Source organism: Lepisma saccharinum, chromosome 7 (genome assembly GCF_977018435.1).
Source record: "Lepisma saccharinum chromosome 7, izLepSacc3.1, whole genome shotgun sequence".
Lineage (NCBI taxonomy): Eukaryota > Metazoa > Arthropoda > Insecta > Zygentoma > Lepismatidae > Lepisma > Lepisma saccharinum.
In genome coordinates this window covers 75869368-76013546 of record NC_139235.1, presented here as the reverse complement: position 1 = coordinate 76013546, position 144179 = coordinate 75869368, and the positions used below count along the sequence as shown (strand labels likewise).

General features: G+C 38.5%; 1 protein-coding gene across 3 annotated transcripts; it reads right to left on the bottom strand.

Moving 5' to 3' along the window:
• Positions 1 to 32703: 32703 nt before the first annotated feature.
• On the bottom strand, positions 32704 to 127193 carry LOC145990268 (kinesin-like protein KIF19). 3 transcript variants are annotated; one of them, XM_083125947.1, is made up of 21 exons: positions 126891 to 127193; positions 122177 to 122245; positions 106496 to 106606; positions 96216 to 96419; positions 84040 to 84189; positions 81893 to 82093; positions 80610 to 80876; positions 79521 to 79741; positions 77330 to 77550; positions 76385 to 76539; positions 74498 to 74711; positions 55953 to 56077; positions 55144 to 55188; positions 52911 to 52984; positions 50876 to 50971; positions 46200 to 46295; positions 44485 to 44553; positions 43954 to 43996; positions 35233 to 35302; positions 33667 to 33708; positions 32704 to 32975 (listed from the first exon to the last, which is right to left on the bottom strand). In XM_083125947.1, the coding sequence occupies exons 1-21, from the start codon at positions 126948 to 126950 to the stop codon at positions 32902 to 32904; spliced, it is 2607 nt and encodes an 868-aa protein (XP_082982073.1). In that variant the 5' UTR covers positions 126951 to 127193; the 3' UTR covers positions 32704 to 32901. The 3 variants fall into 3 exon arrangements, with proteins under 3 accessions (XP_082982073.1, XP_082982074.1, XP_082982075.1); XM_083125948.1 differs by lacking the exon at positions 55144 to 55188; XM_083125949.1 differs by lacking the exon at positions 43954 to 43996 and having other exon boundaries at positions 32881 to 32975.
• Positions 127194 to 144179: the final 16986 nt, after the last annotated feature.

Here is a 144179-nt window from a genome sequence, read left to right as displayed (position 1 = left end):
CATATCTCCCCTCTTAAATTTAATACTCAATCTTCCCACTAAAATTTCCATGACAATTTTAGACTTACTGTTTACGTTGAAGAGTGGATATTGCCTCCTCCAAAAAATTAATTCTGTCTCCACACCAGAATTTGCGCAACAGTCTAAGACAAGAGTAATGTACAAGAATTGGATGCCCCTCAATTTAATGTTCAATTGCCCCTATACTCTGTCCCGGAAATCTCTGGAGCAAGGTCGCGCATAGCGTCAGAGAAGGGGGAGGGGATCGACTGGGAAGAGCGAAGCAGTGCACGCAGCTGGGAAAACTACAGTCGCCCCCCCGGCCCCTCCATGCAATCGTGTTCATTGGTGGAGCCGCCTCGGGTCACTATTTACGCAGAGACTTTATCTCGTTCGCTTGCTCCTCGACAACTAAAATACCCGCCATAATCGAAGACTTAACGTTGATATTGAAGTGTTGGATGTATTGTCCCCCCAACATTTAATTCTCAATCCCCCCCAGAATCCAAGTGTCAATTTAAGGCCTAATATGTAAGATTTGGATATTGCCCCCACCCAATAACACATATTACCCGTTACAATTCCCTTGGAAGTCTAAAAATTGATATCTATACCTAGGTATAGCAGCAATGGTTAATTGACGTGAGCAATGTAGCATTGGACACAAGTTTGAATTACCATTGAAATTTCAATTATAAAAATACCCCCCTCCACTAAAGCTCCAAAGTTGAGTGGACACAATATGCGTCTAGAAACCCACCTGTGGGAACCCCTAACCCTATATACTTTATTTTCTTCATATAATGGATTCAATATGGTGGATTTAAGGTGAAAACTTTTTAGTACATATATTTCAGAAAAATTTATAAATGTTGAATTTTATATTATTTGAAGGTAAAAAAAAATCCCCCCCAAAATCTCGATGGCGCAGTCTGCGCCATAATACTCCCCTGTGGGCACCCCTGATGTATTGAAATAATGTGTGTTGTATATAATATGCATTAAAGAAACTGAATACGTACACAATTTAGTGTCCACGTCGCTCCATGTTGCATATGTGTGAAACACATATCGTGCATGGAAGTTATACATGTTAATGTAAAAAAATAATTATATTTGGAATGCATTTATCAAGCATTTTGTGTCTTTCAAAAATAGTTTGTGTGCTTGATTTCCATTATTAATGTGAAATTGAACGTATTGAAAAAATAATTCAAATCGTTTGTTCGAACACAAATGCTTTAGCACCAACTTCTACCCCCCTTTTTGCATAATTTACGATGGTAATAACGTCTTTAACACTACTACTACTACTAATAATAATAATAGTAATAATAATGTTGGTCCTGGGTTCGAATCCCGGCTTTGGGCATGGATGTTTGTGAATGTCCATTCATCAATTTCATTATATCATCACTCATCCCAAGCTTCGCAAATTAGCCAGAAGTACACAAGAAGCGAAGTATAATAACTTAAATCAATAATAATAATAACATTATTATTATTATTATTAACATTATTATTAAAATTATAATTATTGTTACTATTATTATTGGTACGCTTATCCTGGAACTTGCCCCCCCCCCCAGACTCAAGCACGAAACTATTAAGAAATCAACTGGCGAAATATTTATTTATTTAAAGTTTGGGTGACCAACAGGCATTTATAGTGGAACCACATGCAAAAAAACCTGCGCAGAAGCACATCGCGCCAGCGGGTGCGGGAAAGGGCAGGGGAGAAGGAACATTCAGCCGGCTCATGTCAGCGTTGCCAGGCCTATTGATTTCTCGGGAGAATTCCTTAATAAACTATTGCTATGGAACCTCCAACGGCCAGCTTAAAAACACGCTTCCTGCTCATCTTACTTGAACATGGAGGGGAGATGAGGAGTGGAACTCCACTCAGCCGTGACAAGTGCTCTTTGAACTGTGAAATTATGTCAAACGCTACTCAATTGTGCTAGGACATTATTTTATTACTTTTACTACATTACTATTTTTAGATGGCTGTATTTTCTCCCCCTAAACTCTATTTCTATTTCAGTTATTTTAAGTCGCTTTTTTTGCCTCTATGGGTAAGTACGACAATATGGATGAATGAAAAACTGATGAAATGGATGAAGTGACACAAACACAGTGAAACGCCCTTGCCTTACTAGGTTGAAACACTGACTTCGTAGCGTGGGCAAATTATGTTATACATGTATGTGTTTGTGTGTGTGTGTGTATTTATAGCAGATGGGGAGGATAGGTGGCACCCTAGCATAAGCGTTGCTATCTTGAATTATTGAGGAAGACATGCTGTCTAATTCACCAAATATATTTCACATACGTAATGCATTTTCTCATTATGGTGCAGGACGCGTGCCCACCCCTATCGATTGCTGTACACCGAACACCAGCAGAATGCAAATTGATTTGTTATTGTTAGCATTCAACTTGAAAGATTGTGGAAAATCGCCGACAACGAAAGGCGGCACGTTAGCTTCATCTGTGAACACAACTTTCTAGCATTTCCTGTCATAAAAATTCCTCGCGATAATAGAGGCATTGCAAAATCCCTGTGTCGGTGCTGAGAAAGGGCAAATTTGAGGGTGTTTTCCACGCACCCTCTCACCGGAAAATGCGGAAGAGATGAAAGATGTTGGTCGGTTCCCTCGGGCGGTTTACTTTCTTTTGTTTGAAACATGTCCACTCCTGAAATGGAGATCTTCGGTATATTTTCGCCAAACACAGGGTGCTGGGTTTAGCACCATTGTTACAAAAGTATCTGTGACGTTTACACCGTAAACAATGCGCGCCACTCCCCTTGCCCCCCCCCCCCCAGTGCGCACACGTATGTCGCCCCTCCGCCCCCAAGAACGTCGTTCATCCGCTACTATTAGATCATCGGATTTTGTAGCAGATCTTCCAGTTTCCGAAGGAACAATCTCCCGAATTTTTCAAATCTGACCTGGCAACACTGCCCCGAACACCGATAACGGCAGGGAAGTTGCGCGAACGCTTTGGACGGAAGGTTTTTTTCCTTGTGGTCGAGCTATAGCTGCCAAATTATATGTCTCCGCTAATTACATTGCATTGTAAATGTATTAACGGTTGTTCTATCACTTCTGAAACTTTATATCGTTACATGGAGAATTTCAGTTGTTTGCTTGAGCTTCCATCAGAGTCGAATACGAGTGCCCTTTTTTATTGTAAGAATTTATTTAATCTTCTTTTTCTACTACAAATAGTAGTGCAATCTGTGGTAGTGCCTCATGTATTTTGTCAATCGTATTTGTGTAGAAGTATATTAGGAAAAAAAAGTAGCCAAAGTCTGACATAGGTCAGGGTTTTACTCCTGACTACAGCACCTTGAATAATGTAGTGTGGAAAACGACCCAAGAAACTGTTCCCGAGACGGATGAGAACATAGATGGCAGTGTGATCAGTATCGGTGCTAATTTTGTTATGAAAGTAATGCGGCTTTGTTAGTTTTTGTAATATATTATGTAGATTTGTTTGTCTTGAAAGGCGGTACGTGAATTGATGGAAACAGTTATATTTGTGAAGTGATTTGCAGTTACGAAATGTCATTAATTTGGAAAGAAAAGTAAAATAAAATGAATAAATAAATAGCATGCGTGCGTAACGCAAGAAAAAACATTGCAATGTGATTCCGGACGTCAGATCTTGGACTGTGTATTAGAGTTAATTTTTCTATGTTATTAGAATATAAATAGTATCCTGAGAGATATTTCATACCGAAGCGACAAACCACAAGTATCCCTTGGAAGCGAGCAGTCGGTAATCAATGCAGCCTTTCGAACCGTAGGGACACCAGCTCTGACTGCACTGTTTCCTCAAGGAGATTTTAGACCAAAGCGACACGCGACAAACGATACGAGGATTTCACACCATAGCGACACGGGTCCTTCTTTTCAAGGCAACTTTCATACCGAAGCGAGACGCGACACATGTCGCTTGGAAACGAGCCAATCAAGAGCAACATTTCACATTGTAAAGGCATGACGGGCAGCACAGGTTGGTGAAATCCTCAAGCGATAAGTGTCGCGTGCCTCTTTGGTGCGCAATATCCCTAAAGCAAGACACTCATTGCATCGCGCATGCGCGAACAACAAACCACGGCAACATGTTGCAAGCTATTGAGGAAATGGCCCAGTTTGAGCGACACACAAGCGACGACAAAGCGACAAGTGTGGCTTATCGTATCGCCTAGATCTGTTGTTCGCACAATTAGCAGCAAACGCTTGCTAATAGATTGAAGTGCTTCTTCAAGGCTGTCGCTTGTCACTTAGTTGGGAACTCCCCCTGTAGAGCGTCGCTTCCGTCTGAGCACCCTTCCTTTAAGGAGCTTTCCGACCGAAGTAACTAGTAGCATGCGAATACGACATATAAACGTGTCGTTTGCTGTTTCGATCCTCATGCGCAATGAATGCTATTTTACAGTCTGGAAGTGTCTGTGTCACTAAGCCGCGCGTCAGGCTAAGTTTGCAGCAGGTTTCAGGCTAAGTTTGCAGCCAGTGGCGCAGGAACGTTTTTCATTTGGGGGGGTACAAAATTCAGCCTCCCATATATATAAATATGTGTGTGTGTGTCCAATCAAGTGTACCAATAATAATAATTAGGATAATTATATTTAATTAAATTAATATATTAATTAATTAAATATGTACATTAATTAATATTGTATTGTTATTATTACATGAATAGGTAAAAGATAGTAAAAGAATAGAAATATAACAGCAAGTATACATTATCTAGCGTACGTGTAGTTAAGATCGCCAAGATTTGCACAAAATCAACTGTCCTGGCAAGGAATTTAATGTCAGATAGAAAAAGAATTGAATATTTATTGAATAACTAAAAAAGGAGTTAAATCCAATTAACGAAAAGTAAAGTTCCTGATTAATATTTTATCATTAGTAGTGTGCATAAATCTTTGGAATCCTTCAAAGCCGCATGAGCTAAATTCCTTGCCTTCCAATAAGTTCAGCGGAGAAAACCATCGAGGATACAGGGTGCAGCAGAAATAACTCCCGGATTTAATTCATGAATAACAAAGCAACGATCTATGTTATGCAAAATTTTATTTCACAGTTGGAAAGAAAAAGGATTAGCATTTTGTTTCCCATATATACTGAGACAACTCCATGAACGCCCCTACTTTTTTGAGGAAGACGGCACGCAGTTAATGTAACGCCTGACCATTATGTATGGATGTTACGGAACTTCCTGCAGCCGCAATCGAACGAACGTGGCAAATTGGCTGTGTGGTTCCAACAGGATGGTGCCACAGCACGCGTATCGATGAACGTGCTACGTGAAATGTTTCCAGGGCGTCTGATCTCACTTCGAAGTCACCTTCCATGGCCAACTCGTTCCCCCGAGCTCGCACCCTGCGACTTCTTTCTGTGGGAGTACCTGAAGGCTAAAGTTTACCAAGGAAGGCCGAGGACAGCCAATGATCTGAAAGATAGTACCAGACAGGAAAGAGCGGCAATACCGACCAGACATGACTAGGAGGGTAATGCAGAACTTCAGGGCGAGACTTCAGAAATGCGTACACTGTGCAGATCGGCATTTGGACTATATCATTTAAAAAAAAAAAGTCAACTATGTCACACAAAATGGTGACTTGTGGCAATTTTGACAAAAAATAATTGAAACATTTTGTTCATTGCAAATGTGCAAGAAAATGGTAAACCTTGTTCTTTCCAACTGTGCAATAAAGTTTTGCATAACATCTATCGTTGCTTTGTTATTCACAAATGAAATCCGGGAGATATTTCTGCCGCACCCTAACTTTTAATTGTTACGCTGTTCAAGCATGGTATTGGCATTGATGGAAATTGAGTATAACAAATGCTAAACAATTATATTTTGATAAATTTCTTTCACTACTTGGTAAGTCTTTCGGGGGGAGTGGTCCGGACCCTCTGGACCCCACAAAAACGTCCTTGATACCTAGGTATAATGTGAAGCCATGAGAAATATTCTCTTTTAGAACAGCACACACGAATGTCCTGTTATTTAATGCAAAATATGCATAAATAATTTTAATTGTTTTTGTTAGAATTTAAGTTGTTTTTTTTTTAAAAAAAAAAAAAACAGAATTTAAAATCAGATAACAATTCTGAAACATATAAGGCTAAGCTCTGGACCTCATTCTGGGCTTATTTGGATTTCACGGAACGGAAAATCAGGAGTGAGGGGGATCTTGAGAAACCCCAACCAGGAATAATCATCTCCCACCCACTGGATATAGAAACTACATTTGTAGAGTTCCACTTCAGTTCCGTTCATTCTAATTTTAAAAGTCCCATAGCTACGCATAAAAATATCTTTAAACAATTTATGGCAGATGTGTACCACATCCAATGCCTTTTACAAGCCATGTATTTGGTATTTTCTCAGACATCTATAGGGTGTTGTATTAAAAAAGAAAAAAATGAGTTCAGATGGTTCCCAATCAATTCGTAAGAAGTCTAACTTTGAAATATTTGTGAAAAATTTGACAAATCATTTATTTGTAATATAATTAGCTGTACCTAATGACGCTCTTCAAGTACTGAAGGTAATATCATTCGGTACATTTACGAAACCGAAATTCTTCAGCTCCCAGAAGTAGCAAGAAAAGCAACACTCTCAAAAGTTTATTATTTCTTTTCAATTATTGGTGGACAATGTGAAGAGCCGGCCAAGGACTATTTTCGTATGTAGTGGTATTAAATGCAGATACATGCGTGTGTTTTAGGGTGACATGTCAATTTCTCGTTTATGTGAAAAGGTAAACTTTAATGTAAGCAAAAGCATGTCACAGTTAAAGATTTTCGCATCTACAAAGAAAATTCAAAACACATTCCCACCTCGCCGGACTCCGTGCCGGAGAGGTTAGCGTAGCGCGCTATGACGCCTGAGGTCCCAGGTTCGAATCCTGGCCTGCCTATGGGTGTTACTTTTGAGTGTCCATCAATTTCATCATATCATCATCACTCATCCTCATCTTCGCGATTAGTCAAAAGTGGCAGAAATGCGAAGTAAAATAAACCAAATCAATCAATCAAATATTCCCATCTTACTCCCAGAGACCTTGTAAATCCAATCCAAAATCTACCAATAGAACCTGCAGTGAGTCTCATTTATCTCGTGCATTCATCTGACTAATGTAATTTTCTTACAATTTGACTTTAGGGTTTAACATAAAATGGCGTTGTGTTTGTTTTGCATTCGATATCACAATTAGATTTTAAGCAATTAATGTCCAATTATAAGTATACCTAATACATAGGTAAAAAATAGTCCCCCCCTCTCATAAAATCGCAAATTGCACCCTGTTTAAATGTCTAGGAAAGATTTCATTTCACCTAGGAATGATATCGCGATGCGATGAGTCGAGAATTGTCACAGCCTCATCTCGTCTATGTGGTGAGGTCCTTCTCGTTCTTGTTTGTGCTTATTTTTCTTTCGGTTTCCACTCTGAAGTTATGAAAACTTATTCCAAATTCACCTCATTCTCAGATAGGCTAATCGGCACTCTATTTTTTAAAAATATATATATATCTTAATATATAGGTTTAAGTATAGTTTTCCCAACACCCTCTAACAAATTTATGAAAAATATGGGTGAGGTACAGGAGTGTATTGTACCCCCCCACCCCCACCCCCAAGTTGGTATGTTGTGTCTCGTCTCGTTCGTGTAAGTGTTCCGTTTCGGAAAATTCCATTATAAATATTCAAAAGAAAATGAGGTCAGTCATATACTCTTCTGATGAAGATTTGTATCTTATCTTCGAATCGACGCGACCACTGCTTTAGAAATGTGTACCCCCTTCCCCCTTACACAAAGCAGCAATCGTCTGCAGCGTAATTGTCTGAGAGTCAATCTGATTCCATCGTTCCACACTTTTTTAAAACAATTTTCATCTCCTTAAAGAGGTTTCCAAGAACTTAGGTCAATGAACTAACTAGTAGCAAGCACGATGTAGTATAATAAGTTTACAATTAAATGTTTTGAATTTCTGTGGTAAGGACTATAATGCTTAAAATGTATAAACAATAATACATTTTTTTTGGGCGAATTGATAATAGGTAATTTTAAACAGTAGCACCTTGCATCTGCTGTCAAATTACCAAAGGGGGGGTACAGGGGGTACAACTCGATTTACGGATTTAGGGGGGTACAGTACCCCCCTTCAAAAATTTGCGGGGGTACAATGTACCCCTGTACCCCCCCGTTCCTGCGCCACTGTTTGCAGCAGGTTTTATGTATCAATCCGCGCTAGAACTGAGCTCAGAATCTTCCGTGCCAGTCTTTCCTCAACCGCCGAGCTGCTTACATCGCAGTCACTGAGAAAATCCACAGTATTGCCAACCGCACAACACATCAAAACCCGCATGCATGTCAAGTGGAATGTATTATTGCTTCTCTTTGTCTCCTGAAACATAATGTTTTAGAAGTACTTTCTGCACATAGATTATTTAATAAATGTGTCATTAATATAAGAGCGAAATAACATCTAAACATGAGAGCATGTGTGTATATTTCGAGCACGCAAAAAGGAAAATAAACAAAGATAAAAGTAAACAACGATAGGCCCCTCTTGAATTTAATGACAAATTATTGTTTTTGGTTTAGGAAGAAATACATTTATGAAAGACTTGGTTACTTCGTTCGCAATACATCCGTTACTGTAAGACACACGCACTTCAAGTTATACCACCAAAAAAGCATGATTTGTTATTGGTGAAAATCAGGTGCATTGTCTGCTGCTATTACTCTGGTTTCAATTTATGAATCACTTCACTAAACCAGGATTCAAATCTTGGTCTGTCCATTTCTTGCTGATAATCACCTTTCCCTTTCTTTGCGCGGAACAGTAAATATGCTCCTTCAACAAAGCATAAACATGTTTCTTCTCACTGCGATATCTTTTAATACCGCGGAGATTCTTTTGTCGTGATACAATTCGTGCGCACATTGACGGCAAATCACCTCACGCCCTGTTATACAGTACTTTGATCTTGTTTCGGTAAGGAGGATTATGCATTTTAAACAACTTGCTTGACTTTGAAGAGCATATCCCTTCGGATGAAGCCCAAAATAACATTCGGGTAAAACCGCGCGCTGAACAGGAGATTCAGCCATTCTCGCCGCTCTACAATAAACATAGGGTTAAAATAGTGGGATGTGCAACACTGGTATCACCGATTCCACGCGCTCTGCAACGCATTCAGTCTCGCTCGACTCGCTCTAAAGTTTCAGTGTCTCTTCAACGCAATACACATTGCAGTTGGGGAATCTGTGGTTCTAAGTTCGTCTGCACAGTGATTGCAACCAATTAAGTCCATACCTGCAAATGGATGTATTATTTTGTCTGTATATTACAAATTAAATAACTGTTTTCTTGCAAGTATGCAGTTCTGTCGGAATAGAACCCGTCTCAGTGGAACTATATTCTTGCGCGCACGTTTGGATCTACATATGCAAAAACCTGCTGCAAGGTTGACTTGACGCTTGGCTTAGTCACATCAGTGTAAACATCCCGTGTTGCTTGTCCCATTGGTCTGAAAGTTTCCGTACACTCATGTCGATGGCATTAAGGCCATTTTGTGGGTTCCCCCATGTCGTTTCATGCAATCATCATTATCATCATCGCCGCAATTAGTTTAAAGCGGAAGAAAATGGACTGTAAATATAAAAAAATATAAATGCTTTGGTTTTAAAAGAAATGATGATGATGATAATAATTATGAATCTAATTTATACACAAAAATTTAGTTAAGAGCATTCCAAGCGTATTTTCTCTCCCGTATTATTAATGAAAGTACGACGATAACAGGACGTGGTCGGCTGTATAGAATGTTCGTTAATATCTTCGCTACCAATGTACTAAATATCATATCAATTATCACATTCATAGAAATGCTTCATGTAAAAGAATCAGACGTTGCAGCGAAAACTCCATTTACTTCCATTATAAGCAGACGAATACCATGCACCGAGACCAACACCAGCGCCTCTAGCGGTATCATATTCGAGTGCAGCCAGCCAGAGAGCCGTTTTCCACACTACGTTATTCAAGGCGCTGTACTCCTGACCTTCCCTACCCTACGACAGCGTTGCCTAAACACTGTCACTGGAACTAAACAAGCCCTGGGACCCTGGCATTCCACTGATGTATGCATAGGGGCTGAAGAGGCTACAGCAACCCCGCTCTCCGAAATTTTGAGAAAAAAAATGAAAGTAAGGAAGTCGATATATACAGGGTGTCTCATAAGTAATAGCGTAAACTGACACAGGTGAAAGTACACGATAATAGAAGCAAAAAAGTCTCAGTAAACATGGGTCTGCAAATGAGCCGTTTTCGAGATAATCGCGAATGTGTGATTACAAGCCGCCACTGACTTCATTGTTTATAAACGTCCTAGTTGGTAAAATGCTAATAATGTGTGCGAATGTGTCGTTACAAGCCGTCATTGATTGCATTTTGTAAACACCGTGTGCTTTACTCCTTGCGCGGTCCGAGGTTTGCTCTTTGTTTACAAAACAGAACATTTCCGAGAGGTGGTCCGGCTTGTACCTACACATTCGAACACATTATTAGCATTTTAACAACTAGGACGACGGCTAAAAATATGAAAATAGTAACGTATAAATTAGCAGTAACAGCACAAAATGAAGCCAATTATCAAGAGGAATATCATCTGTCCCTGAACAGTAAGTACAGTATATATATCCTCTAGCGCGACACAAATGAAAAGTTTCATCATAGGGACGCTGCAGCTCAGTTCATTGCTGATGCAGGACAAATTTTAATTTCATTTTTCTCCCTTATACCAAAAAACACCTCGATAAAACTTTCTCAGTATGAAGAGGAAGAATGGTAGTTAAAAATATCCAAAAATGAGAAAAATCGATTGGGGGGTGTTTTGAGCTGTTCAAACTTGAAATTTGAACAGAGTGTTCAAATTTTACAAAGTTTCAACATTTGATCATCTCATAATATGCAACCGTCTTTCCTCTTTACAACGAGCTCAAGAACGCTTCTGTATCTTCGTTCATTCCCGAGATATACTTAATTGAAAAGAGCATGTTGCTAAAATAATGACATTTTGAACAACCCTCATATAATTCGTAATAATCATATTTCAGCAAAATCCTTTGACAGGTATCGATTTTGGAGCAAAGCAAAGCTGTTTACCAAATATCATCAAAATCGGTGACTATAAGGTCAACTCCTGCCTGATTTGACATGGAATGACCCATATACACTCATATACTGTATATATCCATCAATGCTATGAAACTAAAACTGTGAGATAAAATGTCTTTTTTTTTCTTTCCCGACTGAACTTTCATCAAAGCTCTTGCCCCCCCCGCAATCAGAGGGTCTGCGCACGCCCAGGGACGTCGTTAGAATGGGCGGGGGGGCACTGACCCCCCGAAACGTTCACGTGGCCCCGGCAAACTGTTCTACATTTGCTGAAAATTTTACTTTCATGACAAATATTGCAAAATAGTTTTTCAGTATTTTTTTTCTTTCAGTTAGAAACACTGTTCTTAATTTGAGTGGCACGAACCCAAAACCACATTTCTTTCTCGTTTTCCTGGTTCTAGCTATAGTGGATGTCAGTGTAGGAACCTAGAACTTCGTTGTTTCTCGGAATTTTGAGGGAGCGGTCTTTCCACCCCTAGCAGTCGCAGATCAACAACAGGCAGGGTTTTGCGTTGAGTGTTGCCGTTGCGTCCAAACAATGTTTTGAGCTTGAGTAGATTGAAGAACGACCGCTTGTGCAGCGGTAAACCACATATATGCAAACAGTTACAATTGGTCCCGAATCAGAGCGCAATACACGCAAAATAAGTATAATGGTGGCAGGATGCCTCATATCTCCGGGTAAGTAGTATTATTCGCACCAAATATCTATTCTACTATTGAAACAGTCTAAAACACGCAACGTGTTAAAAGTAATTATCTTCACAAACTGTACGATTTCTCGAGTCGCATATTTTTCTCGATATGGTGAAGACCGATATTGAGAATCCTCCTTAACAAACGGTGCCTCCCCGATTGCGCAGTGATAGCGTTTTTGCCTTGTAATCGAGTGGTCCCGGGTTCGATACATGGGTGGAGGTACACAGTGGTCCGGATCTTACTTTAAACTGTAGGTCCAGTCCCGATTAGCCTTACTGTGCATAAAGTGGACTTAAAAACACCAACTCAACTCAACTCCTTAACAAACTTTTCGAAGAATCAAAAATTTAAACAAGAACAAGTAAATACATTGTTGTAATTTTGAAGTAAATTATTATTATTAGTGTTATTATTTTGGGTATTTTTGGTTCGTATGAATCTGCCTCACACAGTAAGCTTATTTTGTTGAGTCAAGTACAATAACAAAACCTTGCAATAAGTCACCGGAAAGACATGTGAGGTTGCACATATATTTAAGAATCTATAAATAAATAATAACCCGTGGTTCGACAGCCCTGGAAGGGCCTTGGTCTATCTCCCGACTGCCAGTCCCTCCCACAATCCTACCTAGAGGTTGTTGTTGTTGTTGTTGTTGTTGATTTGGTGTTTTAAGTCCACTTTATGCACAGTAAGGCTAATCGGGACTGGACCTACAGTTTAAAGTGGGATCCGAACCACTTGTGCCTCCACTGGGTATCGAACCCAGGACCCCTTGATTACAAGGCGACGACGCTACCACTGCGCCATCAGGGAGGCCCTCTACCTAGAGGTGTGGAGATCTTTAACAAGTATTGGGGGTGACGTGGGGTCAGCACGTCGAACCCCCAACCGTTATAGGGGATATCCGTAAAGAATAATTATATTCTTGTGGTAAGGAGTCGTTGTCATTTATTTAAAATGTAGTGCCATACTGAACTTACCAACTTAACAAAGGCACATTGATTGCTAAATGAGGCATTTTCCTTGTGTTGCAGAGCAGGTTCAGTTTTTGGAGTATTGCAATGTTTTACCCAGTCCGTTCGAAGAATTTTGAGAATATTGATGTTTTGTCAAAGGGACCACCCCCGAATAAATATCTGTGGATGTTTTACAGGTTTCATCGTATTTAAGAAGGTAATTTTTCCGGTGCAACTTTCCTCCGTACAACATGTATTTTGCCATTCAAGCTGAAGAGCCGATTCATAGGTGCAACGACCTTGGCAGGGAGAAACTCTGATTGGCACCATGTTGACAAAAGACTCAAGAAGTCCCGCAACCGACAGAACTCGAAGCGCTCGGATCCTACGGTGGCATAGACTTTGGTTGAACACAAACGGATACATTGGTAGGAAATGCAGTTATTTTATGGGCCGTCCCTTTCTGGGAAGTCGGGGACCTTTTGAAAACACACTTTCCCTTCATGCACACCAGGGGACCTAAGCCAGGTCACCCCTTCCCACAAAATCTTCTCTTCATCTGGCTCTTTTTATCGGCCGAGCCGAAACGCACTGCAGGTACCTAGGACTTTCTGGGTTAATTACTTTATGGTTCAGGATGGATATAGGCTTTTCAAATTGCAAAAGACAAAATTTTACTGTTTGTCCCTTTTCTGGCGGAAGATGAATGACAAGGATGTCGCGGTTCCTCCAGGTTCCCACTTGCAACCCTTGTGCTCATAACCTGCAATGAAGGGAAAGGCCATAATAAGCCTTTGTAATGTACCGACTTTATATCCTTCCTTGGTAACTTTCCACTGATTTTCAAGAAACATCTGCTTCTTTTTGCCCTACTGTGTTGATTGGTCGATAATTGATGACTGTCAGCTCGTTCGAAGAACATTTTGATCCACGAAGTGGTTTCATAGTTAGCATCTGTAAACGTATTTTCCGGTAGGATCACGGAGTGCTTGAGATCTCATTTTCATGCATTGCGAGTGAAATTTCGATTGATTTGGTTCATTTTACTTTGCTCTTCTGCCACATTTGGCTAATTGCGAAGATGAGGATGAGTGATGATATGATTAAATTGATCAATGGACACTCACAAACACCCATGCTCAGTCCGGAATTCGAACCCGGCACACGTGGCATCGTAGCACGATGTGCTAACCACTCCGCCACGGGGGTAGGCGAAGTGAAATTTCGAGTGTGAAGCTGCCAGCTCGTTTTCCTCTCGAAAAAATTGAAGTGGGATCGACTGATCGACCAAATGTCCAACACATTGACTTCCTAAATTGGTGTCCGACTACCACACAGGAGACCGGGTTTGACTCCCAGGGAGGTTGATCTCACATGTGATGAAGAATAAGTCACTTTCCAATTATGTAAGGAAACGAGGTATGTAGTCAACTTTATATAGTAGTGTGCATGCTCTAGAAATAATACGTTTCAAAATTCTGCATATTTTGTGATTTTTCTTCATTTAGCCTCCACCAGGGTTGTCAAAGGTCCATCTACCCATAACTTCTATGGGTTCTATTGGGTTCCGTTGCAGGACCGGAACCTTTCTTCTCGCACAATATAAATTCGGTCCTAGTAGTGAATTGATCCATTAAAAAAAGGTTACTCGATCGTATTTAAATTGATCCGGAAAAAAATCCTGCACCGAATTTTAATTGATCGTGGAAAAAAGGTTCTTGGACAGTGTTTAAATTCAGCCGCAAAACAAGGTTCCTGGACCGTATTTAAATTTTACCGAAAAAAGGATTCCTGCACCGTATTTAAATTCATACGGAAAAAAGGTTCCTGGACCGAATTGAGGCCTAGAACCCATTTACACTTGCTGATTTTCTCTCCCGAATGTGAAATGAATTTATTTACAATACCTGGACCATTTATAACCCTGGGATTGTTAAAGATTAGGGAACACATACATTCTAATTTGTTCTATAGGATTCCGTTATAGGACCGGAACCTTTTCTCTCGCACAATCTAAATTCGTACCAAGTTGCGAATTGTTTCATTTCAATACGGAACTTTGACCCTATTTAAACTGATCCGGAAAAAAATGTTCGTTGACAGTATTTAAATTCTTCAGGAAATAAGGTTCCTGGACCGGAATTAAATTCATCTGGAAAAAATTCATGAACCAAATTGAAAACGTTACAGGTGAAGAGGTTCCTTACGGTCCTGAACCCATTTACACTTGCTATTTTTTTCTCCTGGATGGGAATTGAAGTTATTTAAAATTCCTGAACCTTTAACAACTCCTGCCTCCACCCGCAAATGTAGATGCTGTGGCTGCTGCTTAGGCGGGAAAGTTGACTAGACATACAAATAAAATTAATCTAAATTTGTATAGCGAATAATAGTTAGTTACATAATAATATCATGAAATACGGAGAGCCAAATTACTTATCAAGCATTTTCTGTTATTTGCCTATTCTAGTGGGAGCGAAAATCTTTTGCCCTTGCTGGTGAACTCTGTTCCTGCAAATTCAAGACGGCATTTTCTAGTTTTCATTTCTATTTGGGCCGACAATTCCGTGGTGGAGTGGTTAGAAGGTTACGCTACGAAGCAGAATGTCCCATGTTCGAATCCCGGCCTGAGAATGTGTCTTCTTTGTGATGGTCCTTTCATCAAGTTAATCTTAACTCATTCTCATCTTCACGATTAGCCGAAAAGTGTCATAAAAGTGAAGTAAAATGAACCAAGTCAATCAATAATTTCTATTTCGTTATTTTACGCCGCTTTTCTACCTCTTGGGTTAAATGCGACGATGAGATTGAATGATGATCCGAAGGAATAGCGATGCGAGACATGATGCAACCACACCTGTCCAAGGTCCGAACCTTGGACCTCTGGTTTCGTAGTGCGTCATGCTCATGCTTCGGGAGTGGAATCCTTTGAATGAAAAACTATAAAAGTAGGGTGAAAGAAAACAAAAGACTAGAGCGCAATAATTTGAGCGTGCGGGAATTTTGTTGTTTCTATTGCCATCATATATTCAGTTTTGCACGCGCAAAGAAGGTTACTTTTAAGAAACTATATGTGTGCATAAAATTTCATATATATCGTCATCATTCTCCAATGTGTACAGTACGACGCCACAAAAGACTCGTGCATGTCCCATAGAATAGTGGTTAAGGGTGTCGCCTTGCACTAAAGGCCGCCGGATTCGATTCTGGTATAAACAATATACATGGGATGCCTATCTTCAACTCATTACACAAACATTTCATTTTCGCACCGTTGTCATACTTGTGAACCTGATTCCAGGACCTTTTTATATCTAAACTGACGGAAGAGGGTTTTCTCTACTTCTCAATTTTCTTCGAGCAAATTTACAAATCTAAGGAGTAAGGACTAGTTACATTGTTCTTGGTGTCTCAAAAATCTGACATAAGAAAAAATAAATACATGGATTTTTAAAGACTGTCTAGAAATTTTTGGGGGGTACAGGAGAAAATAATGTTCTCTTTCAACAAGATTTTATATATATATACTGTACATATACTTATGTAGGCCTCTATTGTATATTAATAGTTTGTTAGTTTTTAATGGTTTGATAGAAAAAAATCTTAAGTCCCCCCCCCCCCCGAACTGGTCAACTTAGTTACGTCCCTGCGCACGCCTATGCTCCGTACCCCTAGATTATATTGCATTATACAAATTACCCTATAGCTTGTCTCCTATCGATATCATCCCTGATAAGAACATTCAAAATCTAGACCTTTTGGCTACACCCAGTGCTGTGGTCACAAACTTTTCAGAGAGTATACACGCTAAATTTTGTGAAACGTTTAGCGAAGACCATGTTTGGATTCACTTAGGATTACGCTTCCACTAAAATGGATGAAATGAATTTACAAAAAAAGTAATTTATGTTCGAAGAGGCATATTACAATAGAGAATGCATTTTGAAAACAAAATATGAAATATATATTGTATTGATTGTATTGAAATATACGTACCTGCTACAGTACACCATTTCTTGTTCATATGTCTTATAAATTATCAATGTCTATACTGCCATAACAATAATAATACTGCTAATTACACTAAAAATGAAAGACCTGGAAAACGCTTATACAAAAAAATTGTAAAAATGTAGAGGAATAGCAACAATTCTATTTTTTTTCTTTTCCTCGTATGTTAAAACTGAAATTCAACTGTTGCAACAGATCTCACTTAACGATAAAAGCCGATTTATCAATAAAACGATAAATTTCCCCATCAAGTGAAACCAGAAGTATTTTACCCTAATAATCTTAGAGGAGTAATAGCCAAATTATATAAATAAATGTAAACTAACGAAAGTAGAAGGCAGGCACGTAGCCAGGATTTCATTTCGGGGGGCTTATCCCTTATCAGCACAAGCGTCGCCAGAAATATTTGTAAAGGGGGCAGGTCACGGATAAAACTTGATTATTAGAAATAATAAATACAATAATTATTACCACGGTTATAATTGTCATTTTACAATAATAACTATTTAAGTTATTAAAGATAAAACAATTTTAATCCAGAGTTATTGTTAATATTATTTTTACATAATTATATAAGTGGAGATATTTGCTACTCGAAACACCATAATATGGATGATTATCCAACACAAGTGTTGCCCATTATTTTTCTTATACTTTGTACAGTTAGTGTACTCAAATTTATAGTTATTGTATTTTGTTATTAACTTTTACGCATTCCATTTAAAAAAGCTTTAAAAGTTAGGTCCAAATTTTACTCATAAAGTTTATATTGTGTGACATCTCACAAACGTAAACTACGTATACATTGAGAGCTGAGGATTAATTTATTCTTTGGCTTAAATGGTAGAATATAATATATAACCTGGTTCCTCTGTTGAACACTAAACTTTTTCGATCTAATGCTTAATCATTGTAAGGAAGTAAAATTAATTACCACTATACACTATTTAAATTAGATATTTGTACGATTTCGGGGTGGGCTTCAGCCCCCTTAGCCCTCACCCTGGCTACCTGACTAGTAGAAGGTATAAGCCAATGAGTAAGGTTATCCAGAAAGTATACTACTTATACCGACGTATACCCTGGCTACACTACACCTTTGATCGATAGGAGAAGTTGAAATCACCTGTGGAGTCTCTCCACCGTGTCTTCGATTTAAGACAGACTTACGAAGACGCCCCTCCCCCTCAAATTGCAATGCAAAGCAGACAGGCGCAAATGCAGAGCCAGTATGACACGCCGAAGCGTAGTTTGTGGCCAAGAACTTCCGGGTTCACGACACGTCTGTCAGCGCTGGATCAATAAACAACCTGTTATTTCTTAACTTCCAAACATCTCCTCCCTTTTTACTTGTGTCATTGATTTTATCAGTTTTAGCACATTTTACAAACGAAAGTATACTGTTGTGTGTACCTCATGTTCAGGCACATATCTAGAAATATATTTCGTGGGGGAGGGTCCGATCCAAGTGTCTCATAATAATAATAATAATGTTAAATTAAAATAATTACAATTATATTAAATTAATTAATATGAATTAAAATGTTCAAATTAAATAATATTAAATTTTTATTACATTGACAGGTAAGAAATCTGTATAAGAATTGTGATATAACAGCACGCATTCATTATCTAGCTTACGTATAGCTAAGGCCGGCTAAATTTAAAAAAAAGAACTGCACTAACAAGGAAATTAATGTCAAATAGATAAGGAGTTGAATGTTTATTGAATATCAAAAAAGGATGTTAGATCCAAGTAGAGAGGCAGCACTTCGTTCCTACGCGTCAGCAAAAATTCGATGCGACTGGTGTTATGTTACATCCGGTGTAGCGGGGTACGAGCTGTTTTATTGTTGAGTCAGCAGAACGTGTCTGATCACGTTGAAGACATGGGAAGCGGTGGGGGGAGGGGGTCAATGGATTTGTCACGTTGTTTCTTGATGTATGCTAACCTAACACGTGCGTATGTTTGTGTGTGTGTGTGGAGGAAATGCGCGCGCAACCATTGCGTATGATTCAAAGACATGAAGAAATGATTTAAAGATGGCGCCGAAGGTGCTTTACCCCGAAAGCTTAGCGGCTAAGGTTATTGCTCTGTAAAACAAGAGGCGTCCAGGGTTCGATTCCTGGTAGAGTCAATATTGATTGATTGATAGATTGAGTTAGTTTTTTTAAGTCCGTTTTATGCACGGCAAAACTAAACAGGATTGGAGCTACAGTTGAAAAGTGGTGATTCGGACCACTATGTGCCTCCACCGAGTATCGAACCTGGGACCCCCTTGATTACAAGGCGACGATGTCAATATTGAATGGTCTCGATTAGCCTGTGTGTGTAAATAAAGGCAACAAAATGGTTGAGTTCGAAAATCGAGTTGGGTTAATGGTTAATGTTGTCACCTGGCAATGAAGAGGTCGCGGGTTCGATTCTCTAGGTAGTTAAATTAGGCCAATTGTTTAGTCCCGCCATTATAGGTCCCCGATTAGTCCATCTGTGCATAAATAGTGTTTGAATAAAATCAATATGGCGGCCTTGGGATAGTGGTTATTGTTGTCGCCTGGTAATGAAGAGGTCGCGGGTTCGATTTTCTAGGTAGTTAAATGAGGCCAATTGTTTTGTCCCGCCATTATAGGTCCCGATTAGTCCATCTGTGCATAAATAGTATTTGAATAAAATCAATATGGCGGCCGCGTTTTGTGTTTAGCGGCGGCGGCGGCGACCGGGCGCGGCGCGGCGCGGGCGGGGGGTGTTTTTTATTCCGCGAGATGTTTTAACCAAGTGGTTGAGGGTTCGATTCCCAATGTTGGTGAAAATTGGATATTCAATTGTATTTGTTTAAAAGTTCCGATTAGCTTTTTGTGCACAAAGAGAAAATGAACTAATTGGAAATAGGATGTTTATGCTGTAATGAAAAGGTCCCCGGGTTCGATTCACAATGTCAAATTGGCTGATAATGATGTTGTTTTTAAAATAAAAAAAAAGAAGTGTGTTGAGTCCCCATTAGTATTTATGCAGGAACAGATATTAAAAATCAAAACAAAATGGCTGTGACTGGTGTTTAGTATTCGAAAGGTTCCAGGTTCGAGTCCAAATGTTGGCAAATTTTTAATTTAATAGTTATAATTTTTTTTAGTTTACAGAATTCTTTCCCATTTATTGCATTTTGGCGAACATGTCCCCTTTTTTGTGGCATTTGGACATGATGGAGATATACATAGAAATTGTTGTCAAAGTGCCTAATAATGATTTTCTGTTTAAATAAAAAAAAGTGTGTTATCAGTCCCGATTAGCACGAACAGATATTCAAAAACAAAACAAAATAGCTGATATTGTTGTTTAGTATTCAAAAGGTTTTGGGTTCCAATGCTGGCAAATTGCAGAATAACATTGATTTGTTTAAAAAGTGAGTTACTATTCCCGATTATCCTTGATACACAAATAGAAAATGGGTGATTTTGGAGTTTTGCAACCAACGGGGGTCGAGGGTTCGATTTTCACTAGGGGCTAATGTTGGCGTTTTTTACGCAGTCCCGATTAACCGTAATGCATAAAGCTGTTTCAACGAACATCGAACCTGGAACCTTTTGATTACAATGCAAAGATTTTACCACTAATGTATGCTATGTTTTAAAACCAAAAAAATAAATAATAGTATCGAATTTTTTAGAAGATGCGTTACCACTCTCGATTAGCCATTATGCACAAAGAGATGTGTTTTGAAACCAATGGGGTCGAGGGTTCGATTCCAACTGGGTATGTGTGTTGAGGAAACTAAAGGTCAACAGGCATGGAAAGTTTTTACTCGCCATCTCAAAATAAGTTTTCGGGTGCTTTGAGAAATGTATTGATGTACTCTGCAAAAACACCACCTGATTTTTTTGCAGGATCATATTGTTCAACATTATATTCCCATACCTCATGTAATTCTAAAATTTTGTATTTCTTTTGAACTGCCTTCTGAACTTCATCCACAACCCAGGTTCCAGTTATAGCTCTTTCCCTAGCAGTATGGTTACATTCCGCCTGGTTTATTTCATCGGCACAAGTTCTACATAGAGGGAAAGTTAATTTTGAATTGGTTCGATATGGTAACACAGGATGGTACAGATCTCTCGGTGGAAGTATTGTTGCTTTGACAAGCCCTTCAAAAGAATAAATATCGGGACATTCTTCCCCCACATAAATTTTCACCGGATGTCCAACTGGAAACTTTTTAACTTTGCAACAATAAGGGTACAGGCTACATAAATCCTTATATTGAATTGTTTCATTTTCTTTCACAGTGTAATGTAGTTTGGTAGCATTAGTTCTACCACCATAAAACGTCTCCCGGGGAATTATGGGGCTTTAATTGATAACGGATGTTTTTCAACATAATGTTTCATGGTTTTGTTATTTCTCAACTGCTGATGAAATTCGCACCCCCACATCTCATGGACAATGTAGTTAAGTGCTTTTAATCTGGTAATTTTATTTTCTGTTCTTTCATACCGAAAAGACAAAGTATCATATGGGTCATCATGAAGAGGTTCTGTACGTGAAGTAGGGAAACATTTGACACAACCATGTGTTCTGCATCCTTGATATTCAAATACATGCTCTTGCCCCTTTTGATCTTTAAAATATCCATCTACTTTCAAGTTTCCTCCAACTTTTACTTCTGGTCCTCTGGCTGCATGTTGGATTTCGATTTTATGTTTTTTTTCCTCCCATACCAGCCATTGAATAGCCTCTATGGACTGAATATCACACCATCTGTATCCGTTTTTAGGAATAATTCCTATATGTTCTGCTTTCAAAAATCTTTTACGGAATACTTTATTACAAGCTGAAGCGATGGTGATGGCTTCCAATAATGGGTTCACTGTTGTTTCTTTTTCAAAAGTGGTCATGAATTTCAAACAGGCAGCACGTAGTACATTAACATCTTCTACACAGTACTTTCTCAACTCCTTCTGCATATCGAAAACTACCCCTGTTTTCTGTTGTTCACTATGCCATTCCAAAAAACTGGTTCTCTGATTCTCCATCATAGAATCAACAGCGTAAAATTCAGTACCAGGGACACATCCGACATATTCTTTATTTTTCAAAGTATTAAAAAAATGAGGAAAATACCCTTTGGACATTGGGAGATCAAATGCTTTCGGTAATTTGTTAATAATGGAGTGAGTGACTAGTTGACAAGTTGGTTCTTCGGTGCAAGGTTGTATGGTACAAGCGGCCTTGTGCCCCTCTCCAACTTAAAAAAAAGAGGCCCCCACAGATGGTAGCCACGTTGATGCCGTTCTACAAAAAGCTACCTGTACCAAGCCCGAAAACTTATTTTGAGATGGCGAGTAAAAACTTTCCATGCCTGTTGACCTTTAGTTTCCTCAACACACATACCCAGTTGGAATCGAACCCTCGACCCCATTGGTTTCAAAACACATCTCTTTGTGCATAATGGCTAATCGAGAGTGGTAACGCATCTTCTAAAAAATTCGATACTATTATTTATTTTTTTGGTTTTAAAACATAGCATACATTAGTGGTAAAATCTTTGCATTGTAATCAAAAGGTTCCAGGTTCGATATTCGTTGAAACAGCTTTATGCATTACGGTTAATCGGGACTGCGTAAAAAACGCCAACATTAGCCCCTAGTGAAAATCGAACCCTCGACCCCCGTTGGTTGCAAAACTCCAAAATCACCCATTTTCTATTTGTGTATCAAGGATAATCGGGAATAGTAACTCACTTTTTAAACAAATCAATGTTATTCTGCAATTTGCCAGCATTGGAACCCAAAACCTTTTGAATACTAAACAACAATATCAGCTATTTTGTTTTGTTTTTGAATATCTGTTCGTGCTAATCGGGACTGATAACACACTTTTTTTTATTTAAACAGAAAATCATTATTAGGCACTTTGACAACAATTTCTATGTATATCTCCATCATGTCCAAATGCCACAAAAAAGGGGACATGTTCGCCAAAATGCAATAAATGGGAAAGAATTCTGTAAACTAAAAAAAATTATAACTATTAAATTAAAAATTTGCCAACATTTGGACTCGAACCTGGAACCTTTCGAATACTAAACACCAGTCACAGCCATTTTGTTTTGATTTTTAATATCTGTTCCTGCATAAATACTAATGGGGACTCAACACACTTCTTTTTTTTTATTTTAAAAACAACATCATTATCAGCCAATTTGACATTGTGAATCGAACCCGGGGACCTTTTCATTACAGCATAAACATCCTATTTCCAATTAGTTCATTTTCTCTTTGTGCACAAAAAGCTCATCGGAACTTTTAAACAAATACAATTGAATATCCAATTTTCACCAACATTGGGAATCGAACCCTCAACCACTTGGTTAAAACATCTCGCGGAATAAAAAACACCCCCCGCCCGCGCCGCGCCGCGCCCGGTCGCCGCCGCCGCCGCTAAACACAAAACGCGGCCGCCATATTGATTTTATTCAAATACTATTTATGCACAGATGGACTAATCGGGACCTATAATGGCGGGACAAAACAATTGGCCTCATTTAACTACCTAGAAAATCGAACCCGCGACCTCTTCATTACCAGGCGACAACAATAACCACTATCCCAAGGCCGCCATATTGATTTTATTCAAACACTATTTATGCACAGATGGACTAATCGGGGACCTATAATGGCGGGACTAAACAATTGGCCTAATTTAACTACCTAGAGAATCGAACCCGCGACCTCTTCATTGCCAGGTGACAACATTAACCATTAACCCAACTCGATTTTCGAACTCAACCATTTTGTTGCCTTTATTTACACACACAGGCTAATCGAGACCATTCAATATTGACATCGTCGCCTTGTAATCAAGGGGGTCCCAGGTTCGATACTCGGTGGAGGCACATAGTGGTCCGAATCACCACTTTTCAACTGTAGCTCCAATCCTGATTAGTTTTGCCGTGCATAAAACGGACTTAAAAAACTAACTCAATCTATCAATCAATCAATATTGACTCTACCAGGAATCGAACCCTCGACGCCTCTTGTTTTACAGAGCAATAACCTTAGCCGCTAAGCTTTCGGGGTAAAGCACCTTCGGCGCCATCTTTAAATCATTTCTTCATGTCTTTGAATCATACGCAATGGTTGCGCGCGCATTTCCTCCACACACACACACAAACATACGCACGTGTTAGGTTAGCATACATCAAGAAACAACGTGACAAATCCATTGACCCCCTCCCCCCACCGCTTCCCATGTCTTCAACGTGATCAGACACGTTCTGCTGACTCAACAATAAAACAGCTCGTACCCCGCTACACCGGATGTAACATAACACCAGTCGCATCGAATTTTTGCTGACGCGTAGGAACGAAGTGCTGCCTCTCTCCTATCCAGTTAACGAAAATTAAATTTCCTGGTAATATTTTATGCATATTATTACAAGTAGTAATAAATCTTGCATAAACCTTTTTGGTACTGTCATTCAAAGTTGTATGATCCCAATATAATCCTTGCCTTCCAATAAGTTCGGCGGAAAATACATAACCCTTAATTAAATAAATATATTTTCATTATTTAATTTTCGTTAATTTGTTATTTCATTAGTTTCATTATTTAATTTTACTACTTAGTAAGTCTTCGGGGGTGGTCCGGAACCCCTTCCCCCCCCCTTAAATACGTCCTTGCTCATGGTGAATGAATGAATGAGTTAAAAGTTTTGTGTGCTTCGACATGTATGCCCATTTTGCACCTTCTACAATATGAGAGGAAAAATCCCCTTGTCTACAATTCCTACCTGAAAGTTATAAAAGATGGTGTCACAAAGCCTTTTAAGAAAGGTAAACTCAATATGCTAAAAAAAATCCTCAGGGAGAGTGTAAAAGCTTCGTGCTCCTCAGAAAGATAAAAACATTACTTAAAAAACTGCCATCGTCTATGACAAGGAGTCGAGATGATGAAAGGTTGTCTGAGAACATTAAAATTAGCATACACCGCACAGCGGAGGGTCCAGTTGCAGCAAATGACCATATGTTGTGTGAGACCACTTTGTCCAATGTGAGAGCACTCGTGGTGATTCATGTTACATACCGTGGAATGCACAAGTATTGCTCGGCAAATTGTCCATTTTCAATAGTTTTGTTCTTGTATGCTAATTATAACACCATTAAGCCTTGTTTCCATGGTATGAAAAACTAAATATGCTGACCAAGCCAGTAATTTATTTTATTAAAAACATAAACTAAACGTAACGTTTCAACCTTCTAGCAAGGTCTTCTTCAGACTCTGTATCAAGTACAAATGTAACAAGATACAAAAACAGGGCATTATATATACACAAACATTACTCCCTCCAGACTATTAGAAAGTTGTACTGGAACTTTCTAGCAGGTGGCTTTCCCTTGTCAACTGTACTTTCACCTAAAAGGTGAAACACAACTTTCTAATAGTCTGGAGGGAGTAATGTTTGTGTGTATATATATAATGCCTTGTTTTTGTATCTTGTTAATTTTGTACTTGATACAGAGTCTGAAGAAGACCTTGCTAGAAGGTTGAAACGTTACGTTTAGTTTATGTTTTTAATAAAATAAATTACTGCCTTGGTCAGCATATTTAGTTTTTGTATGCTTAGTATTTTTAAGGAATGAAGAAGGGTGTTCATCTGACTGCGGTGAAGCTTCCAGTATGTAGGGAAGGCCAGGAGCAAGTTAAAAAATGTATTTGCCCTTTTCTCCTAGCTCTTTTTCTTCTTAGTGTGATATGTTTCCATAACAAATGTAATTGAGAATGTATATTTAAACTCTATTAGCATACCTTTAACCATTTTGTGAAAATAACATTTTTTACGCACACAAAGGAACAACTTGTTATCTCTGAACACATGAGAAAAAGCTGTTGGTGGTGAATTTTATTTTTGTTGACTTAATTCTTAATGGAGAATCCACACTGAAGCGACAGGCGACACGTGTCCATTGAGGATTTCACCAATCGAAAGCAGGCTAGAGCGACCTGTCGTGCCACTACGGTGTGGAACATTGCTGCTGATTGGTTCGTTCCCAAACGGCATGTGTCGCTTCGGTCTGAAATCTCCCTAAAAGCACAATGAGGACCTATGAAGCCTAGTGTGCTATAAAGAACGAATATTTTATATTTCGTATTCTTGTGTAGCATTACAACTTTCTGACTTCACTTGATATTCGTTCCCACTTTGCCGCCAATTTCACAGTGCCAGAATACACATTATAGTTATTCTGGAGACATAGCAAATATATTGGCCACGCAGTGGTTGTGAGTCCAGACGCCAGAGCCTCGCTAGTCTGCCAAATGCAATCCTCCAGGGTACATTATTAGATAATAATAGATTTCATCTTATCTGGCCTTTTGGTAGGATTGGATTGGATTGATTTGTTGTTTTAAGTCCACTTTATGCACAGTAAGGCTAATAGGGACTGGACCTACAGTTTAAAGTGGGATCCGAACCACTAGGTGCCTCCACCGGGAATCGAACCCGGGACCCCTTGATTACAAGGCAACGACGCTACCACTGCGCCATCGGGGAGGCCGCCATTTGGTAGGGAAGAAGTCAAGAAAGAGTCAAGAATTTTGGATTTGTTATTTTGGTAGACACCCTGCACCGAGCTCTGCAACTCGCCAATCATCGAATGGGAGTTTGGTAACCTGCTTCGAGACTCAAAGAATACCGCTCCTGGACCATATAGCTATGGGATGCTGCGTCATCTACCCATCGCATTCCTTGCTCTTCCTTCTCTCAGTCTTCAACAGGCTTAGGTTGGAGGATTCCTTTCCCAATTGTTGTTCCCATCCTGAAGCAAAGTAAAGATCGCACCGCAAAAACTAGTTACATGGCGATCGTTTTAACTAGATGTGTGCGCAAGTAGCCCAGTCAATAAAGGGGAAAAACGTCGAATGTCGGGAATAATTAGGTTATAGGGGAATTTTTGTCATTTGTTAAACCACTACGAGGAGTTCATAATCTCAAAAGTCCCCTCCCCTCCCTCCGGTGCTTCTCCCCAGCGCCCTCCTCCAAACCTCAGGTTACGCAGACTCTTAGTCTCTGGCCTATATCTCCGTAACTAAGGTGAATTTTTAAATGTATATATTTTCTATTACATTACTAATTCTATGAGGATGTTATTTGAAATTAGCATTATATACCTTATTAATATCATTGTTAATTAGGCTTTAGTAGTATTAAGGCCTAATCACACGGAACTGGATTTCCAGTAGGAATGCCCTAGTTCGCGCTGGACTGGATACCCACGATACTTGTTACCGTACTTGTCGGTATACTTTTGTTCCCATAAGACATTGCGCAGAGCAGACAATCTAAAAGGATGGACGAGCGATTTGAAGAACGTTGTAGTAATATAGTAATTAATGTGTACTGAACAAGCTTTTTAATGAACTCGGGTATTCATATTCATACATTAGACTTGCAGGATTCATTCATGAGAAAAATATTTGTTCAACAAAATATCAATGAACTGAACACGAATGCACATCATCTCATAAACATAAACATAATCATAAACAACCAACACTCATAAAACACAGACAGAAACTACCTTCGGCAAACTCACAGGTTTATCTTCACATGGGAAAACTTCGCTCTGATTGGCTGTTCCACAGAATCCAGTCGAGGAAAGCCAGTTGCAATTTGAACATGACCTATTCCTCAAAACCAGTCAAGTAGCCAGCCCGACGATCATGATTTCCACCCATGGACGTCCGCAGGATTTTTTCCAGGGAGGGGCAAGCAAGGTAATTTTTTTCCAGGGTAGGCAAAGGACACATATTTTCCTCCAAAATAGTGATGCTCTCTCAAAAAACACTATTTCAGTCTGAAATTATCATGTTTCTTCAACGAATTTATAATAATTAACATAAATTAGTGTGATTGAAATGAAACTATGTGTGAAATACATAATGTTTAGGTACACATTCATTTTCCAGGGGGGGCCGTGGCCTCCCCTTGCCCCCCTTCCGGACGCCCATGTTTCCACCTAGATAGCTAGTTCAGCGCCATCTAGGGCATTCCTACTGAAATCCAGTTCCGTGTGATTCGGCCTTTAGTTACGATCTTCAAATTCAAAGAATTTGGCGGTGCTTTATTCTACTCAGAGGAACCTGTTCCGTGAACGATAATGGTCATGGGCTTAACTTGGGACCTAATTTTGAAGGGACAGAACCAAACTGGGTGTAATTTTGAAGGGACAGAATCAAATTGGACCTAATTTTGAGGATGAAGAATTAAACTGGGCCTAATTTTAAGGCGGCAGAATTAAACTGGGCCTAATTTTGAGGTGGTAGAATCAAACTGGGCCTAATTTTGAGGGAGCAGAATCAAACTGGGCCTAATTTTGAGGGAGCAGAATCAAACTGGGCCTAATTTTGAGGATGCAGAATCAAACTGGGCCTAATTTTAAGGGGACAGAATTAAACTGGGCCTAATTTTGAGCGAGCAGAATCAAACGGCCTAATTTTGAGGGGACAGAATTAAACGGCCTAATTTTGAGGGGGCAGAATCAAACTGGACTTAATTTTGAGGGGGTAGAATCAAACCTGGAGCTAAACTTTGAGGGAAGAGATTCGAAAAGTTATCCATCTCATAAAAATAGAGTCCAGGATTATTTGCTAAATTACTGTGACGTTAGCGAAATCACAAATATTACTCTTTATTACTGTGCTCCTCAGGTTCCCTAACTTGTAAATTATAATAAACCTGAAAAAAATATTTTGGGTGGGGGGTAAGTGCCCACCTTGGCCCCGCCAAGTTACGCCTGTGATAATGGTTATAAGCAAATAATCTTTTTGTAGTCTTGATCTTCGTTAGATGGGCTACACAAAAGATTCTGTTTTATTTTTCGGTGTCAGTGGTTTTGCTGTGATATAAAAAAAACTTTAAGAAACGAAATTTTTCTAGTACTTTTTAAAGTTTTCACCTTGTAACTTTTGAATAATTAAGTGTCAGGAAATTGTTTAAAATAAGAGGCGTAGCCTGATTTATAAGATTGAAATCGTTGTAAGTTTCAATGTATTTTAATTGAAGACACGCCATAAAATGTGTCTCCAAACGTAGCGACGATCTATCACAATCCTATCCTCACAAGCTATGTCACTAATACTGGAATATTTGAAGCAGGATACTTGGTAGGAACAATTGACGTACCATATAAGATATTTTCACAGAAATAACCAATAGTTATGCGCATGATGACGGCCGCCATCTTGAAATGAGTCCGCCATATTGGATTTTTTTATTGGTGGCAACAGTGGTACATATCAACATCCCAGCAAGTGCAGTAACTAAAACGATGAAACCGTGTGTGTCCTATATGCAAAGATTTCTTTCAAAAACTAATTTGGAAGTTTCATAAAATTTTGAATTAAACATTCCTCAAGGTACAGAACATTTTGGGGTCAGGAAGTGACCCTTAACGGCGTCCTTTGACCAGATTTACCAAAGAACCGTGGAAACTGTGCCGACAAGCAAAAGCTTCAATTATGACCGAAGTCATGAAATATAGAGTAGCAAGGTCAGGTGGCTGGATTAATTGGCGTTTGAATCAATACAAAGCTGCCCACAGCCGAGGAGGAAATATAGAACAGTCAATATCTATTACCTAGAGCATTGCGGATTCCTTGTTGCTGACAAGGATGAATCAATATCCCCCCATACACCATACAACTGTGCAAAGTACGTGTGCAGGCAACAATATCTTTGAAAATGTCATCAGTGAAGTTACAATTGATCTACGTCAGGTTCTATTATATTCCTGTCGATTGTCGTGTAGATATTATCGGTGTCATTTATTGGTGCCAGGTATGATCTGCATAAAAACACGAGGTTCGGTCGAATTCTAAATGTAAGGAGTGTTACTAAACTTTCACGTTGTCTGAAACAGTGACCTCAAAGACTAGCGTACACAGGATTATTTTCGGAGGGGCTGAAATTGAACAGGTGGATATTAAATAGCTGCGTTTTATGGTAGGGGGCGGAATACACTATAAAATTCGTAATTATCATTTTAACCATCGTTTTAAAAGTTGTTCGAAGACAAAAATGGCAATCGGAGGGGGTGGAGGTAATTATTAGGGTAGTTTGCATTTACCACTTTGGTTTTTCCCAAGTTCTTTGTTGCTGTCATTTGAAAATTTTTATTCTCTCAAAGAAATCTAGAAGGGAGTGATCAGGATCAGCTAATCCATGTATACGCCAGTGACTCCAGATTCGGCATGAGGCCGAAATATAGAAGCTAAAACCTGAACAATTGGGCTATAGATAGTAGATAAGTGCACTGTATGTGGTGAACTTAAGCCCTGAATCCTTATTGGCACTGGCATTCGCAGGCGGGGAGCTGATGGGGCTACAGCCTCTCCGAAATTTTGAGAATATATATATATATATATATATATATATATATATATATATATATATATATTTAGAGAACTAGGGAAATCCAAAGTAGTAAATGCAAACCTTCGTTAAAATGACCTCCGATTACAATTTTTGTCTGGAGAACCTTTCAAACGAATAATAAAAAAATGGAAGTTTGGATGTATTTTATAGTGTAAATCCCTACTTATAAACGCAGCTATGGACTTCCGCAGGATTTTTTTCCAGGGAGGCAGAAACAGTTTTTTTTCAGGGTGGGCAAAGGAGGCATATTTTTCCCCATAATAGTGATGGCTCCTCAAAAAACACTGTCTCAGTCTGAAATTATCATGTTTCTTCAACGCCCTTATAATAATTAATATAAATTACTGTGACTGAAATGAAATTATGTGTGAAATATAGACTTTTTAGCTAGACATTCATTTTTAAGACGCAGCTACATGATATCCGCTTTTATAATTCCATCCCCCCTCGGGAAAAAATCCTGCGCACGCTATTCCTTATCGGAAAGCAGAAAGTTAAATGAGATTTACAATATGAATGATTGAATTGTAACAAATGGCAAAGGTGTCTAAGTTACTGTATAAAATATAGATACTGTCAGTGTTCTTAATTTATATCGATTTTAATCGAATGGCACTCGGGACTCGGAAAATAATAAAATTAAAAATAAATCCCGTGAGGATATGTAGCTAACCAACTTGAAGGACTGGTTCTGTGTCACGAGATCCCACATGGTGTGCTCACCTGCTTCTCTTATTTTATTTCTTTGATTTATTTGTTTGTTTTATTTTACTTCGCTTTTCAGTCACTTCTGTCTAAGAAAATTAGGATGAATGGTGATATGTTGATAAGAATGAAAGGACAATCAAAAATTCGCATGTACAGGACACGACACAAGCCCCACAGACATGGACGTCCGGGGGAGTTTTTGCAGGGAGGGGCAAGCAAGGTAATTTTTCCAGAAGGGCAAAGGAGGCATATTTTCCCCAATTATACTGATAACCCCTTAAAAAAAACACTGTTTCAGTCTGAAATTATCGTGTTTCCTCAACGCACTTATAATAATTAACATAAATTTCTGTAACTGAAATGAAATTATGTACGAAATACATAATTTTTAGATGGACATTCATTTTCCAGGGAGGCGCGTGGCCCCCCCCCTTTTCCATTTTCCGGATGTTCATGCCCACAGGTATCAGAGCCTGGTTGGTCTGTAAAATATAGTTCAAGGTTGACTACCTGGAAGAGAGATTGACATTTGGTGGCCTTCAAAAAAGGTTAACCCTTTCACTCAGTAGCGGCGATTAGGGGGCAGTTGCCCCTCCCCCCAACACACACACACCAGTTTTACCATTTTTGCACCTGCGCTATGCTCAACCTTATCTACCAAGGGTAAGTAAACTGTCCTTGCCTCCCAAGTTTTGGCACCTTGCCCCCCCCCCTCCATCGGTTTTGGAACCCATTCACCGCCACTGCTTGCACCCCTATTTTTTTCGTTTCTTTGATTTCGTCTCTCTATCTCTCTAAATACACATATTTTACGTAAGTAAGCGCTCCATCTTAAATTGAAACATTTGAATATATCCACGAAATATTTGTCAACCGTCTAACTGATATTTTGATAACAAGCTTATCTCTTAAACATGTTAACAATGAATCCTAGTAACAATATATATTTTGATTGAACGATTTGGTTTATTTTACTTCGCTTTTCTTCCACTTTTGGCTAAACATGACGATGAGGAAGAATGATGATATGACGAGATTCATGAAGGGATACTCACAAAGAATACGTATGCCCAAACCGGGATTCGAACCCGGCATAACAATAGCTGTAATATAAAACAATCATGGCTAATAATGAAAAAACTGAAAAAAGAAAATTACAACTTGAAATTTTGAAAGATAAATAATGTTAATTTAATATAGCTTATTACATCAGATTTCATAGCAGACCTTCGTGGCGGAGTGGTTATCACAGCTCTCTACAACGCTAGGGATCCCGGGTTTGAATACCGGCCTGGTTATGTGTGATCTTTGTGAGTGTTCCTTCATCAATTTAATCTTACCCATCCTCATCTTCGCGATTAGTCAAAATTGGCAGAAATGCAAGTAAAATAAACCAAATCAATCAGTCAATCAGATTTCTTGGTCCTCATATCGTTAAGATACGTAAAAGAGAAGCAACATTATTATTTGTAGTAAATATCAGTTACATGGCTTGACAAAGAAAAGGTGGAAGTACTGAAATGTTACCAATTTAAAGAGCATATGTATCATTGTGCAATATATGTAATGTTATTGTTTTGAAGTAAAAGATCAGTAATATAGTTCACACCATTAAGAAGAATCATAAAAATAAAAATGCGAATTTGTTAAAAATATTAATGAATTTCTATTTATTTCGAACTTTTAATTTGAGACAAACATTGGCGCAACAATAGCAATAAAAATTATCTTTCACATAGGACCTTGCATGATAGATTACGAATAAACAATACAATACGTCCAGTTATGTACATTTGAGAAAGAAATTGACAGAAAACAGATCTCGCAGTCTTTACTCCATTGCGTCGCCTTCGGCTGACTGAAATTTGTGTGACGTCACTAGTTACGTGACAGAGCGAACCCCACTGTGGGGGACACGTATCGTCCTTCCCGCCTTGGCTGCTGGGTGTTATCTGAAAAATTAGGAACATTTCAATTAGCAGAAAACAACGATTTCACTACCTTGAGTTACATAAATATAGTAGCACTTCTCAAATAAATATGAGAAGTTATTGTCATGCATGTGTATATCACCTGAAATAAAGGTTTAATATTGGCATGTTCATGAAAAATGAGTGGCTTATATACTTCAATTCTATTAAATTTACTTTTATATTGATTTCAGGATTGGATTATCTATATTTATTATATTTACTGAAATAGATAAGTTTTATTGATATCGGCCCATTAATTAATTACTTTTGCGATTTCAATTTAATTCGTTGATCAAGAAATTTGTAATTTAAAATGTGTTTTTCCACACATCTTCATAAATTTACGAGAAATTTGATTACGAATAAATATCTAATTAAAATTAGAATATATGTTTCTTGAACAAACATTAATCAATTTACATGAACTTTTGAATAATTGTCTTAGTAGAATATCAATTAATACCGTTAAATTTCTTGGTGAACTAATTGAACCGAAATCGCAGTAATAATGAATTAGGAATAATATATTGACACCCAAAAATCTTACCTAGATCAGTAAATATAAACCAAATAATAAAATAAATATTTATCAACAATAAAAATGAAGTAATTGTAACTTGATAATTGCAGTAATTCTCAGATAAAAATTTATTATGAAGAATCAACTTACTGAGCAAACCTCTCCTTGTCTTCCCTAAGTTATCACGCCCATCTGAAATTAGAGATAAAAATTTATGTAATTGCAAATTGTTCATTTGTTATATCAGTATTCGAAATGTGCAGTCGCAAGTCGCCAAATGTAACTAGAATTTTTTTGCGCATATGTAAAATTTTCAAACTGTTACTTTTTGGAGAGTAGGTTCCTCAGAACATTCGGCGGCTAGGCAGTGGTTCATTGTTTGCTTTTGTTGTTTTGCCCGCATAAGTGGAGCCCGTTATTTTTGGTAACATTAACTTCCGAAATATGTAGTAAAGTATGGTAAAATACGCAAAAACGGCTCTCATACGCAACTAGAGTTGAGTCACGCAATAGCGTAAAATTTTTACAAGGTCTCATTTTTATGCAGCATATTGCACTGTCAGAGCACCGAATGGATACGATTTAGTGTCGATTAAAATATTTTATATTTAACATTTAATATTTGATCTTTTTATGAAAATCAAAAGAGTGGAATTTGAGAAAGCTTTTGCGACAAATTGGATGACAAACCAAGAGGTTTGTAATAAATTGCGAACGCTTTTAATTTTAATTATTGTCATTTTCAATAATTTCCAAGTGAAAAATAATGTTCATGTCTTTCAAACATAGGTACTTTAATTGTTTTAAAAATTGAGATATCACTAAGTTTTCAACTTTGGAGGCCAAATGGCACCTAAATGTCCAGGTACAGCTGCGAACAATTTGTTATATGAAAACAAACTCCGGAAAATTATTATTGTTCATTCAATTATATTTTTGCAATCTAGGAAAGAACTTGTCCACCACTAAACATATTCATATCCAAAAGGTAGACTTGAAGAATATTAAGTAATGTAAAAATGGGCTGGTTTTTAATATCTTTCTTTGCATGTTCACTCTAAACAATGCTACTTCGACGTTCAAGTTCTTTGCACATTTCTGCATCGATATTGGATTTTGATAAACACTTTTCCGAGAAAGAAAATAGTCGTTTGTTGTAATTTTCCTGCAAGATGAATGAGGTTACATGAGTGAGGTTCATACAATATTCCCATAGACTTACACACTTAGTACGTGGGTTCGATACCCGGTGGAGGCACATAGTGGTTCGGAACCCACTTCAAACTGTATGTCCACTCCCGATCAGCCTATCTGTGCATAAAGTGGACTTAAAACAGCAACTTAACAACAACTCAGTCGCTTAGTAGGCTACTAGGACAACATACGTTTGTGTTTTTATACAACATTTTAATAAAAGATGCAATACAACTTAAAATAAATTGTGTTTAAGTCATGTCTCTTGAAGATGAAAACAATTTATATTCATGTTTACCAACTGTGAAAATGAATAACTAATATTATCCTGTATAAAAGTCACTGTGGTACTAAATTATTTGAACCTGTAAAATTGCATATCTAATTCTGAATCACCCTGTAGTTGCATTTCCTATTTTTTAATTAAAAATTTGTAACGAATCGTCAAGTAATTCAACTTTATGTTTCTTTAGTGTCCAGGAAATCAACTGGAAACAGTGGAGATAAATCATTAATACGTACTCAGTCTATTCTGGTCATACGTCGACGACCTCCAGGTACCCATATTTGTTCCAGTCTCCTGGGACGTGGCCTGAAATAGAAGACAGAAGCATGTAATCGTAAAAGGTAAGGACGTTTTCCTCACAATACTGTACTCTTGAATTTTAGTAAAAAAAAAATTACGTTATTCAACATTTTTTGGAATGAAGACATTTTTTTTTTTTTCAGAAGCAGCAGGTTTGCGTGTCACATCTGTGTGTAAAGTCCTCTACGAATTCAACAAAACATTACGTTGCACTCAAACATGATAGCGTGGGCCATTTGTAAAGTGCTTTGCAACTCGGATGTTTTTTTCCACCTACATCTTGGAGAGAGATCCTTTTAATATTAACGGCAGCCCCTTAGCTAGATTTTTTGGCGACCTAGGCAGGATTGTGGTTTGAAACTTCCCCACCCACCGACATTTTTTTGTGCGTCCTTCGATATTTTCTTCTTTCGCCATGGTTTGTGATACTTAGATCCTACAAATTTTGAAATGAAAAAACAAAGAGGAACTCATTAAAAATAATATCGTTTATATTTAATGATTCATCGTTTGCATTTCTGATTTTAAAAATGTTCAGCATATTTAAGAATATTTCAGTTATGTCTTAGTGTCCGAAGAACATCTTTCAGAGAATGGTGGCATCTATTTTGACCCGAAAGAAAATATGTAGGGGTCACTTCATCAGCTGAAAATCTTAAGGCTCGGCTGGACCAGGGTATTTTTCCCCCGAATTTTCATCTCCTTACGAGAAATCGTTATGATATTTCAAAATCTGAAAAATATCTCGAGGTCTATTCTAGAACATTAACGTTTCCTTTCGCTGTTGTCAAGATATTATCAATAGTTTCGTGGCTGCGTAGACTATTGATAATATCTATACAACAGAGAAAGAAAAGAAACCAAAGATTCATGCGAATACTCTGGAAGGAATTCTAAGCAGATGTAATTTTTCATATTTTGTAATATTATAATATGTAATATTATAATGCTTTTAATATTAAAAACTTTTTATATAGTTTAAACAACATTTTAGATATAATATACAAATAAAACAGATCCAATTTTAGAGTGATATATTTATAGTCTCAAATATAATTTGTAGCTTTTATCTCATATATCTATAATCAAAATTGTATACATATAAATGAACTCAAATTTGAACTTTGCTTTGTATTGATTATTGCTGTTTCTAATTTAAATAGTGGTATTTGTATAATTTGTATACTTTCCTTATTATTCTCAAGCTTTTAAGCTTGTTACTTTTCCTTCTTTGTTTATTTTTTTCTTTGGTTCTTAAGTTTTCTCCTCTGTCTAAAATTTGTAATTATATATATATATATATATATATATATATATATATATATATGTGTGTGTGTGTGTATGTATGTATGTATTTTTTGTATTTGTGTAGCCTTTGTATTTGTATAACTTTTTGTATTCATATCAATCTAAGTTTTTGTGTAATAACTACTATGTGTTTGTATTTATGTATTTGTATTTATGTTAATGATATTTGTATATAGCAAATTGTAATGTCTATTGTAATTGGAGCATTTGCCCTTTCATAGGAGACTGGTTAATAAATAAATAAATAACGACTTTTCGCAAGGAGATGAAAAATTCGAAAATAAATGCCTTGGCGTCGGTCAAAGGTCAAATTGAGCAAATGGGAACAAAGGTCGAGTAACACTTTGTATTTTTCCTTCTCCCTTACCTCTGCAAATTTCTCCGTCACATATTCTGACTTTGTTGTCTAAATAAAGCGCCCTCTGTGCATGGCCCAAGGCCTCAGCCCCTCCTAGCCTACGCCTCGCTACGGGCCTGATTAATCATAATCCAATTTTCATTGACAATAAAGTAAATAACCGAATTACCTGAAAAATCTTGATTTTTTTTTAATATGGTGTCAGTAAGATGGCGTCCTTGATTTTGCGCACATTGTCGGAGTCTCAGAGCAAATCCACTAATGACGTTATGCTGACATATTGGTAACAGTTTTCCTGCCTGTCCTCGATGACTATGACCCAGATGAAGAAACACTCTACCAGCAAGATGGTGCAACTAGCTATTCTGCCAGAGTGTATATGGATGTGCTTAGACTCGTCTCATCAGCACATTCGGCGATATTCCGTGGCCTACCAATTCACCCGATTTGACGGCTCCTGACTTTTTCCTTTGGGGTTACCTCAAATCCAAAGTATTCAAGGACAACCCTCCAAGAACCAGGGATAATTTGAAGGAGTGCATCCGGCAAGAGATCCACAACATTCCGTTGGAGATGCTACGAAGCGTCATGGGCGGATTTTCTCTGAGACTCCGACACTGTGTGCAACACCTAGGACGCCATCTTACTGACACCATATTAAAAAATGAACATTTTTCAGGTACACTAGTAATGTCAACTCATGTACAGTACATTCATGTTCAAAAATTAACTAATATTTGCTCTCTCCATTTTTTATGCTTTTTTTAAATCTTCCCGTTTGACTGCCTCACACTATATTTCTACATTGGATTGGGTTATAAACAGAAGAAAATTAGTTATAGTTAAATGAGAGCGATACAATGGTAGAAAATTCTAAAATTCAGGGACGGTTTTTCTTATATCATTGAAAGGCGCCGTGAAATGGTTTGCTCTTATCAACATGTCAATTATGTGATTATGAAATTTGGAGAGAGTTTTATAAATGAGTGTCCGTGAGCCTACTCTGGATATTTGGTTTGACGTAGTTAATTTTGGTGGAACGCTTTACGGAAGTGAACGTGTGACGTCACACACAGGAAAACCGTGTGTATAGCTGAAAAACTTCTTTTCTACATACTGTGAGTAAAACTACAAATGGTTTTCACTTCATCAACTTTCTCTCAGTTTAGAAATTGAAAGAATAAAGAAAGATATCAGTTAGCACACGAACACAAAAAAGAAGCAAGAAAGAGAATGTGTTTTAAGAAACATTGGCATTGTGTAACGCACCTGCAAGTGTAAAAAATTATGCTTCTATGAACCTGGAAACTTAAGTTTTTAAATTTATGAAAATTGAAATAGAGTAGCGAAATACAACCTTTGTCAGAAAAGTTCCAGGACTGATTTTTTATTCTTTACCTGTGATATTCAAACACAAGAAATGGGTATTATTCAGTCACCTGATATGTGTTCTGAATAGAAATGGCCTTGGAAGTGTTTCCATGTAAACACACTAGGTGGCAGGGTTGTGCTTAGCAACCCACTGTTTGGCTTGTTGGCGCATTTAGTTGGAAGTTGCACAAGTGTCGTGATGGACGTGCATTCCGAGCAGAGAGTTATCATTCATGGAATATGATACAGCAAGCATTTGGTGACAAGGCATTATCGAGAAGCAGTATCTTTGAATGGCACAAAAGTTTTCGGATGGGCAGAGATTCAGTGCAAGATGATCCAAAGACATCCCATTTTTTCATGCTAAAGGTTTGGTGCACTATGAATATCTGTCTGAAGGAAAAACGATAAACAAAAACCTTTATTGACGTTCTGAAACATTTGCGTCAAGCAATTCTGCGGCACCGTCCTGATTTGTGCGCATCTGGGAAGTGGTTCTTATTGCACGACAATGCAAGGCCACATACTGCTTTATCAGTCCAAGAATATCTGGCCGAGCATCGTATCTCTGCTCTACCATATCCCCATATTTACCCGACCAGTTACCGTGTGATTATTTTTTGTCTCGCCGTGTGCAAACACCGCTGAAAGGGAAACGTCATGAAGATATTGGTAGCAATCCAAACGGTTTTGTGACAGATGTGTTGAGAAGCATCCTAGATGAAGCTTTCCCTGCTTGCTTCCATGACCTCCAGAAACGGTGGCAGCTTTGTATAGATAGCCGAGGGGACAATTTTGACAAAACCTAGGACCATTAGTTCCTAAGTTGAATAAATTATTTTTTACGAGCTCAGTCCTGGACTGACAAAGGTTGTATTAAATAAAATAAAAAATTCAGCAACCAATTTTTACGGTACAATATTTGTATTTATAGTCATGGAAATATTTTAGGTCAAGTTGATAAACTTATGAATGAATTAGTATTAGAAATTCAATAATTTTGCATTTCGTTGTGAAGAATGTATGAGAAAATTAATGCTTTTTAGAATTTCCAATGAAAATTATTGGTAGATTAAAAGTTCTTTGTGTGCGTGGCTCTGGGCGAGATTAGAATTTGAAAACTCAATGTGAATCTATACAAAAACTTCAGGCATATGTCAGCAAAATATTATCAAATTTAAATAATAATATTAAAATTTACTGATTACGTATTAATATTAGGATAAACACGGTGTTTTCTCTACAGTCTGGTGAAAGTTTAAACGATCACTTTCGAAAAAAATATTATATTCATAGCTTATTATAACGGCGTGGCTTCTCAAAATCAGGCTGCTATCACCCGATTTATTTAAAAATATTAAATATTTCACGTATTCATACAAATTGTAACGTTTACAACCGAATAACAACAGAATGCTGTTGCTCTATCGCCACCAAAATTAGCCTTTTCCATCTATTTGTATCACTTCTATTTATTACATCATTTTTTTTGTATAAGCCTCATGGGTCACGAGGCCCCTTCAGATGCGATGCCCCGGGCGGTCGTCCACTTCGCCCACCCCTTGCTACGCCTATGTGGAGAACAAGACGAAATGAAAATACTGTCCTCATTAGATTAGGAACAGTATTGCACGGATTTTTTTTTTAAAAAAAATCACGATTCCCTGACCTGTATGCAAAAAGCACAGAAAGAAAAAAAGTGTGACTTACACAGTCTTAACATGAATTATAACAGCATCTCATCCTTTTCGCCCGAAAAACTGAGAAAATCTGCATATATGAATATTTATGAACGAATTCTGCACGTAATAGTGTTTCCTTTTTACATGCAATAAGTTATTTCGGAGTCTTATATTTAAAAAAATAAGTCATTTTTATAACTGTGATCCATGGCGTTATAAATCAGTTCTGTACTTTCTCACTTGAATTAACATCGCTGGGGAGGGAGGAGTATGTAAGGTAAAGAATGCGTCACGCTGAATAACACTTCCCAATTTTAATTTGTTTGGAACGAACTGGAAATACATTGCGCGTTTCCAGGAAGGTACAACGTTGGAGCAAAGCGAGGTTTCTAGGTTGGACGTGCTTTATGTAGGGTGCCAGTCAAGAAAGTCACGAAAGTCAAGAAACAGTAAAGAAATCCACGCGTAGGTCAAGAAGTCAAGAAATTATACTTTTCGTCAAGATTTTTTGCAATCACAATTACTGATTGATTTAGTTTATTTTACTTCACTTTTCTGCCCCTTTGATCAATCGCGAAGATAAGGATGAATGGTGGTAAGATTAGATGGATGAAGTGACAATCACAAACATATAGGACGACAACACGAGGTCCACGTAAGATTATACTGGCTGTAAGTCCAGACGCCAGAGCCTCGCTAGGCTGCCAAATGCAGTCCAGGATGCATTATTAGATAAAGCAAGTCTAATTCTCTTGTTAAATACAGCTTCAGTTTTTCATCTTAACTAGGATGACCAGATATTTGTTGACAAAAAGAGTATAGTCTATAGGTTGAAGGTGCGCATGCATTTTGCTCTTTCACGGGGTCCGCAAAAATCCCGCGCGACTTCTTGACAGTCTAATTATCCTGGAAATTATGCAAAATTAAAACTTTCTTTTTATTTTACACTAATTTTGCACAAAAAACTATATTTTGTGACTACATAATATCTATCTTAATATTCTGATGCAATTCTTGAATATTCTAAAGCAAATTTCTTGGTATGTTGATGCATATAATTGGAGGAGAATATTTACACACCAATATTGATCAATATTTTGAACAAATTTTAATTATTGCAATTTTCAAGTATCGGTATCGGTGGGAATCGGTAAGAGTATCGGCATCGGTATCGGTTCAAAGTGGTATCGGCTCAGCCCTAATCATTATCATTAAATTCCAATGAATTTGAAATATGTTTTGCTTGTTGATGGAATATGAAAATGACACTTGAAATTGTTCATAGGAAATTCTTGAGTCAAGGAGTAAATACTTCAGTTTGTTGACATCTTGACGTTTTCCGTTCTGTGGATTTTAAGGCATTTTTACGCGTAAAATAATGAATGAAATTAAATAGCAAGGAAAAGAGTATATTTGGGGATTTTTGCAAATTGAAAAGAGTATAGAGTATATGTACCTCTAAAAGAGTATAATACTCTTAAAAAGAATATGTCTGGTCACCCTATCTTAACTGGCCTATTGGTAGTGGTTTTTCATTAAATAAATATGTATGCTTCTGCCACTTTTGGCTAATTGCAACAATGTGAATGGGTGATGATTAGATGAAATATATAATGTGTGGGATACTTACAAAGAACACTCATGTGCAGGTCGTGATTCGAACCCGTGTGTATGTGTTGATTGATTGATTTATTTTACTTCGCTTTTCTGCCACTTTTGGCTAATCACGAAGATGAGAATGAGTGATAATATGATAAAATTGATAAAGGGACACTCACAAAGAATGCTCATAATCGAACCCTGTACCCCTAGCTTCGTAGCGCGCTGAAGTGTGTGTTTATGAGGGTGTGCGTGTGCCACCTCACTCTCTTGAGCGTTTTTGAATCTTGGAAGGCACAGAAAGTTCCTTCCCAAAATAGGTGGCTATGCCCCTTCCCCTTGAAACTTTCTGTCGGTTCCCATGTGCATAATACAAAATGATCACATCAAATGATTGCGTGTTTTATGAAGGTGTGATACATACTGCTCATGCTTCGTGTAAGAACGGACGGGATTTTCATTACACTTGTTTCTTATCAGCAGACTTGATCAGTACAAAAAAACATTCTGCATCCTCCGTGAGGTAAGCTGACTGCGTGTTTCTTCGATCTCGTGCTCTGACCTTCGCTAAATTTGAGCAACGACCTTCCCTAGTTAATTATGATCAACGCGTTATCTCTACGCAAAACGCTAAGATTGAACGAGATATTTGTCATGCGATGGTGAAGCGAAGGAAATTATCTTCTAGTCGCATGCTACAGCTGCCTTTTCCTCACAACGCCATCTTCCGATTGAAGAACGAACGAGTCGTGTACAGCCAACTTGTCTTCACAAAGTCTCCAGCGATGACGTTAGCAGATCGTAAGGGATATTCTCCCAGCAACGAGAGTTCTGAGCTGTGAGTGAACGTTTGACACTTTTGTGGAAGGTTCGTTGCCATGGAGACGATTTTTTGTGCTGCGTTGCCAAGCTTTACAGCCGCAACGGTTTAGCAACAGGGGGTGAGTAACTTTATAGTTACTCCCCGAATTCTTGGTTCAACTTCCATGACAGATGTTGACTGGCCGAAGGCTGGTTTATGACTCATAGTAAAGCAACAAAGCGACAACACTGTACCCAATATTGGATTCCTCCATTTGTAGGCGGGAATTCTAGCTGTGTTCTTTCATCGTATAAACTTTAGATGATGCATTGGCGCCAGTAATTCACTGGGCAGTACGTTAACCCAGTTAGAGAGAGGAAGGAAAGGGGGAGAAAGAGATAAATAAATATAATGGAAAGTGATAGAGAACAGAAGTATAAAGCGAGAGAGAGAGAGAGAGAGAGAGAGAAAGAAGTAGAGAAACAGAACAAGAAAGAGAAAATAATAAATAGTGGAAGGAAAAGATTAGGAACGAAAAAGATAACAAAGCAAGAGAAAAGGAATGAGAAAAAGAGAAAGAATCTTAACCATCGAAGTAGAGCCCACCGAATGGAATTCTCTGGCAATGTAACTGCAACAACCACAGACGTTACGAAAACACTCACACCCTACCTCACCAAAAATACTTATAACAATGACAAATTATCAGCGATATACTTTTGCAGTTGAGTTCTGATGTAACATCAAATTATAATGTTTTAATTGAAATGTGATCATGCAGTATTTCAAATCACATAATCAGTTCTGTATTTTTAATTTCTTTTATAGTCTCCTCGGTTGCTGCTCACAATCTAACTACCAAAGATTTCAAGTTCCAGACCTCCTTTCTGAGATTCTCTTCATCAATTTCATTTCATCATCCTTTTCGTCGCGATTATCCTAAAAAGACAGAAAAGCGACATAAAATAAGACCACAAATGTACTGTAGCGACTTTCTTTCTCACAGGAAAGTTGGACCAATTAAGGGATATAACCCCTCCCCCTGGGCACGCCACCATGTTTGTTCATACACCACCATCAATGACTTCAAGAACTTTTATTTTTAAAAGAAGAACACAAGCCGCGGCTGGTACTATTTTGTGATAAATGATAGTATAGCCCACCTCCTGTAATTTGCACTAGCTAGTACGAAAACACATGAGAAATTCACAACAAATTATTTATTGTGAACAAATTTTGTCGATTATGTTGGCAACATTTCATATTATTGTTCATTTTTAGATGTTATCAACTAATTATTTTGATGCTTTTGAGCATTAATAAGTTTAAATTTATTTTTAGAATTACGTGCAATTTCACACCAAAGCTTATCACTACTTCATTTATTTAAAAAAAATGAAAAAAATGTGTCACTACGTGGTAGGTTCCCAGTAAACAAACAAATAAGCAAAACAAACCAATTTCGACACTCGAAAAAATAAGAAAATAAAGTGAATTATTTTGTGCGAATTAAGTTTTGTTTTGTGAATTCGCTCACCGCCAAGTTGTCATCGCTTGCCGATCGTCTCAGGACTCTTCCACTGTAAAAGTAAATAAATAAAAAATATATTCTAATTTGAAAGAACCACTAGATAAATAAATAAGCAAGTAAAAATAACTTAAAAGATTGAAATGTGATGTAAGTTGTTAACTGGCTATAAGACTTCATTTTCGAATTATTATCATATTTTTCTAAACAATTGTTTCAATTATGCGATGTTTTTAGAAACTCAACTAAACTACATCAAGGCAGTTTATATGTGTCTTTTAATTTCTATACAATCCGAAATTGAGGTTTCTCACTTCTAAATAAATAGGATATTTTGAATATTAAAGTTGTCGGAAGGTAATAGGATAACCTATTGTGTTCAACTTCTCACATAGTCTTTTAGAGCATGTACCAATTTTCATTATCTTTTTTTCACAACCCCTTCAAACAACCTATTATGAGCTCAGGTTTGAATATTGTGTTTCTGCATGTCTTACTAGTCCTATGTAATGATTGGAGTTTTACTTCAAGGATACGTACCTGGATTTTCCAACTGGTCTTGGAAGACGAGACATTGTTTTAGGCGATTTCGTAACGTTTATATCCCCCCTAGAAATAAATTAACACAAGTAATTAGGGTCACACATTATTACAAAAATAACATTTTCAATCAGTAGAAAAGATAATGTGTTAACTTGAGTCATTCCCTACAATCTGTGCCTGCCAAGTGTAAATCATATTTCAAACGTGTTAATGATACTCGTATAAGATTAAGTCTACTACTAATAAAATGTTAGTTTTAGAATGGACGAAACTTGACATTTTATAAATTAATTTTCAAATCTCTTTTTTTTCCTTTTTTCACTTACATCATAGGAGAATTGAACTGAAAATGAAGAATTCAGAAATTGTGTACAAACTGACATTTTGGGCGACTTAGATGCTTAGTGTGATTGTTACCTCTTTTATATTCACGTTTAAACTAATATTCAATGTCCAGTGTACACTCGCCGGCAATAAAAATGCGACACCTAGATCCTAGATCCTGAAATACTCTCTTTATAGGAAGGCGTTGGTAGAAGTTGCCATTGGAAATTTGCTATTAAAATCCACTTATCGCCGTAAAGTTAGGCAACACACACAACGCCTTGCAGGCAAGCGAGTATTTCACGATCTAGGTGTCCCATTTTTATTGCCGGTGACTGTACATGATGTGGATGAGGAGTAACTTTTCCGGTAGGAATGTCAACCTCTCTTCCACGAAACTGAATTCTTGCAGGCAAACGATCCTGGACTAGGAGATTTGTGTGTTGTGTCCTGTCCATGTGCGTGTTCGTGATTCATCCATTTCATCTAATCACCGTTCATCCTCATAGTCGCGATTAACCAAAAGTGGCGGAATAGAAACGTAAATAAAATACATTTCATTTAGGGCTGAGCCGATACAACTTTAAACCGATACCTATGCCGATACTCTTACCGATACCGATACTTGAAAATTGCAATAATTAGAATTTGTTCAAAATGTTGATCAGTATTGGTGTGTAAATATTCTTCTCCAATCAATTTACCAAGAAACTTGCTTCAGAATATTACAATTGATGTAATGTAATCACAAAATATAGTTTTCCGTGAAAAATTGGTTCAAAAGAAAGAGAAACTTTGAATTTTGCATAATTTCCTGGATAATTAGAATTCGCGAAAGTGTCTCGCAGCATTTTTGCAGACCCCGTGAAAGATCAATATGCCGGAAAAGTATCGGCTAGTATCGGTAGATGAATTCCAATCGATACTTTCCGATACATCGGTATCGGTTCAGCCCTAATTTCATTATTAAACTGGGCCTCCCCGATGGCGCAGTGGTTCCGTCGCCGCCTTGTAATCAAGGGGTCCCGGGTTCGATACCAGGTGAAGGCACAAGTGGTTCGGATCCCACTTTAAAATGTAGGTCCAATCACGATTAGCCTTACTGTGCAAAAAGTGGACTTAAAACACCAACTCAACTCAACTCATTATTAAACTGGGTATACGACTCCTTTAATGCATTGGTTTGTCTACCTGAAATGAGTTCTGTGACATCATGTTTGATGTTGAATAGTAAGGTTTGTGTATGGTTTTGAGGCACCCCTGACACACCCTTCGAGTAACCCTTGGGTTCCGTGGAACCCCGTTTGAAAACCAGCCGATTACTATGGCATCATAAGGAAAAAAGTGTCAGTAATATTTCCAACCGAAATAAAGACCAATACACTAACCTCGCACCATCTCTCAGTTTAACCATGGGAGTAGCACCAGGAATGGGCGGGAAAAGCACCGCCGATGTCGACCCAAGAGAATGTGGTTGAGAATCTCTGAAAAGATATAGTTAAAAGTTTATATCTGAATATACATAAAGACAATAACACAATGACAGAATTACGAAAATAACGGAATTTTACCATTCAATGGATATATGATAATCGATCTACAATTACTATGTATTATAGCAGAGATATTTCTAACCTCAGCACCATTTCATGCTTTATTGTGAAAAGTAACAAAATTGTCACGATAAGTTTACTAAACTATATCGTACTCTATTTTTTATCTTCACTATTTTCTCATTGAAAATATAAGTATCCACTACCAATCACTGTTCTATTTTCTTACCTGTTGCAAATGAATTAATTCTGTACCAGTGGCTACAATACATGCGGAGAAAATTCCACACACGAATAAATAAATTATTAAATGAAATATTACAAATCAATGACATTTCTGACATTATTGCTTAAAAGGAAGAGCCTCTACTAAGTAATTTAATCATAAAGCCACAACCACCCCTCCCCCACCAACCTTTCCCCGCGGCGAGCTGGAAAAGGAGAGTTCTGTTCAATGGATGATTGTAGGACGGGGAGAAACTTAACATTACGCTTATGGGAGTATTATTTTACTTGTTCGCTTGGGAATATAAAACGTCCGGTTGCATTTGAAAACACATGAACGGAAAGAGAACAGATTGAAGATTTTGTTTGTGATGGAAAATGTTGAAAGTTCAATTTGATTAGCTGTAATTAAAGTTGCTTCTCCTTAAATAATACATGGGATTCTTTAATTACTTCTTCGTCATATAATTCACAGATCGTTTCTAGCTTAATAATCAACTTTAAAAACACCTTCAACTTGCAACATGGGTAGAAATTCACATTTTTGTACAATGTTTTCTTTTTAGTAGCACTGCCCATTCCGACAATATTGAAATAAATGCACATATATTTAATATTTTATTTTATATGTAAGCAGTAGGCTACACAAGACGGAAGATACATAGGAAATATTGACTTAATTTTGAGTTTTTATTATCAAATATTAAATTACTTGCAATTACGCAATGGATTAAGGCTCCCCTGGATTTTTGTTGATGCCAACGAAGCTGTTTTCGAAAATTCCACGTATATCGAAAAACTGCTATGATGTTCCAAGTTCTGAAATGATACATCTGCTTCCTTTTAGAGAATTCCGTGAATCTTTGTGTGGTTTGCTTTCGCTGCGATCTAAATATTTATAATACTGTAGTTTCGTAGCTACGTAAGCCTGTTTTCCATTACAGTAGGGTACGAAATAAAAAATCCCCCCATCAAAAAATTCCCGGGGGGGAAGAGTTTTTGTTATTACAACAAAATATAAGCAATTAGTTTTGACTTCTTATGTACTTTACTAAGGATAATATCGAAAAAACACACTCTCTCTCTCTCTCTCTCTCTCTCTCTCTCTCTCTCTCTCTCTCTCTCAATAGGCCGGACCCTGTGGCCGAGTGGTGTCGACCTCTGTGCGAAGTGGTTAGCAGAGCGCGCTACAACGCCAGGGGTTCCGGGTTCGAGTCCCGGGTAAGGCATGCGTATTTGTGTTTGTCCAGATGATAAGAAACAAAGAAAATGTAACAATTGAAAAGAGTAAAAGTGAGAGCAAGTGTGAATGGTAGGGGATACCTCCGTGTAGGAGGTATTTACTTAAAAAAAAAAAAGTTGTTAGCACATCGCGCTGCGACGCCAAGGATCCCGGGTTCGAATCCCGCTCGGGCTTGGTTGTTTGTGAATGTCCATTCATCATTTTCATCATTTCATCACTCATCCCCATCTTCGCAAATTAGCCAAGAAGCTCAAAACGCGAAGTAAAATAAACTAAATCAAAATCTTTTTCAATAGATATACTTTACACCAATAACGATTTCTTGCGTACAAAAAAAGTAACAGATGGATTCAAGTCAATATAATTATAAATTCTAATAGTTTTATATTAATAGAGAGCAAAAACTAAATAAAAGCTTATGCATAATAAAATTGTTTCGTAATTTATTGACATTTTTAACCAGTTTGTAAAGGAATTAGTTTGTTACTTTACAAATATCTGATATATATATATATATATATATATATATATATATATATATATATATATATATATATATATATATATATATATATATATATATATATAAGTAACGAATTAATTCCTTTATGTGTATTTAATATATATATATATATATATATATATATATATATATATATATATATATATATATATATATATATATATATATATATGTGTGTGTGTGGGGGGGGGTGTAGATTAAGATCGTCCTCCCCACCACCAGTCTTCTAGATATCTAGAAAACAGCGACCACAGGCCAAAGGTCAAGCGGCGGTTTACGTATTACTGTGAAATCTCAAGTTCTGTTATGTATACACAAAAAGCACGAAGACCACATGCGACAACAATCTACTCTGCATCCTATTTACTCTAAACATACAACTACTTGCATGATGCGGAATCTACTCACAACCTAACTACCGCTATTCTACATATTTACATTTAATAACAACAAAACACAGACAAGATTTCGTTTATAAAATAACCAGTTACACTTTCAAAAGAATCTTTATATCCTTGTTGCATATGTTGTTGATCATTATCTTTGTTAGGTTGACCATCAAAGTTTGAACATTGAACTTCTGAATATTTACTTAGTCAAGGAAACCTTGCCAAGAATGCGTAGAAGTTTATTCCCTTTTCCCGATCGATCATATATGAAGACTATTTCTAGCCTGTTCTCTGTATCTCTATTTCTTCTTTCCTGTCTCTCAATTTGATATTAATCCACTCATAAAATCTATGCAAATCTATAGAATATTTTTGCAGGAAAGTAATGTAAATACGTATTAAATACACTTACATTTTTGGTTTATTTAAAAAATCCAGAAGGTTTTCTGAGCAATTTTTTAAAAAAAACAGTAAAATGTGTTATTGCATGTTATACGTACAAATCAAGCTGACTGAGAAAACTGGTGCTTATAATTTTCCTTATTGGTTCATTTTTTTAATACATTGGTGCAACTTCTGAGGTTTTCTACGGATCTCTTGGATATATGCTGATATAAAGGTAAATGTGTAGCCAAAGCTAACGTTTACTACAAACGTGAGTATGCTCTGATGTGGAAGTATATACATTTCAAGAAATAATCATTCTACTTATATATTTTCGCCCATTTTCATTCGAATATTTCTTCCGGCAAAGCAATTTGTAAAGAAAAAGTTTTCAGTAGTTGTGTTTATCAGATGTATAAAAGCTCGAAAATTGAGAGAACGTTAGAATTATGCCAATTGTGCGTAGGGGGATTTAGACATGCTACAGTGGGTAGAGGATAGGGTCGGTAAGAAGATGCATGATGCTCGTTTATTTGCCATTGTCAGGCTTAAAGTAAAATAAATCTCAAGCAGAATTTAACAGAAGACATGTTTGAAAGTCGTTCGTACATATTCATTGTGCCAAGAAATTTGTATGCGACTTTTGAACTGTTTGTGAATTACACATGATTCTATTTACAATGCAGTTACATTTCTTTTGACAGCTCACGAATGGGCGGTGGAATTAATGTGAATCAAAAACGGGGCAATGGACTAAAATGTTTGGGGAAACACTGCGTTTATAATTATATTGTGTAGCTGAGTATAGTAATAGTTCGCCAGCAGTCTATCTCCGAGTTTTGTCGCGCGATTAGTCCGCAAGCTTATTGCAGAAAGCAAGCTGTGGCAACAAATGCGCAGCGACAAGCACTCTGTAGCCTTCTGCACCTGCGCAGAAGTGCGATAAGCGTTATGTGGGAGGTGCCTTGTATGTTACGTCGCATGGTGGATGCGCGAGTGCCATGCGCAGGAGTATAAGCGTTGACTAAGATAAGCCTTCTCCGTGCAACTTCCATTGGATGAGCGCGTTACATTTTTCGCAATAATCCAGCAGTGAAAAGGAAGCAATACGTTTAACTACGCATGCTACACTTGACGACACATGCAAGTACAACATCCTCCTCCACTCACCTATTGTGATTCCGCCTTATGGGAGGCAAAGGAGAATCCCTTCCTGACCCTGCAGAACTTTAGCGGAAAGGAACAATCAAATATTGTTTCTTATCTGTCATAAAGTAACGTTTCAAATATTACCCGTTAAGGTGACCAGTGTATTCCCGTCTTTCAGTTATCAATTAATTTATCTTAGAATTTTCGGAAAGCTATGTTTTCTCCCTTTAAGCAACGAGACATCCGTACTTTATTCAGGATTCAAACCTAGAACTTCTGGTGGCGGAATCTCTACGATATCCACTCTGATACTGAGACCCGCTGCACAAAATACTACCCCCAAAAGTAAAATTTTGAGCTTGTTCCATTGCCATTTGTTTGCTCAAGAAAATCTGGTCACCCTAACTACAATTTACACATATTTTGCAAATTTATAAAAACAGATACAATTATAATATCAATGTAATAATATAATGCAAATTATATTTTTCATGAAAACAATGTTTCAAAAGTTGTTCTTTAGCAAAATTGCATGCCTTCAATTTTAGTAATGGCTACGAGAAATTACTTAAGAAGTATTTGGCGAAGATCATCTTACCTCGAAGGGGTGCGAAGAGTCAAGTCGCTCTCCGATCTCCTCATTCCATTGATGTCGACACGAGAGTGATATGGCCTATGGAACAATGGCTCAGGGCTGAAACACAATGAAGTATAATAATCAGTTCTTTTTTAAAGATTAAATACCAGAATTCTGTAAGGTGAACAACTTGCGCAAAGACGAATAGACTGAAATCACGAAAGCTATTGTCACGTAACTAATTTTGCCAATAATTTAGATTTTTGTAAAGCACATTCAAAATATATATATATTTTCTCACATACATTCAACAATTTTCCTGTTATTGCCAGATGGCGCAGAATAGAACGACAAATATTATTATGTGTATATTAACGACCTATTTTTATATTTTTTTAATACCTTTTTTTGTCTGAGACTCTAATATTTTATAAGAGTAAGCCTTTATTCTGAAAGCACATCCTATGGTCATGAAGCCAATTACCGATAATGAATAGTTCTCAAGTCATGACCTAAATCTCATTATTTCGTAATGGCAAGGATCTACTTGCAGATACCAAGAGTGAGAGACTAATGCTGAATATTCTTGTTGTGAAAAGATTTATTCTTAATTTACTCTGGCGCTACTGCCCTACAATGTGAATGTTCAATATTTTAGTCTCTGCTTCATGATTAGCATCTGATAAATGGGTTTCTGTAGTGGAAATAATTGCAAGTATGAGTGGCAGGCCAACGAAAGAGGATGGAGGAATACAGCTTTGCATAGAATGAAAAAAAATGCTTAGACTGAAGGAAATTGAGTGAGACGGGAGGCAAGTCAATAAAGTACTACATGTAATTAATTTCATGAGATTTCCAATAGTTTTTAATTTTTCTATTGCAGGTGTAATATCAATTATTTTATTAATTAGTAGAATAATTCTATTGTTATTAGGAATAATATTTTTAATTAGGGATGTTACAATTCTTATTGAGTGAAGTATTATTAATTTATATAGTTCTAATATTATTATAACAATATTATTTGACTGAATATCCTTAATTTTTATAGGATTAGTTATATATATTTCTTCTATAGTTATTAATTATAGAGGTTCTTATATAGAAAGAGATTGTAATATAAATCGATTTATTATTTTAGTTTTATTATTTGTTGGATCTATAATGTTTTTTAATTGTTTCTCCTAACATTATTAGAATTATTTTAGGATGAGATGGTTTAGGATTAGTTTCATATTGTTTAGTAATTTATTATCAGAATGTTCGTTCTTATTCTGCAGGAATATTAACTGCCCTGTCTAATCGAATTGGGGATGTGTTTATTTTATTATCTATGAGTGGCAGGCCAACGAAAGAGGGTGGAGGAATACAGCTTTACATAGAATGAAAAAATGCTTAGACTTAAGGAAATGGAGGGAGATGGGAGGCAATTCAATAAAGTACTACATGTAATTAATTTCATGAGATTTCCAATGTGCATAGTACTTAGTGTCAAGAAACGGTAATTCAATTCGCTGGGTATTAGGTTACTTTCAGTATGTTCCTCTTTCTTCAACGTCATGTTTCAATGATATCCAAGGGAAAGTGATTTCTAAATTTTGTAACTTTGCCCGTTCATAACTTGTAAACGAATAATCATAGGTGAAACTGTTTACGGCACTGACTTTCTCGGGCCTTTCTGGCACAATTTGATATATAATACATGGCCCCTTCCCTTAAGGACGAGAGTGGTGAATTCACATTGGTCCAAAAGGTCCATCCTTCCGGCCGGTAACCGTTGAAAGTTTTTTGGGGAGACATACTTTCCTTCGATACTTAATGTGGAGGGTATTTACAGACTTTTGACTCACAAAGTACCAGTTGGCCCATAAGTCAGTTGGCACTAGCAGTTATGATTCCAATTGAAAAGCCAACTGACTTATGGACCACCTGGTATATTGTTATAAACAGTAAACATTTTTAGTAAATTATAAATTAAAACCTTGGAGACACAATCATACGAAATATATAATGTAAATATGCATTTGAAATGTCAAAATAACACTAGAATAGTTACCCTCTGTTGTTGATGGGAGGTAATTTATCCCTTCCTTCCACGTTGTATCCGTGTAATGATGCCAAGGATAGGGACTGGAATCAGAAAAAAAAACATATAATCATTAGAGCAAGAATTTACTTCTGCCGAGTACTAAATGATCAACGGAGAGCTTTGCAGTCATCTTCAGTTTCTTTAACACAATTGATGTATGTTTCAAAGACAATTAATTTAATTATAATCTTACTTTATTTACTATAAACATGTTTTTCTACATTTTCGTAAAATTAGCAGTTTCCTTTGACCAGGAAAAAACACAAATATTCTCTTCATTTGCTCTGTTACAATACCAAGAAAATTACCTACTTCAACATCTGTTTGAAAATCCCAATGAAAGGATTGTGTTGTCGTTTAATTTGCCCTCGTATAAAGGCATAACCACAACAACTTAAGTTAGAAAATAAATGTTATTATTTTTGTACAACTATTACTTAAAGTATTCTTTACAATAGGTGAAACATACTCGAATGAAAAGATAATGACGTTAGAATCTTGGCTTATTCATTGTGGATGACAAGTAGTAGTTATATGTTGAGTTCTTGTATATCAATAATCATGAAAACGTTACAATTCTTTTGTGTAGTTAAGTTACCAATTTAAAATACATTACGACATTACTACACTAAGAACAAATAACCTAATCATGATAATTTGGATAAAATTCATAGATTTCTATTTATGTTAGACGTGCCCAATAATGCATGACCCTCAAAATTATTTTTACTAAGTTCGAAATGGCCATCGTGAACATAAGGTTTAACTCATATTTAGCTATTGTATGTTCACACTCGATTATTAGTGTTGAGACAAAACTCACAATCGTATTTTTGTTCCATTTCTTTGACATAGAAACTTATAAATTGTAATATGTTAGTGCAATAAGCAACATCCAATTTGTATTTACAATATATACGAGATGTGATAAGGACTCCGTTTGGAATAATAACATGCTAATCGCATGCACATCTATAGCTCATTCCCTATAGCAGCGATCGCTACTTATTTGAACACTAACCATGCATATGTTGACGTAATGCTTACTTGAAATTTTAAGCACAGACACTGCCAAAGCTCTCTTTGTACTAATTTTCTCATGCTTTGTAAAAATAACTTACACATTACCTAATGTTTAAAAATTGGTAACGCTATACTGTTCTTCTACAATCTTCCAACAGATTCTCGGTATATGCAACACGAGCAACTAGCATTAATTATTTAGGAATACAGTCAGAAGCGTAATGGATGTTCATTACATGACTGTGACGTGCATGATACTATTAGTAAAGGCATTCCACATTAAGTCATTCCAAGGCATTTTTCTATTATTTAGTTAGTATGTTTCTCCACAGAGTGTGGTAAAGGATGACTAACTTGCAATTAGGGTGGATAAAAGTTCATAAACATTTCGATTTTTGAAAGATCAAATTCTCTATTTTCTGTCATCCGTACTTAACTTGGGTAGGAGAAATTTGTTTAAATGACCACTTAATGGGAGCATAGCATGCTGATATATAACGCATGGGTCCCGGATTCCAGTCTAGGCAAGTTTATAGTTATTAGGATTCCTTTCTCTTCCGGTTAACAAATCTTATCATTAAGTGAAAGTCAACAACGTTACCTTTTAAGAATATTTAACGTCACTATTAAGTTTTTGTTTGTTTGTTTGAGTTGGTTTTAAGTCCACTTTGTGCACAGATAGGCTAATCGGGACTGAACGTTCAGTTTACAGTGGGATTCGAACCACTGTGCAATGTCACTATTAAGTGTTAGATAAATTATGGATTATATTTGAAATTATTGAATTAAAATGTACAAAAAAAGCTTTATGTGATAGAGCCTCCAGGCCTCACAAATTATATTTGTGATAACTGTGACAGTAAGAGGCATATTATATATATATATATATATATATATATATATATATATATATATATATATATTATATTATATTATATAAAAGGATATAGAAAGCTAAATCGATGGCAGTTCAGTAACAGACATGTGTGAAGAATCCTATCTCACATACACAATTACTTGCACATACTTTGTAGGCATTTAGGAATCTATGGCCTTCTTAGCCTATCATCCAATCTATGCAGTTCTCATGTAACAGCATGCTGCATTGGCTAGAAGCGATTCTCTAAGAAAGCATTCCATGGCATTAGTTCCTTTAACAAGGAGAGTAACAACTAACCTGATTATGAACTATTGTAAATACTTTTTGTGCGTATGGAATATTCTGAAAGAGAAATCGAATCATAACAATTAGATTAAAATTAAAATTAAAAACTATGCACATCGCATATTTCCATCGCTGACCATTTCAAACAATCTACGTATAAGAAAGTTCAAAACTAGTAGTTATGAACTTTCTGGTTGCTAAATTATTTCTAAGCCTTCAAGTTTTATAATTATGGGGATTAATATTGTTCTTGTCTGAATTACAATTCTGTATTTACAATCCAACTATATATAAAGTTACAGCATAACAGTTGCTCTGTACGTTATAGTGAATCAGTTCTAGCCAGCTACCTTCGTGGTGTAACAATCAATACTCATCTTTTGGGTACAAATGATCCTTATATAGATTCTTAATGTAACTCTGGTTGATCTATCATTGTAAGGATAACTAAATGGCTGATATAATACTGATTCCTCCCTTCCACATTTGTCATCGTCTTTGTAATACTATTTGTGAAAGAACAGAGAGTTGCTGTCTTCATCAATATGCGTGCTACAGAGAAACATTCAATCGTACAGCAGTCACAGTTGTTTAAACACCACCTACTTTGACTTTCATAGGGCTGTTGCGCTGCGGAGAGAATGTGACTCTTTTTCTGCTGGTGCGCATGACGTAACCATTTCCGCTCACTCGGGGGAAAATTCACTCTGTAAAAATCAAGTCCTGGAACTTATTGAACATTGTCGTTCGGTGTGTAACCTATATTTATCAATATACTTGACTAGAATTATAGTATTTGATAACAATAAATGGAGCATTACCCTGTTAGAATCTCGTCCATCCAAGAAGAACCTGCCGTCCTTGTCTGGATAAGTGGCCGCAAGAATCTCTTGTTGATACAAGCTGTACAGTTCCTGGAGATCTTGAGGCAGAGACACTTGTCGATCTGTAAAAACGAAATGAAATATGACTGTTCCAAAAGTTATAGTGTAAGGTGATGTCTAGGAGTAAAGTGTGTCTTAATCGGTTGCATCTTAATATCGAACAGTCCTAATTGCGAACAATGCCTAAATGGTCCTAATTGAGAACACATACAACTGAAAAATAATTTCATGTACTAATTGCAAACACGTGCAACTTAACGCCTATTTTCAAAAATCAATGAGAGCACTGACCCAGGGAGACAGATAGTTTAACTAGCAACAACTGTAGGCAACTTGATTGACCAGCATGGTCTTCTACTTTTTAGATCCCACCAAGGCCTTACCCTTTCCGTCTGTAATCGTAATTTAACTCTCATCCGTGTACGGAAACCATCGAGACAGTATAGCGAAATCTTATGCTTGATTCGAAAAACCCTTACTTCCAAAAGAGATATGGAACAGTTTCAACAATATTATTAATATGCTTTGAACGGATGGAACCACACAATGAACAATGAATTATGCAGACCACATCCAAGAGAGGCGAAAAAGCTTAAATACTGAAGCAGAAAAGTCTAACCACATGATTCTTAGGATGGAAATGAACCTGGAAAGTGTAAATCGGAAGAAAAAATCAGTTATATTGGACGAGAAGAATGCGAGGAGCACTAACAAGTATGAGAAGAATGGTGACATTCCTAAGCTCTTAAGAACAGTGACATGTTATGACGTATGTGGTCATAGGAGGTTTTTTTTAATGTAATCATTCGGTTCAACATGTTAATTCATGTATACAATGAGTAAATTTTATGTTAAATGCCACGCCACACTCGTTATAGATATTTGTGGGCGATTCAGATCAATGGTTGTACACCTGGTGACAGCAGTGTACAGGACGGATGAATCAGCTGATCATTTGAACAGTTCGTAAACAATACGTGTTCTCAGCCGACCTGGTGTTTGCATACAGAACAATGATTGTTTTCTCTTTAATTTATGTAAATGATTTATCATGAAAGCAATGCCATTGTCTAATAATTTGTTTTGTGAAGAAGACACAACTTAAATTGGGTTATGGATGCAACTGTGCACGGAAGATTGAACTTCATCAAGGAACCGAAGAACGGATTCGCTTTCTGATGAGCAGGTCCAAGGAGCGATTCAGGTACTGGTTCGAGAGGAAGGAAACATGAAGGTCGATTGAGTTTTCGCCGAACAAAGATAACGGTGATCATCCCAACGCACAAAGGATTGCGATGGAATTTGATTGGATCCAATGAAACACAAAGGACTGTGTAACATGTTTTGCCAAAAATCTATGCGCGCAATATATAGTGTGGACAGATAATTGAAATTTTCTTTGGCTATTGTGAGCTTCGTTACGAGGTAGCCGGATGGTCGTAAGTACAGTATATTTACTTATCTAAGTGTCATCGGAAGACTGCAGGATATTTCGTGGTACAGCGGAATCTATTTGCATCTAATTATAAAAGCTAGCTTTCGTGTGCATCGAATTTGGCCATTTTCGTCGACGCGTCGCATCGTTAATTCTGGCGGGAAGGGAGAGCGTCAGGTAGCCATCTTGGCGAGTATAAACAATCGGTCAAAAAACTGTAATGTATATATCAATTATTGTAAATATTCTTTGATGCTCTTATTCTGTGTATTCGGAACTTCCCTTGAACATGTGGTGTGGGTAATGTTTTATGTTTAAGCATCGGGTAGGTGACGTATGGTAATACGTAACTGCCTCACATAGAGTGAATGATTGACTTTTACGTTGCCAAGTTGTTACCGTAATCGTTCAAATTTTTATTGAAAGATAAACTCTTGATAATACAAGTTACCTACAAACTGCTTGTTTTAGGGGTGTTTACATTGTAATTTCACGAGTGAACACCAGTAATTCGTCGAATAGATTCTAGCTGGGGATGACGTCACGTCATGTTAGCTTGAACAGCTGAGTTCTATAAATAACTGCACTGTTTGTTTATCGGAGTCAACGGACACAAAATGCTACTTGGATATTATGGCATGTAACTTTGTCGTTAATAATTGAGTATAGAAAAAAAAAACGCTTGATCAGTTGGATTAATCTTTGTCTGTGTTTAGCAAAATAAATATATATTAATTATACTTCGTAGCGTTAACATTTCACCACAAAGAAATCCCAGTGTTAAATGTATTGTTATGTATGTATTAATGACAGTGTTCCTTTTCAGAAAGGGGGGGGGGGTACAATTCGCACTAGTCGCTCTGGATGAAAAGCGTCAATTAACTCATAAATAAATGGGAAGTCATTGTTGCAGGATTATTTTTACTTTAGTTTGATCTGTCTTGTCTTATTTGGTCACTGTAGTTCTAACGTCATCGCAACCAGCGCTACCAATCAGTTGGGTGGCTCTGAAACTCAGCGAATAATTGGATGCGGTTTCAGCGTTTAAATTAAATTGGTATTATTCATGAATGTACTTGCTCCAATTTAATATACCCATCTTACGAGGCAAAACGCTTAGTCTTTATGGATTCCTATCATATACAGGGCTTCCCCTGGAGGTGTGGATTTAATTTGGAGTTCACAGCACCCACAGAGCGTTATAGTAGATTACGAGACGTCAGTGGCAGTGTAACTGCAGTTACTAAATTTTGTAGGGCATTGATTAAATTCGTTTGTTACATTTTTAGTTCAAAAAAAAAAAAAAGAAAAAAAAGAAATGGGTACCGAAAATGAGCCTGTGTCGTTGGACACCTTACTTTCCTTCATTAAGGAAAGCAGTCAGGCGTCCAAAGAGAGCACGGAGTTGCTCAAGCAGGAACTTCGGGAAAGTAGTCAGGCGTCCAAAGAGAGCACGGAGTTGCTCAAGCAGGAACTTCGGGAAAGTAGTCAGGCGTCCAAAGAGAGCACGGAGTTGCTCAAGCAGGAACTTCGGGAAAATATTCAGGCGTCCAAAGAGAGCACGAAGTTGCTCAAGCAGGAACTTCGGGAGAGCAGTCAAAAACTAAAGTCTGAATTAACTGAGCACTCCAGTAGGTTGGTGGGTAACCTTAGGGCTGACCTAAATGATACAAACAAATGTATATTAAATTTGCAGCAAAACCTGGTCAGGAATTGCGAGGGCATCAAAGAACTTACGCTAACGTTATCACAATACAGAATTGATTGCATAACCAGGGCAGAGGGGCTTGATAAGAAATGTGAGGATCTGGCAAGTAAATTGGATGTCGAAGTACAGGGTGTGCAAAAATCCTTGGACCAGATGGAAATTCTTAATGAAAATCGTTTCAAATCCTTGGAAGGGCAAATAGTAGAAAGGGTGTTGGATAAGTTGGCAGGTAGGGATATGGAGAAGAGTCAAATTCCAAAACGTCCTCAATTAGCAAAATCTGTTAGTGACAGTGAGGTGGTAGTAGTAAAGAAGGAAGTTTCTTCACCTTCTCAGCAGTTGAAACATATTTCTTCTCAGGATCAAGCTAATGAAGCTCTGGTTGTTAACACCGTGCCTGCAGAAGTTATGGTGACACTGAGGTCCCTTGAGGACTCGATGGGTAGAGTTAGCAAGGTTTTGGATAGCTGGGGCCGAGAAGGTACATGTAAAGTTGACCGTTTGCAAGTTAATCGAGGTAAACCAGTTAAGAGTAAAGATGTTGGTCAGTTGGTCTCTGGGGACACTGGGCTGGGTCGTAAGGATAAGGCCACCTCTACAGATAATTCTGACGCTGCCGATGGTCGGACAGTCATAGAATCAAAACGGTTTGTTTGCCACTGTGTTTCAAGTGCAGAGTCTTCTACGGAAACTGAAAGACCTGGGAAGGGACCTACTGCGTTGAAAGGGAAAAGTTATCTAAAGACCAGGCATAGAAGGGTTAAACCGTGTAGGTCTTTAGAAAGGGTTGAAGCTCTGAAGGATGCTGGCCTGGGAAACGGGGAGCAATCTGATCTTAAGGGGGATCGGAGCTTGGCTCATAAGAAGTTGTTCAGTATAAAGCCTCAAGATTTGTTGAAGTTCCCAAAGTTTAATGGTCTGATTACAAATGTAACACCCACTGAATTCCTCGAAAAAGTGGAGGAACTTCTGGAGTTGTATGGTATCGATCAGGTTCAATACATTGAATATGTGCCAAAACTCTTGACTGAGAGTGCGAAGATTTGGTTTTCCGAAAGAAAGGCTCGGTTGGTCTCATATGATTTGTTCAAATCCGAATTCATCAATCATTATGAAAGCTCAAGGTGGCGTAGCACCTGCCTGGCAAAAGTATTAAATTCGCCTTATCAAAAAACATCTGAGGAAAGCGTGTTACAGTTCTTCTCTAAGAACTTTAAGTTGCTTCGCACCATTCAACCCAAAGCAGAAGAATCGCATATTGTAGCTCAGCTGGGTATTCTCTTACCATACAAATTAAGAGAACATTTGGTGATGCAGGACATTTCGTCTTTCGCTGAGGCAACTCACGCAATAGAAAATTTTGAGTCGCTGAAAGAGGCAGTTGTCAAGCGAGACCTAGCTCCTCCTCTGAGGGGCAAGAGTTTTAAGGCCGGGATTAACAAAGTTATGGTTGCTTCGCAGGATTCAGAAATCCAGGACAAGTCGTGTATTCCCACATTGACAACTCCCTCTATGAATGGTGGGAAGGGCACTCGTTCGAGTCCTAAGTCCAAACGGCGATGGCATAATAACAGAGATTTTGTAGAAGATTCTTCGTCGGGAAACGGAGATCGACTCGCATCGAAGGAGGTGATGTGAGCTCGCTTGGGAATAATCCTCCTGGTAAAGGGATCGCCTCTGTAGTACAGCAAGGTCGAAACGATGTAACTAAGATGTCGAATACTTGTGAACCATTATTGGAAGGGAAACAGTTGATCGGCGATAGCATGTTGCTTAGGCTTGCTCAGAAGTTTTGTAACGGTCAACTCAATGTTGATGAGCAAGGTAATCGGGGTATAGGACTGTCGGTGAGTGGGCAAACCACGGAGCAGCTGAACAGTAGATTAAGATCGTGTTCAAAGTTGACCGATTCGGTAATTCTCATGATTGGCACGAATGACATCCTTAACTTCCAATCTGAAGAAGTTGTTAAGCGCAACATGTTAGAAACGTTGGAACTGTTATCGCACAGAACAAAAGAAATTAATTGGTTGACCCTACCTCCTTTAGCACGCATTATGCGTAATGAAAATTCATATGTTTGGAGGAAATGGAAAGGGATCAATGAGTTCATAGTTTCACTTCACAATGATAGAAATGTCAAGGTACATGACGTCTCTTCGCTGTTCTTCAGCAGTCAGGGCGATATACGAGTAAATTTGTTTGAAGACTTCTTAGGTAATCCTTCACGGGGAAAAATGGATCGTGTACACTGGAATAGGGAAGGTATGGTGTGTGTGCTCAATTTTCTTAGGGGAAAAGGAGTCTTAGGAAAATCGCAGCCAAGGGCTTCTGAACCAAATTCGCAGATTGTGGTTGAGGCCGAGATTCATGCGGTTGATGAACCGTCCATGCAACGACCTAATTCGGAAAACCGAAGGGAAGCTCTGACCTACGGGCGGGGGGTGAGAGTAAGGTAGAACATCCTGCCATTATGTATGTAAATATTAATGATATCGGGGAAGGAAGTGATTTTGATGATTCGAAGAATTTATTTGTACCTGTAAATATTGATTCTAAACGGTGCGCTTCTGCTTTGATTCAAATTGCTATTTTAGGTAAACCATTTGTTGCCCTCTGCGACAGTGGCGCTGAGGCGAGCCTATTGGGAATGAGCGTCTGGAAATCCATCTCATCATTAATCTCTAGGCCAAGGTTGGAACCTGCTTCCGGCATAAAATTGATTGATTATTCCGGCTCAAAAGCAAAATCAGTAGAGGGAATTGCGAAGGTAATGATCAATTTGGGGGGCTATGATTTCTATGTGCGTTTTATCGTAGTGAAAAATTTGAATATTCCTGTGTTATTAGGATTAGATGTCATATATGGGATTCATGGGGAACTCAATTTTGACGAGGAGGCCTTTTTCTATAGAACACCCAATGGTAGGGCTCTTTTAAAGTTTACTCCTCTTAAAGAAGTCGACACTCTGGAATCGGAGGTGCCAATATCCAACGTATCTTTGAATTCACCCGGATTAGAAAATCAACCCTTAGATTGGATAGACAAATTAAAAGGTTTTCTAAATCTAGATGGGGATTTAAATTCAAGGTTTTTGGGGATGCTAACCTCGTTTGAACAGACCTTTTCGGATAAGCCAGGGTTGTGTAAAGAATATGTCCATCGCATGGAACTTGACACAAAGGTCCCGATCGTTGCAAAGAACTACCCAATTCCCTATGCATACAGGGACAAGGTGAAGGAACAATTAAATCGAATGCTGGAATGGGGGGTGATAGAACTATCAGACTCAGAATACCGTTCGCCGTTGTTAGTTGTTCCGAAATCTAATGGGGAAATTCGCTTGTGCGTCGATCTAAAGAAAGTTAACCAGCATGTTAAACCCATGCAACTGACTCCAATGAAAATTGATGATCTATTGACTTCTTTTTTAGACTGTAAATTTTTTACTTCACTTGACTTGGGAAATGCCTATTGGCAGGTACCTTTGCATGTTGACAGTCGCAGGTACACTGCTTTTGCATTCGAGGGTATTTTGTATCAATTCAGGCGGGTGGTGTTTGGCTCGGTGAATGGCACAGCGGTATTTGTTGACGTGATGAACAGAGTGCTCGGTTCGTTCTTAGACTTTGTGGTTGTATACGTGGATGATATAATCATCAAGTCTAGGGACTTCGAGTCACATCTAAAGCACGTAGCTTTGGTGTTGGAAAGGCTAAGCTGTGCAGGTTTCACATTGAAGTTGGAAAAATGCAAGTTCGCGGTTAAAGAGTTTAAATTTCTGGGACATATCGTCTCCACGCAGGGTATCACCAAAGATCCAGCTTACGTGGACTCAATAGTCAACTTACGTAAACCACAAAATTTGAAACAACTACAAAAATTCTAGGCAGTTTCAATTGGTTGGCTAAATATATACACAATTATGCCATCATTGCGAATCCTTTATATGAATTGTTGAAATTGAGGACCAAATGGCGTTGGTCCAAGGAAGCAGAGGAAGCGTTTAAGCGACTAAAGTCCCTGGTAGTCCAAGAGGTGACACTGAATTTTCCGAATTTTGAAGCAACGTTTTATATTCAAACGGATGCATCTCTTGTGGGAATAGGGGGTTATTGTTTTCAAATCGTAGAGGGAAACATGAAACCTTTAGGATTTGTTAGTAGACTGCTCAGATCATATGAAAAGTCTTACACCTCGACTGAAATTGAGGTTTTAGCTATCCTGTTTACTATAGGGAAATTTTCCACCTTTCTCAAAGGTAGACGGTTTGTAGTCGTGTCTGACCACAAATCCCTTACGTGGCTAGAGTCGGCCCATTCTTGGAATGCTCGACTTACTAGATGGTTCATCCAAATGCAACAATATTCTTTTGTGGTACAGTATTGTAAAGGAGCTGACAATGTTTTGGCTGATACACTGAGCAGGAATTTTCCCGATGTGTTGGATGAACAATTTTTAGTTAATATTTCTGCTGTCTCACAGTTAGTAAAGGAAATAGTCACTAGGGAGGAATTGATTTTGTTCCAGAGTCAGGATACTAATTTGAAACAAATCATAGATCATTTAAGGGGCACGATGGTGAATGTCAATCCTCGATCTAGAACTTGGAACCAAACGTATAGTTTGTATAACGATGTATTGTATATTAAAGATTTCCATACAGATTCTCGCTGTAGGATCTGTATTCCTGACAAGTTAATTGGAAAAGTGTTAAGGGCATGTCATGATGATATGGGACATTTCGGTGTCGCGAAAACTTTATCTCAAGTTTACCAAGTATTTTATTGGAAAAGGATGCAGACGGATGTAAAGTCTTACGTAAAAAATTGCGAGCTCTGTCAGCGCACCAAACCGAATAAACATCCGGCAAAATTCGTCGCAAAATCTCACGTCATGAACAAACCAGGGCAATTACTGTTCATTGACCTCCAAGGTCCGTTCACGTTGGGTCCGAAGCGGGAAAGGTTCCTATTTACGGTTTTAGATGCTGCATCCAGGTATATGGTTGCCTATCCCATTGTTAATAGTAATGCCAAGACGATAGTAAATAAGTTGACTCAGATTTATTTTGTGCACTTAGGTGTCCCGAAACAGATAGTTTCTGACAACGGACCACAATTCAAGTCAAAAATTTTTGAAGAGGCTATGAAAACATGGGGTATCCAACTGGTGTATACTCCGGTATACCATCCTAGCTCAAACCTGGTCGAGCGCTATCACTCAGAGTTAAATCGATTGATGAGGGTGCTGTGTTGTTCTAATCATAACAAATGGCCGGAACACATAGCAGAGGCGTTATACCTCTTAAATGGTTCTATTGCGACTCAGACGGGATACTCTCCCTCGGAGCTTAGGTTAAATATGTCAAGAAGACTGACGGATATTCCGCTTGGGGACGGGGAAAATAACGTCACATGGGATGGTAAGCTGGTGATGTCAAATCTCAACAGTTTTGGTAAAAGGCATGAAAGACTAAAAAGGCTCAATGCCGAAAAGATGTCTAATCCTGCCGTCGAAGTGGGTAATTTGGTCTTTATTAAAAACCAAAACCCAGGTGGTCTGAAAGATAAAATAATAAAAAAGTATTGTGAACTCTTTGTTGGACCCTTCCTGTGTGTGAAAAATAACAATAATTCAACATTGTCGTTAATTGATTGCGTGTCTGGGGAAAGGCTTGATAATCAATCAATTCAGAATTGTAAATTATGGAAGTGTTCCATTGACAAATTAAAATTTTGGGTAAATAAAGTTCTAGATATGAATCTGGATGGGGTAGAAGAAACGTTACTGAAACTGTTGAATTCCAATGGGCAAGAAAATCCCAATGTCAGGGTTCGAAACGAAGTTGAGGATCGTTAAGCATAGGGAGATTAATTTCTTGTGTGTCAAGTGAGTTAGCGCCTGCGGCGGGCAAGTTTGCCAAGTCGGTGCAATTTCGCGGCGGACCGGAACATAAGTGCTCCTCCCATCCTTTCCGATTCTTGATTGCAAATGGTTCATGTAGGTTCTTGCTTTGATGTCAATCTTCATTTCTAGATTGATACTGGAATGCATATTTAAGGAAATTTTTGACAAACTCAAAACTGTTTTCGCTCTGGCGCGTGCTGGGTATCGGGTGGAAGTTCCTTCCATTGCAGTATAAGGAGAACACTGATGGTGTTTTGTACAAATATGAAGGCCATGGGTATTGACATCATTAAAGACATCAGGCCAAATCTTTAAGTCTCGTGCAAAATAAATTGATCTATCCTTTATGACGCTGAGTTTCGGAGGCAATATGTCGGGTTGACTTTTGCGGTTTCGTGATCAAGTGGGCATAACCTTTCGCCTGGATAGCATGCAATTGTGGGTTTTAATCAGGAGTCAGCACTAGCTGAAGTGTTCAAGCACAGGGTGACTGGTGCGATTTGGACGTTTGTTTCTCTGGGAAGATTCTTGTTTTCACCAAGCAGTTAAAGATAAAGATAAAATGTTGTATATAATTGGTGATGATTCATAATTGTTAATTTCATGTGTATGTAATGGGTTTTTTTCTTTATAGTTGTGTAATATGACTGATCTGTATTATCTACAGTAGAATTGTACTAGTAGATGTGTAATGTTGGGTTCAGCCTCTTGTTGGGCGCCAACTATGACGTATGTGGTCATAGGAGGTTTTTTTTAATGTAATCATTCGGTTCAACATGTTAATTCATGTATACAATGAGTAAATTTTATGTTAAATGCCACGCCACACTCGTTATAGATATTTGTGGGCGATTCAGATCAATGGTTGTACACCTGGTGACAGCAGTGTACAGGACGGATGAATCAGCTGATCATTTGAACAGTTCGTAAACAATACGTGTTCTCAGCCGACCTGGTGTTTGCATACAGAACAATGATTGTTTTCTCTTTAATTTATGTAAATGATTTATCATGAAAGCAATGCCATTGTCTAATAATTTGTTTTGTGAAGAAGACACAACTTAAATTGGGTTATGGATGCAACTGTGCACGGAAGATTGAACTTCATCAAGGAACCGAAGAACGGATTCGCTTTCTGATGAGCAGGTCCAAGGAGCGATTCAGGTACTGGTTCGAGAGGAAGGAAACATGAAGGTCGATTGAGTTTTCGCCGAACAAAGATAACGGTGATCATCCCAACGCACAAAGGATTGCGATGGAATTTGATTGGATCCAATGAAACACAAAGGACTGTGTAACATGTTTTGCCAAAAATCTATGCGCGCAATATATAGTGTGGACAGATAATTGAAATTTTCTTTGGCTATTGTGAGCTTCGTTACGAGGTAGCCGGATGGTCGTAAGTACAGTATATTTACTTATCTAAGTGTCATCGGAAGACTGCAGGATATTTCGTGGTACAGCGGAATCTATTTGCATCTAATTATAAAAGCTAGCTTTCGTGTGCATCGAATTTGGCCATTTTCGTCGACGCGTCGCATCGTTAATTCTGGCGGGAAGGGAGAGCGTCAGGTAGCCATCTTGGCGAGTATAAACAATCGGTCAAAAAACTGTAATGTATATATCAATTATTGTAAATATTCTTTGATGCTCTTATTCTGTGTATTCGGAACTTCCCTTGAACATGTGGTGTGGGTAATGTTTTATGTTTAAGCATCGGGTAGGTGACGTATGGTAATACGTAACTGCCTCACATAGAGTGAATGATTGACTTTTACGTTGCCAAGTTGTTACCGTAATCGTTCAAATTTTTATTGAAAGATAAACTCTTGATAATACAAGTTACCTACAAACTGCTTGTTTTAGGGGTGTTTACATTGTAATTTCACGAGTGAACACCAGTAATTCGTCGAATAGATTCTAGCTGGGGATGACGTCACGTCATGTTAGCTTGAACAGCTGAGTTCTATAAATAACTGCACTGTTTGTTTATCGGAGTCAACGGACACAAAATGCTACTTGGATATTATGGCATGTAACTTTGTCGTTAATAATTGAGTATAGAAAAAAAAAACGCTTGATCAGTTGGATTAATCTTTGTCTGTGTTTAGCAAAATAAATATATATTAATTATACTTCGTAGCGTTAACATTTCACCACAAAGAAATCCCAGTGTTAAATGTATTGTTATGTATGTATTAATGACAGTGTTCCTTTTCAGAAAGGGGGGGGGGGGTACAATTCGCACTAGTCGCTCTGGATGAAAAGCGTCAATTAACTCATAAATAAATGGGAAGTCATTGTTGCAGGATTATTTTTACTTTAGTTTGATCTGTCTTGTCTTATTTGGTCACTGTAGTTCTAACGTCATCGCAACCAGCGCTACCAATCAGTTGGGTGGCTCTGAAACTCAGCGAATAATTGGATGCGGTTTCAGCGTTTAAATTAAATTGGTATTATTCATGAATGTACTTGCTCCAATTTAATATACCCATCTTACGAGGCAAAACGCTTAGTCTTTAGGGATTCCTATCATATACAGGGCTTCCCCTGGAGTTGTGGATTTAATTTGGAGTTCACAGCACCCACAGAGCGTTATAATGTGTTTTGAAAATTGACCAAGTTCATAATTTTATTATTAATTGAAGAAGTTAATAATGTTTTAATAAAATTGACGAAGCTCATTCATATTCGACCGCGGTAGATACACCTAACTCGATTGGACAAATCCACGCTGGAAAGAGGGATTAGATAAAAACCTGCTTGTAACTGGACTGTGAGTTTCAGATCAGTAGTATCCGCGTATGCGTTCAGTTCTTTATTATAGCTAGCGCTATAAATATATAGATAACTGAGCTTGATACTTCGAAGTTCTGTCAGCAGCAGACGATTTTCACGAAACCTGCTTCCTGTCTGCATTCCACTTGCAACCGTCACCCCAATTTTGCTACTGGAATAGTCCAGTCAGCGCATGCGCTCTTACATCTCTCTCTTTCTATCCTTCCCTCTTCCTTTTCTTTTATCTCTCTCTCTCTCTCTCTCTCTCTCCTCTCTCAGACTTTATGTGAGCCAACACAACAACAATTTTTGAACCGAACGCCACACTGATCAATCATTATTCAAAATAAACGATCGAGGAAAGGAAGGAAATTGTGTCAGGGGTGAATTTATCCCTCTTCCCGAAACGGGAAGTGGTCTGGGGAAGATTTCGAAAAGTAATTCAAGAAATAAATCAAGTTCTTTTTTCCTCTTTCTTTTCCCGAGAAGGGCGTTTCACTCGTTCAAGGACAAGTATGAGAGGAAACCGGAACATTTGACGCTGGAAAATATGATCTCCGCTCACGAAAGTTTCCGTACGAGTGAGAAATCACTCATTTCGTAACGCCCTCCTCTCGGAAGTTTTTGCAAGTTGATCTTCGGACCTTAACGATCGCGGCGGTCCTAACGATCGAACCGAGAATTTGAAACCTTGTTTTATTTATAACATCAAGGAGACCAAAGTACGCTGTTTCCGCAGGATATGATATGGTCGGTCTTTCGTGTCTTCATGTAAATATATAACATATCGTAATGCAATATATCCAATAACAGACCTTGAAACTTTATTTTCCCGTCCAGAATGAATAATGCACTATATCTGTCTACCTTTTGGTAAGTCCAGTAATTGGACTAAATTACCTTAAAGCTAACTTTTTTTTCGGAAAGATAAGTTTGCGTGGTACTCATTATTCATTTCTCGTATTTTTGTTTGTTTTTACGTCGATAGCTATAGAGTTTATAGAATGAAGATAAATTACCTACTTCTTCTATTTCTTCCCTCGCTCTTATATTGGTAAATATTTTCTTAAACACTTTTCTTGTATTTTCTTTCTAGCTTTTTCTTTTCTCCTTATCTTTAATATTGCTTTGATGTTGCTTACTCCCTCTCTTATTGATCGATTCTTTTTTCTGTTTTCTGGCTTATCTTCTTCTATATTCTCTCTCTCTCTTTTTCTTTGTCTCTCTTTATCTCTGTGTGTGTGTCTCTCGCTCTCTATGTCTTAGTTCTTTATTTCTCTCCATTTCATTTTCATCCTTGGTTCTGCATTTCTCCTCTTTCCTTCTCTCCCTCTCTCTGTCTGTATCGGTTTTATATTTTCCTCTCTTTCATTATCATTCTTGGTTCGTTTATCCTTTCTCTTCCCCCTCTCTAGGTTTCGCTTCTTTATTCTCTCCCTTTAATTCTTACTCTTGGTTCTGTATTTCTCCTCTCCCCCCCTCTCTCTGTGCTGTCTCGCTTCTTTAATTCTCTCTTTTCTATTCTCGATGTTGGTTCTTTACTTATCTTCTTTCTCCTTTTCTCTCTCTCTCTCTCTCTCTCTTACTGTATTTTCTTCACTTTATCATTCGTGGTTCTTTGTTTTTGTGCTCTCCTTCTCCCCCCTTTCTTTTTAAATCTTGGTTCCTTATTTATTTTATCTTCCACCCCTCTTCCTCTCTCTGTCTCGCTTCATTATTTCTCTCCCTTTTGTCTCTCACTAGTACTCTTAGTTGTGTGTATTTTCTCTCTCTCTCTCTCTCTCTCTCTCTCTCTCTCTCTCTCTCTCTCTCTCTCTCTCTCTCTCTCTCTCTCTCTCTCTCTCTGATGTCCCGCTTCTTTATTTCATTCCCTTTAACTAATGGTTCTTTATTTCTCTTCTATCTTCTATTCTTTACACTGCTCTCTATGTCTCCCGTTTGAGTCTGGCTTCTTCTTTCCTTTCTCACATTCTCTACCGCTCTTTTAATGTCTCTGCTTTCCAGTGGCGTATTCTCCCAACTAATCTGGTTTACCGATAGTAAACCAATATTTTTCATACATATAGAGATTCCCGGAAAATTTGAAGTAGTCAGACTTCTGTTCTTGTTTTACTTGTATGCCTGCATAGGTGTTATATTTCTATTATGCCTAATTAATATGCAGTCCTTTCCTCCCGAAACTTTTTCTCCTGACGTCACACTGTTTCACCTTAGGACACAACTTTTCAGTTTTGACCCCCCGGGTAAATTTTCCTCCCGACGTCCATGTAACACTTATCTTCCTGAGCTCATGCAAATAGTTTATCTCAAGGTTTATCATGCATTTATAATGAAGCAAAGTGACCCTTGAGTGACACGGGTTCTGTAATTACACAATGGTTAGCTTCACGATATCAGAATGAAATTTGAATTTACTGCATAGAAAGAACTTAAGCATTACTCGTGGTATTTACCAATAAGCTGCGTGTGTAACACGAGAAGATTTTCGAGATAATCTGCGTGGCCTTAAGAAATCATTGTGAAAACGCGTGTCTCGAAGCACTCACGTGACCCTTGTCCCGTGTCACTGGATATCTATAGCTGGCCATGTAAATGAGGCATAATTAATTGGTAAGGTCATGTCTGCTTCATTTTCGCAATACGCACCATTTTAATGGAACTGATTACTCTTTGTTCATTTGAATGGGTTTGTATGGCTATGAGCAAAGGTATAAAGGACTGAATTTATCACTCCACTGTGATCCGAAGTTCAATCCACTAACACAAAATGTATCATGAATCTCAATTTTATCTTATTAATTTCTGTTTTACATCGCTAGCAAAATTAAAGAGGCGAAACTTTCAATGGCTCTTTCAAGAATTTTGATTGGTTGATTGATTTGATTTATTTTACTTCGCTTTTCTGCTACTTTTGACTAATTGCGAAGATAAGGATCAATCAGGATATGATGAAGGAACACTCACAAAGATCACCCATTCCCATTCCGGGGTTCGAATCCGTGACTCCTGGTGTCGTTGGTTGATTTGGTGTTTTAAGTCCACTTTATGCACAGTAAGGCAAATCGGGACTGGACCTACAGTTTAAAGTGGGATCTGAACCACTATGTGCCTTTACCGGGTATCGAACCCGGGACCCCTTGATTACTAGGTGACGACGCTACCACTGCGCCATCGGGGATGCCCTCCCTGATGTCGTGATGATCTGTGATAACCACTCCGCCACGGAGGTCGGCATCAAGAATTTTTATAGTATAAGTTTAATTGTTATAGATGGTTAACACTTTTAAAATACTAGATAGATAGTATTAAAAAGGTTAATTCAACTTTTCGTGAAAGGCAGTATCGCACCCAAGTGTGGTTTGTCCTGGTTTATAACCCAACTACCTTTTGTTGCAGTTTTCTTTATAAAAAAAAGAACGTCAGATGTGTTAAAAGATGGTAAAATTTGGTGATCACTACGAAAGGAAGCCCGTTACAAAATTTCTTGATACGCCACTGGTGACGAGAGTCATATGTGTCATACACCATTAAAGTACATTTATAAAATTGCTTTAAATGAAGCATTAAGAACACATTTTCTATGCTATTTGTACCGCACGTACAGTGGGATCTATTAGTATTACCGTGCAAATTGTCCATGACTATTTTCATTACCTTTCTCTGACATCCTATGTGTTTTTAAGCGATGGATTATTATGTACGCTGGTGCAGAAGTTGTCAACAGCTTGTTTTGAGTTTTCTCTTAATTATTGAAGCTCTTATTGGGTCAAATAAAGTGCACGTACATGGTGATGGACAATTTGCACAGCAATATTCATGGATTCCACTGTACATTATAAGAATAACCGTTTAATGAAATGATGTTCAAATATTTGCATTAGTAAATGTTTTCAGTTCTGGCAAACTTCTTTGGTCGTATTGGTTAGGTGATTTGTACGTTGCTGTAATTTGCAAGCGTTAAGTGTGAAGTTACGTTACGACATAATAATGGATATACACGCAAGCTACTTACCTAATCCTATATGTGCTGCGAATAGATACATTGAACACAGCAAGGTGGAATTTGCATTGGTTGATACGTTAGATATTAAATAAACTCAATTGGCTGACGCCACGTGAATGTTCTTCATTCTATGAAGAGTAATAGTAATATAATTTCATGCAATGCGTAATTCAATTGTTTTTCTAACATAGAGGCCTACTTGAATTTACTTTTAAATATCCCTGGAAATATTTTTTTAAGAAGACACTACTTTCTTAAAGTCATCGCGTGCTTCGATATCTTTTCCCTCGTCATTGTAGTCAAGATATATTTATGAACATTTCTTGGCATATAAATAGTTGACACTAATTTCTCCACAGACAAGATATATATTTTATAAAAAGGGTCATCATGAACTTCCGTTCTGTTTTTCCCTTAGAATATGGGTCATTTTCTTACTGCATTTAGTGTTATATTTTCTCACTTTCGTGCACAAGTCTAGGTTGATTCGTGTAACGTCGGGACATAGCCTTGTCCAGATATTCGCAATAGTTTCGTGACTATGAAAACCTACCTATTTTCCATCACAGATATCTAGACAACAGCGAAAGCACATCACACGAAAATCCACGAGAATGCTGCAGAAGGAATTCTAAACTGAAGTAATTTTTCAGGATTTGGAATATCTTAGATGTTTTTTTCTAAAAGAGCGGAAATTTTGAAAACGGCTTCGCTGAAACAGGCCATAGTTGCAACGGAGTTTTATTAATCCACACACTGTTTTAATATTTCCAAACATATTTCACACTTTATTTTGCTTTCATCAACTTCTTATTGTCGCTTCTTATGGACGATTAAGTAGACTATTCAGTTTAGCAGCCAGTAAGGAAATTTAAGAATCGAATAGTTACTTACGCCTTTCGCTATATTTCCGAGGCAACTTCTGTCCTGAATCCATGAAACACCACTAAGCAAGCACTTGGATAGAACTTTCTTCCTACGCAGAGACCACCGTTTGCAAACCATATCGATCGTCATGTATGAAACAAGCGAATGAACCTTAGATCATAGCTTCCGCGTAATTCACCTTCTTGCGTAAGTACTCGCTATTTCCACCGATGAACAAATTTACTTTAGGCAGAAGATATAAAGCTCTACATTTCCCCAACACCTCCATATTTCTCTTTTCTAGGGTCATTGACCTCAAGATTATTATTGGTAGTGCTGGCATTATATTAGAAATGCTAGAAGCGTTCAACATTAGAATCGACTTTCTTCATAGACATTACGCTAACTATTGGAACTTAATAGCCAGGAACGAAGTTGCCGCATGTTACATTGTTATGAGGAAGTATTTGTAAAGGTGAATCTAAAAACAAAAACAAAGAAGAAAGTTGCTTCGGTAAACGTCCGTTCTCTCCATAAAGACTAAGATATCGAAATACAATCCATTAGCAGATCTTTAGTCTTGTGTGCAGCTGAAACTATGAGTGGAAAGAATTTGAAGAAGTATTGGATTCTTTCGAATGAGATAATTTTGACGAATGATATGTGAGCCTATATATATAAGGCATGGATGTTTGGAGAAAGAGAACAAATCTAGAATTTGGAAATTATGTTAGACTTCCAGTATAATTGCTGATTTGGGGAATATGAGGTTGCCTTGGAGAGTACATGTTCGTGAAATTAGAAAATCGACGAAATTTGGCATAAGAGACAAGAAAAACACCCATGGTTAGGGGTTAGGTAACGCTCAACAGCGCTTCAAATCGGTAGCTGAATAAGAAGAACACGAGAGGACTGTATGGGTGAAAACTGTGGGGGGAGAAGAAGAGGACTTTCTGGGTGAAAACTGTGAAATGCTGTAGAAGTAGAGGATGGTATGTGTGTAAACTGTGAAGGGCTATAGAAGAAGAAGACTTTATGGGTGAAAACTGTGAAGGGCTGTAGAAGAAGAGAACTGTTTTGGTGAAAACTGTGAAGGGTTCTAGAAGAAGAGAACTTTATGGGTGAAAACTGTGCAGGGCTGGGAAAGAAAAGGATTTTTATGGGTGAAAACTGTGAAGGACTGTGGAAGAAGACGGTTTCACATGGGTGAAAACTCTGAAGGTCTTGGGACAAGCAGCTGGATAAAAGACGATATGGTGGAAATTGAAAGGCTGAATGAGAAAAAAAGAGAAGAGGGCGGTAGGAGGAAACTGTGAAGGTCTGGAGAAAAAAGATTACTGTAACGGTGAAATCTCTGAAGGGCTGAATGAGAAGAGCACGAAAAGAGGACGACGCATGGGTGAAAACTGTAAATAACTCTAAGAGAGGATTGTATATAGGTAAAATGTGTGAAAGGCTGAATGAAGAAATAAGAGAAAGAGAAAACTGTTCACGGCAGGAGAAGAAGAGGACTTTCTGGGTAAAAACTGTGAAGGGCTGTAGAAGAAGATGACGGTATGGACGTAAACTGTAAAGATTTGGAGAAGAAGATCAAGAGAAGAGAATCGTATGGGTGAAAATGTGTAGGATTAGAGAAGAAGAGAATGGGAAGAGACGGTATGGTTGAAAATTGTGAAAGAGACCACGGTTATTTTTGGACACGGACCCGAAAAGTTACTGTTGAGGCACTACTGCTTCACAAGATCCAACTGTCGGCGAGTAATGACATCACTAACCCTTACCTTCCATGAGTTGCCGTTGTCGCGTGATGATCTCTTCGCAGAGTTGCCTCTGGCGGTCGTATCTGAGGATCATGAGGTCTCTTCTCCTCAGCTCGTGCTCCTTTATCAGCGTCTCGCTCTGCATCTCCATCTTCTCCACCTCCAGCTCATGGACGCGGCACATCAGAGACAACAGCTCGCTCTCCTCTTCGGAGCTGATCTTGGCCGGAAGCTCCTGTGAATATATAAGACATGCTACAGTCAACAGACAAGTACATTTATATACAAATGTCCCTTGCATCGAAGTATGTATACATTGAATCAACGACAATTTTCCAATAATAATAATGTTTGCTGTAATAGTGTTATACCAAGGCTTTTCCAGATTTGTGGGGGGGGGGGAGGCAGGGATCTTTTCCAGGTGGATCAAGCAACATTTTTCTTGATTTGACTTATGTTACTTTGTTTATCTGCCATTTTGGCTCATCGGGAAGATGAAGTGAGTGATGATACGATGAAATTTATTAAGGGACACTCACAAAGAACATCAATGCAAAAGCCGGGGTTCGAACCAGGGACCTCTGGCGTCGTAGCGCGCTGTGTCAACCACTCCCCACGAAGTTATCGTGTTTCTGCAACCATCTGTACCAGCCTTGAAATTATTAGTCCTTTCTAATAATAAACGCACATTAGTGTGCCTGAAATTAAATTGCACAAGTACGATAAGTACGAAATATATAATTTTAATCTGACATTTATTTTCTATCCTATGGATGCCCTTGCTAAATACCAAAAATATATAGCACTACGTTACTTACAATGATGTCTGAAAAGAAGGATTAGTCCTGTTTTTCTCTATAGGAAACCAAAATTTAGATTCCCCCTTAAATTAGAATTACAAACATTAGGTACAGGAACCAACCATCGTGACGGAGTCGTTAGCACAGCGAGCTACGACGCCAGAAATACCGGGTTTCAATTCTCGCTTGGGCATGGGTGTTCATTCATCAATTTCATCATATTACCACTTATCCTCATCGTCACGATTAGTAAAAGTGGAAGGAACAAAAATCAAATCAAATTACGTATGGGAATGATTACATGACATGAATGAAGGAACTCTTACAGAGGAACACCTGTGCGAGATCGCAAATCGCCCACTCAACGTCCTTGTCCAGACGCAGCATATACTTTTTATACTCTGTCCCGGTTATCTCTGGAGCAAGGTCGCGCATAGCGGCAGAGAAGGGGGAAATCGAGTGGGCAGAGCGAAGCAGTACACGCTGATGCGAAGGTTGGTAACTGCAGTCGCTTTCCTCCTTCCACGCAATACCGTTCATTGGTGGAACCGTATCGCGTCACTATTTGCGCAGAGACTTGCTTTCGTTCGCTTGCTCAAAGGTAACATGCCATGAAAGATTACGCTATACAATCAGGGCACGGTGTTGAATCAACGATCTGATTCCTCTTTAGGAAACTAAAGGCAAGTATTGAATCAAAATTATTAAAAACATAATAAAACTCTAAATTAATAAAAAGCACTGTTTTAGCTCTGGTGGCCGCGGTGGCTCAGTCGGTAACGCGTCTGACTACCATGCTAAAGGTCCCGGGTTCGATCCCCGGCCGGTTCAAATCCGGGAACTTTTCTAACGGTTGAAGCGGCCCCGGCGCCCACCCAGCGTCGAATAACATGCGTAATAGGGGGGAAACCCTGGGGGGTAAAGGCGGTCAGGGGCGTGATGCTGATCACATCACCCCCACTCACGACCGGATCAAGGAAGTGTGGGGCGTTACCCCCACACCCCCTATACGCCTTCATGGCGTGGTGCTATGCACAGGGGAACACTTTACCTTTTTTTTTTTTTACTGTTTTAGCTCAATAATTAAAAAACAAAGTTTTTTACTTGCCTCTTCCAGTGCTTCTCCCTTCTTCTTGCAATCCGCTAATTCTCTCTCTACGTTCTGCCGCAATTCTGCTAACCTCTCCTGTTCCTTCTCGATATACATGAGTACTTGCCACGCTTGCTGCACCTCTTCAGAGTCCACCTCGCTGTCTGAAGACTCTGCGAATATTAGTAATTATTGTTATCATTATAATAATAATTTACACTATTATACAATTAGTTCTACAAATATCAAGCTCATACAGGTTGCTCCAATTATCATGCACATCTACAGTGATGATCATGTAATAATGCCAAAGTCATGCTAGTTGTACGAAAAACCAATAGATGGCAGGTCACACTTTCCAAACGGAACGACTTGGCTACGAGATGAGGTGCACGTATGAAATGTCTGTAATGTGTCTCTCTGCTTGTACCTAGGACACCTAGGACCCGGTATCCCATATCCGAGTTCCAAATCTTGTATCTGATATCTGAGTCCCAAATATCCTCTATCCGTATACGAAAACCAAATCCTCAATGCGATACCCGAAACCCAAATATCCCGTTTCCGAATTCCGAATTCCGAATCCCGTATCTATTATGCAAATCCCAAATTCTGTATCTGATATCTGAATCCAGAATACTGTATCCGAATCAAAAATCCTGTATCTGATATCCGAATCCAGAGACCTGTATCCGATGTCCTAATCCAGAATCCTATATCCGAATACCAAATCCTGTACCCAATGTTCTAATCACAAATCTTGTATCCGAATCCCAAATCCTGGATCCTATATCAGGATTCAGTAGAATCCGCGATGTTTATCCGTAAGTCTGACCCTTCCCCCAACCATAATCTCAGTGTTCGCAGGTGTTCCTTTTTCGGTTACATCTAATCCTTTCGTGTTTGATTCTTCGCGACAATTCTCTTTATGTGGTTGTTCCAGCAGCATCCCCTTGAACTTACCTTTCTCCAGATCGGTGTCAGTCTCCAGTTCCGTGTCGTCGTTGAAGCGAACGGACTTCCCCCACATGTTGGAGCTGTCGATCCGCCTCTGTCGCGCGAGATTCCAGCGGTTCTTGTAGAGCTTGTTGTGCCTGGACTCCCACTCGGAAACGATCATGTTCTGGCGCTCGGCCTCCATGGCCAGTCCCAGGACGCGGCTGTCGATCTCCATCAGCTGGTGCCTGCAATTGCAATAGATGGGTTAATGTTACGGTCAGACGCATATACGAGGGTCAACAAAAAATTATCGGCAATGTGGGAATTATTTTGTTCTTAGGTTGGCAACATTGCTGGCTTATACCAAATCCTCTGCTAATGCGTCATGTGTTTTGCTCAGTTTATTTCGCTCCTTCCTTTTGTTGTAGTGCTATTTTAGAGTGATGCTTCACTATATGTTTGCACCAAATAAGTTGGAAACCGTTGCTTGATGTGTGTAGATCCACCATTCACTTATTTAGGAGAACTTTTGCCAATAATAACCTGCCTGTTCATCAAAATAATATCACGGACTCGTTCAGCGTTGTCATCCGACGTGAACGTAGCTGGTCGTTTAAAATTTTCAATCAATGCACACACACTACGCTATATCTATATGTCACCAATATCTTAAAACACCAGATACACGAGCCAACCTTGGCGGAGTGGTGAGCACAGCGCGCTAGGAAGCCAGAGGTCTCCGGGATCGAATTCTGGCCTGGGCATGGATGTTCTTTGTGAAAGTCCATTAATCAATTCCATCATATCCGTCTCATCCTCATCTTCGCAATTAGCCAAAAATGACAGAAAAGCGAAGAAAAATAAACCAAATAAAATAAAATGAAACGAATCACGGTTATCTATTCTTCTTTACTGCAACCATAGAGTAGTTCTAGATGTAACAAAGAGAAACAAATAAATACCCTATGCTGAACACGTTGTATAACGCATTATCAGCACTGTTACCAACGCAAGTAAAAAATAATTTCCACATTACACATGATATTTTTTACCTTTCTTCGTATAAAAACAGATACCGGGTTCTAAAAAGCAGCAGTATAATATAAAACATTTTTTTTATTATTATAATCAGTAGCTCAAAAAACCAAATCCTAAAATTTTACGAAATGCCCAAGCTCCAAAACTATATATACATACTTTCATTTGTCTCAATTTTATTATCGCATTTATTAGGGAAATGTGTTAACTAAAGGACTTTTTTGCAGCCGTGATGTTTCCCTTAACACTGTTAGGGAAAAAGGTCTCACCTAGATGTTGATACAGCACTGCAAATTTTAATAGGCCTACTTTATTTTATACTTTTATAGTATGGTATGTTTTTTTCTGTAGTCCTTGAATTACCTAATAAGCCGAATTTTAATTTCTGGTTCAGATACACACGCCTAAGTTTCCAAATAATAATAATAATAATAGTAATAATGTATATTGTGGTAATAACTCATGACACGCCTATCACTAATTCTGGTAATGAAAGAAAAACTTCTGTGTTGCCTCATCCTCTTCCCTTCTCCTGTGTTTTTCTCACTACCAACACATTCAACACTAGCGCCACTACTTCGAGACCATGGTACAGATATTCTGATGAATTTATATTTCATCTTGTGTTACACATTCGACACTTGCGACCAGGTTCTTGGTTTCGAGTCAAGGTTTGAGCATTGGTGTTCTTTATAGGTGTCTCTTGAATTTCATCATATCATCACTCATCCTACTCTTCGCGATTAGCCAAAAGTGGAATAAAAATGATGTAAGATAAACCAAATCAATCGACACTAGCGACACTGCTTCAGTTCCAGAGCTACAGATATACTGGTGGATCTACAATTTCCTCTTGTGTTACACAGTCGACGCTTCAAGGTCAGAAATGCAGATGTATTGGAGAATCTTTCTTCGTCTTGTGTTGCACAGTCGACGCTTCAAGGTCAGAAATACAGATGCTTTGGTGAATCTTTCTTCGTCTTGTGTTACACAGTCGACGCTTCAGGGTCAGAAATACAGATGTATTGGTGAATCTTGTATCGTCTTGTGTTACACAGTCGACGCTTCAAGGTCAGAAATACAGATGGATTGGTGAATCTTGCTTCGTCTTGTGTTACACATTTGACATTAATGACATAGCTTCAAGGTCAGAGCCACAGATATACTCATCACTCACCTCAGCTTCATCTGCCCCCTGAAGGTGAAGACGATGCTCTCCCTCAGCGTCTTCAACTCCTCCTCCCTCCTCTTGGTGCCTGCCGAACTCCGCCCGCTGTTGGAACGAGGTCTGTCGTCGTGGATCTTCGTCTGTAATCGGGAAATCTCGTTCCTCAGTTCGCTGATGATACTTTGATATTGCGTCACGTGGTACGAGACATCCAGAACGTTCCTTTGGACCTGCAATAATTTTTTTATTTATTTATTATTTTTCTTTTAATTTTGGGTGCGTCAGCACTAAGGCTATTTTGCACCCGTCACATTATACGGGGTCCAGCCCCTTATCGTTACACATAACAACTCGAACGTTGCATAACTAAAATCATAAAATATTCTAACTTTCGTTAAAAGCTGAGGCTGTAAAGGAGCACTCAGCACAAATAAGGACAAAACACAGGACAACACAAACAAAATTATAATGGCCATGGAGCCAGTCGCCAGAGCCTCGTTAATCTACAGTCCAGGGTGTGCTACGTGGAAGTGAGGTTGACTATTGGGTGCACTACGTGGAAGGAGCACCCCTTACACCCCACCTGCAATAATTACGAACCATTCACAACAATGCTCTCTCGTTAAAATTACTTCAGCACAATGCTCCGGGCGCTTTTACCGCCAGGTACTAATATATTTGACGCTGGGTGAACCCCAGAGCCGCTTTATGCTGGAACAAGGCCAGAAATATTCCAACCTTAGATCACCCACCCTAGGAATCGAACCCGCGTCTCACACTTGGTAGACAGACGCCTTACCAACTAGGCCACTGCGGCTCCCCTTATCGAGCTAAGGTAGATAATAAGTGAATGCCATTATATATTTTACATCCATTGGTTTGCATTTTTAAGTAATAATGATAATAGCAATTATTATTGTTATCATTAATGGCATTTTGATATTATTAACAATAATAAAGTTATTATTAATATGTAGCCAGCAAGTACCCTCCCCGAAATACACTTCTAGATCATTTAAACATTTTTGAACGCTTCAAGTACTTTCGTTTTCTATAAATGGAAATGAACCACAAGCTTGTGTGACTGCATTGACTTACCTTCTTGGAGATGTTCTTTGCTCTGTCGGCGTACACAAGCGTGTTGCGAGTCTCCTCCCTCTGGCTGGACGACGGGCTGATGTGCGCAATCATCACCGTCCTGAAGTTCCCAGAGAGAGCCTCCTTCAGGAGCCGGGTGAGCTTAGAGTCCCTGTAGTTGACGTACTTTGGGTTCGTCCCCTTCTCGGACAGGGCGTTGATGCAGTTCCCCAGGGCTAGCAGCGACCTGTTGATGTGCGCCCCTTCCTGTAGCCGTTTGCCCCGGTTCTGGTTCAGGAAGAAAAAAATCCATCAGATCTACAGGGTGTTTCGAAAGTCGCTGAAACCACATTTTCCGCACCCGGTCTCGGACTGTGCACGGACGCTCTGACAAGCACATTGGTGGTGGGAACGGTTTATTCATACAGTCCTTTTGAGGCTTGAAAAATATTATCATAGTCATTTAGAACCGCGTTCTGTGCAAAAAGTACAAGAAACGTGCCTAGCTCCGTGTTCAGAAGTCCCAGATTCGAACGAATACTTTGTAAGAAACTTCCATTGAATTACAGTTCATCATTCATCCCTATCGTCGTGATAGACCCAAGAGGCAGAAAAGTGACATAAAATAACCTAAATGGAAAGAATATAGGCAGGGGGCACATCCTCCCTCCCCCAAAAAGGCCAATGGTGCATCCCACCAGATCATGTCATAATCTCGTAAAGTATTTAATTCCGACAGAGTGTCTACTACAATACAATTGCTGAAAGTAACTTTTTTAGCTTTACTAAACACTGTCCTGATCTGTTCCATCCCCAAAATTCGTCCTTTTCTTCATCTAACGGGTTAAATATGGGGCATCTAGTACCAAAAGTGAATTTGATCCAGCCAAAATAAACCGTGTACTATTGATAGTATATTGATTCTCCCTCTCCCCGCCTCACCGTACATATTGAAGCATGGCTCCAAGACTTAATTTTTTTTTATTACTTTAGAAAAATTCATGTTGAATTTTGTATTATTTAAATGGGAAGATCCCCCCCCCCCTCAAAAAATTTGATCGCGTGACCTTCAACATTTTTTAATTCTGAACAGTGGTTGCAATATATTCATAGATAAATAAAGATGTCGATTGTAGGCTGCCTTTTTCCGTTATGGGTCTTTACCTGAAAGATTCTTAAAATTAAAGGTTGTTTCGTTGTGCAAACTGTTATCCAAGTTCATTCAATAGGTGCGATTAATCAAGCCGCACGCGACAGTTTGATGGCATAACAGAGACAAGATAAACGAGCGGTTTTGCCTTTACCTTTGTCCTCGCCGCCCTTTCCGAGCCGGCGAGATCAATCATGAAGAGTTTCCCCCTCTTGATCTCGTCCCGGACGTCCCTCGGGCGAGGGGAGTTGGTCACGTTCACCCAGAGGAGGGCGTGACTTCGGGAGGAGGTCTTGTTGGCTGCCGTCGGTTCTACGGTCCTCGCTCTGTTTCCCTTCTGAAGGAGGTGCATCACCTGGAAGCAAATCAGCCAGCACTCAAAAAATTGCCGAACGTTAACACTTGTAATTGTGAAAGAGATAATCAGGTAGACTTGCTTCTTTTCCCGCCAAAAGGTGTGACGTAATACGGCACATGTGACTCAAACAACCAGTCAGCATCAGCTATTGCTGGGCCGTTGTACTATTGGCTCTTCAGCTGGCGGGAATAAGGTTTTGGCGGGGAAAAGCTATTATATTTCACAGCTTATAGACTACCTTTAAGATTCTATTGTATAATTGAATTGAATCAATAAAATTATAATTCCTTTACTCGTTGCATTGAAAATAAAGCATACTTCTGTGTATACGTATGTGAAAAATAGCTTCATTGTGATATCTTATAATTTTATCAAAGCTTGAACATCTCGTTCCTCTCTTCTTGACACTTATCAGGAAGAGTAGGAAGAGGTAACGGGGAACAAGCTTCGCTCTTTAAAGTTTGAAGTTCACTTTCAAGGAATGCCCCACCAAAACAAGTGAATGATTATAAGAAAGGGGATACTAATGAATTCAGAAGTTTGGGGTGTTGTGGCTTTTCAAAGATACAGCACTCCGAACTTATTCATATTTCACTTTTCACGAAAAAATGGGAGGTATGACCTTGAACTTTGACATTTTCTACAGGGGAGGGAAAATTTTTTCATTCTCCCAAAATTGCACAATATTAATTTCTCATTTCTCATAAAAACCACTTTGAATTTCAAAATAATGACTTAATTCATAATAGGGGTGACACGCTCAAGAGAACACTCCTTCAGTTTCAACTGAAACGAAACTTTATGTTTGAAATATATAATTTTAGGGTGACATTCATTTTCCTGGGGGGTGGTTCTCCCGGCTCCCAAACGTTAATACAGTCATGTGTGTCTATCAGATTGTGTCGAGTACGTAATAGTTGATTGCAAGACGTGTGTAAACGTAGTGCAGCTATTATATTATACTAGCTGATTAGCCGGCGTTGCCCGGGTGTTTATTTATCCCAATCTTGTATTAGACAGGAAAATAATGAATTCGAACTATAGTGTAAAATGTAACTAATTTTAAATGTGATCGTGAATGTCACCAATTAGCTTAGGGACTCCGAAAACTATGGATTCGACACTAATCTAGGTCATTTGTGGCATTTTATTATTTAACCCCCTCTCACCCACTATGCCGATAGGTGATGAACTTGAAGTTGAACCGCATTGGAAGTGTCACGAAAACTATGGATTCCACACGTTTTCGGAACACGAAATCATATCAGCCTGAATATTAGACAACCCGAGAAACACTGTCGTTGTGCGGGATTGCATAGAGTCATGGATGTCTGTGAAAAACTAAATATGCTGACCAAGGCAGTAATTTATTTCATTAAAAACATAAACTAAACGTAACGTTTCAACCTTCTAGCAAGGTCTTCTTCAGACTCTGTATCAAGTACAAAAGCCTGTCTGAAGAAGACCTTGCTAGAAGACAGGCTTTTGTACTTGATACAGAGTCTGAAGAAGACCTTGCTAGAAGGTTGAAACGTTACGTTTAGTTTATGTTTTTAATAAAATAAATTACTGCCTTGGTCAGCATATTTAGTTTTTCATAATCATGGAAACAAGGCTTAATGGTGTTATAAATGGATGTCTGTTTCTGCTGAATTTAATATCAGTCGTTTTCGATTATTTTTACATGTCACCTCTTCCTACCCCACCCCTAGGGCTGTCGGGTGTCTTACCCACAAAGTATTCTTTCCAGATTGCAAGTTATACATGTACCAAGTTTGGTTGAAATTGCTCCAGACGTTCGAGAGTTATGCCGGAACAAACAAACATACACACACACACGTACATCCAATTTTATATATAGAGAGATTATTATAGTCGTGTGTTCACACACCAAGTTTGTACAAATTTAACAGGTACAAGTTTCCATTTCCAGAAACGCGTACCTCCTCGGTGGAAGTTGTGGAGATCTCGGAGAGGCCTGCCACCTGGATGTTTCCTCCTCTGGAATCCTCTCTCAGCTCCAGGAACCCGGAGCCTGGATTCAGCAAATCCCGGATGTTCTCGTTGTAAATCTCCAGGTAAGACATGGTTACCTGAAATTAGAAATTGTAGCATGTTACTCTACATGTGAACAAGTAAACAGCAAATCTGATGGAATCCATCAACATGCAACATTATATATATATTTATACATATATATATATATATATGTGTGTGTGTGTGTGTGTGTGTGTGTGTGTGTGTGTGTGTGTGTGTGTGTGTGTTTGAAACTAGGTCATTTTTAAATTGTTTAATTTTAATTGTGCGTACTAACTCTGAGAAACTACAAGAATTTAGCTCCTGTACCAGTTACAGTTAATATTAAACTTTAAGCCTGCAGAATGAACGAATAACAGACAAAATCATATTTACAAAATTAATACATTGTCTCGTAGAAGATTTGTAAGAGTGAGATGAAACCAGTCTTCTGTTTAGGAACTACACCCCCCTCACACACACACACACACACACTCTCCTCTCCACCCCCACCCCCCCTCTGTCTCTCTCTGTGGTTTGTGAGATTTAATAATCGGGGAACTTGATAGGCCTCCTTATTTCGGGGACCCTCTTATTTTGCGATCTACGGTCATCTATAAGTCACACTAAATACGTTGGGATTTCATAATGAGCTGGGCCTACACAGTTCTGAAAGATCTTACACACTTTTGCATTTGTGCTGCCACCTGGAATGGTTGATGGGAACTATTTCACACACTGTTTAAGAACATTTTCGACTTTTGTGGGAACTTTCCGGAACTAACTCAAAATTATACCAGGGCATTATTTCATAATTTTCTGATGGACTTTGGATGTACTTTTCCGGAGACTCGAGTTCTCCAGAACCGATTTGGTTCCTCGGTTTAAAGGTATGTGTTCTAACGTAGTTCTCCGAAACCACCAATCTATCAACGCATATGTAAGAATTATGTATATCCTAACGTATGAAATTAATAACTGGAATATTTATGTGTATCAAAACATTTTGCATCAATTAATAATTCAATATATATATTGGCCTGAAAAATGTATTCTTAACTAGCCATTTATTAGCCTTCTTGTTTCATATCAACCCATTAACCATAGGGTTTAGCTTTCTTTTAGTCGTACGTATGTGCTACCACCTGGAATGTGGCCGACTAAGAACAACAAATTCCGGGTTTGAGTCCAGTTCTGGACATGGGATTGTGAGGGTCACTTCATCAATTTCATCATATGATATGTATCAAAACTAATTCTCATCTCCGTGATTAGTCAAAAAGTGGTACAAAAGCGACGTAAAATAAATCAAATCCACTACAATCGGCATTATTTGTGCAACAATAGATGCTCATGAGGAGCAAGAAACTTTCGAACTTACTGTTCAATACACAAAAAACATCTTTGTTATGTTATTCCCTTTCCGTTCTATTGAGAGTAAAAGTTAGAACGATAATTTGCAACATCCTGTATATTTTCCCCAACCTGACCGAAGGTCATCACGCAAAAGTTCCCGCAGCGAAATAGTCAACCTTTCGAAGTAGTTGCGACGCCTATTAGGATTTTCCCAAAGCGTCAACCAATCGATACGCTAATAGTGTAAGCAAGGAGCGTATCATTACGCACGCGTATCGCACTTGAAGGCCTACGCATCGATTCCGCCGACCTTCGTGTTGACACGCGGCATTAGCACAGTAACAGAGGCAACGATTTTTCTGCCCATTGTTGCGTCGTGCAAACGTCGTTCCCAGCCATGCAGACACTAGGCAAACACCTTGAGGCAATTACTCCTACTGGCATTGTCCACCTAGCGACAGGTGCTGTGTCAAGCAAGAGAAACGGTTGTCTTTCATTCATAAATGCACAGCCAACCTCCGTGGGGGAGTGGTTAGCACAGCGCTCTGCGACGCCAGGGGTCCCAGGTTCGAATCTCGGCTTGTCATGGGTGTTATTTGTGAATGTCCCTTCATCCACTTTATCATACCATCACTAATCCATCATTCTTCAAATCATCGCGGTAGTTCCCACGAGTTTGGTACACTTGGTCCTTAAAGTACCCCACATAGGAGTCCAGGGATGTCATGTCAGGAGACCTAGGAGGCAAGGCAATTGTAACAACTCGGATATTCTAACCACCGAGTACTGACAGAGTAGGAATACTGACTAGATGTCGTATTTGTTCCATCAAAGGTACACTTGCCGAAAAGCACTGAACACTTTCGAATTGATGTATCACGTGAATCATGTTCTTGTACGATAATTTTTTAAAATCCGTCTCAACAAATTGTAAAGTTGTAAACAACTTTTATGAACTCCATGCATATCATTCGTATATAAACGCTGTAAAATGCCCCAGTGAATTATGGATAATGGCAGCCCCGTAGTTAGATATTTTGGCGCCCCATTGACACCTCCCCCACCACTCACCACCCCTTCGCACTGCCAAACACAGACATTGTATATGTGTCCATGGATATTTTCTTCTCATGCTTTGGTTTGTGATATTTACATCCTACAAATTTTGAAATAAGGAAACAAAGAAATAGTCCTTAAAAAGTAAAAGGCTATAGGTTATATAAAGATTCGTAGTTTCCACATCTGATTTTTTAAAAGGAAATTTAGCATATTTATGAATATTTCAGTTCTATCTTATATTAGTGTCTGAAGAACATATTTAAAAACATACTATTACTACTAGTTTGGGAAACAAAAAAATTGCAAGTGTGAATTTCTCCGTCGCATTTTCTATGTTGATTTTAAAGAAAAAACTTTTAATGGCGGGTGCCCTCTGTTCATGGCGGGCGCCCTAGTCTTCATCCCTTTAGTCTAACCCTTGTTACGTGCCTAGATGACGGGAGAAACATATAGTTCACATATGTGCACACACGCCTGCTCGTTGCCATTATATTTTCACATATGCCAGGAACCTTGGAACCATAGTACTCATAATTTATTCAACACTCTCAGCAATGGGCTAATCTATAGTTATTATGCTGTGGAACATTACGTCAGAATGAATACAACCAATGCGGACGGGAGTAGATTAAATCTTGGCAACTGAAATTTTGATGAGCTCGTTACATTGTTTCATTTTCTCGCTTCAGCACGAGACTACGTCACTTATCCTTGAAAAATTCTGGACTAACATCCTGTAAATAGGCTGCCCGCATGTCTTTGCTAACACAATTGCATTCGAAGTGAGTTCCTCATGTAAAATTCAAATTACGGTGTCCTGCTTGTTTAATATTGTGCAAAAATATTCAAATAAACTGTTTCCTTAAGAAGGTACTACATTTCAATCTTCACAGATGTTTATGTAACTAGAAGGAAACTTAATTTCATGAAAAAAAAAAAAAAAAACAGATTATATAAACTTTCAATATACTACTAATGCCAGTGTTCCAATTGAAGGGAGAGCCAATAAATTTCCCCCTCCCTATATTTTCTTTCCCAACTTTACTTCCCGACCAGAGAAAGAATTTTCTCCCTTGTATATATTTTCTTGCAATTTTGTTATTATTAAACGAAGTATTCAAAGTATTAATTTGTATTAATTTAAAGTTAATTTCACACTTATAAGTCATTCAAAGTTGTCGGTTTCTACACTAAATTATACATTAAGTTGATTGTTTGCGACTAAATTCAGTTAAAGTTTCTTGCTTGCTTCGCTCGATGGACAAATACGTTCTGCCTTTCTGTAAGAGTCACATGAAGTACGTAAGCGCTTGGAATTATACAGAGTGGGTCAAAAGTATATACAGTACATAGTATCAGGGGCGTATATTCGGGACTATCTAGGCTATCTGCGAAGCCCAGACTCAATGATCAAAATACAGAAAAAATTATATCAGAAAATGTGCATAAAAATTGTTCATTTCAATAAGAAGATGAACCTGATTTCTTTGGAGTTGGCACCTTGATTTCTTAGGAGTTGGAAACATTGTCCACTTTCCTTGAATTCGCGAGGCCTGGCGCCGGCCGGCAACTCCAGGGGGGTGAAGGGCGAACGTGACAGGGCTATCTTAAGCATCACCCGATCAGTGTTGCAAACCAATTTCCCCTGGAACCGGGAACGGTGGAGCCAAATTGTTACAGGAGAGGGGAACAGGGTTGCATATGGCGGGAAAATTCCCTCTGAACTACCTCAACAGTCTGGGTCAATGGTGCAAACCAATTTTTCCCAGCATGTAATTTTCCCAGGAACGGGGAATTTTGAAGCCAAGTTATCGCAGGCAATGGGAAAGTGTGGCATATGGCAGGGACAAGAACATCATTGAATGCTTGGAGACGAGTTGGAAAAGAGGTCGTTGACCTTCAAACAACTAGAGATACAGTGGGGAGTAGAAAATTGTTGGCTGGCCGGGAATGGTTTATGAGTGTATCTAAAAATTGCCGAAAAGACAAGGAGAAGGACCAGTTCTAGTCTAGATCGCGTCGAGTGGTCTTTAAGGGTTCCTTGGTGCGTGGAATTTATTTAGGGGCAGCGTGTGAATGCAGTAGTGAGTGGATTGTATTTTTGTGAATGATATGTGCCGTTTTGTGTAGTGAACTCAAATGAGGGGCATAATTAACAAGCTGTCTATTCGGCTTAATTTTGACGATAAGCTACAAATCGTTGTGGATTTTTCTTCTATGTCCACTTTATGCACAGATAAGCGAATGGGGATCGCACCTACAATTGAAGTAGTATCCGAACCACCATGTATTGAACCCGGGACCCCTTAGTTTCAAGGCAACGACGTTACCAGTGCGAACAAGGAGGCCCCGAACTTCAAATCGTGTAAATAGGTAGGTAGAAGTTACATAATATTTCGCAATATGGGTCTCTTATTTGTGCAAATAAGACTGAAATTCTTGAAATCCTTTCCTTACTGACATAATGTACATTTCCATATTTTATTTATGAGGATACATTTTTAATCGCAGTGTCACATCACTTCAACCCGCCACCCCAAATAAGTTAAAGAAAACCACCCTCAACAGCAAATTTTTGTCCATTCGAACACTATGATATTGTGCGATAGTCCAGGTATTTAACCCACTGCATAGTATATTTGTGATGGGCTAATATTAATCACGATTTTTATTCAAGTAATAAATAATGATTTGTTTTATTGTATTCATAACATTTAAATTGACGCTATGAACATTTCATTGAATTCCATAGAATAAATGGTTCCACGACTGCAGTTCAATTTTTTTTTAAAATGAGTTTTATATGAGACTTCATACAACATAAAGTTTTTGGCCAAAAATGTGCTATTAACTTTTAAGCTTTCTCTTGAACAAGGTACATAAAAATTAATAACAAAACAGAATAACTATGCATTTCAGCAAACTAAGTGTGAAATTTTAAGAATAGCATGAAATATAGTTGTGCTAGATATTCACTCATCTGGAGAAGCAAGTTAAGAAGCTTCCCCAAGGATATAATAATAATTATTATTATAAATTTTGGATAAAATTGGTTTATTTTATTAGATTATGTATATTATTGCACAATAATAATAATATCAGAACCAAGATTACAAGAGTTTTATTGTTATACTCTTCAAGTTTTATCAATGGCCTGACCCCACCTCCCCCCACCTGGCGACATTTATGAGGGTGATAGTGTTGCATTCTAAAGAAGGTTATCCCTCCCGTTTCCCCAAAAGCGTATCATGCCGAAGGCATGACTCGAATCCGGGACCCCGGGCGCCATAGTCCGATAGTATAATCATTTCATAAAAATGGCCCGAGTGTGAAAGAAGCTGGAAAGAGCTTCTTTCAAGCAAATGCCACCTGCGATCTTCAGCGGATGTAAAAATCCGCTGATACGAATTCTTCCGGAATCGCAGGAAAGATACTGCAAACACAGCTTTACACTGAAAGCACCGTTATTGAGAGACGCGGTCTCTCAATGGCCGAAGTTCGAATTTCGTTTAAATAGCTCGGGAGAATATTTCTTCAAATAGTAACAGTCGGTATCTATCGCGTGCACAGTCGGTGCCTCGGAATTATACAAACGGTTGAACTAAGAAAGTTATGGCGTGAACAGTTGTTGCCTCCGACTTAAAGTCGGATTACCGAACGTTACCAAAGGAGTTACAGCGAGGAATAGTACGCTATCGGAAAGGAGCTTTATTTCAGGAGAGTTCATCAGAGTTTCATCAACGAACCAGCGAGTCGATCGTCACTTCCAGATCTACAGGTAACGAACGTTCCTCTATCCTTGTCTTTCATTCTCTCACACCCCTGTCAGACCAGTCAATTCAAGTGTTTAAATTTAATTGTGAGTGTTGTTCTTATTTCACGGGGCTAGCCCCCTTGCTTGGTTAAGTGTTGGCATTGCTCTTCAGAGCCAAACCCCCTCTTACGATACACCTCTCGCAGGCAATTAACTTCGAATATCAGGCTTTCACATAGCCTATCTACGATCCCTTAATCTAAACAATCGGGTGTTTGTACGAAAGGAGCAAATATAGGCCTACTCCCTAGGGTGGGGTGAGGATAACTCAATCAAAGGGAGGAAAAACACACCCTAGACTAGGGTGAGTTTGTAATGACCCCGAGTTGGCCATTACTTCGTGGTTTTATATTATTATTATTATACAATTAATAATTCATATATATATATATATATATATATATATATATATATATATATATATATATTCATAAATATTTTATTAATGCCTTCAGCCAAGTTTCCAATATGGCCGCCTTTATAATCGTTAACATTATACACTGATATATCTATAAGTATAAATAACGGAAAATTTAATCAAATTTAATACACTCAATACCAATAGTTTGATTCGTTTCTAATTGTTCTAAGGAGTGTTATAAGTTTCATTTTGATCAGTGAATTGAAGCCGAAGTTATTAATTTCTAAGTTAAATTCCTTATATTCATTTGTAGTTCATGTTTTTGGCAGACGCTATTTATTCTATTCCGCATTATTTCAAATTGCATTGTTGATTTGTTTAAATTCTTTTGTCGAGTAGAAGATCACGCGTTCCTGCTTGCATTGTTGCCACGGCATATAAAAATTCACTGTGCCAGATGAATGTATACTTCTTATATTTTACTGTTCAAACATATCCAATTTCTGGTAATATAAAAGTTGTTGTGTCTGGTACCACTGTAGCAGTGGGAAGGTGTAACCGTCTCCCAGAGAACGCCCAACAGTTTTTCGGCGAGATCTCGCGAAGCAAGGGCTGCTTCGCATCGCGGGCGTTTTCGCGTACGTATCTCGCACGGATAACAGTCGGAATTGTCTGCGTTTAGGTTGTATTACGTAATATAGGAGTGTGTTTAATATTCTAATAAAGCCAGATTAGAATATACTGCGTTTTTCTTTATTTAAAAGCCGTTACATTTTCCCTAGAAAAACTGCAATCATGATGAGTCATTCCAAGGCAAAATATTCCGGACGTAAACTAGCCCTCCATTCGGATGTCCGGGAGGGGGATGTCTGGGAAGGACACGTTATGACAAAGGACACTGATGGGGAAAAGAGAAGCAAACAGAAGGTAAGATTAAGGATTGGAACGTGGAATGTCAGAACCCTGTTACAGTCGGGAAAGCTAGAAAACTTAAAAGCAGAAATGAGAAGAAACAAAGTAGATGTTATGAGAATATCAGAAGTGAGGTGGGAACAAAATGGTGAAATAGTGAGTGATGAGTTCAAGATGTTTTATTCTGGAGGTGATCAACAAGGAAACCGTGGTGTGGGAATAGTGCTAGGACCACGTGTGAGACATAAAGTTATAGCTAGAGCCCGGAAGTTCAGGCATTTATTTTCGTTAAAATAGGCAGGCAAAAAGGCATTTATAATGTGGAAAATAGGCACTAAAAATGAAAAAAAGGCAAAATAAACCGAAAGAAGGCACATTTGGAAGTCGCTTACTTTTATCTATAATTTCTGGCAAAATGTTGAGATCTACATTGGGAAGAGCATTTCAATTTTTCCGTCTTGATTGCACATAACTAACTACAAGGTGTTTTTTTAAGTTCTCAACATTCATTGATAGTCGTCTGTCAGAGAGAATGTTTCTCATAATAGAAAATGATCTTTCTACTTCGACAGAAGTTATTGGAGCATACATAAAACAAGCTAATGTAGCTGGACTCATTTTGGTAACAGCATTTTCACCTTTTAGAATATCACAAATTGTTTTCAATTGTTTCAAGTCCTCATTTGCACTCACTACCCGTTTGCACTTTTCCGCAACAGCTGACCCCTTTTCTCCTGGCACTTCCATCATCTGCTGCGTAGATTCCTCGTAGATTTTCATGGATGCTATAATTGTAATTGTCTCTGGCAATGCACCATAATGTGCAAAAATAAACTTGAATAGCACAGGAGTTTTTTCACTTCACGAATTGAAGCCGCTTCATTTTCTGGAAGAGCATCTATCACCTCACTAATTTTTTCAAGGTTGTTAGCATAATATATAGCTGCAGATATCCTGGTTCCCCATCTGGTCAAGACTGGTTGCGGAGGTAAACTAAGCTCCACAGGAGTTTTTTCACTTCACGAATTGAAGCCGCTTCATTTTCTGGAAGAGCATCTATCACCTCACTAATTTTTTCAAGATTGTTAGCATAATATATAGGTGCAGATATCCAGGTTCCCCATCTGGTTTAAGACTGGTTGCGGAGGTAAACTAAGCTCAGATGCAACTTCCTTAAATTTTCGGGTTCGAGAGGGAGATTTCAGAAATATCTTCTTTGTGTTCGAAATCAACCTGTCCACTTCAGCAGTCAATCATGCACAAGGAAATGTTAACCGAAAGGCAATATCCTAACTCAGCATGAAATACATTTTTCTCACACTTTTCTCCTTCAGCAATGTTGAAACATGCATGAGTCCAATATTACTTAAATAAGGCGAAAATTATTCACATAATAAACGGAAGAAAAATAAATGCCAACAACGTCTTTTGGGAGAAAAATGATTTATATACACTTTTTTTTTAAAAAAATGGTCAAATTTCATTGAAAAAGGCAAAAAAAAAGGCATTATAATTAAAAATAGGCAGTGGGTCCCAAATAGGCAAAATAGGCAAAATGAAAAGGCTTCTAAAACATTCCAAACAATATAAAAAACGTATATCCGGAAAAATTTTCTCAATATATGCAGTAGATAAAAAGAGGCATTTTGCCAAACTTCCGGGCTCTAGTTATAGCAGTGCGTTATGTGGATGACAGGATTATAATGGTGAAACTTCAAGGAAAGAAGAAAGGCTTAGTGTTAATTCAAGTGTATATGCCACATAGTGGGTTGTCAGAAGAAGAAGTGGAGGAAAACTATGAGAAGATAGAAGACTTGATGGAAAAAGAGAGAAAGGGATCATGCATGATCGTAATGGGTGATTGGAATGCTGTAGTAGGAGAAAGGCAGGATGGAAGTACAGTAGGAAGATATGGATTAGGTGAGAGAAATGAGAGAGGGGAAAGCCTGGTAAATTTCTGTAAAAGAAACTCTCTAATTGTTGGAAACACACTGTTCCAGCAACATAAGAGAAGAAGATACACCTGGACATGTCAAAGAGATTGCAAAATATACCAGATAGATTACATACTGGTACAAGAAAGATTTCGAAATTGTTTGAAAAATGCGAAGACATTGCCAGGAGCTGACATTAATTCAGACCACATCTTGCTAATAGGAGAAATCAATCTTACATTGAAGAAGATAACACAAAACCAGGTGAGCAAGAAAACCCACTTAGAGAAGCTAAGGGAAGAAGAAAAAAGACAAAAATTTGCAGAACATTTCCAAGGAAACTATACTAAGTTTAAAGCTAGTTGTAACAATAAGGATGAGATGTGGGATGGAATAAAAAGCTGCTTACAGAAGGCAGTGGATGAAACAATAGGCTACAGGGAAAGTAAAAGTGTAAAGAAACCATGGATTACTGAACGTATTCTGGAAAAAATTGAGGAACGGAGAAAATGGAAGAATGTAAATACAGAAGAGGGAAGACATAATTACAGGATACTGAATAACCAGCTAAGAAGAGAAACTGACAGGGCAAAATAACAATGGATGAAACAAAAATGTGAAGAAATTGAAAAACTGGAAAAAGAGGAAGGTATGACTTGATGTATCGTGAAGTAAACTGCTTGGGCTTCCAAAAGAAGAAATGGAAAACAATGTGGATGATAGAAGACGAGGAAGGATGTGAAATCACAGACAAAAAATGAATATCGAATGTGTGGGGAAAATACGTTGAAGCGCTCTACCAGAAAGAGAATCGCCCAGACAGTCTGAATGTAGAAAATGACAGACAGCCTGATTATGAGAAAGGATACTATATCCTGAATGAAGAATTTGAGCAAGCACTCAAAGAAATGAGGAATGGGAAAGCAACGGGCACTGATGAAATTCCTGTTGAACTTATCAAATGCCTGGGAGATGGAAAAAGAGAAATACTGCACTTATGCAATGAAATCTATGAGAAAGGGGATTGGCCACAAGATTTCACGGAGACTGTTTTGGTACCTCTGCAGAAGAAAAGCAATGCCAGAAAATGTTCTGAGTACAGGACAATCAGCTTGATATCTAACTCGGCAAAAGTTCTTCTAAGAATTTTGAACAGACGCCTATACTCGAAGGTCAGTGGCGAGTTAGAGGAAGGACAGTTTGGTTTCAGGAAAGGAAGAAGTACAAGGGATGCAATTGGTTTACTGAGGACCATTGGAGAAAGATATTTAGAGAAAGGGAAGGAGGTGTTTGTAGTATTTGTAGACCTGGAGAAAGCCTTTGATAGAGTGAATTGGGTTACACTTTCAGAAATTCTGAAGAAAATTCGTGTAGATTGGAAAGAGAGAAGACTTCTAAGCAACTTATACATGAATCAACGAGTTAAAGTGAGAACAGGGGACGAAATGACAGAAGGCTGTGAAATTGGAAGAGGAGTACGACAAGGATGCTGCCTATCGCCTACTTTGTTTAATATCTATTTAGAAGATATAGTGAAAACTTGTTTCCAGGGCACAGGAGGTGTCAAATTTGGAGGAAGAAGAATAAACTGCATAAGATTTGCTGATGACATGGCATTATTCGCTGAGGATGAAATAACCATAAATAGTATGTTAGAAGAGTTAAACAGCAGCTGTGAGCAATATGGGATGAAGATAAATGTATAGAAGACAAAGGCAATGGTTATAGGATGGAAACCAAGGAATATTAATGTGAGAGCAAACAGTGAAAGAATCCAGCAAGTGGATAGCTTCAAGTACCTCGGATGCACTATAAGCAGTGACATGAGCTGCAAACAAGAAGCGAAAATGAGAATCGCAATAGCAAAACAAGCTTTCAATAGAAGAAAAAATGTTTTTGGTGCACCCATTTACATAGGTCTAAGGAAGAGATTAGTGAAATGTTTTGTGTGGAGTGTAGCACTATATGGTGCAGAAACCTGGACGTTGAGAAGAAATGAAGAGAAACGACTCGAAGCTTTTGAAATGTGGACATGGCGAAAAATGGAGCGTGTAAAATGGACGGACAAGGTAAGAAACGAAGCCGTACTGAAAAGAGTTGGTGAAAAAAGAACTATACTGGCGACCATCAAGAAGAGGAAAAGAAACTGGTTAGGACACTGTCTAAGAAGGAACTGCCTTCTAAGAGATGCCTTGGAGGGAATGGTTGAAGGAGGAAAAGTCCGTGGAAGAAAGAGATATCAGCCTATGGATGATATTAAATTAACTGGGTCGTATGCTATTACGAAGCGTAAGGCAGAGAATAGGGAAAGCTGGAGATTTCAGTGAAAAATCTGCCAATTAGGCAGAAACAATGAATGAATGAATGAATACTTAGTTCAGAGCAGGAATAGGAGAACATCCACCAGGCCGTCACGGAACTTCACCAGTGGATCAAAGGGGAAGGAACATAATATCTCAGCCCGAACCCGGAGATGTCCATATCATGTTCTGCTGAGCTTACAAGGTAAGTGTACTTGTGAAGTGCATCGCTACGGGACGTAGCAAGTTTCAAACTCTCCCCACTATGGTGAGTATATTTCCTCCTCTTGGGGACGTCTATTTGTGACAAGCGAAACCCACCCCAAAAGGTGAGTTTCTACACCTTTATTTTTTGCAGTGTACCTACCTTGTACTGGCTTCCATCGTTGGATTTCTTGACAGCCCGGAAGAGGTCGTTGAGGGCCCTGACCATGATCCCCGGCTGCTGAGGGGTCCCAACCATCGTGTAGGTCTTCCCTGCCCCCGTGGCCCCGTAGGCGAAGACCGTGGCGTTGTATCCCTGGAGAACGTCCTTCACGAGGTTCCTCGTTGTCATTTCGTACACGCGGTCCTGAAAGAGAAGAAACGAGATTACAGTTATGTACCAAAATCCATATGGTTCATACCAAGGATTTTATGAGAGAGAGGATGGGGGAGCCACAATTGGAAAAAAAGATGATACCCGTATATTTCATTAACAGCCAAGATCGCGAAATTTCAACTCATTCAGAGTTCAGCGAGCCACACGAAACTTCAAGTCGACTGCAAGATCTTGCACGTTCGTCCTTTAGTGTGCTGAAGTGACATATTTTGCAGTAACTTATTAATGCTCAGTTCTGCAGCAACAGTAAACAAAAACTTGTGGGTTAGAACTTGTGTATATATGTGTGTATATATATATATATATATGTATGTATATGTATATGCAGTGCAGGTATAATGTTAAGGCACTGAAAATTCCATTTTAGAAGAGCACCTACTGATTTCCTGTTGTTTTTTTTTTTTACATAAATACATTTCATTTCTTTATTTTTTAGAATTTATGGTTATTTTAAATAAAAAACAGGCAATTCCGAAACATTACAAGCTCTAGACCTCGTTTTGGGCTCATTTCTAATGTGATGGAACGGAAAATCAGAAGTTTATCATTTGCAAGCAGCGAACAAACATGCACCTATTCATTTTAATGCAGGGTGCGATTTGCGATTTGAAGGGGGATAACATAAATCCCTCCTGTTTTCAATCATCAAATCTCTGGTTATGAATGACTTAACTCAACCAGGGATCATTATTTTAAACCCACTAGTAAACTATATCGTACGTATGATATTCAAGTTGAATTAAATTAAGTTTACCGCACCATAGATACACACAAAAAATTTGTTACGCAATGTATGGCGACTGTATACAGTGGCGCCAATTTATATGGGCCTGTGGGGCCCGAATCCACCCATTAATATGTGATTTTTTGTGAACTTATAATTCAAGTTTTTTGAAAAGTTGGCGCCCCTGGCTCTCTCTTTTAGATGCCTTTTAGATGCTATGTATTTGGTATTTTTTCAGACTTCTGGCATTTCACAAGTACTTTTGTATGGAATACTAAAACTGGGTTGTGTTTTTGACGCATGTTGAGTCGCTTCGTCGTTTAATCCTGTTCGAGTGCTTGTTGAAATCTGTAGTTTTTTGTTGTGTCTTAAATAAATAAGTCAAGATGACTAGTGGGAACATTTGACAAAGTAGTTTATTATGATGGAACTTGTTTGCTATATTTCAAGCACTGAAAGTACTATTATCTTTTTTTGCAAATCCTAAATCCTTCATTTTTAGAAAGCAAACTACTCTTGAAACATTAAAAACAATTGATTCACCGTGTAGAAGGACGGTGGCCCAGGAGTTGAAAACATTTTTTAAAATCTTAGGTGGACAATTTGAATAGCCGATTTGAAGACTTAGGTTTCTTCTCGCACACGTGCTATTTAGATGACGTGTGTTTTATGGAGACGTGTCAGGTGAACTTTAATGTAAGCGAAAGCATATATGCGTCACTACTTAAATATTTTCGCATATACAACCTTGGTGACAATGAAGTTCGACCAGAAAGGAATACGTGATTAAATGCACAGAGGCATAGGAGGTGGAATGGGTGACCCGCAGAAGTGAAGCATGTGTGTAAGAGGAGGCGTGTGAGCAGGCAAGAATCGTGATCCCAGCATGTTGCACCCAAGGTCACGTAAAGAACGAAAACGGGGAACTATACGCGTGACATTGAACTTCGACCAGGCACCAGACCCATACGGCAAATTACAGATAGTGGCGCATTCGACGGAAGCATGACGTCACGGACACGATAAGGGAGTCCGCCGTATATAAGCGCGTGCTGTGCACCGAGGAACCGCAGTGCATCATCACCATGGCCAGGGGCAAACCTATTGACAACACCGTGAGGAAAAGAGTGGTGGAGTTGCAACGGGATGGACTCAGTGAACGGGAAATAGGGCGCCAACTGAACTTACCCAAGTCAACCGTCCACTGCATCATCAAACACCACCAAAATACGGGTACTGCAGAGCCAGGTAAGGCACCCGGTCAAAAATGCCTGCTGAGCGTGCGTGACCTACGGATATTTAGGCGCTATATCCAGACCAACAATCATGTTTCTGTGGCCGAATTACGACTGTGGACTCGAGAACGCTTCCACATTGAAGTGTCAACCACAACCATTCGCCGTTACCTACAGCGATGCGGTTACCGAGTGTACAAGGGGAAACGTAAACCCTTCCTTTCCATGTTGAACAAAGGCAATCGACTACGGTGGGCACGAATGTACCGGGGATGGACATTTCGGCAGTGGAACAGGGTTTTGTGGACGGACGAATCCAGTTTCAATGTTGTGTACGGGAAAATACGGAAAACAGTCATTTGTCGGAAGGAGGAACAGAATGAAGCAAAATGTTATGCACGTCGGGTACAGAAACCTGCGTCAGTGATGGTATGGGGATGCATGACGGCATCTGGGGTTGGCCCACTACACGTCTGTGAGGGCATTGTGAATGCACACGCCTATACACGCATACTGGAGCGGCATCTTCCCACAGTGCGAAGGCACCTGTTCCACAGGCGGCGTCTCATCTTTCAATACGACAATGCCAGGCCTCATACAGCGCGGCTGACAAGAGAATGGTTGACTCGCCATCACGTGCGAACTCTGCCATGGCCACCATCGAGTCCCGACCTCTCGCCCATTGAGAATGTGTGGCGTGTTCTTAAGCGACGTGTGCAACAGAGGGGACCCACGACAGTGGCTGCTCTTATCGCCTGCCTGCAGGAGGAATGGCACCGCATCGATGTGGAATACCTTGAACGACTCGTCCGCAGCATGCCCCGACACATTGCCACAGTTATTCGCCGACGGGGCGGCGTCACACCATGGTAAACAGGATCCCCTCTAACAGTGTTCGAACTTCAATGTCACGTGTAGATGGACGAAAATGTTTTATTTTGTGTGGACACCATACATTGCTGCGTTGCAGCGGAAATTTATGTTTTTCTTTGTTCCACGTAGCCTGCTGAATAAAATATGTTCAGCATATGCATGTGTTCTCCTTCTTTCACAACGCACTCCTATATTTGTGACTGGTCGAACTTCATTGTCACTAAGGTTGTACTAAGAAAATCCAAAACACATTTCCACCTCACTCAAGGATTATGCGAATTCAATTGAAATGTTACCAATATCTACAGCTGAATGTTGATTGATTGATTGATTTGGTGTTTTTAAGTCCACTTTAAGCACAGTAAGGCTAATCGGGACCGGGCCTAGAGTTTAAAGTGGGATCCGAACCAGTGTTTGCCTCCACCGGGTATCGAACCCGGGACCCTTTGATTGCAAGGCGACGACGCTACCACTGCGCCATCGGGAAGACCCTACAGCTGAATGTGAACGCGGAATCAGTGCCATAAATCTGACCTTTACTTAAAAGAGTTAGATTAAATATTTGCTTGGATCATAGCATCGCCGTGAATCAATTTCGTTATTGATATTTTTCATGAGGTATGAGCTCCAATTACCATTTTAAACCTTCGTCTTAAAAGTTTTACAAACACAACAATGGTTAACCGGAGCCATTTTAAATATTGTCCCGAGTCCATTACTGTTTTCATTTTATTTTTTTTATTTCCTAAAACTTTCGGAGTGACTGTAGCCATTTCTGCCACCGCCCCCCCCCCCGTCCTCTGCGTACGCCAGTGGCAGTGATTCTTACAATGAAGAACATGTCTGAATGTGAGTTAACCAAAAAACCGGGCCAATGTCCCATCACGATTGCAGTTGGAAAATATTCTGTCCCGATTAAATGGGGACGTCTCGTAGCCTTGTATCAATATTACAGACTGCAGACTTATAGAGCATGTGTCTCTCAATAAACAACCCATTTATTTATGCAAAATCTGAAAAATCGTCAATGTTATTTTTGTATGTTTTATAGGTTCACAATAAAAATTTTCATAGTTCCAGAAGTGGGGGGGGGACACATGGTGTCGACGTGGTGACCAGATGGTACTTTTAGTACTCTCACTAGAACAACTATTACTAAAGTAGTGGCAGTGCTTTTTTTGTCCCAGATAGAAAGGTTCCGTTATGGTGAGAGTAATTCCAAATGAATCATAAGAGCTACTGCGTCGTCGACTTGTAATCAAGGGTTCCCGGGTTCGATATCTGGTGGAGGCACATAGCACAGTGGTTCGGATCCACTTTAAACTATAGATCCATCTCGATTAACCTATGTACATAAAGTGGACTTAAAACATCAATTCAGATTCAAATAAGAGCTACTGAAAAATGTTGGCAGGTTTGTATATATTTATTTTCTGGCTACAAACGATTCTCACTTTATGAAACAAGATGCCGATAGGCGTACCGTTGCGAGCCTGCAGGACAAAAGAAAGCATTGTGGAAAACTAAGTCTTGTCGCAATTAGTTCTCGATTATGCAATAAACTGTGCTAACTTAACTGTATTACGGTAACAATAACGACGAGAACAATGCTATCTGAGGTAAAGACAAACTGGTTTGATGCAAATTAGATAAGAAGTTTACATTGACAAGCCTCACGATAGCTCTTACAAAAGGGCATTGCATTTTTCTTTGCCATGAATAGGAGCGGCCAACGAGAAAAAGACAAGACAGACAATGAATGTCCTTTTCTTTTATTGTTTCCCCGCCAATGAAGGTCAACCGTAAGATAAGACAGGGGAAAACAAGACAAGAGCAATAACAAGGATTGTTCTATATGCCAAACCTTCTGTGTCAGTTGGAAAAAACAACACTGGAAAGCTTGTATTGGTTTGGAAGAATGCTCTGTCAATATTCACACAGCTTGCCCCATTTTGTTTTCATAGAAGTACTTTGAGAGGAAGAGGATTGTTTGTTCGTTGAGAAGAGGACAGACACCATTTCAATCCTTTTTGAAATAACAAGCAGATGATGAATTATGATTCTAGCAAGGCCATTTCATTCCCATTGTGCAAAACTGTGCAAATAATTAATTGCAAATCGCTTAGCTGACTCAACACTCGCGCTGAAGCCTTAAATACCTTTCCGAACATGCAAACATCTCATCCAAGGCTGTTTAAGACATAAAAGGGTTTCGAGTTAGGTGAAGCGGTATTCAAAGAATGTGAAATAAAGTTGGATAATGATGTCTCATAATTGAGAAACATCTTCCAATTGCAAAACGTTATCCATGTAGTAGTAGAACAGTTTTTCTTCGTTTAACAAATTTATGACACATTTGCTAATTGTTAAAGACATGGGTAGAATAATTAAATCAAGAAGAATTTGAGTGACATGATGTGCGATATGTATGAGCGAGAGAAAAAGAATGTCAGAATCCCTGTTGTATTGTCTAGAGTCGTGCATAGGTAAATGTTTGGGGTGGGGTCTTTTTTTGAACAGGTTATAATTGTCATACAAATATATACGCCTATGGTTATTATTTCAATACTCAATATACCTACACACACACACACACACACACACACACACATACATTTCTGATTCTGATTTGGTTTATTTTACTTCGCTTTCCTGCCGATTTTGGCTAATCGCGAAGATGAGGGTGAGTGATGATATGCTGAAATTGATGAAGGGACACTCACAAAGAACACCCAAGCCCCTGGCGTCGTAGAGCTGTGTTATACGTGTGATCATGATTTTATTTCTGACCACATTTTCCTGTAACTCAGATGCTATAGAAGCATCTAAAATGCGGATCGAAAATTGTTCCATGCGAGATCAGCGCACGTTCTCTACAAAAACTTGAAATGTGTGACAATGCTTTGTACTCAGGGCAAAATCAAATTAGTTTTCGTTATACCCGATAGGTGGTGGGACTCCCAATCAGTATCGTCCTCTATTGGGCTCGTGTTGCGTCGTACATGCGTCGATTGCCCATTCATCTATTTTATCTTATCACCATTTATTCCCATCGTCGGATTTAATCAAATATAGCAGAAATGCGACGTTAAATAAACTACATAAATCAATCAAAAATCATATTATCTGAATGGGTTTGAAGTTTAAGGGTGTTTTATCCCAATACAGAATTGTGAACAGTTTATATAACATTCCATTTCAGCTCCATCTGTAGGATGAAGCGGAAATATTACGATTGAAATAAGCGATATAAAGGAAATTGCAATACAAAAGAAATTTACAACGAAACCTAATTTTTCGCGATTTATAATTAGTAGAGACCGGATGTTAGGCAAAATGCCTATTCTTTCCTGTTAGAGATATGATGAAAACGAATGTTGCGAAGGCCAGGGGGAAGGGATTAGCTTCATTTAAAGGCAATTTAATTTTGCCTATTTTGCCTATTTCATACGATATTGCCTATATTATTTCATAAATGCCAGATATTGCCTATTTTAGGCATTTTCTTTAAAATTGGGACATGACTGACCTCTGTTCATACAATTTCCTGTTCCCAGGATTAGTTTCCGATGCTTCCAAGAAATTTAAAAATAACAATTAGCGAGTTATTGCAGCTAATAAGGACTTGGACAAATTAAGGGCAATTCAACAAGTTCTGAAAGGTGAAAATATACAAACTGAGTTAGATCCACGTGTTCTCGCGTGCTTTAAGTATGCTTCGGTAACATCTGTGATCTGTGGAGGTTGAGAGATCTTTTTCAATTATAAAAAATGTGTTGTCTGATTGCAGACATAACTTGTCGGTTGATCACCTGAAGAAATACCTTGGTGTGATGTGCAACCACAATTAGTGCTTCTTATTTAGAGACTGCCAAACCATACAGTACAAACTTGAAATGAATTTAAGCAGTTTCTTAGTTCGAACTGCTGTGTGGAATATATAGCGCAAATTTTTTAACTGAAATAACCCTGTGTGCAGTGATAAAGTGTATATTTAAATAATTTGCGTACTGGTTGGAAGTAGCCAACAATTTATTTTGTCAGACTATTGTGTGTAGCCATTATACAATGGAAAATTTTGGGCTGACGTGACTCCTGTTTGCAGTGATTTTTTAAGTACAATATTGGACTCCTGTCGCTAATGATGAGCTCCTGGCTTATTTTAAGCAACTATAAATAAATGTACAGTTATGTTTCTATATTATTTAAACACCTATTTCTTTTTGTATGTCTATCTTCATTATTTTGAGTTAAATTTCATTGCCTTTTTATTGCCTATTTGTATTTTAATGCCTATTTTACTGCCTATTTTGAAAATTATAAGTGCTTATTTGCCTGCCTATTTTATATGTTTTTAGTGCCTAAACATCCGGTCTCTAATAATTAGTATTATTATTTGAAAAGTAGCCGTGCTGTCGAACTAAGGCTTCAAGCTTTGGGCTTGGGCTACGGAATGCGCGCTGGTTAGAGTCTCCTGGGTGGGGAAAGGGTAAGAACTTTCCTCGAGGGATTTCGGCCAGCGTATGGAACCGGTGGCCACCCACCATCGTGAGGAAATTGGAGAGTAGCGTGACCCGGTCATGGAAAACGCATAGCAACTACTCGGGGTTCGTCGTGCTGACCACACAACACCCCGTAACTGGTTGGATGATTGCCCACCTCTGCTGAGCCATGTGGGAGTGAGGTCGGCAGTCGGTTGGTAGGCCCTGGTCCCCACGGGTTATTATTATTATTTCAAAGATATACATCGGAATAATTTTGAACCCCCCAAAGTAACTAGTTCCCTATTTCAAAAAGTAACTGGCTTGCTTTTGAAATGATAAACTGTGTGTCAATAAATTTTAAAATAATTAATTACAACTCAATTACTTTTGAAATAAGTAACTGTAACCCAGTTACTTTCTTGAAATAACTAACTTAACTAGTTACTTGTGAAATGACTGTAACTCCATTAGTTTTTGAAATAAGTAACTGTAACTAGTTATTTAAGTAAATAATTGTAACCTGGTTATGTTTTAAAATAAATAACTGTAATTACTTAATTTTTCAAAAGTAATTTAATTAGTTACACTTACTTGTTTAAGAATAACTAGTTACAGCTACTTATTTCAGAAAGTAACTAGTTAAATTTAGTTTTCATATAAGGAATCTGATTACATTTTTTAATTTCAAAATATTTTGTAGTGAGAGTTACGTATTTTAGAGAAGCAACTTATTTCAGAAAGTAACCCGCTCTCAGAATAACCTTGGGAATGTCTAATGGTAAAAGACCTGAGGAAGGTCAAAGGTAATGGTAAGGGTGGTTCTAATGGGAACTATAAAGGATGGTAAAAATTAAGTTGATGTTGCAACTAACCAGATAGTTGAATCACAAAACTTAAAAATTACAGCGAAGATAATCTTTTCAAACATCTCGAAATCAATGTTGGATGTCCTATTCTATTCTACTGCCAATGGAGAAGACGAACGAGCGGAGAGGAGGTTATGATAAGGATGGGCAAATCCGGATAAAACTTTATCCCGATATCGGATAATTTTCTATCCCGATTTTAAATATCATGATATGAAATATCCGATTGTGCGCATTATCACGACAGTTTTATCGGTCATCCGTTTTTACGGGCTCTCCGCATATTCTATAATTCGTCATGTTCGTATTTCTGTCTAAACAAATCCGTCCTCCAATCTGTCCGTTTATCCGTTTACGAGTTCTCGGCATATGCTTTAAATGTTTACATTTTTCTTATAGAACAGATCTCTGTATTACTAATTTCAATATTTATTACTTTTGTTTGCTTCTTTTCAAGTATCATTTGTATAAGGCTAATCTCGAACATTTGTTTGGTAATGATTTTCTCTAATTTCAGAAACTATTCTCACCAGAATAACTTACTGAACTTGAAAAAAAGTTAATAATAATCTGCATACACGGATTAATATCCGGATTATCAATTGCATCCGAAACGGATATCGGATAATTTGATCGTTAACCAAATTTCGTGGCAGTCCCGAATTTATACGAGTGTTAAAAAGCTCAAATGATACATGCAGGAAAGTAAACGATTTTTGTTTCCACGTTACGATAAGTGTGTATGTCATAAACAGATCGACCGCGGTTATGTTACACCACTTGGCATGACCCGATCCGAAGCCCGTTCTATGTTTCCCAGGCAACCGAGAACACAATGGGAATTTACCTGCCTATTACACGCTGGCGACATGACGATTATCTTTTGTTTCCATTTTTGTGGCTTTCCTTTCCTGAACGATCATTATATCAATGCTGTACAGTTCTCTACCCGTTCACCCATACGATTGCAGTTATCTTGCAAAATAGAACTGAAGCAAGAAGATGACGTCACTCGCAAAAGCCTCAATGCTGGTATATTTATTTTTTGAACTAAGTAACTGTAACACAATTAATTTGTGAAATAACTAACTTTAACTAGTTCCTTTTTTTAAATAATTAATTGCAACTCATTTACTTTTTCAAGTAAGTGTAACCTATTTATCTTCTGAAGTAAGTAAATGTACGTAAATAGTTATTTTCTGATGAGAGTTACTACAACTCAATAACATTTTGAAATAAGTAACTCTAACTAGTTACTGTTAAATACGTTCCTGTAACCCGGTTACTTTTAAAAATAAGTAGCTGTAACTAGTTACTTCGTGAAATAAGTAACCAGAACTTGTTATATTTAAGTAAGTAACTTACTTCAATTACTTTTTGAAATAATTAACTGTAATTATTTTTGAAACTGTAATTCTGTTACTTTTCAGGTAACAAGTAATGGATTGATAGTTTTATAGTTACTTCTCTGCACGTTTCAACTGCAATGAACAGAATTATGACTTATAAAACATGTTAATTTTTATGGAGAAATTTAAGTGGACAAAGCAGAGTAGACCAGGACTAGATCTAAGGTTTCTATCATACCGTGCCATTACTCTACCAACCGCTTAAATATGTAAGTAGTACACCCCATGTGTGTGTCAAATCATATGATAATACGTATATAGCTCTATGTTGGGAAAAACTAGGTATCGTCGACATCAGAGGCAGGTTACTACAGCACTGACAGAGGCAATTCCACACAGGTAAAAGAGGAAGAGGCCAAATTAGGTGGAACCAGCGTAGTTCAGTTGATGTCAACCTCCGTGGAAACGCTACGATTGCCTTTCAAGAGTATTTAAATATTAACTTTGTCTCTTACCTGCGTGCTGTCCTCTCCGAATACAAAATCATAGATGTATTGTCTTTCCATGCTTCTTTTCTGGCGCAGGACATCATTCTTGTCTCCAGGAGTGTCCAGCAACACCACCATCTGCAAAAGATAAAGTCCGGTTATTTTATGCTTCAATTACTACACTATATTATGTATATCGGTGATTGATTGGTTGAATCGAATGAATTTGGTTTGCCCACTTTATGCATAGGAAGGCTAATCGAGACTGGGCCTACAGTTTAAATTGCAATCCGAACCACTTGGGCCTCCATCGGGTATCGAAACCCGGATCACTTGAATACAAATATCGGTGAACGGACGGTGACTTCATAAGCAACAAAATTCCTTCCCTCGAGTAAACAGGAGAGCTGTGTGATCTGAAGGTTAGCAAGCAAGATGAGTGCTATAGGTATATGGTGTACAACCAGTAAATCTGCGGCAAATATCTGATCGAGTACATCAGAGGCGACAATCATGTAAATATCACAAAGTGCAGTTGAGCAAACGAAATGCTTTTTTTTTCGTGCCGTACCACACAAAAACGTACACAGGGAGATCAATATTTCAATATTGCTACTAGCATTTCTGTTGGCCAAGGTAATGATGAGGTCTGCGATTTATTGACATTTCTTCTTCCGTTGGCAAATAAAATTGCCTACCTTCTTAGCTGGCCACCTTGCCTTCTCTTCTGCTCTCTTATTGGCTCCGGTTTGGAAGTAACTGATTCGTGGCTGATTATTCAAACTGTGCATTACTATGAAGATGAACATACAATGTCTTTTTTTGAGCATCCCCAGTGACGTAGTGATAACTAGACCTCGGATTTTAGGTTTTAACCTATTTTTTCCTTTGCAGGTAAATAAATAACAAGTTATATTAGCGTTTCATTAAAAAACGAAACAACCGACGAAGTTTTATAGTGTCTAAAATAACCTATTTTGCTTGTTAGAACCTATTTTAGGTTTATGTCCCTAAATTAAAATGAAAATTCGCAAAATATGTATTTACATACGGAAAACTGGAAAATATTTTTATATCTCACAGAGGTATTTACTAGGTTTGGTGGCGAAATAATTCAATGACTGGCGTGTTTGAAACATGTTCTCTGTCGATTTCCCTCCCTCCAAGTATATGATCTTTATCAAATCATTAAACAAAACAAAAAATGTCTGACGTAACTGTTATCTGCAGGTAACAGTGACTTCAGAAAGAGGACAGTTCCCCCATACTTTTTACCCCTGCACTATAGACTCTTAATTCTAAGCTTTGCCTACTAAGATAAAGTAAACTGTCCTTGCCCTTTCCCCCTCCCCATTCTAAGTTTTGGCACCCAATCGTCTCTACTGCCTGCACAGTCCTAAGTGCAAACTTCTGATCTGTGGGGCCTTGCCAAATCTCGTGTCAGTTTGGTCCTTCTTGGCATTCACGCCTTGCGAAGAAATGTTTCAGCATTCAAATTTGCACTACTGACTATGTTTCTGTTAAAATTTTCAGCACATGAAATGATCCTCACAGACAAAAGACGGAGTTTAAGTGTGGATAACGCAAAAAGATTCATGGTGGTCACTAGTATAATTCCTGCTTTTCAAGGCTAACTTTCCAAAAATTCAAGGATACAAGCAGATGTTTTTTCTATTCGAACCTTACGTATTACAGACTCTCACCCTTCCTTCCACACACAAAAATATTAACAATATAAAGGGTTTGTATGATTCCAATGTACCAAAAGAATTACCTAATCAACTTCAAGATATATTATTTTGTAATAATCTTACGTCTGTCAGATAGATTGTACTGCAAAACACACTAACGAAGTAAACGGATTGAGAAAATTTAGTTTTATTTTCCATGTAGCTTTCTTTTTCTTCCTCAAAAAAATGAATGAAATAAAAGCTAAACTGAGAGAAACTTGCCTCAGGGCATTTATAAACATGTATAAATTTAATGGGATTTGGATTTATAAAAGTTGCTATTTTTCACGTCTACGGAAAAAAAATTGAATAGAGAAAACATCCACTTGTACCTTATTTCATGTTTTGACAAAATTTATGAATCATTTCCAGAGCCAATAATTCACGCATAATTTCCGGAGACAAATTCACGTGTAATTCTCGGAATTCGAGGAATTTCAAGTGAGTAGCCACCCTGATATTGTGCAGCAACTTATACATACATAATTCATTTTTCATATCAACAAGTAACATTTTCTAACAGCACAACTGCAGTATTATAACTTGTAGATAATTTTGAAACTGATGTAAAGAAATGAAAATTTGTTTAGAAAATTAATATTTGGTTATTACGGTTCTTGTGGTTTTTTGTTTTTAACGATTGTATCTAATCAGTATTTTTCAGGAATTTTGTACCAAATTAAGTCTTTTTGCAACCTATTTCAGGATTTTTGGAACCTAATTTAAATTTTTTAGAACCTATTTTATATTTTTAGAGCCTATTTTAGGAACCTAAAAGCACACTTTTTAGAACCTAAAAATCCGAGGTCTAGTGATAAGATAAGCGAGGTTTCCCGGGTTCGATATCCCGTTGGGATACAAGTTTATACTGTACGTGCAATTCAGATTATGATGATTTAACATGTATATCATGTCCGTAATGTTTGCTTTAACCCACTAACTCACTCTCTCTCTCTCTCTCTCTCTCTCTCTCTCTCTCTCTCTCTCTCTCTCTCTCTCTCTCTCTCTTCGATACATATCAATAGTATAATAACCTGGAGATTATACTAACCCGCTAATCTTTATTGTTCCGCAGGTTGCATAAATTCAGATGACTGATCTCATTTGTGGAGTATAGATGCCTTCAATACAGGTGCATCCGTCCGACTTTTCGAGTGACGTTGGTTGGAAATCTTCATAGAGTTGCAAAAACTGATCGTTCTGACTTTCCAAGGTTATTTCAGTGTAATTGTCATGATAAATTGAATGCATAAAACTGTTCAAATTATCGTCTTATAAGTCTACAGAAAATCGAGGGTCTTCATATGACGTCATCACGTGTTCTTTGAAATTCCCGGAGAGTTCCACCTGTATGAATCTCATTTTGGAGTGGTTTAACCGCAAAAGCGATTACTTCTCTAGTATAACAACAAACATACACATATAGTAGAAAATGCAATACTAACACTTGATGCAGATGGTAATTTAATTCCTGATATGAGCCCCAAGATCGTGGCTCCTACTATACGCCGCCGGGCGGAGTTGTTAGCACAGTGGTTAACTTTGCAATATACGATAACAAAACATATGAGCTACTATGTATAAAGAATGGTATGTATGAATCAGTCGCATAGTAAGGTAATATTGGTATGCAAATACCATAATGTTTAGTTTCCAAAAGTCTCTCGAGGAACACCGATAGTTTAGGATACTAAGTTTCGTCTCGTTTCGATTTTACAGACTCGGTCTCGTTCTTCATTTTCTTCTAAAACTGTGCCGGTCTCGGTCTTGTCTCGATTTTCTAGACGAGACCGAAATTTGTTCCGTCTCAATACCATCCTTAATGTTATGAAGACGACCACAGAATCTAAAACAACTTCTATCTTGTTCTAGATTATTTAATGTTGCTTTAAAGAACGCAAATTGTATGTTCTTCAGCTTCCATTAAGACAAACTATGCTCTGTATATGGCTCTCAATCATTAAGACAGCTCGGAGGACAACATGAAAGAATTCTTCCCTTCACAAAGATTCTTATTGACTTCCTTGCCTTGACGTAGGAGTGACATTGTAAAGAATGGCTCTACGCTGACCTTAGGGCTTGAAGCAGTAAACCTCGAGATACAATCTCTCCTTTACGGTGTGCATGGAAACTCGCGTGATTTCTGGAACTTCGAGAAAACCGACTCGCCTTCAGATATTTCCGCTTCTATTATAACAAACGAGTTGCCTCTGGGAGAGAGTGTAATTACGGACGGTAAGGAAACTTCGTTGCTCTCTCGTGGCATTGACTGTCTGCCTAGAACCATACGGCCTTCGCTAAAAACGCTGTTGCTACCGGTCGAAGGCGATACTACTAAAGCTCGTATATACTACTAAAGCTCATATAAGTGTCTGGTTTTCTTAATCAGAGTCGTGATCAACATTCTGCTATTTCTTAAATATACTCGAAACTACACTGTTTGAAGTATCAGTTAAAATTTAACGGTCTGCCTGTAAATTTACATTTTCAAAAATTCTTTCTCTCTTTTCTCATGTATTTCTCTTTCTTTCCTTCTCTCTCTCTCTCTCTCTCTCTCTCTCTCTCTCTCTATATATATATATATATATATATACATGTATGTATATGTATATATATATATATATATATATATATATATATATATATATATATATATATATATATATATATATATATATAGCTTTTATACTTCTCTTCTTTTCCCTTCTCTCTATTTATCTTTATTTTTGCTTCTATACTCTTGTTCCTTTCTCTTCCTCTCTCTTTCATTTTCACTTCACTTCTACACTTATCTTCCTTTCCTTTATCTCTCTTCACCTTTCTTTACGCTTCTATACTTTTCTTCCTTTCTCCTCCTCTCTCTTTCTTTTTCGCTTCGACACTTATCTTCCTTTCCTTTTCTCTCTCTTTCTCCCTATTTCGCTTGTATATTTCTCTCTCTCTCTTTTGCTTATTATTTTTCTCTCTTTCTCCCTCTGCGTCTCACCTCTTTATTAATCGTCCCTTCATTCCCCTCTCATTATATACCTCTGACCATTCATTCCTCTTTCTTTCCATTATTCTACATTGTTCCTTTCGTAACTCCTTTTCTCTCATCCTTAAAACGTTTCTTCTTCTTCCGTTGGGAAATGATCTGCAAGATCCCATGATCTCATATGTTTCCAAACGGCCACCTCTCATACCACCCAGTCTAACTTGCACATTGACCTAAATCAATACATGTGAGCATGTCTGTTCCAATTCCCAATACTTTGTATACGTTCGTGAGTCCCGTGGACAGTTCTGAATACACGCGAGTAAAATTATACAGAATAGTCAAGCGGTACGCTATTTATTCTATTTCTGTTTCAGCTGTTTAGTTCCTATTAGTTGATATGCTGTTTCGAACATTCTCGTAAATGTTTCGAAACTTTGTGCAGTACATGCACTTTTCATTCATGATAGCTTTGTCCTCAGTGTTTCATTCAAATTTAGTTTATCGCTAAAAAAGACAGGTAATTAATTTACTGTTTTATGTCAATCATAGTGTCTATAAGCCTTAAAAGTATAAATAATTATAAAGTTCTATTTTCCTGTCAGTCGAAGCGGAATTGCCTTTATGCGAGCATATTTTTATCGAATCGTTTAAGGCAGTGGCGTAGCAAGGGGTGGGCAAGTGGGCGACCGCCCGAGGCCTCGCGCTTGAATGGGCCTCGCGTCCCATGGGGTTGATACGAAAATTGTAATAAATAGAAGTGAGAAAAATAGATGGAAAAGGCTAATTTCTGTGGACAATAAAATTAAAACATTATGTTTTTATCTTGCTTGAAATTCTAGTTTAACTTTATAATTTGAATGAATACGTCAAATCGGAGGCGTAACATAAAAAAAGTCAAATTAGTTATTCCAATTGATTGTACCAAAGATTCCACACGTATGGAGCAAATGGCTATCGTTTTAAGATTTGTTAATATTGAAGTCGATTGTGTAGAAGAGCCAGCCTCGTAGCTAGATATTCTGGCGTCCTAGGTAGGATTGTAGGTTTACCAAGCACTGACATTTTATGTGGATCCTTCATATTTTCTTCTAATGCCATGGTGATATTTACATACTACAAATTTTGAAATGAGAAAACAAAGAAAAACTCATTAAAACTAATATAATATTTAAAGATTCGTAGTTTGCATTTCGGATTTAAAGAGTAGCATATTTAAGGATATCAGTTATGTCTTAATGTCTGAAGAACATCTTTAAAAACGTACTATTAGTTACTACTACTTTGGTTAATGAAAATTCAAGCAGTGTGTTACAAGAATATGCCTCTGCCAAGTGTAAATGTCTCCGTCGCATATTATTATATATCATTTTCGTCAGTAATGTATTATTAATATTATTATTTATATATGATAATCTTCTGAAGATTTTGCATAGATTCACAGGAGATTTCAAATGTAAAGAATGGATGGGGGGCTGGCATTCTAATCTCGCCCCGGGCCTCGCGATATGTTGCTACGCCACTGGTTTAAAGTACATGTTATTCACAACCAAAAACACTTCAATGCCTTCAGTACTGAGATTGAAATGTTTTAGATTCAAGCATTTTGGAAGTAAGTAACTCATTAGCAAGCGACATATTACTTTTTAAAATCTATATCGTTACTTCACCTGTGTTACTTTAGTTAATTCAGAACTGTCCAATTTCCTTTCCTCGGAAGTCACGGGTATCGTGAGTGAAAATTGATGTGAACGAAGCGTGTAGCATAAATGTATTAATAGCCAGGTTTAACATTTCCTATCTATTTATATTGCGTCATAAAGTATCATGTTACTTTCAAAGTAAAGTAACGGCATGGTAACGGTTACTTTCGATGTAAAAGTAAAGTAACTTGTAACACATAATTTTCCCCAACTATACTGCAGTAAAGATATGTATTGAACCAAAAAATAGGTCAAATTAGATTAGTTAGCAAAAAATAGTAATTTTAATTCATTCGAAATGTTCTCGTCTTCTCATCCTGAGGTTAGACGAGGAGAACTACCTTTTGGAATCACAGATTGTGTCTTTCTCTCCTTTCTCTCTCTCTCTATCTGTATCTCTCTCGCTCTGTGTGTGTGTTTATCACTGTCACATACTATGTGTGTCTGTATTGTTTCTTTTTCTCTCCCCTCTCTCATTTTGCTTCTTCTTCTTATTATTTCCCTTTCTCTCTGTGTTGCTCCTTTTCTCTCTCTCTATCTATCTCTCTCTCTCTCTCTCTTTCCCGCTTTCTCTGTGTGTGTTGCTTCTCTCTCTCTCTCTCCCTCTCTGTGTGTATGCGTTTTGCTTCGTATATATGTGTATATATCTCTACCCGGTCTTTCTTCTCTATCTCTGTGCTTGTGTATATCTGTCTATCTCTACTTCCTTTGTCTCACTCTCTCCTCTCTCTCTCCTTCTCTTTCTCCCTCTCTCTTTTTCTTTCTCTCCTTCTTTCTCTCTCTCTCTCTCTCTGTTTACTCTTCTATCTCGCTCTAGCTCTCTCTCTCTCATTTTACCCCATCTCTTTCTCACCCTTTCCTCTTTTTCCCTCATCTCTCTCTCTCTCTCTTTCATTTTTCTCTCTCCCTCTTTCTTCTCTGCCCTCTACCTTTCTCTGTGTGTGTACATGCATGTATGCCTTTTGCTTCGTATATCTCCTCAGTGTGAGAACGCTTGCGTGTGTGTGTGTGTCAGCCTGCGGAATATGTTCGGTTTCTCTCGCTCCATCAGCGTGGTAGGACGACAAAACCATCCGATCTTACTCCCCCCCCCCCCCCAATTCGATCAAAATGGAATTAAGTCACATTGATCCGCAGTTGCATGACACCAATCTCCCCTTTGAGGAGTTTCACTTTCTCTGCAACTTTCACTTGATAGAAAGTTCCGTGCCATAAACCTGACCCAGTTCTTAAACGATTGGCACGGAAAGCTTCCAAATCCCACATACGGATAGCCACGTGCGTTGCGGGCCAAGGTTCGTGAGATCTTCACAGGAAACTAGCAATGAGTAGCATCGGAATCTTTAATTGCTTTCTGAGTTAAATTAGAAATGTTTAAGCTCACCGGGCTGGTAGTGAGGAAGACAGAATTGATCAAGCAGTTGAATAACAAACGATGTTAACTGCAGAATTCCTCCTTAATAAATATATCCTGCTCAACACGAATGTAGCCTGAGTTTTGTTCTACTTTCGATGTTTCAGAGACTGCTTTGCTTGAATCAAAATCGTATGGACCACGATTCGTCATTGAAGGAAGCATGAACGTTAACCTACTAAATGCGCAGTCGTCTATTTGGTTTATAAGTATTATCATAAATTGATTGATTTAGTTTATTTTACTTCGTTTTTCTGCCAGTTTTGGCTAATCAGTCACGAAGATGATGATAGGATGGGATGGATGAAGGGACAATCACAAACATATATGTAAGATACAACACGAGTCCCTCGGAGGATTTTCCTGGCCGTATGTCAAGACGCCAGAGCCTTGTTAGTCTGCAAGAAAGCAGTCCAGAGTGTAATACGAAGAAGTGAGGTTGACATTTGTGTGTATCCACAAAGGACCCCTTTACGTCATTGAGATTTAACAACGAAGCACGTGGTTCCATCCCTACGAAAAGCTAAGGGCAGTTTGTGGCAGCCCAATGTTGGAACAAGGGTGAATACTACTGAAGGTGCCCTGGATGAATCCAAATACGAAAGAGGAACTTGCGTTGTAAGTTTCAGACAAGTATTTCGTTCGGTTGTTTATTATCGCAGTTTTTGTGTTTGTGATTTGTGGTGTCTGTTACGATTCGTAACAAAGCCTCTCGAAGCGAAACAAAGACAATTTTCGCGTTGCACCTTCAGGCGTCTTCCCCATTTTCCCGGTGGACTCGTCCAGCTATATAGTAATGCACATGTCGGAAAGCGAATGGTGGCGCAGAGCGATGGTGTTTTGTCAGCCCGAGTTAGATGTGATCACACAGTCACAATCAGCCTATCTTTACATAAAGTGGGCTTAAGCTCGAACCAAGTCTCATCTTTCAGAGCTTATTTTTTTCGATTATGTCATGCATTTCTCATCTTCTAGAACACATTTCTGCTTTTTAATGTATATTTCTCCGTTTAAGGACATATTTCTCCTCTTCTACTATCCACCTGCCCTCTTTTAGAGTATTTTTTAACGTCTGGTAAACTTTCTCCTATTTTGGGTCATACTTTTCCCAATTCAGTAAACATTTATATTCCTTTAGGGCATCTTTTTCCTATTTTAGCATACATATATTCTGTTTCCGGGCATGCCGAACTCCGGGACGGAGTGGTTAGCAGAACGCGCTACAACTCCAGCGGTCCCGGGTTTGAATCCTGGCCTTGGCATGGAAGTTCCTTGTGAGTGTCCATCAATTTCATCATATCATCACTCATCTTCATCCTCGCGACTAGTCAAAAGTGGCAGAAAAGCGAAGTTAAATAAACCAAATCAATCAATCATCACACATATTCATCTTCGCGATTATCCAAAAGTGGCAGAAAGGCAACGCTAAATAGCAAAAATCAAAAAGAAAAAGATCTTTGCCTCTTTTTCGAGCGTATTTCTTCCCTTTCGAGCACCCACGTCCCTCTTTTGGAACATATTTCTTCTAGAAATTGAATTGTTTCTAGAAGAAACGATTCACTGTCTTGATCACTTCTGCACGTGGTCATTGCTTCATTGTATTAAATACTTATAATCTCCAACCAGATTCCGCCCTAGGGTACGGGCCGGTTTATTATGAGTTTTTCGGACGCTGGTGTTTCCAATTAAGCAAGTAATTTGACTTTTCCTGATTATTTTGATTTACTTAAAAATAACAAAAAAATACTCAAATCATATATTAAACAAAGTATTAAATAAAATTGTGTTCAAATATTTCAATCAAAAAATAGTTAATATGCATAGGTATTCAATTAATTCATGAATTGAAAATATTATTTTGCGTGAAAGACTACAGCGTCAAATTTCAATAATAAGTAAAGCAAAGAGGATTATATTAGTGATTAAAAATTACAACGTTGATAGATAAAATAATAGTTTGATATTAAACATATTAAACACACCCAGGTTTGTATTTAAATAAAATGAACGTCGCACTAGTAGCACAATGGAAATGAAATGAAACAAGCATTAATTTAGAAACTTTTATTATCCCCCAACCCCCCGCTCCCATAATCTATTGTTTTAACCTTTTACATATTCGGCTAGTACGAAATATATAATTAGTTTATTAATTGTAATGATGTTTCTATTGTGATCATATAGGACAACTGTACTTCAGATCCGTCTGTAATTTCATGCACCAGGCCTCGCACACTCCTAGCGCCGGCCCTGCCTCGTACATAACAATGTGGACGACCTTTACAGGAATCGTTTTCCATTAGAAATTTTCACGAAACTCTCTCTAAACATTTCTGGGCAAAACACAAGAGTTTAATCAGAAGCTTTACGAAGATGAATTAGGTGCAGAGGGTTGGTTCTTCCACGTGTTCGGCACACTTTGAAAATCCAGAAAATCTTTCCTCACGCACGTGGGAAACAAGGGGGAGGTTTCCCCCGTTCCTGTCCGTGCGAGTGTGTGACCGAATCGATTCAGCGAACGCAACACGAGTGGTCAGAAAGAACGATTTCCCTTGGGAAGATGGGAACAAGAAGACTTCGGGTGCCTGGTACAGTCTGTCATGGTCTTCCTGGTTTCTTTCTACCCCCACGCGACAGGCAATTGTTTTACCATTTACTGACGGTGGATGGAACCATCGCTTCTATACGTCTGTGGCCGAATTTCGCTGAAGATTGAGTAACCTACATTCGAAAGTTTTCCTTTTGAGTGCCTACAGCACTTTATGCAGTTAAAAACAATTGTAGATTTAGTTGCAGGTTCATAAGTGAAAAAAATTCCCTCTTCCCGATGTTGTAGACATTAACGCTAATTGAATTAAAACGTTTTAAGATCCTGTTTTTCAATATCGAAATTATTGAAATTCAAAATTTTCTCAGAACCAAATAATTAGGTAAAGTGATGAATGCAGTTACCGGGGGTACTGCGAGGAAGTGAGTTTGACTTTTGGATGTCTCCTGAAAAAGGTCACCCCTTACACCTCGTGAACGTGGCATACAACCCCTCGCAAGGAGAACTGCGAGCTTTGGTGGGCAGAGAACAAAGCACGTGAGGTCTCGAGCGCTTCTGTAAGTCGATGGAAGCCCAAACCACCTAGTGGCGGGAACTGTACCAGGGTAATTGACCTCCCCGTTGCCTTGTAAGGAAGAGGTTCCGGGTTCTACCCGGTGGAGGGACATAGTGGTTCGGATCTCACTTTAAACTGTAGGTCCAGTCTCGATTAGCCTATCTGTGCATAAACTCGCAGGATAAACCATGTGAGGTAAGTCGGGTTAGGTTTCGTTAGCTCGAAAGATTTCAACTACAGCGCCTTGAATAACGTAGTGTGGAAAACGACCCAAGAAACTGGTTCCCCGAGACGATGACAAGTAGATGGCAGTGCGATCGACCCAGGTGCTAATTTTGTTATGAAAGTAATGCGGCTTAGTTAGTTTTTGGAATGTATTGTGTAGATTTGTTTCTCTAGAAAGGCGGTAAGTGAATTGATGGAAACAGTTATATTTGTGGAGTGATATGCAGTCACGAAATGGCATTAATTTGGAAAGAAAAGTAAAATAAAATTAATAAATAAATAGCATGCGTAACACAAGAAGAAACATCGCAATGTGATTCCGGACGTCAGGTCTTGAACTGTGTACTAGAGTTTATTTTTCTATGTTATTAGAATATAATTAGTATCCTGAGAGATATTTCATACCGAGGCGACAAACCACAAATGTCGCTTGAAAGCGAGCAGTCGGAAATCAATGCAGCCTTTCGAACCGTAGGGACACAAGCTCTGACTGCACCGTTTCCTCAAGGAGATTTTACACCAAAGCGACACGCGACAAACGATACGAGGATTTCACACCAAAGCGACACGGGTCCTTCGGTCCAAGGCAACTTTCACACCGAAGCGACACATGTTGCTTGGAAACGAGCCAATCAAGAGCAACATTTCACATCGTAGCGGCATGACGGGAAGCGTGCCGCTTGTCGCTTTGGTGCGCAATCTCACTAAAGCAAGACACTCATTGCATCGCGTATGTGCGAACAACAAACCACGGCAACATGTTGCAAGCTATTGAGGAAATGGTCCAGTTTGAGCGACGCAGAAGCGACAAAGCGACACGTGTTGCTTATCGTGTCGCCTAGATCTGTAGTTGTAATGTGCGGTTTATCGTGTCGCCTATCTGTTGTTCGCAAGCAACGCTTCCTAATAGACTGAAAACACCATGTCGCTTGTCACTTAGTTGGGAACTCCCCCTGTAGCGCGTCGCTTCGGTCTCAGCACCCTTCCTTTAAGGAGCTTTCTGACCGAAGTAACAAGTAGCACGCGAATACGCCATATGAACGTGTCGTTTGCTGTTTGGACCCTCATGTGCAATGAATGCTATTTTATAGTCTGGAAGTGTGTGTCACTAGTGTGACAGTGTGAACATCCCGTGTCGCTTGTCCCATTGGTTTGAAAGTTGCCTTACAATCATGTCGATGGCACTAAGAAAGTTTTGTGGGGTTCCCCTTGTCGTTTCATGGAATCATCATTATCATCATCGCCGCGATTAGTTTAAGCGGAAGAAAAGAGACAGTAAATATCAAAAATACAAATGCTTCAGTGTGTTTATCTTTAAAAGAAATGATGATGATAATAATAATGAACCTAATTCATACACAAAAATTTAGTTGCCAAGAGCATTCCACGCGTATTTTTTCTCCCGTATTATTAACGAAAGTATGACGATAACAGGACGTGGTCGACTGTCTAGAATGTTCGTTAATATCTTCGCGACCACTGTACCAAATATCATAGCGATTATCATAGTCATAGAAATGCTTCATGTAAAAGAATCAGACGTTGCAGCGAAAACTCTATTTACTTCAACACCAGCGCCTCTAACGGATCATTTTCGAGTGGAACCATCCAGAGAGCGCAGAAGCATGCCGTTTTCCACACTACGTTATTCTAGGCGCTGTAGTTTCAACATATCTGACATCGCCATATGGCCATAAAGGTAAATGACAGTCACTAGGTTTAATATTTTCAAAATACCGTATCCGCGCCCGTATTTATAGGGAAATAATGGGAAGAGGTTCAACTTTCATTAGTCCGAGGATAGTAATACTCAAATGCCTGTTATATATACGTAAATAATAATTATTGATTATTATTGATCTTATTCACTGATGGCAAATTGGTCAATAATTTCATTATTATTGAATTTAAACGGTTTCGAATTAATATTTCTAAATATCTCACTGTACGTATCTACCTGTACTAATTACATGAACAAGTACAATGTTATTTTCATTATGTACATAGATTTTTATTTTCACATGAAAATATATGCGTTTTTAATGATTTTTTTTAAATTTACGAGTTATGGTCATTTTACAGTTTATTTTCAACATAATGAATTCTGATAAGTTATTATAAAGATATGAATAAAATACAATTATGTTACATGAAGACTACATGTTATGTCTGTGGACTATCTCTAAACTATATGTTAAATTTTCAAAATAATCGAATTACTGCAAAATGTTTACTAAAGTGACGAGAGGGGTTTGGACCCCTTAAACCTCCCCTTATATAAGGCCATGGCCGGAACTAGTTATCGTAATTTTCTTAACAACCACAACTTGGATTTCCAATCTGTATTATGACAGAACGCGTTTTGGGTTCTTCGAAAGCAGCCATTGGCTGTTCCTGTAACATTCAGTCGCTTTCTGGTCGTTAATATTAGACCTTTGAACATTTTCAGCACAAAATTATGCTGAACTGAAATCTCAAATTTTGAAAAGTTACGTAGTATCTATATTTGAAAGGAAGATACGTTTAGTGCATAAGGACAGGAAACTTAGTGTCTGAGGGACGCCACAACAGCCAGATGTCAGAAGGAAGACGAATGGGGAAGTTTGTGGTTGGCGAATCACGCAAGTAAGTGACGTTATAATTCATCAACTCCTTTGGGAATATTCTCTGTGTAAACATCTATAAATAACTCTAGGCCCGTCGAAATTCCGTACAATATTCCTTCAAACATACGTATGAAGACTTTCAAGTTTGCTTGGATACTGTGAGTTCCATTGACTTCATCCAGAATTTTCTATCGTATTTACGGGATATAAGGGGAGAGTTCCCCCGGAGCATTATGGCCTTTGGTGCGAATGGTCCTGGGTTCGATCCCGCCGGGAGCTCCAAAATTGAAGTGCAGTCCCAGCATCGAGAGAACAGCTGGGGATCTAGTTCAAAGAAATGTTTGTTAACTCTGGTCACGAAAACCAGAAAACCTCTCTCTCTCTCTCTCTCCCTCTCTCTCTCTCTCTCTCTCTCTCTCTCTCTCTCTCTCTCCCCCATCTCTCTCTCTCTCACTCTCTCTCTCTCTCTCGCGACCTCTTCTTCTTCCTGTCTTTCGTTCTTCCTTGTCTCTTCTTGTTTCTCTTCCTTTTCTTTTCTTCCTCTTGTCTTTCCTTCTTTCTTTTCTCGCCTACTTTCCTCTTCTCTCCGTTTCTCTCCTCTCCTCTCTTCTCCTCTCCTCTCATCTCCTCTCATTTTCTCTTCTCTCTCTCTCCTCTCCTCCCCCTCTCTCTCTCCTCTCCTCCCCCTCTCTCTCTCTTTCTCTCTCTCCCCCTCCTCCCCCTCTCTCTCTCTCCCAGCCTCCCCCTCTCTCTCCCCTCCTCCCCCCTCTCTCTTTCTCTCTCTCTCTCTCTCGCGACCTCTTCTTCTTCCTGTCTTTCGTTCTTCCTTGTTTCTTCTTGTTTCTCTTCCTTTTCTTTTTCTTCCTCTTGTCTTTCCTTCTTTCTTTTCTCGCCTACTTTCCTCTTCTCTCCTTTTCTCTCCTCTCCTCTCTTCTCCTCTCCTCTCATCTCCTCTCATTTTCTCTTCTCTTCTCTTCTCTTCTCTCTATCTCTCTCTCTCTCTCTCTCTCTCTCTCTCTCTCCCCTCCTCCCCCCTCTCTCTCTCTCTCTCTTTCTAAAATAAAAAGGGACAGAGAGAGAGAGAAGGAAAATAAAAAAGGGACAGAGAGAGAGATAGAGAGGGATAATAAAAAAGAAACAGAGAGAGAGAAGGAAAACAGCGGCGACGGGACTCGAACTTTCATACATCTGTTAATGATCCAAAAATCGGAAATACGAGATGTTCATGATTGATTGAGTTGGTGTTATAAGTCCACTTTGTGCGCAGTAAGGCTAATCGGGACTGGACCTACAGTTTAAAGTGGGATCCAGACCACTATATGCCTCCACCGGGAATCGAACCCGGGATCCCTTGATTACAAGTCGACGACGATACCACTGCGCCATCGGGGAGTCTCGAGATGTTATTTCACAAATGATCAGCAAGAAATAAAATACATTATATTCTCATAGGTATTTGAAAGGAGTGAAATGGAATTTCCTCTCTGGTTTCTGCATCTTCTCTATGATTGCTAATATCTGACTCTTGAGAGAGTAAAATTTACAAAATATATATTCATGCTTCAAGAGTAGTTACTGTAATTCCTCCTCCCCCCCCTCCAATATGGAAATTTTGGAAATGCCACGCTGATTGTTTTTGTTCCTCAAGTTGTTCATAGATTTCCACAAAAGAAACTCGTTTTCGCGTCAGTGTACAATCACGGATAACAACACTGTTGACTTTCAATGGAATCATTACAACCCAGAAGTGTCCATGACTGTACATATATTTACATTCGAACAAAATAGTGAAATCCTGACTCAATACAAGTTCTAGAAAAAGAAACTAGGGACCCAACCTTTTTTTATATATAAGTCTTACAAGTACAAAGATATATTGAATAACTGTAATCAGACTTTAAGCTTAAATTATAGAAACATATGCAGTGAATATTTGAATGATCATGTCTTACCTTTCCGTCCACCGAGTGGACAACCTTTTGCGCCTCGTCATGTTTCAGTGGTCGGATTCGAACTGCGACCTGCAACGGAATAAGCAAGGAATGAATTATCTCACACAGCTGATAGACAATGGCTGTACTATAATGTACGTGTCTGTATCTATCTCTCACTCATGTATGTACACACACACACACACACACACACACACACACACACACACACACACACACACACACACACACACACACATATATATATATATATATATATATATATATATATATACACATACATATATATACATATATATATATATATATATATATATATATATAAGGTAAAGTGCTCCCCCGTGCCTAGCACCACGCCATGAACGCGTATAGGGGGTGTGGGGGTGACGCCCCACACTTTCTTGATCCGGTCGTGAGTGGGGGTGATGTGATCAGCAACACGCCCCTGACTATATATATATGGGGGTATAGTACACGCACACATACACACGATGTGTCCGGTAGAATTACTACCAACACAATTTATATATTTCTGAAATGAATAATGCTAGACAAACGGAATTTTGATTTTCTGTTAAGGAAACTCATCAATGGATTATATTCAGCGAACAACTTCCCCCACAATTCATTGCGCGAAATCACGATATTTCTGGCAACTAGATCATATCTTGCGTTGAAAACACGTCGGCAAGTATTGTGCGTAGGGTCTTTGCTGAAGTGATTCAAGGTATGATTATCATGATCATATGAGGAATAGTACGTATAATATATAATCAATTTTCTCGCTGTAAGAAGTCTTCTCACAAACTTTCCTTAACGCACGTGAATCTGCCTGATGACGTCAAATTGAATATCATACATTGATTGAATTAAGTTATTTTACTTAGCTTGTTTGCTACTTTGGCTAATTGCGAAGATGAGAATGAGTGATGATATGATGAAATTGATGAAGGGACACTCATGAAGAACACCCATGCTCAGGCCGGGATTCGAACCCGGGACCTCTGGCGTCGTAGCGCACTTTGCTAGCCACACCGTTCGGAAGGAAACTTAAATTTCAGTGGATCTGCGCATGTGCGTCTTTGGTGGCCGAAAATAGCAAAACGATAATCTGCCTCTTGCCAAGTGTTTTGCAGCATTTGTCGCGTAAGAGATTATTCTTTATCGAAGATCACGTAAACTTAGTTTTTGTGATGTAGGTTGGATGCCCTCACAATTTTGAAAGGCAAAAGCTCTCTAATTGGAGAATGAAATTCAGCAAATCAAACAGTTTTGAATGTTTTTGTTCCACTGCTAATGCTCCGTGGCGGAGTGGTAATCACAGCGTGCTATAAGCTGTGTCCCGAGTTCAAATCCCGTCCCAGGATTGGGTGTTCTTTGTGAATGTCCCTTCATCAATTTCATTACATTATTACTTGTCCTAATCGTTGCAATTAACCAAAAGTTGAATAAAAGAGACGCTAAATAACAAAAATGAAATTGATGCAGGGTTGCTACGTGTCTGGAAAACCTGGAAAACAGGGAAAATTCAGGGAATTTGGCTTGTCAAGGAAATGCCAGGGAATTTTGCAGATCGTCTGGAATTTACGTGCATTTTGGAGTTTGCAACAGAAGAAGTTGCAAAATGAACAAGCACTTCCACTTCTGGATTCTGTTATTGGGATTCCACACCCAAAAAAGATTGTTTAGAAACTTGTTTCTTTCGTTCTTATGATTCTCAGTGTTATGCAAAATTATGGTTCATTCGAATTTCTGTAATAAATTTTCGCTTTTATAATACTAGATATTAGAAAGAATATCAAAGTAAAACTTCCAGATATCTAATTGATAACATGATCATAATTATCGGAAAGGTTGGTGAAGATGAGATTATCGTCTATTATTTTATAGATCTCAGTCTTGTTGGCATTTCCTATAGAATTCCTATATGCAAAAAATTCTCCAGATGTTGTGTACTTATAAATGTAAGAAAAAAAGCAGCATTTTCTACGACGCTATAAATCCGCCAGAAAATGAAAAATTGTGTATGGTTTATGAACTTTTTTCTGCTGTTTTTATATTATGGAGATCTGTTATGGTGAAATAATGTCTGAAGAATTTTCATTTTTGGACTGGAAAACCTGGAAATGACAGAGAATTTCATAATCAAAAAATCGTAGCAACCCTGTGATGCATTTTCTGCTTTTATTCATGGATCTGTAGAGTAAGCAGGGTTCCGAACAAGCGAGTCACTTCAGTGGATACATTCTGAATGAAAGCGGTCACGTTAGAAAGGGATGTTCTAGTAGCCCGAGTGAACGTGTTGCAGCCAAGCCATCGATTTGTGCAAATAAGGCGGAAGTGCTCCGTGCACAGCAAGGCAAACACAGATAAGAAGGACGGTTTTTAAATCTAGGTCGCAGAAAATAAAAGCAAAACTGCTTTTTTTTTTTACTGTGTCTATTGAAATAAGGAAGTACGTAGAAGTGTCTGTCCAGAGCATACTAAACAATAGCTTTCTAGTTTTTTTACGTCGCTTTTTTTATCTCCGTGACTCACAAGTGTACACAGGATTTTTTTATCGGAAAGGACTGGAATTGTTAAAGTGGCTAGCACATACAGTAGTTGCGTTCTAGGTAGAGGCGGAATACAGTAGAAAATATTTCGATTTAGACACATTCAAAGACAAAAATGATAATCGGGGGTCATTTAAGAGGGGGGTTGCATTTTTCACTTTGGATTTTCCAGATTTCTTTACTCTTTTCATTTGACATTTTTGAATTTCTCCGAATTTTGGAGGGGGGCTGTAGCCCCATCAACTCCCCCTGCGTACGCCAGTATTGTAGCTTAATCGCAAAGATGAGATGTTGAAATTTATGATCGAATACATTACACCCATTTGTCTTAGGATTACTCAGCCTGCGAATTAATCTTTATGTTTTTAGGAGGAAAGGGTGAATGCATTGCTGTATTTAGATATGAACAGGAATTACATATAGGGTCTATTTATAAGGAAATTGTCTCTTTTTTCTACCGATAATGCATGCACATCGTTATTACTATTATTATTAATAATAACTATAACAGAACATTAACATAATAGAAATATGTAAAGCAGGAATTATAACGCTGACCTCCGTGGAGGACTGGTTATCACTCTAGGAAACGGATTTTAAGGTGCAGCACACTTTCAAAAATATAGCCGTTTTCATGTCGATCGTTTGAGATATGTATTTTAGGACATTAAATCAAGTAAAATGAACACACTTTGATGCGCCTTTTTGCACCTTTTTGTGAGATTAGCACATTTATCCCGTTTTTACCCCTCTTTGATGCTTCAGCACCTTTTTCCTTCCTTTTCTCTCATATTTTGTTAAAAAATTGGACAGAAAAATAAATGATTTTCACTCTTGTTCAGCAGCTACATAAAATCATATAATCTCATTTTGTGGAGCAGAACGAGAGCTTTAAAATTGTATAATATAATCATTGCAGCCCCAATAGTTCCCACGATAATGTAGCAAAACCCGCGAGAGAAAACACAAACTTCAACAAAACCTATTCGGCAGAAACACAGTTCTCTACGCGGTCCGCGCGCAACCACAGTTCTCTATGCGGTCCGCGCGCATTGTATACAGAAGGCGCAGAAAAAGAGAGCAATTTTTTGAAAAAAAAAATTAGAATCTTATTTTCCATTTCCCGACCATAATTTTGCACCTAAAAATCCTTTCCCTAGTTATCACACCACACTAGGGTTCCCGGATTTGAATCCTGACCAGGACATGGGAGTGTTCCTTCATTAATTTCATCATATCATTACTCAACCTCATCTTCGCGATTAGCCAAAAGTGTCAGGATAGTTAAATAAAATAACCAAATAAAACCAAATACACCAATATGTATGTGGGGGGGGGGGTTGTACTATGATAGTAACTCGTCTTCGAATAGGACACAGCCATCTCCCCCATGGTCATTTGCTGCAAGGGCTGGGTCTTCCAGTGTGTCGTGCATGTACGTTTGTTTCAGGTTTTCGTCATATTCTTATCGAATGTACCGATCTTACTTTTCTTAGAGAAAGCTTTAATCTTCCTAATTGTTTATCATCCATGTTGGACGATGACGACAGTGTTTTAACAAATATTTTTAGCTTATTTAGAAGAGCGAGCCTCTTTACACTGTTTCTGAGGAAGTTTTTAAACTATTCTTGCCTTTTTTATTGTTTATTTTTTTACAACCTTGCACTTTTAATCAAGGCCTTTTTACACCCCTTTTTATCATCAAGGTAAGGGTTTTAGATAAGGAGATTTTTTCTCGTAAACTTAGAAGTATGCAAGGATGTTGTCACAATTTACTGAGAGCGAGGAATTTTGCATAGTCCTATATTTAGGAGTCCTTGTAAGCAATGGCTCTGAAGTAATAGTCACTATTCTTTGAAGATAGCATTTTACTTATCTTTTCCACATCTTAAATATGAAGTTTGTAAATTAAGATATTTCAATAATAATAATACAGTGAATATCTATATCTACCCAAAAAGAGAAGAGTTTTCTAACAAATATAAGCATTTCATATGCATATTTGAATATAGCAATGGATTCTAACTCTAAATCGCATGCAGGTCTAAAGTATGTGATTTTGACAGTAAGGGTGCAAGGGTGTATTGCCGTGTTAAGATCAAGGGGTGCTTGCGAGAAGTGCAGACTTCTTTTTGAACAGCCTGTACTGGAATACGAACCAGGAGTCGTTCGTCGGTCGCTTGCGAATCGGACGAATCGGAGTCGTTGTTTGGAGTCATCGGAAACAGAAATAAACGTTATCCTCGATAAGTGCACGTCAGGGCACTAAACTTGAAAGTGACGAAACTGTCGGGTCATGATCGAACCCGAACGTCTTTTTCTTGTCAGTTCGCAAAAACCTCACTTCCCGAATCGCCACTGGTACTCCGTGTTGCCACGTAAGAACGCTGACATTGCCGATGCTGTGCTTTCCTCGACTTTCATGATGCTGTTCCTGCTTCGATGTCAACTTCCCAACTGATTTCCACGCTTTGCAGTCAACACGCTTCACGTTGCTAAGATTACCACTCTCTGCACGCATGCGCTCTAGCAGCCAGTGAAAACCACGACACTTCTTCCTGAAATCGAACGGTTTGTTATGAAAAGTAAGGAAAATATTCCACGTTCAAAAGCGTGACTGTTTTCCCCTTCTTTCCCGAAGTGACAAACAACGTATCCCTCCACCATGGAAAGGAGGCAAGGGGGGGCACACCCCTGGAAATTGAATGTCCACCTAAAAATTATACGAGGGTCATTCGGAAAGTAACTTCTGTATGTGTATAAAAGAAACACCAGGACATTGTGAGCGTTTTTATCATATACAACTGAAAGAGACAACTCTAAGCTATATTTCTACATAAGCACCGTTTCTGTTGAGACACTTATCATATCGGCGAACAAGGTTTACAATACCCATGTTAAAGGCATCTGCCGCCTGTGCATTCAGCCATGCAGTAACACTGTCCTTGAGCTCCTGGTCATTGTTGAAGCGCTGTGCCCCTGGCCACTTCTTTAATTTGTACACAGGCATAGGTTAATGTTCACTAGAAGTATTTGGAATTGTTGACATGGGGCACCGTAAAATCAATCTGGGCTGTAAGGAGTAATGATTGTTCTCTAGCAATGCTCGAACCAAGGACCTTCTCCAACATTTTCAGTGGGAATTGTTTGACCACCCTCCTTACAGCCCAGATTTGGCCCCTAGCTATTATCACCTCTTTCCACAAATTGAGACCCTCGTATATGGGAAAATATATACCTCCTTTACCTCCCCTTGCAAAAAAAATACTTTGCTGCCCCTTCCTGGAAAAAATCCTGGGGACGTCCATGCTCTTCACCATCTATCCTCCTTTGATTGATTTTGGTAATTTTACTTCGCTTTTCTGCCACATTTGGCTAATCGCGACAATGAGGATGAGTGATGATATGATGAGATTTATGAAGATATATTCACAAGGAACACCCATGCCCAGGTCAGAATTCGAATTGAGGACTCCTGGCATCGTTGCGCGCTGCGCTGATCACACTGCCACTTAGGTCGGTCACAGCAGTCCTGGCTTCATTTGTGACCTTGCAAGATCCGAACGATTGATGGCTGACTAACACCACATTCTTGTGATAATCGGCGTGTGCTACTGTTTGGGGACTTGGCAAATGAAGCCAGGACTGCTATGCCTGTTTCTTCGTCGGTGGAAGTTCTGGGACGTCCTGATCGTCACATGTCGTTGACTGATCTTGTCTCCCGGAACTTTTGGAGAAATTGTGTAACTGTCACATGCGACACTGGATCTCGTTTGGGGTCGTTGATTAGAATCATTTGCAATGACCCGTGAACATCTCTCCCCATATAACAGTACGATCTCGGTGCGTTTCTCGCGCGTTAGGAGCATTCTGGCACTCTTTCCCCATACCTGGAAAATGAGACATTTGTTACAATCATTTAGTCATAACTTGTTCCTGATTAAAGATAGGTTGAAAAACCTTCACCGTTGCATTTCTCGTGAAATTTTAGCCTGATTTTATGTATCATATCATCTCATTCCCATTTTAAAATGTTGAGTTGAATTCAATATGGCGGCCACCAATATGGTGGACGTCAGCTTGGTTCCCCCTAGGCCTAACCTGTTTCTATCATGATTAATTGTACCCAGCCTAACTCCTTTACATTTTATGGAGGGTCTTAAGGGACTTTTGAATCACCCTGTATTCATCAAGTGTTGTCTCTAGTTGTTATGCTAATAAGGATTCAAGATAGATGATGAAAAGTGAGATAAGTATCTTGATAGAAGAAAAACCGTGGGGAAATACAACAAAGTGAGAAGAATATAATGTAAACCATTATCATACCCAACCTTTCGTATACACGAAGGCACGAAGGACAAAGAAAAATGAAACGAGCAGAGAAACATCTGGGTGCAAGAGAATGGGGGCATAAAGAGCTTCAGAAGATCAACCTCAGATTTGGCACTAAAGAGAAGAGATACACAAATACAGCCGCCATTCAATGTCGCTCCTTCCTCATGCTTTCCCCAATGAAATGGTGGTTAAAGGTCCATCTACTGCAAAATGATTTCAGTTGTAGAGTCCAGCGCAGATATTTCTGCCGTGCGATGCGCGAAACAACTAAAGAAGCAGTGTTGCTAATGGAGCAGATAGAAAAATCGCTGCAGTGCGCCGATGCACAGCTGTTACGTACAACAAGAAAATTAGAGAATTCAGGTCTATCTAACGTTGAGTTTTAAACGTCATGCATTATACCAGGACTGGGATTAATATGTACTAACAAGTGGCTTTGTATGTAGCTACATACATATGGACTAAAAATTCGCAAAATATGAACTAACACATAAGTAAAATTACCAAAAATGCTGCAAAGAAGACTTCTTCATACGATTCCTTATTTGAGTGATTTCAAACAAAATAAAAAAATATATATATTATTTTTCATTGCATTAATGCACTGGTGGCGTTCTAACTTTTCACTCCCAAAACCCGAATACACTGGTATGGAACTGCAACGGCAGATAATAACATGCCAACGTGTTAAACCGCTACAATTGCACCATAACACTCCTCCTCAAGCAGTATTATTATTTCCTCTCTGAGATCGGCGACAGTCGGTTGCCTTTGTTGTACATTTACAAAGGATGCCGGCTTCCACAACAATAACAAGTACATATACTGCCACTAGACGATAAGCTGCGCGGCTTTTTCTTTTGTTATGAACCAGGGCCGGCGCTAGTCATTTTGCCTCCCTGGGAGATGGCGGCAGATGCCGCTCTATTTCGACCCCCCCACCCCGGTCATTACGCAGCAACGGAAAATTGAAAATCAATATATTCCTAACTAAAACATCAAAATATAAAATAAATAATGATACTTCTTATGCTATTTCAATACTATTCAGCGCAAAAGAATATCTCGCTCGATCACAGTTTTCAATAGGCTTATTTTTTTCTTCTCTTCAAATTTTGCCGCTCTGGGCGATGGCACGGTTCGCCCTCCCCTTCCGCCGGCCCTGCTATGAACTTGGTCACCCATCAAAGCATGGCAATTTTAACACAGAAAACAATATGTATCGCATTAAGCAGCAAAAATGACAGCCTCCTCTATGCAATTTCTACAAGAACACGTGCCGGAGCCAGAGTTGAAATGATGTTGGAGCCACATAATTTATTTATTTTGAATAATTCCAAAATTATGAAATATGAACAATTTGTTGCTGCTGTTCGCTGCTCTCTTGCCAAAATGCTTTATTGGGATGCTAACACCATGACTGGCTTCCTCCTTCATAAACTCGTGCACGTTGCTTAGAATTTCCCGAGCTTGGCTATGCAAGGTTTTTGATTTCAACTTCGACAGAACTGGAGGCATTATGGAATTTAACGTTCATTAGCAAACACACACTTTTACATACACACACGCAATACACGCACACAACGTCAAACCGGTCAAATACTTAGTATAAAATAAAAATATGGTGCTTCCAAACCAACAAAACTCACCGCCACTTTACCTGCCTTTCCCCTTCCGTGACAGAAATAGTGCTTCATTATTACAGTTTTCGAGCAGGGTAGAACACGTGATGCTATGAGAGAGGGAGACGAAACGAAAATTCGTTTCTACGCAACGGCAAATTTATGTGTGATGCACTCTAATCGAGAGCAGCTCTGAGTTATAGCCTGTAAAGTATGCAAACCCGCCTTACATAGCTGCAATGTGGGTTGCCGTCACTTTTTTAGTAAAGCCATTGTCTTGTGTTTACTACAAGAATCAGTCCAATGAAAACCTTCATTTGTTTTTGTTTCTTATCTGGTAGATTTCTGTATGTACGTACGGTTGCACAAGTTTGCTGCATTTTAGCACAGCCCTATTGCTGATGTGAAGGAATTGTTATGGTTTCGGTCTTATCTAACGAACAGGCAACAATGTGTAAAATTAGTACATGAGAATAAATCGTGCATGTCTAAATGGCTTGATATCAAACAAGGAGTACCACAAGGAAGTATTCTAGGACCTATCCTATTTTCCCTATACATCAAAGATTTTAATGATTCACTAAAACACTGCAAATACCACCAGTATGCGGATGACACACAAATATATATACAAACACCATTAAGAAACAGTGCAATGGCCCTAGGAGCATTGCAACAGGACCTAAATTCAATATCTAAATGGTCTGAATGTAATGCACTCAAATTGAATTCATCCAAGTCTTACATTTTAACTTTAGGCGCAACGAGTAACCTCAAAAAGTTAGAACAATTAAAACTCCCCCTCCCTACACTGAATAATTCCAAAATACAGAAAGTAGAAACAGCACGCAACCTTGGCATAATATTCGACGAGAATCTACAATGGGGTTCTCATGTCACACATATAATTAAAAACTCGATAGCCAAACTGAAACATATGCTAAGCAAAGAAACGAAAACTCACGTAGTCAACACACTTGTAATGCCAAAAATTGATTATGCTTCCCCCGTATTTATAAACATCCACAGTGCTCTAAATTACAAGATACAAAAACTTCAAAACAGTTGCATAAGATTTATACTGAATGTCAAAAGAAGAGAACATATATCAGTACTTACAGGAACTTAATTGGTTAAACGTTAAGAATAGGAGAACATTTTTGGCATTGTCTTTATTGTACAGGATCCTGAACAATAAGGAACCAAGATATTTATATGATCAAATTGCTCCGTACAGGAAGAAAGGAAAACAAATTAACCTTCGTCAAAAAACACACTTCACGATTCCTGTACACAGAACAACATTCTATGGGAATTCTTTCATAGTCACCGCAATAAAAGAATGGAATGACCTCCCCCCACCACTGACCTCAGGGGAGCTCCACCCTGCAACATACAAAATAAATCTAAAGAAGCATCTGCTGTCCAAACAATAGTGCCTGACTTTGTCTTTTCTGTAATGAATGGGAATGAGATATTGGTTGTAGTTTTAGCTGTAATAATTGTTTTCTAATTGTGGTTTTAGATTTAACTCTGTACCTTCAGTACATTAGTTGTTTACATTATAAGTAGAAATGTTTTTTTTATTTATTTTTTATTTTTTTATTTTTATTCCTTCTACTGCAACAATAATTTTCAAGAAGTGGAAAGTGTCAATTGTAATATGTTTTTTTAAAGGGTTTGTTGTAAGAACGGCCCGCGAGGCCGAAACACGCCCTCTCAATAAAGACGATATTATTATTATTATTATTATTATTATTATTATTATTATTATTATTATTATTATTATATATTTTCAACTTGAGTTAGTGCCTGTATAGCTTAAGAAGAGTGAGTCCTTGGGGTCCACGTGCAGTCACTTATGAGCCACTGCGAAGGCCTTTCCACACATCTGCCTTCAAACGAAGGCCATCGTCGAACTTTCTCCTCCATTCGTAAACTTTCTGGTGTGATAAGCATGCATATAAATATTGAATTTTAATTTGCTGAGAATTTTTTTTAAGTATTAGGCTGACAGAGGAAAATAAACCACTTCTCTTCACTGGTGTAAGTGTGTAGAGAAGGCGCCATCTTTAAAATGACAAATATGGAGTTTTGAAGCTCACTTGATCAGTGTTGCAGCCTTGAGGTCCTTTTGTAAATAACAGTTGACACCTCATGTGAATTTGAGCTGTATACAGTCTGCCCTACAATTTTTATTGGACTTTTAAGGTTTTCATGTGACACTCCTAGTATATTCTTGTGTATTGACCTGCGTAGCGGAGTGGTTAGCACAGAGCGCCAAGACGCCAGGGATCCCGGCTTCGAACCCCGGCATGGTATGGGTGTTCCTACATTAATTTAATCCTCATCCTAGCGATTAGCCAAAAGTGGAAGAAAAGCTAACAAGAAATAACCGAATCAATCAATCAACCAACTATATTCTTGTGGGCATTGTTTCCTGGAAAAGATCAGAAACCCTCAAACATTCCTTCAATACGTGTTCAACATGCGGAAGGGGGTTGGAAAGCTCTGGGGTAGGTTTTCACTTTGACACCTTCCATTTGTGTCTCAGTGATATAAATCACAGCAGAAAACATTTGGTAAATTTTGTGCAGGATCAAAGGAAATAAGTTACCGATCGACACTTGGTGCCACTCTTCTAACAAAGAACGGCAACATTGGCTGTGTCAGAAAGGTACAAAGAGCAGACTTGAAGCATGGTCTTGTCGGAAGTGACGTCACCTAGTGCAGTTCGAAAGCGCCAATTAAACGAGCGATCGAGACCACAGCGCGGAGCACGCATCGTTGCAGGCTTCAGTACTTGACTCTTGCACTCGTTGTTCATTTGTTTGAAATCACGGAGGCAGAAAGCCATCAAGTTGTTGGTTGAAGTTCTTCTAATGTTTGAAAATGTATGTATAAGAACATTTATAAACGCTCTGTGATTTCTATGATGAAAAACAATTGTTTAAGACGCGGGGAAAAGAACGTATCCTCAGTTTTATCTACTGATCGTATTTGGCGCTGCAGTCGAAGTGCAATTCGAAAGACTTTCACTTACAGTCTACGACTTCAAGACCGAACTGCGAGACCATTCTAAGAGGATGCTCGCTTCAACGGTACACCGTACCGCCACCTTTTCCTGGATGAGAATAAAACTAATAGGATTTATTTTAACGAAAGAAATATCTTATGTTCATGTGTGGGTAATGGGTATCTACATGGATGTACGATCATTTATGAGCAATACTACATACTACAACATTTTTAGTAGTTCTTATGATGAACACAATAACAAACCAATTTGAATTGTACCAGAACCTTACTTCTCAGAAAAAAGCTCTGTATGTGTGCAGTAGCGTGCCAGGATTTTTGAAGAGGGGGGTTATGTATATATTTTTTTGGTAATCAGTCCTCACTTTGCCATTCTTTCCTGCCTTTGATGTTCTTTTTTAGGAATGCTGGGCCAAAGGGTGTGTTATGACCACCACCAAGCCCCCTTGGGCGCGCCATTGTATATGTATGTTGATTGATTGATTTGCTTTATTTTACTGCGCTTTTTGTGCCACCTTTGTCTAATTTGCGAAGATGGGGATGAGTGATGACATGATGAAACTGATGAGTGGACACTCACAAACATCCATGCCCAGGCCGGGATTCGAACCTGGAGCCTCTGGTGTCGTAGCGCGATGTGCTAACCACTCCACCACGGGGGCCTGCTTATGTATGTACGTACGTATGTATGTATGTATATGTGTGTAACCATAGCCCGCTACGGTCCTTCCAGCCTCGGCACTTTCGCCCTCAAAAATACGATTTTCTGTGGTGGCTGAAACTCCACATTTCTCCGCTAGAGGCGCTCGACTCCAACTGGTGTTGAGCGGACTTTGCATGTCTACCAGGGGCGTTCGCTCATAAGGACGATACGGACGCCGCACTGCCGTGTGCAGGGACGGCGACAGGGGTGGGCACGGGTGGGCAAGCGCCCACCCAAAAATTCCTGTGCCCACCCGATTGCCCACCCAATCAAATTCAATAAGTACATATACTTGGGGATATATGAATGATTCAATAAGTAAGTGTATTCTGGTGTACATAACATGTATTTTTAACTTCTGAATAGTATCTATGCTAGAAATGTTCACATATTATCACCCATAAAAAGCCAATTTTGTCCTTAGAAAGTGAAAGTAATAAAAAGGTAAAGTGTTCCCCTGTGCATAGCACCACGCCATGAAGGCGTATAGGGGGAAAGTAATTACTAGAGCTATTGAAACAAAAACTGTGATCAAATGAACACTTCCATGATTAAAAGCAGCTAGTAGGCTTAGGAGGCTCAAAATTATTCAGGGTATGATCAAGATTAGATCAGAATTTAGGGTGAACTTGAGGACAGCAGCTCCGGGCCTTCACTGGGAAAGACTGCTTTGAAAAGTACCACATAATGAAAAAGAAAGTTAGGTACTTCGGATGTGGGAAAAATATAATAACAAAGCACACCATGTAACTTAACGAGAAGTTATAACTGAAACTGTGTAGAGGGGATTGGAGCAGTGGCGCAACCATAGGGGGCAGGGGGCATTGCCCTCCCCCCAACCTTGGACTGAAATGAGTTTTGGGGGGCAAAGGGGGGAAAACATTGACGGCTAAGTGTACCTGCAGCGGGCAATTACCGCCCGCAACTTCAAATTTTATGCAAATAAAAAATACTTTTCGTAAAATTTTCTTGATCGCTTCGCTCGCAATGCCTGCTTTTCTTAGTCTTATCAAGTTCAGAACCGTACCTAGGGGGTGGATGGAGTCGGTCCTGGGCGCCGAACGATCTAAATAAAAATAAGTTGTAAGATTGATTTTTGTTTTAAGTCCACTTTACGCACTGAAAGGCTAATCGGGACTGGACCTACAGTTTAAAGTGGGATCCGAACCACTGTATCATGTGCCTCCACCGGCTATCGAGCCCGGGACCCCTTCATTACAAGACGACGATCTTACCACTACACCATCGGCGAGGCACAAAAGTTGTAAAAGAGTGAATCCATTGGCGCCTCGTGAAATTATTTCCACCCTATTAAATCAATATTCGTTATAGCCTGCAAAAAATTGTATCCAAAAATTTGCTTGCTAGCTTCGCTCGCAATCTCTCATTCTTCTCTGTAATGAATTCTAGATTTCCATCTTGTATATATGTGAAACATATATCGTGCATGAAAGTTATACGTGTTAATGTAAAAAACAATTATATTTGGAATTCATTTATCAATCATTTTCTGTCTTTCAAAAATAGTTTGCGTGCTTGTTTTCCATTATTAATGTGAAATTAAACGTGTTGAAAAAATAATTCAAATTGTTTGTTCGAACACAAATGCTTTAGCACCAACTTCTACCCCCTTTTTGCATACTTTGCGAGGGTAATAACGTCTTTGATACTACCGCTGCTACTACTAATACTATTACTACTAGTACTAACAATAATGTTGGTCCCGGGTGCGAATCCCGGCTTAGGCATGGATGTTTGTGAGTGTCCATTCATCAATTTCATCATATCATCACTCATGCCCATCTTCGCAACTTAACCAAAAGTGGCACAAGAAGCGAAGTAAAATAGAGCAAATCAATAATAATAATGTTATAATAATATTATCATTATTACTACTACTACTATTATTGTTATTATTAGTGGTACTTTTATCCTGGTACTTCCCCCCCCCCAGACAAAAAATCGTGATTGTGCCTCTGGATTGGAGTGAGGTTTTGGTGCTGCTCCGGGTCTCCACTTACGTATTTAAATCGCGGCCTGAGTATGGTTAAAATAATCTCCAAATATACAAATAAAAACATCATCTTAGCATTACTTCCTCCGGCAAAACAAAACATTATTTCGACTTTTTAATTTTTATTAGAATAATTTAATCAAGAAGACTTAGATGGGAAGCTCATGGGACACGAATGACAGAGGAAAGAATAGTTTACAGGATTCTCGTTGGGAAACCTGATGGTGAGAGACCTGTAGGAAGGCCAAGACAATCGAAAGCTTGTGTTGATGCAGCCATAAACTTTCGGGTTTAAGTATGCTAGATAGTATAGTATAATTTTAATTAACTCTGCATTGAAATTCCAGAAGTGTCCCTTTTTTATTTCATTACAATTTTTATATAGCTACCTGTCATCTTCAAATATCAATATGGTATGTGGAATATCAACTTTATATTCGTTCTACTAATTAGAAGGAATCGCAATAATCACTACAATACCGAACTGAATAAATTTTAAGTATGGAAAAAGCTACAGAATATATTTGCTAATGAGTGGCTTATCCTATTTAGAAATCCTCGTTCCAAACATAAATTTTGCCACATGAATCAGCCGAAAATGTCAACAGAATCTGTAGATGCAGCTGAAGTAAAGAAGGAAAAGTTATGTCACGAAGTATCCAGAAGACGATTTTGTTAGTTTGATTTTAAGCCCACTTTTAGGCTCATATAGGCTAATCGGGACTGAACATACAGTTTAACGAGTAGTCCGAACCAGTGTGCATTGTTCTTCCACCAAAGGAGGGGGGAGTCGAACACATGACTTCTTCATTATAATACGGCAGCGTTATGCCATTGGGGAAAAATATACAGAAAGATCTCGCACCAAACGTATCATTTTATCACCACAGAAGATGCGTCAAATATTTGAGACTTTCGGAAAATAACGTCATTGTTCACGGAATTAGCTGCCTTGATCCACTATTGAAACGCTGTGCAAATAAAACTACCACCTCAACTTTCTAAGAGGTATGAACTAATGAAACTCCATTTTTGCAAGAGTAAGTTGGGGTTGATTTGTTTTATTTTAAGTCATTTTTCTGCTAATTTTGATAATGACGGCGATAAGGTTCAATGGTAATTAGATGAAAGTAAGGAAGGGGCAAAAACAAACACATGCTGACACTCAAAATACAAACCCTCACAAATTATTACTTTGACAGTGGTTCCAGGTGCCAGGGACTCGTTGCCCTGCAAGAATCAAGTTTCCAGGGTATGCTGCACAGAATAGAGGTTGACATTCTAATGTGTTCGAAATGGTCACACCATACAACCCAAGTCATCTATGAAAATAGATGAATTATTACTGGTACGGTAATCAACTTTGATGAATTCCTTGTGTCCTAAATCATATTGTTACCTCATAAAATATGTTCATGTAACCATACGTGTATTGCTTCTCCCGCATTAGTAACACGAAAGTTCAGAAAACGAATAGCAACTTAGCTAATAATCTCTTCAATTCTGAACAGATTTTTCAATCTTACTTGTTTATTACTTATGAGTTATATTTTGTCAAAATAGCCTTTCATTAGCCTAGGAATACTTCATGGACAATGAACAAACAATTGGTTATCCGTGTGTGTTTTAAATCATTGCTAATAAGACGTTCATTTTCATCCAAACATTCAGTTGCGGCGATTAGGAGGAGCGGGAAGTGGGGGATGCAGTTCCCCGCCACATTTTGCCACTTTTTGCCCCCGCACTATGACCTCATTATGCTAAGCCTTTTCTACCAACGAAAAGTATATTGTCCTTGCCCCTCAAACGTTGGCACCCAATCGCCGCTACTACAAACATTCAGATAGATTTCTCAGTTGTAAAAACCTTATAAGCTAAAAAATGTGACCCCCAAAGAGTAAGAAAACTCTTTCAGTCAAAAACTCATACGATGAAAATACTATGCTCAGGAACATGCGTTTAAATTACGAGAAACTTCACGATTGTCTACCATCGCACTTTCTATCATTGTCGCCGAATACATAAAATCAAGTATGTGTCTTGTATTTGCAACAAGCTTAAATAAACCTAATTCACATTTATTTTACTCTATTAACATGCATGAATGAATGTGACTAGAATGTATGGCTGCGCATGGGTAAACACTTCCTTGAAATAATTGTGTACATCAGAGACAAAGCCAAAGGAACTGGAAAAAGATGCGACAATAGATTAGAAAAGATAAAGAGGAAAACAATAAAAGGAAAGGGAAAAGAAGTAAGAGGAAAATCGGGACTGTAAGAGAGAGGGGGATGCATACGTCTTACATACACATATATACTATATATGGTCTTACATTTATACTGCCTACCCTCATCTATCAATGTGGAGCTTCTGCCCACCCGGTCGAAAATTTCTGGCGCCGCCCCTGGCCGTGTGTAATCACAAGTGAAGAAACATTACTTTAACATTTATATATTAGCTTTTACGTTGTATGAATTGCAAATGTTCCGTTGCTTATAGATCGTTGGTTAGTCGGTTCTGTATTCATTCTTGCGCGACAATTGTGAAGTTTGCACGCCACCGTGCGGGGGAATACGGAACTTCAAGAGAAATGTGACGGAGCGCCGTCCTCCCACTTTACGAGACGTACTAAGGCGAGGCCGCGAGGGGTACGAGGCGAGGGAACTGGAGGAATAACACGCGCGGGATCTGTGCAAGGGAGGACGGAGAGTTTGTCGTCCGAAACCCACCCCGTAGGCGAAACTGGCCCTCTCTCCGGTGAACGGTAAACAATGAAGAGTTGCCAGAAGCAATGAAGTTAACACAAGAAGGAAAATTACCAACCGTCGAAAGAAATCATTCTGTATTCCATAGAGCAATGAATAACGCAATTTCCAATGAGGAAAGGAAATATCGGTAACTGAAAAAGTACAGACTGGTGCTTGATTTTTGTTATTTACCGTCGCTTTCTGCTACTTTTCGATAATCACGACGATGAGGATAAGTGATGATATAATTAAATTGACGAAAGGGCACTCACAAAGAACACCCATGTCCAGGCCGGGATTCGAACCCAGGATCCATGGCTTTGTAATGCTGTATGCTAACCACGGAAGTCGGATACAGCTTCATGTTACCCACAAAATTAGATTTAATTACATGTTTTGATTAGCACGTTTTGGAAAAAAAATTCTGATAGTGTGACAAAGTTTCACAATTTCTTTTCAAGCCGGCTGTTAAATAAATTAGAAACTAGTCATCTAAACTCACCAGGAGCCGCTACACGAACCTGCGAACTACGAATTTCTGAAAATTTGGCAAAATTGTCTGGCAATAAAATGACCGCATGGGAAGACGATAGTATTGACACTTATTGTTTCTTCGTTTTCCATGGAAAAGTGAATCTTTTTCGGCAGTGTGCTGTAGTTGTGTGTTTGTTGCGATGAGCAATGTGGAGAACTTGTTGGTGCGAAGTTTTTTCTACCAGAAGTCTGGATGAAAAAAATAAACATAAAAAACCTAGGCCGGCCTAGACCGAATTTGAATCTAGAATAAGCATGTCCGAAGAAGATTTCTGGTAAGTTGGAAGTTTTTACTGTAGACCTTCTGGTAACGCAGACATCACCTTTCCAGTGAGATATTTACTTTACTGCCCTATTTCACATATCAATTAGTCATGTTTGACTGGAAACGTTTTTTGTGTAACATTTTTATTAGTAATTTTCACGTTCAATGCACGTAAATATCCGTCATTGTGGTTATCAAGCTGTGTAAAAACTAATATACCTTCTGAATTTTTCCCTCTGTTAAGTTAAAAAATGCTACAACTAAATCTGTTAGAATTCTATTTCTTCTTCCATCTTTCGTCATCTTCGCATTACTGTTAATTAATTATTAATTTATGATAATGTGTGCAAACGTGCAAAACATGATATTCGGTAAAGACGAATATATCAATTTCTTATGACGTTGGCTGTTATATACGAAATTCATCATTTAAACTCACATTACAAGTAGAGCAAATTTATGAGCTGTCGCCCCTCCACTTTGGTTCACCACGAGCCGCCACTGATGTCCACATGTGTGAATTTACGCTGGTGAGAGTGTGTATTTAATTGTTATGTTCTGTATGTTCAAAGATATACTTACTATGGTTACAAAGTGACAAAGTTCGAACCTCTATTAACGCAAGTTAAAACAAGAACAGCAGTAAATAAAAGCTATTTAGAAACAATATTTTAACTTCCAAAAGTAGCGGTGAAACGCTGCGAAGTGCATGCTCTTATCATGAATCAATAGTCGTGTTAATGGCATTTGTTCCAGGATCAAGCGGGCTCTGGTGTGACGGAGGGGGGGGGGGGGCTGAATTAAAAATATAACTATGGCTCGGATAATTATGCATTTTGCATATTGTATATGCAAATGCATATTTAAGGATTTTTAACTAAAAATGCATATTTCATATGCAGGTGCATATTTGTATGAAAATAAGTTTTGCTGTGCATATTTTTGTACCCACAACGAACACCGAGCATATACTGTATTCATTTTTCATCTCCTCGCTTCTCTTCTCTTTTCTCTATCTTTTCTGTCTTTCTTCTTTCCTTTTTCCTGGATTGTATGAAATGTGGCAAGTACGTCATTCTCACCTCAACAATCGACTAAGCTGACAACGCCGCGTGTGTTTCTTATCGCAAATGGACAACGTGCGGATGATCTAGAACTTGATGTGTCTGACTTTGTTGCCCTAAAATACAGTCCACTTGTATCTTATGAAGTGGAACGTGTGTTTCTGAATATAAGACTATTCTAGCTGAAAACAGAAGGAGTTTCAAGTTCGAAAATTTGAGACATATTGTTATCAAATGCAATCATGATCTTCATCTCTAGTGTATTGTGTTTCATTTAACGCAGAACCATATAAATTGAAATAATGCATATTCTTGCCTGGCATGTAATCTTTCATAGTTTTAATATACAGCATTTATAAATTAAACAGGTTTTTAAAGTGAATATTTAAGTGCATATGTTACACTTTTTAGTGCATATTTGCATGCATATTTTGTGTTTTTCTAGTGCATAACTATCCGAGCCCTAATTATAACCATATTAAATATCTCCACGATTATTTTTTCTGCTTCCAATGCATTAACCAAAGAAGTGTTGTAGAAATTTATTCAGATTGCTTCAGATTGGGCAGTCATGGATTTGACTTGCTCTTGGTCCCGGCTCTCGAAGTTGAAGGGGGATACGGGGGAAAATTACACAAAGCACCCCCACCCCATCTAAGCTGTTTCATGTTCTCTATGCATCTAGAAGTATCTAGAAAAAGAACCTATCCCTCCAGCTACCCTCAAGTATCAAATAACTCCCCATCTCATAATTCTCGCTCGAGCACTGCTTAGTACAGTACATTAGTACTAAATTTCGACCAATTTCATTACTTAGTCCAGTGACTTGCACTGAGGAGTAGCTAGTCTAGCAGAGATAGATCAATCAATCTCACGTCTCTAATTATTTTCAAATCACAATATTTATTGTCTTGAAGCCTCAGTTCATATGCAACACTTCTTTCCATGCGCTTCTCGTCCCAGCTGGCAAGACTGGATACCCTAGCTGGCTCTTCATCCGCCTTACCAGTTCTTCGTATAGACAACCGCCCGAAGGCAAAGGGAAGATTTCTGCCTGTACTTCCCTTGCTCTCTCTTCCCCGCTCCAATGGTTGAAAGCCCGTAGTTTCAGGTCCTCCAGTCTATCTCCTATAGGACAGATAGGGGATTGGTTTCCCTTTGATTCCTTTGAAAATCCTCTAAAGAACTCAGGGGGAAATTTTCTGCAGTACTTATGTTCTCTGTATTTTCACAACCTTTTAAACGTTGTACAATATATATGTATAATATGGGATGTAGTTTTATTTGTATATGAATGAGAACGTACTTGTATTATGTGCAGACAAAAATGTTATGGTTTCTTTTATCTTTTTTTCAAATATGGAATATATAATGATTAAATAACCAATATCTCGCTCTCGTTTTAGTAGTGTTTTATTTAAATATACTAATAATTTAGCCTCCAATAAAAAATGGGTAAGCTAAACAGTCATAAATACGGATGTATTAATTTGGGCCAGAAAATGCGAATTCTAATTGTTGTTGTTGGTTTGGTTTATTTTACTTCACCTTTCTGCCGCATTTGGTTATCGCGAAAATGAGGATGAGTGATGATATAATGAATTTGATGAAGGGGCCTCACAAAGAGCAATTCAGTCTGGGATTCGAACCCGTGACGAGCGCCCATTCTTGTTCCTGTGTGTTGTACTCTGCAGTGAATAATGAAATAATTTGGAATGAAAAATGTATCCCAGAACTCAAAAAGCCAAATGAATATCATTGAAGAAAGTAGAAAAAAGTGTGTTTTGTTACCTGTTTATCTCCTCTAATATATTGAATTTTTGCATCCTCCAATCCCTTTTTATAGGTGTATAGATTTAATCGCGATAAGTAGCTAATGAGCTATGGAAGTCACGAGGGACAATCATAAACAGAGAACTCTGGACTCCTGATTTCACAGTGCCCTGCAGATGCACGGGGAGGAAATTATTTGTATTTTCTTTTTACTTTCTTTAGCGTTGCTTTTCCATCACTTTACCTAAATTCTGCCATGACGATGAACGTTGATTAAATTAAACGGATGAAGATTGGTTACAAATGAACACTCATGCACAGGCCAGGGCTCGAGCCCGGATCCTTCAGTAACGAGATCGTGAGATGGAGAAATTAGGGAAATCAAGCAATGCACATTTTTGTTAGAAAAATGTTAATCACATACAAATATGGTGTTTCAAAAATCCAATTGAAATTTACGTCCCACTGAGTAAATACGCAGTTTGCTTTACCGATACCCACGTATCCGAATAGTTAGAGCTTTCCACTCATCTTCGTTGACGGCCGACCTCCGTGGAGGAGTGCAAGTGGCCCCGGATCGGTACCCGGTGGAGGCACATAGTGCTTCGGATTCTGCTTTAAACTGTAGGTACAGTCCCGATTAGCTTTTATGTAATCTACCAGCCGCGGGGGAGTGGTTATCACCGCATGCACACAAGGAGTTCCGGGTTCGAACCCCGACCTCGGCATGGGTGTTATTTGTGTTTGTCTCTTCATTAATTGTATTGTATCATCTTCGCAAATAACCAAATGTGTCAGCGACGCTAAGTAGCATAAATCAAATCATTGATTGATTTGGTTTGTTTTACTTTGCTTTTACTAATCGTCAAGATGATACGATAAAATTGATGAAGGGACAAACATAAATAACACCCATGCCCAGGTCGGGGTTCGAACCCGGATCTCTGGCTTAATAGTCAAATCAACATTTTTTGTATTTTCGAAAGTGGGTGGGATTAACGTGAACTTCTTTTCAGTAGTCCTTCCTCATTTTGCAATCCTTTCCTTTCTTTGACGTCCCCTTTGACGTCCCCTAAGAGGGGGAGGTGGGATTATGACCCATACCAATCTCCCTTGGGCACGCCACTGATTGCTACCCCAAGTGTAGACATCACGGCACGTCACTGACTTAGTCATATCCACAACAGTTGAAAAGATGCATGAAAATTTGTCTAAGCGCATATATCCATAGAGTTACTCGGGTGAATGCGCCCTACTTTTTTTTGTCGGTTTATAGCTTCACTAAATGAAGCTGTCGCAATGAAAAGGATGTCAAACGAAAGCTACATGTTTTGTTATTGTTACCTACTGTA

What these genes read in the sequence shown, in the direction of transcription:
- LOC145990268 (XM_083125947.1), bottom strand. Translation starts at nt 126,950, where the DNA reads ATGACTCCAAACAACGACTCCGATTCGTCCGATTCGCAAGCGACCGAC. An exon ending in AGGGGGCAGATGAAGCTGAG is followed by an intron (nt 77,551 to 79,520) that starts GTGAGTGATGAG and finishes TTGCAATTGCAG; the next exon opens with GCACCAGCTGATGGAGATCG. An exon ending in TGACACCGATCTGGAGAAAG is followed by an intron (nt 76,540 to 77,329) that starts GTAAGTTCAAGG and finishes TAATATTCGCAG; the next exon opens with AGTCTTCAGACAGCGAGGTG.